The 144179-nt window shown below is 45.9% G+C and overlaps 3 protein-coding genes, 1 long non-coding RNA gene and 1 pseudogene across 10 annotated transcripts; 1 reads left to right on the top strand and 4 right to left on the bottom strand.

Moving 5' to 3' along the window:
- The first annotated feature begins 9993 nt into the window (after positions 1 to 9993).
- On the top strand, positions 9994 to 35751 carry LOC8043950 (carbonic anhydrase 1). Its single transcript, XM_029978597.3, has 7 exons — positions 9994 to 10572; positions 26801 to 26998; positions 29966 to 30084; positions 30446 to 30541; positions 30856 to 30970; positions 31050 to 31156; positions 33860 to 35751. The coding sequence occupies exons 1-7, from the start codon at positions 10416 to 10418 to the stop codon at positions 33992 to 33994; spliced, it is 927 nt and encodes a 308-aa protein (XP_029834457.1). The 5' UTR covers positions 9994 to 10415; the 3' UTR covers positions 33995 to 35751.
- Positions 35752 to 38173: 2422 nt separating this feature from the next.
- Positions 38174 to 65131, bottom strand: LOC8043947 (exosome complex component RRP42). Its single transcript, XM_002416460.5, has 8 exons — positions 64626 to 65131; positions 64438 to 64539; positions 64284 to 64378; positions 64043 to 64208; positions 52356 to 52426; positions 47227 to 47350; positions 44224 to 44379; positions 38174 to 38341 (listed from the first exon to the last, which is right to left on the bottom strand). The coding sequence occupies exons 1-8, from the start codon at positions 64680 to 64682 to the stop codon at positions 38240 to 38242; spliced, it is 873 nt and encodes a 290-aa protein (XP_002416505.2). The 5' UTR covers positions 64683 to 65131; the 3' UTR covers positions 38174 to 38239.
- A 1967-nt stretch (positions 65132 to 67098) lies between these two features.
- On the bottom strand, positions 67099 to 67964 carry LOC120838633. Its single transcript, XR_005715157.2, has 2 exons — positions 67596 to 67964; positions 67099 to 67197 (listed from the first exon to the last, which is right to left on the bottom strand). It is a non-coding gene; the product is annotated as an uncharacterized LOC120838633 (long non-coding RNA).
- An 870-nt stretch (positions 67965 to 68834) lies between these two features.
- On the bottom strand, positions 68835 to 108894 carry LOC8043949 (eukaryotic translation initiation factor 4E-binding protein Mextli). Of its 7 annotated transcripts, none has more exons than XM_029978599.4 (17): positions 108789 to 108870; positions 107690 to 107831; positions 107433 to 107573; positions 102074 to 102240; positions 101280 to 101449; positions 101089 to 101150; positions 100716 to 100787; positions 93961 to 94021; positions 93773 to 93827; positions 93514 to 93705; positions 93370 to 93426; positions 86562 to 86680; positions 86257 to 86353; positions 81593 to 81668; positions 78661 to 78734; positions 78401 to 78589; positions 68835 to 70953 (listed from the first exon to the last, which is right to left on the bottom strand). In XM_029978599.4, the coding sequence occupies exons 2-17, from the start codon at positions 107823 to 107825 to the stop codon at positions 70810 to 70812; spliced, it is 1812 nt and encodes a 603-aa protein (XP_029834459.2). In that variant the 5' UTR covers positions 107826 to 107831; positions 108789 to 108870; the 3' UTR covers positions 68835 to 70809. The 7 variants fall into 7 exon arrangements, with proteins under 7 accessions (XP_029834459.2, XP_029834460.2, XP_040356303.1 ...); XM_029978600.4 differs by having other exon boundaries at positions 78661 to 78722; XM_040500369.1 differs by lacking the exon at positions 100716 to 100787 and having other exon boundaries at positions 108827 to 108894.
- A 23162-nt stretch (positions 108895 to 132056) lies between these two features.
- LOC115318890 lies at positions 132057 to 133575 on the bottom strand (annotated as a pseudogene).
- Between the last annotated feature and the right edge of the window lie 10604 nt (positions 133576 to 144179).

The following is a 144179-nucleotide window of genomic DNA, read 5'->3' as shown; positions in this document are numbered from 1 at the left end:
CACACACACACACACACACACACACACACACACACACACACACACACACACACACACACACACACACACACAAAGAAGCAAACGTTAAGTGTTGAGTGTGTGTTGACCGACCCGAAATACGATTACGAACATTTACCGGCTAACTCACATAACCTGTCAGATTCGTTGCCTCTGAAGAACGCAAAACTCGGATCTTGGCAAATAAGAGGTGCACGATTTAGTGTAAGAACAGCGCTTAATTTCAGGGTAAGTGTATAATGAGGAACTTTCTCGAACTAGTTTCAAGGGACAGCCAATGCGTCGGTTTGACACTCACCCGAATAAGGGGGGAGGGGGGGGGGGAGAGAGAGAGAGAGAGAGAGAGACTGAGGGGAGGAGGAGGAGGAGGAGGAGGAGGAGGAGGAGGAGGAGGAGGAGGAGGAGGAGGAGGAGGAGGAGGGAGGTAGGGGAGGTGATAGAAAGAGAGAGAACGTAAGATGACTTTAATGCTTGCGCTCCTTCTGTCAAATATCAGCTGGTGTCGCTCCGAACGATGGCTGTAGTGAAATGGCGCCTGGTCAGATTCACATAACCGCAAATGGCGGCTGAGATGTAAAGAGCTTTCTCCAAGTCACGCCATGAATTGAGAGCTATACGTTGTCGCCCTTTATCCACGGTGTTTGACGACGTAAATAACCTGGGGGTCAATAGACGAAGAAAACCGATACGTTAAGACGCCCTTTATGATTTATTCCGCCCTTCTCTAGCCCGTCAAATAGCATTAATAATGGACTCACTAGGCGCTCGACTAGCCCACGTTCAATGTTCTCGAGTTCATTTGTCTTTTTGTTGCTTTTTTGGCGTCGGTTGACACCCTCAGGTCTTTTTCGACGCTGTGCGTGGAATTGAGTTGAACACGGCGAAGGCATTTCTGTCATTTCGCTGTTCCGTCAGATTTTATCCGGTGGAGCTCTCGCGGGAAGAAAATTCCAAGAAAATAGAAGGCCGTAATAAATTTAAGAAAAAGACACGCAAAACGCGACAATTTAGTGGCAGGTCTACTCACGCTTCCTGTTAAACTGCGAACTCTTTCCCAATTCAACAAACTACCTCTCCAATAAAACAAAACAAAAACAATTGAGTAAGTCTTGGTTTCACGTTTTTGCATAGTTTGGTTTATATTGACAGGTAGCTGAAGCGAGAAATATTTCACCGCGCGTGCGCGTTGCATGTCGCAGCTCCCCGCGTCAGCGAGACGGGCGGCAGCTGTCACTCACGGGTCACGCTAATTTACTGGATCGCTGTCAGCCTTTGATATTGCCGCCACCGCGCTTCCTGAGGTTTCACGAAATCTTAGTGGGCGTCCAGCCTGAAAGGGCTTCAGCCGAAGCTTGGGTTCGTAAACTATCGTGGAGGGGGATACCCGGGCGGGGATGGAATGCGAGCTCGTATAGTTTCGGACAAATTGAACTCGATCTACCCTGACCGCAATGAGTGGATCATGTCGTCGCATATCCGACTTTTGATCGGCGAGGTGCCTATGGAAAGAAGCGGAGGAATATCCTGTCAGGCCTCATCAGGGCTGGTCCAGCCGCTTTTGATTTTAAGGAAAATGTTGCAGCAGGGGGAAAAAAAATCGTTCTGGAGCATTTTTGTATAAAACAAATTCGCATTTTGCAGCAGCTTCGGAGCAGCACGTGCGTAAGTTTGAAGCCATTCGGTGCAGTTCGCTAGTGGTGATGCCGGCATGCATTCCTGTGATCCGTTGCGTGATGCCCATACTTATCAGTTATAGTGTACTAGACAAAATGCCCTTTGACTACTGTAAAGCTCTGCCATAGCTTAGTAAAATTAGTGTTTTGTTTCCATTAGTGCTAATAGACAAATGCTAGAAGGATTGATGTAAGCGTGCTAACTATCACGATTGAGAAGTCGATATAGAGTACCAATTTAGCCCTCTAGAATTCAGGGTTCTCCAAACATTTTGGCTAAGTGGCCGGATTGGGGACCTGTGGCAGTCTCGAGGGCCGGAAAATACATAAGACGACATAGATGAGGAAATACTTAATAAATATACCTAAATACGCATTTAAATATAAAAATTAAACGAGAGCAAACATTAAAAAAAATGCAAGCTGGAGTAATACATAGGTATAGTTTATTTTTAAATGCAATATGTTGATAATTATGACATTGCAAAATAATTGTGACCCAGAGAACGCACCAGGCATAGATCAAAGCGCATCTTTGGCATGTTGACACTGAAGTCTGATGAGAATGATAGATCTGATGATGACAATCTGCAAGAGTTATGACAGAAATTTACACACACATGAAACGGGGAACTATACGAATAGAAATGCTCATGATGGCAATGTACAACAAATAATTTGGCAAGAAAGCCCGCCGTTTTGATGCAGATTTTCCCTCATTATTTCTGATATCTTCACTTGCGCTTCTAAAACAAGTCGCAACGCCTCTTCTTCTTCTTTATTTTTTTTTTTTCGCGCTTATTTTTGCGTTTGTAGCAGCGGGTCGCGGGCCGGGAGGGTGTCCCTGGAGAGACCGCTGTCGTCCGCGGGCTGGATGGAGCGCCTCCGCGGGCCGGGGTTTTGAGACCCCTGCTGTAGATAATAAAGAGAGGTAACTTGGCGCTATACAAAGTCTTCTCACGTGACACGAAAATCGGCATTGTCTTGACCTCATAACTTCTAAGGACAACATGCTTTGTCACAAACATTTTATTTGCAATGGCAATTCCTGATGACCTCTCACTGTAGAAACATTCAATGTCTGATTGGCTTTGCCTTTCCTTGGTTGTGATAGCGATCTAGTTGTCCAAAAATCCAAGTTAGAGGACAAAAGCTCAATCTATAAAAAAATATTCTGTGTGCCCTTGTGTACGGACGTTTTAACCAGTAATACGATGAGAGATTCCATCATTTGACAGGAAAAAAAAACTTAAAAGGCAAAAAATCGTAATCAAGCCGTCCCGACCGAGCATGCTAACGACATAGGAACCATGTGCGAGCACATTTCTATAAATCAGTGTAGTGCGTTTCGAAATGAAACTAAGGCTGGGCAATTTATTGATTAATTTACTGATTAATCGATTAATGCTTTAATCCCAATTTTGTTTAACCAATTAGTCGGTAAAATTGTTACGAACCAAAGGAAACTAAAAAAATCATCGCTTTCACCACGCAGACGTCAACGAGTACCTCTATGAAGGCCAAACTTTAGGTGAAAATTTAGCCTAAAGTAACTTGTAGGGGCGAGGTTTGTAACTCAAGACAATTGCAAAAGCTTAAACGTATCCCACTTCAACGTCATCAGAGTGTCCATTTAGCGCAGCAGACTATTCTGAACAATCAAGGGAGGTCGCTCTTGCCGGATGTCAACAAACCTCTTTGCTTCATGCAGCTGAAGCAATAATCTCTGAGTGAGTGTCTTTGAATCGTTCTCAACTACATTTCGAGGTTGATTCGAAATAAAATTGTATATTAATAATAATAATAATATATTCTGCATGGAAATGAACGAGAACGATTAATTGGGTTAAAAGATGTAAGCGACGCCCAGCCCTAAATGCAACTAAAACTTAAAACTGCGCTGCGTTAGGAATGTCGGTAAAATTGGTGTGAAACAATACTGCGGAGCCGGAAGTCTGAATTGATTTTGTGGTGGCCAAACCCAAAGTGATTCCCACAGTTACCAGACGAAAACGAAAACTCTTCTAAGAACTAATTCGTTCACAGATTCGTTCGCGTTGACGCTGTTTGACTCGATTTTGACTTTTGGGCGCAGCAAGGCGCAGGCAAGCGAGAATTTATCAAAATGGCGCAACTGGACCACCCCTGGCCTCTTCAAGATCTCTGCAACAATTTTTTTTTTTTTTTTTTACCTTGCACACGTAGTTCGGAACGGAAGCGAGACACCAGACCGCTAGCTACGGGCTTGTTTTGCGAGAGGTTCGATGTGACGATAAAATTAGAGACAGCAGAAAGAACCGTTTGCTACAGCCCTCAGTTCACCAGCACCCCAGTGGGAGAAGTTTCAGGTGACGAGCGATAGCTTCCGTTCACAGACCTCATTTGCTGGTTAGAGGAAAAGTAAAACGTATACTCACTGGCGGCCGTAACTCAGTCCACGGTTGCCAAGCGCGAGCTGGCGGCGGGCTTCCACTGTGCTTTTGCAACGTGTATTGTAGTCCATCATGATTGCCGGTCTTAGCAGCCTATGCATGGATGAGTTAATTTTGAGCATGCACTGTGAACAGCGTACTCAAATATGGCGTCCGGCGAATAGGAAAATCATATTTAATGCTTCAAAAGGCCCGAAGAAGTTTCGGTGCAACGACCGTCGTCGGTTGCGAAGCACCTGTGTAGTCTCTGTTGCAACTATTAATATTAAAGTGATGATTACAGCACAGTCGGCAGAACAATGAGCCACATCGACGGAGCAAGCGGTCGGAATAGAGAAGCTGCCGTGTGGAACGCTCCTGTGGTGGAAGCTAGAGCACGTCCACTTTCTGTCTAGATAGAGTTATCACAAAGGTTTTTGGAAAATAAGCAACATGTATGCTACGTTAATGATTAATAAATACCAGCTAAAAGTGCATGACACAAATAGGCATGCATTTTGATCCTTTCGGCATTCCACCAAAATTATGCGAATAGCAAAAAACAAAAAAAAAAGAACTAATTCGACAGCCATTATCCCTAACATGCGCAATATTTGTCCATGCCCCCCGAAACTGAGGATTGAGACGGCACACTTCCCCGTGCTCTCCGCCCGCCTGCTCTGTAGAGGCAGTCGAAGTTACGTCATAGTTCTGCTGACTGTAGCTTGTGTCAAACAATAGGGACTTTTAGCAAACCGTTACCGTGTTCCGCGCATAGCGAAGCCTTTGAAGCGTGCTTCCAAGCGCGCGCCCCGCGGTCAAGGTATTACCCGGGCGCGCGCTCAAAAGCATGCTTCAAGGGCACCGGTAGTACGGTACGCGGAACACCGGTAGCGGTTTGCTAAAAGTCCCTGATGCAGACGCAGCCCAACCAACGAGCTGGTGGGACCAGTCATGCAGCGTCAAAAGCGCACCATCATGGTGTTCGTCGTGTTTCTGTATACGCGTTCTGTGATTGCTGAACCAATCATAGACGGAAAAGGCCTAGTGGGCTCACGTCTAGCTTCGCCGCTTTGCACCGCAGCGTTAGGAGCAGCAGTTGATATGGGGGAGCGCATGCATGGGTGAGCACGGTTGGCTCGGAAATTATACTGAGTTACGTTGCGTTTTTGATGCTGCTTGAGTGGTTCCATTACCTCCGTCGGCTGCGTTTAACCGGAAAACCCACGCCCCCCCCCCCCCCCCTTTTTTTTAAGTGTTGGTTGGGGCACGCGCGTGTCCGAAAATTTGAGCTAAAAAAATTTAGAGCAGTATTCGCGTCTCCAACTCGCTGCTCGCCCTCCCGCGGCAAAAACGGGAAGCGCTCTAGTGAGGGTCCCCCGGTTCTCCTGCCCAGCGGGCACGGCGGAACTGTTCGCGAGCAAGGCTCGCGCGATGTCATTTCCGAATGCAAACAACACTCTTCATTGTCCCAGTGCTGCAGCCAGTATGGGATTGTACTACCTTACTGGAGAGTTTTAGTTTTGCGCGTAGAAGCAAACGAAAGCGCTATCCGTTTGCGTTCCACGTTGGTGCATGCGTCTCATCGCCATGCGCCATCCAAGACCGCGATTTCGGGCTCCGCACACAGGCAGTGTGAAACACGCAAAGCTAACGCAAACACACAGCGCTTGCGTTCGCTCGTATACGCAATACTAATACTCACTACTGTTTCACCGGCTTCCAACGCCAACGAAACGTGCTGCAGTGAGTAGATGTGCAAGCATGTAGGCGTTCCGTCGAACTGGAAAGGCTGAGATTCTCTAAACGACGGAGCGTAAAAATGAAAGCAACTAAATGTTATGAAAAGATTAATTATTAAAAAAAATATATATTTTTTCATTTTTCGGCATTTGGTCTAGAAAGATATTGGCGCCGACTTTGGACGTTTTGCCGATTGTCAAAAGTCGCCACTTTGATAGAAAAATGTACTTTACCCAATATTAATGTAATTTTACATGGATTTCTCACATTAGCTAGAATGCTTTCGCTGATTTTAGGGTATTTTTATTTTATTACTTGGTAATTGAAAATGCTGCAATTGGCACCAGTGATAATTAGCATAATTTTGATTGTCATATTTGCTTGCGCGTTTAAAATTTAAATAAACAACAAATTATATTACAGCTTGAAAGGTTACGTATTAAAATATCTGAATTTTAACATTATTGTTATTAATACAAATCGCGGCAATGTATGCCCCCGATTAGCGCCAAGATCACGAAAATACACCACTTAATAGTCTTCCCAGAAAGGTATAATTTTGTTCTCTTTTTAGCATGTGAAAAACTTTGACGTCGTTATCAAGATAGACAAACAGTCAAACACTGGATGCAATGTAAAGTCTTATGCGTCACGCGTTGCTATAAAAAACACACACGCACAGTTCAGCTGTCTGACTCGGATTCCGTCTTTAGATTGTTGCAGTGAGAACAGCGTTTATTAATTTATACATTTTGGGGACGTGTTGTAAAAATTGGAATTATTCTTTTTTTTTTTTTTTTGCTGGGAATAATGTTAAACCAATTAATCATCTAAATACCCGAAAAAATCATTGAAGGCCAGCCATTCGTTATTTTCCATGACCATTATCTGAGCGAGAAAAGGCAGCGAGAACGCACCAATAGGAGCACTGATTTTTTCTACAACCACAAATATCAGCCTGGATTGAAACATGTATGTCAAGTAATAAAGTTTTGCGCGAACAAAATTTAACAAAATAATTACAATGTGAGACGCATTTTGAGTTAAGAAAGAATCCGAAATTAAAACCTATATCGAGAAATTAAATCCAAAATAGAGGTTAGTTTCGGTTTCGTTCAAAAATTAAAAAGCTCATACTGGCGTAAATATTACGCTAAACACCGTTCTTGTTTTTAGGGTAAAAAGGTGACCTGCGCTTATAACAGCCTAGCTTCCTCGTATTTCCAGAAATAATCTGTGCCGCTCAGCGAAGCCAGCACACCAGACAGGCTCAACAGCGGCACGCATATCCAACCCTCACTATAACCGCCATTTTGGAAAATGAGTGGCGCCACCTATAGTTAGTTGGAGTCGCGAATTGTCGGCGCGAGACACGAGTTAGTCGGTAGTCACCTCCTTTCCACTTGTTTTCTCTCGGCATTTCGGCCGCGTGGAGGAGAGGTGGATCGGCTTCGCCTTCACGTTGAGGTGGAAAGTCCGAATGCCCACCTCGTTGAGGTCGGAAAGAGCGAATGACCATTCCGTGATGGACTTTGCGCGCAGAATTTCAAATAAATCTCTCGCCATCAATATTGCTCCAACAAAAATTTTTTTCCGCGTAAAATTTATTTTTCGACACGCGTGTCCCCAGTAGACTGTTTTTTTTTTTTTTTTTTTTTTTTCAGGGTTTTTTTATGTTGAAATGAAATATATAAATGAAAGTAGTGTGGAAAGCGCTGGCCGAGGAGCGGTGCCTAGACTGGATTATGTTTGCCGCGCCAGGACAGTTCAGTGCGGACTCAAAACAACGTTCTGATCGTGATGACATGGCAGCGCAAACGTCGTGGGGGTGGGAGTGACCGACACTACGCTGTGAGCGTCGATCATAGCCTCTGCTCTGCAAGGAGGAGCAGGAACTCGAGTTCTTTCTTTTGTACAGAGGAAGTTACGACTGACGCTGCACAATTCGATTCGGACTGCCCTTCGTACGCTCTCGATTTAGTAGAACAATAGTTTTGCAGTTTAGTTGACGATCGGAATGGAAATATGATATGTAAGCTATGTAAGCTAACAAAGTTCATGTGCAATTAAATACTTCCGTGTGTGCGCGTGTATGAGTGCGTGGAAAGAAAACAAAAGAGGGGGGAAGGGGGGGGGGGGGGGGGGGGGTACGTGCGAACAGAACTGAATATACTGTTTCCATTAGCCGTAGCGTCTTTATTTCCAAGACGAAACTAACGCGCCATTGCTCGCTACGTGCACGTCGCTTCTTTGCCTTATTGATATATGTAAGGTGGACTCCCAAACGGATTATCACGTTGGGGCGAGCAGGTGGAAGTTCCGAGTCATTTAACGCAAAAAGAATACATACCACTAGGCCAGGGGTGACCAGACGGATATGTTCAAAGGGCCATAAAAAGGAACTATTTTAGGTGAAAAGCCGCAATCAAAAGTGGGAGTGACACTTTTTAAACATTTGTTGTTTTTTTCTTCTCAGTTGGTGACCACTATGGATTCCACTTATAACGCGATTGCTCGGTATGTTTATATATTATGAGTCCCAACCGGTTTGTGTTTTGTGGGCACAAAGCCGACGAAACACGAACACAAAAACACAAGCTGTATTTTTTTTTTTTTTTTTATCTACGATTATAGATTTTTGCAAACGTTGGGCCTTCTGCGCACTGCCATCTTTGTCTGGAGGGCTGTGGAACGGCTTCTGAGCACCCGCTGTTGTTCTGTTGTGCGGTGTGCCAGACGCTGCTCGTGCGTCCACAGCTCAGTGACTCAGCATTCTTCGCCCCGGTGATAAGCACCCTGGAAAGGTCGCACGCGAAAAGCCGTACGAGGCTAGCGAGCCGCGATTCGGCCACCCCTGCGCTATGCCATTAACGGAGCAAGAACGGCAGGACGAGGAGTCTTTCGAACGGCCGACCTCCAGCACTGCCGTGCTTTGGCTCTACGCGAGCGCTCGAGGTGCACGAGGCACCGAAACGTCGTCGAAGGTGGGAAGCTCGCACTGGAGGTGGAACAACTGAGGCCCCTTGTTGTTCTCACCCTGTCATTGACAATTTTTTTTAATTATTTTGCAAGTGTTGATGCAGTGTTTAGCGACTTGTCGAAGGCCCTAGACACTGCGCCCCGTTATGCATTCATTCTTAAATTAAGAGGAGCAGGAATTGATGACGACATGCTACAGTGTATGAGGTCCTATTTAACGGGGCCCTTTATCGCACGCACTTTTCGCAAGCTTATGGTATTCGTGGGACCTATACGGCGAGCACTGTTGCAAAACGCGTCTCTGGCGCATCTGAAGTTCTGAACGCACGACGAGGCAGCGCCAAGCGCGCACCGTCTTTGGTTGAGGTCGAGGGGAAACAAGCACGCGGACGCATTTGGACGGTAAACAAACGCACAAGGTGCACAAATAGCGGACGTACTTGCACGCCGTATACTCGCACGCAACGCCACTCATCAGGAATCTTTCTCGCAGATAAAAGCGTGCTTTTCTTTCAGTCTCCGCAAAATTTGACGACGTAGTCACGGGGTGTTGCGGTGTTCACGCAGTAATAGAGAGGGGGCAGTCGTGGTCATAGTCAAACGCGGCTCGTAGATTAGACGCGAGCACTGCGTGAGCACTTCGTTTGAGCTCGTGTCAATCAATGCCTCGACGAGCACTCGGGTAGTGGCTCTTGTCCAGTCACTTCAATGCCGGGAATAGCCGAACCCTAACGATGTCTGAACCTCAGCGCGTGTCCTGTGCTTTGCCAACCCCAGCGCGTGGCCGCTTGTTCCGACTCCGGCTTGGGGAAGTGGGTGAATTCACGCTTCTTCCTTATAAATGCGACAGCGATTCTTTCGGCACCCCCGGATGAAAAAAACGAAAAAAAAAAAGCCATCGTCGCCGTGAGACGCGCGTACGGCGCGTTGCGCGCTTAACTTGTATGAATGAATTGGAATGTCTTGCTTGCGGAGAGCAGTCGAACGAACCGCGCCACCGAAATTCGCCAAGCGGCCGCAGCCAGGATAGCGGCGCTGCCGGCGCGCAAGAGCAGCGCCATATTGATTGTACTCTCGAAACCGGAACCACCGGAACGCGCTGACGTTGCCGTCTTGCCGTTGCCGGCGCCGCACGCCGCCGCGCGCCACGCTGCCGACGCAATAAAAAAGAAAGAGCTCCATTTTCCGCGTTTTTTAGCCGTCGCGTTCAAGGCCGCTTGGGAATCTCGCGGAGAAAACAATCGGTGCGGGGATAAAGAAGTCGCTTTCCTTATCAAGCCGCACGGTTGACGACGACAACAACCGGCGCAACAAAGGGGCATGTGGCCGCGGAGCTAGCTGGAGCGACCGTCGATTCTGCGTCAGGAGACGCGGGCGGTTGCTCCCCGGCGCTGCGGGCGGGCCTGCGCCGTCGCGCCTCGTCTCGCGAGGGTGGTGAACCGGTATGGCGGCACCGGCTAGTTGTGGTCGTAGCTGCGGACCCTATCGCCCTGTTGTCGGGATAACGTGACGCCTCGGGAAGCGGAGAGTTGCATCGGGCGCCCGTGAGTGAGCCTGGACCGTTTTGCCGTTCGCAGGATCGACAACAAGCATGCCGCGGTCGCCGTCGTGTCTGCGGACGTTGTGTGCAATGCGCGGCGTGACGCTTGACGTTGCCGCCGTCGTGAAACGTTTCGTATCAAATACACCACCGGTCAAGCTTCAAGCGTACCGCCGAGAACTCCACCGCCGTAAAGTCGTAGTCTGCGGTGAGTTGCCCACAGCCACTGGCTACCCGGGGGGATTGGAGTAACTCGGAGGCGGAAGCCGTCGCTTGCCGTGGGAATTTAGGGCTAGCTGGGCGCCGGGCCCGCGTTGGTGACGCTGGGTTGACGTGGATTGTGCCTTTGTTAGTGGAAACGCGTTCTTGGCATTCCAGCTAGCGGTGCGGACGGGAGCTGCGATGGCGCGTCGCGTCATGGAACGCATGGTTCTGGCGAACGTCCAACACGTGTGTTTCGAGCAGGCAGCGGTCGCTGTTGCAGTGTTGCTCTCTGTCGTCCCAGATTTCCCTTTCCTAGAGACGAAACTTCCCCATGTTCGCCAGGTCCCAGCGCATTTGTCGGAGTTTGTACGCGGGAAATATGATTTGTTTAGCGACGACTACACGCAGGAATGTCACTGAATGTAAAGCGTTCTGTACGCTGTCAACAGCAGTTCAGGCTGCAAGCGCATTTCCTTAGTTTGGTACTGTTTCATATGTGCCCACCCAAAGGGCGAGCACAACGCAATAACTGGATCGTGCGACCGACTACAGCGATTCTTCCTAAATTACTTTTTGTCTCATTTCCCTTCCGACATGAACTACCTGATATCCAGAAGAAAAAAAAAATCCCCAGCCCCCCCCCCCCCCCCCCCCCCCCTCTTTCCTTATTGAAGCTTTCGAAGGTCAATTCCTTTTAATGAAAAAAAAAGAGATATACACCAGCCAAAAGTTTAGTTTTGGTGACATGGCAAATATCGGGCAACGCTTGGGCCGTAACGTCATCCCCCCCCCCCCCCCCCCCCCCCGGCCTGTCCCATAAATCCGCCCCTGCTGACATCGGCGCATGATTCAATACCAGGACCAGGCGGCTTTTTTTTATATATATATATAATTGCGCATTAGTCACCTAGCTGTGTTTGGATATTTGTGTTTGTCCATTGTCCCCCTTCTCCAGGGATCATTATTGTTATTCTTGTCCAGCTCGCTTGCACCCTTGCATTAATTGCATTATCACGAGGGAAAATATACTTCGCTTGTCCCGTGACGGACACACTATTAACAAAGATTTTTTTTTTTTTGCACTACTGGTTCTTGAATGTTTGGACTTCGGCAACTTTGACTGAAGATGGTTGAACTGCAGAGCAATAAGGAGTCCAATACAGTGTATTTTGTGACTCCACACACTCTAAAATGAACATTAAAAAACAACGTGAAGGCAATATACAAGTCCCCCCCCCCCCCCAACTAAAAAAAAAAAAAATATATATATATATATATATATATATATATATATATATATATATATATATATATATATATATATTTTTTTTTTTTTTTTTACCGCAAATATAAGTTGCGTCCCCGAACGCTCATTTTCCGGCCAGGTGTAGCGCTAGATACCAGATACTAAAGTTTCAGAACTATGATTATAATGCAATTAAATGCAAAGGTGCAAGCGAGCTGGACCGGTATCTCAGTCAAAGTTAGAAGTGGTTTTCTGAAAATTTCCGTGGGAAAATGGGGCCCGTTTTCGGTAACTAACGCCATTCAGCTCCATGTATTCGACAGCCCTCCGTCGGCCGCCATTTTCCCGTCTAAAAATTCAGAAAATCACGTATAACTTTGGAACAAGATACGATATCGGTTTGTTCTGAAACTTTGGCATCTGGTTCCAACCGCACAGTTTCTACAGAGATTCGAACTTTCGTGCACCGGTTGCTGTCTCGATTTTCAAATGAGCGCGCAAAAAGGCGGACTTTCACTGAAATAGCACAATGAAAAGACAGCGTTTCCGTCAATATTTTTTGGCGAACCGCTACAGACCAAGATAAACGAGGGAGGTCAGTTCCTGTTGTCAAGAAAAGCAGGGAACAACCAGCCGAGAAGGCAAGGAAATGTATGGTTTGAGCGCGTAGTCATTAGTTCGCCTGTTCGTAGCTTTTTGCAACCGAAAGGTAGCATTTTGCGTTTGCCAAGAACGTCTGAATGGTTGCACGACCGTCCTTGGCAACGGGAGCTGATCAGCAAAAGTATCTGTGTGCGTCGTTTACGTGACTTACTCAATTCCTCACCGTGCGTAGCGCAGTAATAGTCCATGTGGAATCGGGCTGCAAAACAATGACGTGTCATTAGTATAATAATGATGTGCCGAAAGTTATTTTTTTTTTTTCTGGTTGCGTATCTGCGGCAGGTCGTTTTAGCGTACTTAGTTCCTTTTCCGTGTGATTGCTATTATTTTAAGTATAAATCATTATGCTGCAATACCTCCGTGTAATGTTTTATTGATAGTATTGAAATTGACATGCTGCGCATATGTGTATGCTTGTATCAGTATGCGCGATGGAAGCGTAACTGAATTATTCAGCCAAAATACTTCGAATGTCTAAAATAATTTGTTCTAAATTATATTTTCACGCCATTTTAACTTTCACCGTTGAACTGTTGCCTATACGGACTGGGTCATGCCCTGTAATGTTCTTCCGGAATCTTTTCTGAAGAAATAGCCGAGAATACTGTCGGTGGTCTCGAAATCGTTTATAAAGTAACGTTGGTGCTATACACGAACTCATCTCTGTTACGTCACGGCGCGGTGGTGGCGCGTCGGTCGCACTTCCGGTCTGGGGCTGTGGGCAGAAGTCCCCATGCCAGACGTGTATTCCTGCGTTGTTTTGAAAGGAACCAGACAAAACGCCGGGACTGGGGCCGAACCAAAAGTGTCGAGAAAGGTTTGAAGGTCAGTTTTCATGCGCTCGGTTCGTCCGAAAACGCGGATATGTCCCGTGAAAAGGGAAAACCAGACGCCGTTGGACCACGATTGCTTGGGCGGGAAGCACTTTGGGTTGAATTCACGGATACTTGTAGTCATCAGATTTATTTGTTTTGTTCCAAAATGAACTCCGGAAAACCGTCAAGTTGTATGGACCACCTGCGGACTACGTTCAGTGCGTCTTCAAGTTCAAACGGTCGCCTAATCGTTCGAACTGTCGTCTGCTCTTTCAAACGTTTCTGCTTGTCGTCTGCTCTTTTAGAGGACACCGGCCCGTAGACCAAACGTGGGCCCGGTACTTGCAAGCGATAAGAATTAAGTGCAGGCCTTAAAAGACTTAAGTTTGAAGGTTGGTATTGGTAAGCAGGCTCGACGTAAACAGTAGATACAAGGAGATGTTGATCATTGTTACCAGTGGCCATCACCGACTTGTTATGCCTGATTCACTTGGTTAGATTCTGCTTGCGATTTTCAGTATCGACGTCGACCATCTCAGCTACGGTTCACGCTTTTGCAGTTCGAGCGACGTCGCTTCTGAAAATTGCGAGCGAAATCTCATCATGCGAATCAGGCTTTAGCGTACGTTCTGCGGCGTCCACGCGGAATGAATCGCCGCATGTCAGACGATTCACGCGAAGTTTTGCGGTGTAACGAGCCTCGTTAATTTCGCTGACGCTGCTCAAGTAGTCAGACATCGTTAGGAGGACGTGGAATCAACAGTTTCAACGCGAAAAAGAGCGCGGGGACTCACACCGGCGCCGACAACATCGCATTTCAATGGTTTGTTTATGGGCGACGGCGAGCTTTTTGCCCACACCCCCATCGCGCATGCGCGGCGCCGGTGGCCTCCGCTAGGGGCGCTCCGGGCGCTCCGGTTTGTTTGTAAACATGAGTTGGTGTATACTTTAGTTTGAATCCCGGACAAAAGCTTACCGGACAAAAGCTCACCGGACAGAAGCTCAGCGGACAAAAGCGCACCCATTTTTTCACAGACCCGGACAAAAGCTCACCAGGAGAAAATCCCATTCTATCCAAAAATTCCGCACAGCTTCCCAAAGTGGTCAATTGTCTTGTACTTGTCCTCAAAACCCAACTCCCGTTTCTTCAAAATATTTTTTTTTTTAAATTTGGCAACTCAATGATTTGTATAATACACTTTTGCTTCAGTTTTCCTTCCACATCACCCTCAGATAATACTTAATTTCAAATACATTTACAACGCAGAATGAAGGGTACAATATAATTTTCTTAGCCATTCACCCACTTCAATTATTAACCTGAACCCCAACCATAGCCTCCTCCCAACCATAGCCTCCGTATAGAGGAGGCTATGCCCCAACAAACCTATTCATTAGTTATGAAGGGACTTATCAGCTCCACTCTATTTCCGGTGACCTATTATTTTTTTTTCCAAAATCGTTGCTTCTCCGCCTGTTATGGCTTATCTGTCGACACCTTTGCATGGGATGGGGGGTAGCAGTTTTCCTGAAAATGGTGCAATGTTCATCGCGTCCGCACTTTATCCCAGCCCATGATTCGCCCTGGTAGCCAAAAAAAAATAATAATAATAATAATTAGGTGAGCTTTTGTCCGGGTCTGTGCAAAAACGGGTGAGCTTTTGTCCAGTGAGCCTTTGTCCGGTGAGCTTTTGTCCGGTGAGCTTTTGTCCGGTGAGCTTTCGTCCGGTTACCCTTTAGTTTATCTTACGTCAGAGCGCAGCGAACGCGACGTGCTCATGGGCCCAGTCATGCAACGCCAAAAGTGCAACGTCACGACATCCATCATCTTACTGTTCGCGTGCAAATATCGGCCATGCCAATCAAGCGCAGTGAACTTGCTTTGACTTAACGCTCTTAGTATATGTGTCCGTATTTGGTACGTTCATTAAAACTTTGACTACACTTTGACTGTTATAGTCGGTTACAAGTCAAGAGGGTAGGAGAAGCTCCTCCCACAAGTGTGATGCGCCCGTTTCAAATCTCTCCGCAGTCGAAAGAAGAGTTCACTGGAAACGCTCCTTGTTCCGCTTCAATGGATTCCCACTTGTCTCCGATCCCACTTTTTAAGAAAGCGACCTTTGTATTCATCGGAGAGGGAACCGAGCCCCTGAAAGCAGCCTTTGTATCCATCGGGGGGGAAGCTAATCCCCGAAAGTCGTATTTGTTTCCGTCGGTGGGGGAGAACTCTAATCTCCCTCTCGTGGCTTCCACAATGCTAAGTCAAAGTCGAAAGATAAAGCAAATATGTACAGAAAGGCAACACCCTCCTCGCGCGTTGTCCGCGACGTCACGGAAACGGTGGGACGCTATGCGGAGGGCAAGTTCGTCTGCTTCTTGCGCAGGGGGTAGCGGTGACGTCAGAACGCCGAGCCCTGATTGGCTGATCGTGACCCCCTATCTGAGCGTCGTCTGCTCCTTTGCAACGTCGTCTGCTCGTAACGTCGTCTGCGTCTGTCTTACCTCTTCTGCGACTTTCGGAAGTGCAGAGGCCAGATTCACGAAACGATCTTATGCCAAAAATGTGCGTAAGACAAAACTTGAGAACAAATTCGTATTCACTAAACGAAATTTTCGTAAGTTTTGCGCAGGTTACGACGAAATCCTACGACAGCTCCGAAGCTGCCTGACGCGCTTCTTACGATAAATCAGCATGGCCGACAGCGTCGCGGTCGCGACGATCGACGGACGCTTATTTTTCTACGTGCGCTTCTCACGCGTCCCGACTTCAAGCAGCAAGAAAAAAGTAAAAAGTGCCTGAAACAGACCACGACGAACAAGAGCGCTGGATCCACAAACACCCGGGAAAAGCTCCAACGGCGACGATTCCACCGAACGCGACGAAGCGAGTTCCGCAGTTAGGCCTAGCAGGCACTCCGCGACTCGGCGACCGTCTGCCCACGACCGGCTGGCGTGCTGAATGGAATATGCCCGCGCGACCCTTGTGAACCCTTCCCGTATTATTCTTTGATCGCTGACCTCAATTTTAGATTCAGAGGTCAATTTCTTAATCTTGTTATCTCCTTGTTTCCCGAGGCAACGGTGACGCTCGCAGGTGGAAAAGCGGTGAATCTCCGACAGACGCAGGAAAGGTAAAGCAGCCATCGCTTTGACTAGCAGACGTAAAGCAGACGACGTTAACTGCGCCAACCCGCCGACGCCGTTAAAGAATGAGGGGTCTCGCCGCACACGAAAGGAGGGAAAAAGTATTTGGGAGGGAACTTGCGGCCACTAACACGCTCACTCTCGGTTCTTAGCAAACAAACCTCGACGCCTCGGGACACCTCGCCAGTGAGTCCTTTGACTTCCCTCCTTGATGCGCGTCTGCTAGTTAGACAAAAACAGCGTACCGCTCGAGTTATTTCGTCTGCCCTCACTGAAAGGCGAAGTCGAGCAGGCTCGTAAAGACCTGCACTTCCGAAAGTCGCAGGAAAGGTAAGACAGACGCAGACGACGTTGCGAGCAGACGACGTTGCAAAGGACCAGACGACGCTCAGATAGGGGGTGGCGATCAGCCAATCAGGGCTCGGCGTTCTGACGTCACCGTTACTTCCTTTCTCATGCGCAGAAGACGAAAATGAGCCCACTTGCGAGGCGTATTGGATGCAAAGGTGGCGGAGGGATATCGGATTCCCTTTGAGGGGCATTTGCCGCTACCTTCTTAACCTGTAACTGACTATAGTGAAACTAAGAATAGCATTCACGAGTTTCCAAAAGCATTCCTACAAAACCAGCTTCTTGTTTTAGAGCCAATAAAGAACAAAACACACCCGCTCAGAGTTGTGGCCTTGGGAACGAGTTTTGAATAGAACCGCAGGAATTAACTTCCGTACAAGGGCGTGCTAGCGTTAGAGCTCGCAGCTGGTTCGTTTAGCTGCGCTTTCATGCGATACACTTGTAGGAAAGTTTCGTGAAAAGCTGAGCCCATGTCGAAAGAGAACCGAGACAGCGAAAGCTAGCTACGAAACCTCCCGCCAGAAAGCCTCGCGTAAGGCCGTCTGTCTGAAACAGGGGCGGATCCAAGGGGGGAAGGGGGGGGGGGGGGGGCGACGGCCCTCCTCCCCCCCCCCCCCCCCGCCCCCAAAAACGAAGTTGACCCCCCCCCCCCCCTCCCCCCTTCTCGGAGGGCAATTTGGCATGGGCGTACCCGCCGGTGCACAAGAAAGAATGGAAGAATAGTATCCTTACAAATTTTCCGCCCCCCCCCCCCCCCAAAAAAAAAAAAAACGGAGTTCTGAATCTGCCCCTGGTCTAAATGAACCCATAAAGGGATCAACAGTGTGCCATGGCTAGACTAACAGCTACTCGGCGCTTTCTCAACAACGCGTTTGTGCCGCGGCTCGCAAGTCAAAATTCCGCCAACTTCCGCCCCCAAAAACTAAAACAAAGCAAAACAAAAACGCGCCCCTTTCGTGACTCTACGCTGCCGCCGAAAGCGGAAGCTCGTGCGCGCTCGATATTGCTTGGGACTAATCAATTCCTAAAAGCGCCCAGGCCCGCATCAAGATCGCAACCCGTTTGCCAATCGCTTCCCGCTATTTGCACTGTTTATTCATACTAAGCACAATGGGCCCGCTGCCCGCCCTCCGGTACACGCACTTCGGCCCGGCGTCACACAGCACAACAAACTCAGTGTCAAACTTTGGAAAACCAAAGAAAACAAGAAAGCCATCGTTGGCAGCTTTGGCTTTCCATGTGCTTTGAGAGCCCGGGACAACGGTTCCTGCCGTGACAATCGATGCCCCCGCTTATCGCGTTCCGTAGCACAACATGGGGAAGCGGGCCCAATGTGGAAAGGAGAAACACATCATAGATTCCTCCCTCCTTTGGGGTTTCGTGTCGTAAACACAGACTCCGAGGAAAGGCCGGTCATTGGTCATTTCTTCGGCAGCCGAACATTGTCGGCCGGTGATGGCTGCACGCCCGGGTCTTGACGACGCCGACGGTCGTTCGTCGGTCGCAGAACACACTTGATCGCTCGAGGAACGGTCTTGTCCTCTCGAGGAGCCTCAGTCCGTTGGATCACTGGGAGTACTCGTGACGTTCTCACTGGGTCCCTAAAAATCGGGTCTTTCAAAATTCGGTATTGGTGAGCCGTTCTTTTTCTCTTTATTTAGTTTTTATTTGTTTATTTATTTTTGTGAGGCGTGATAATGTTTGTAGGTTGAATGGAAGGATTGTCACGCTGGCGTTACGATCCAGACTAGAGAACCGCACAGTTAGTGGCCAAGGTGGTATTCAAGCGATATAAAAGAGGCATTTTACTCCGTTTTCGGGACTTGTATCTTTGTATTCACGACGTTAAGAAGTAATGGTTCGCTGGAATTATCACCCTTTAACTGACCCCTTGTATCAGCTTTAAAAGTTTTTTAGTTTTTTTTTTTTTTTTTTCTACGACTATGCTAACTTTAGCGTCATCCGTGAAAGGCTTCCGCCTTTTTTTTTTCAGTTTTGATTATCTACGTTATTCAGCACTGTTTAGTTTTTCGCCTAGTCATATGCCCAGGGACAATCAGGAGCGCTGGTTATCGCGTACAAGCGTCTGACGCCGCCCTTCTCTTTTTCTTAGTCAACTTGATCAGGGTACCAGCAGTAACCCTGCCGTGTCCCCAGATGTGTCGCCGCTATCGGGCCACTCTCAGCAGCTCTGTTCCGAGTCGTCCCGAGCAGCGCTGACGGAACCACATAGGCGCGTAGCTTCCCTCGTGATGGGTTCGTCGTGCTCGACCGGAACCTTGCTGCCGGCCATCGTCGCATCCCCAGGCGAGGGGCCAGCCTGGGGCGCAGCGGTGTCGCGTTGGTCCACGGCGATCGACCGGGGACCCCAGGTTTGCGAGATGCCTACGCTGACGGTGGACCCAGACACCACGAGCCGAGGTTTGCTTGACACGTGCGAACGCACCTTGCATGTCTTCGCTCCGTGGACACCTGCACTGTGTACCAGGCACGGATTGTGTGTGCAATCGCTTGTTGCGCAAACGGGCTTTTTTTTTTTTTGCAAGTTTGTGGCTTTACAGTGATAAGATGGTGGCGGCATTCTGCTGGCTTTTGGTGCCCACTTGGCGCCAGGGCACTACAGCGAAATTCAGAGAGATCGCCCACCCCTAAGTAGTGATACCTGGGTTCAGGCGATGTGTATGTGACAGCACCATCGACTTCTTTTGGGGGAATTTGGTGGAAGGCACTCAAACAAACAAAGTTCTTCGTTATTTTAACTAATATGAGGCTCGTGGCGTAAACTAGGCAGCTAGTCTATTCAGTAATGCCTTTTCTCTCAGAAAAAACAGTTAGGGCGCAGGCGAGCTGGTGTAAGTTTACCATTTTTTAGACCACCTAAGACTGGGTGGAAAAAGCACGACGACGTCTCAAGTCGGCATTTTTTTTAGGGGTGAAAGGGCGGAGGGGGGGGTCGGGGGTCGTTTACCCAAAGTTAGCCTACCCTACCTTCTTCATCCCATTTGGCCTCAGCAAGAAAAAAGGGAAACGTGTCACGTCACCCATGAACAAAATCAGTTTGTCCGCTAGATTTAGCGGGAAAATTTACATCACGTGACCTTAACTCGAATTCAATTTCCCGCTAAATTTAGCGGGGCGGTGACGCCGACGGCGACGCCGCGAAAACGGGCGCCTATAAAAGCTGCGCCCTAAATTCGTAGTGGACGTCCATGTTATCCGCGTACGCAGCTTCAAAGTGAAAGTAAGCGCGCGAAGGGCGCCCGTGATGTTGATTCTATGGTCGAGCCCTCTGCTCTCCGCTTGCGTCGCACTGCTGACGTCACCTGCCGCGAAGGTTGCGGAGCCGTCGCAGGGATGACGTCACGAGCGCTCTTTGCTGGCTTAGTTTCGGTTTGACTTTAAAGCCGTGTAAAGGGTGACACTTCTCACTCCGCACTGGCCACTACGAATTTTTTTAATCAATAGTTTGCGTAGCGGCTAGACCATAATGAGGTCGGGCGTAATTCTCCCAACTAAATCCCCCCCCCCCCCCCCAAGAAGAAATAAAATAAAAGGATAACTAAACCTCGTTAACCCATTTTGCCTCTCTGCTAGGAGGCCATGGCCACCAACGTAGCCTCAGAGCTAGAAAGAAAGAAAAAAAGAAAAGAAACCCACCGCAAGTTTTATATTGTGAACTTGCTAAACGGCATAATTTTCGCGAATCGCCTGCAATTCGCGAAAAATGGGTCCCGCGAACAATTCCGGTAAAATGTAAACAGATTGGAATTTATATTGAGATCCCACGGCGTTGCGAAAATTAGAACCCGCGAATTATTCCAAAACTTCATCTTTGACCTAAATCGCGAAATATTGAGTGTGCGAAAAATAAGTCGTTTACAGTACAAAAGATAAATTTCCTATACGGGATTTCCGCTTTCTAGAAAAGCCGATCACTGACTTAGACGGAGTTGTTTTCACAGGCACGTGCGCAGATTACTTATGAATCATTTTGGGGGCTGTTGCCCGTCGTCGGCGAATCGCAAGCGGTATCGTCGGCACGTCGAGGAGGTATGTGATGACCGCCGTCGCGCCGAAACCTTCTCATCGTGAGGTCGCATCGCAGTGTCAGCTAAATTCGACCCGACTACATAAGGGGAACGCTCTGCTTATGAAGTTTCTCAGCGGGCGAAAGGTCAATTTGAACCGCTCAGTCTCCCTTTTGTAAAATACTGCATATGTGCATAAAACCTGCCGATCGATGCGCACATTCCAGGCATTATATATCGGAGCTAATAATCTAGAGAATGTATCGAACGTAAGAGGAGGGTTATCGTCGTAAACCAAAATCGTAGCGCGTTTAAAGACTCGGGAACTTGGAAACTTTTTTTTTACAACCAATTTAGTTTGAGAGAATGTGGCGAAGAAATAACGGCGCACTGAACTTAGAGCGAATTGTGAAAACTTCGCTATTTTTTGTAGTGTCGGTGCTTAAAGATATTAAGAGCGCTCATGAGCTCAGCATGCGCTGGTCCGCCGATTCTTCAAAGCCTGGGAGTAAATGCCGTTTAAAATGCCCTCGAGACAGTGCTATACTCCTTCTCATACTAAGATGGACTAAAGCCCAACGCTACAAGTCGCCGGGTCCAATCACGAGCCTGTTAGAAACCACGTGGTATATTTGCTCGGAATTGCGCCCTGTACTTGTGCACTATTGGCCCTCACTCTCCCCCCCCCCCCCCCCCTAACTTCCTTCTATAACGCCTACACACACACCGTCGTATGTATCAGTGCGCCAATACGCGTCACGCGGAGGCAAGTTTTTCGTCTGCTTATCGAGCCCTCACGGCGGCTCCGTCTGCTTGCTACTATGAAATACTGAAGGGAGCCTTCTGAAATACTGTCTGGAAGCGATGTAGCCAAGAGAACCCGGGATCAGAATTTGTGCCCATCAAGAAATGAAGATGAGTCAGATCGATTGTTCAACACGAGAGTAGGGGATGCGGGTCCGGCTACGTACACACAGATGATATTGTTACGGCTAAGGCGAAACGGCTTAGTCAGAGTTGCCTGCCCGCCCTCCAACTTCTCCAACATGTAGGTAGAGAGGCTTAGAGCGGCAAACAAAAGTGGCCCCCTCTGGCTGCCGCCATGTTGTACAATTAAGAAGGAAGTGGAAGCTCCTCCCACCCCTTTCCACTTCAGCGGAGCGAACGGTGGAGAGGAGGTCGCCTTGGTGACAGGAGCTTCCACTTCCTTCTTGACCTGTCACCGACTCGTGACCATACCAAATCCTGAGGTTTTTCCCCAAAAACAACCGAGATTTGTATTGCGATCGCTGTAAAAAAAATATTAGACTTTTTTTTTTTTTTTTTTTGTCAATTCTGTTAGCCCTTGAGATAAGTGTCTAGCTCCGATAAAAACCCATAATACAGCACCGCGGCCGACGGCATCTAGCGGAGCCATCGCGATGCTGCCCGAGTTTCTGTTGGAAAAGCACATTTTAGACTTAAAACGAACGGAACATAACTTATCTCTTTGTTAATTAAAATCTAGACGTAAAACTATAAGGTCACGTGTCAAAAATGTGCAACATGGCGGCGGCCGGGTGGGGGTCACTTCCAGCTGCCAGTTTATCACTTTAAGCACCTCTAGCTCGTTTGAAATATGGCCATGAATGTTTATGAAACTAAATACCCTGTCGGGGAGCAAATGTTTGGATAACACCGGAGCGGCGACCGAATTGCATCGCCACGCTCCCTGACGGCGCGCCGCCTGCAGTCAAGACCTGCGCAGGCGCGTCCTTTCTTATCCGCTGGCCTGGGTCCATATCACATGATTAAATAACGTGACAGTCTGCGGCGGCTCATTACAAAAATGTGAACCAACTTGGCCCACCCGAAAAACGCCGCTTCGCGGCGGCCGACTATTCGCTAAAGTGTCATTCGGTGAAACGTGGGCGTTCGCTAAAACGTCATTCGATCAAGTGAGTGCTGGCCTGCTCGTTTGCTCGCTTCAACGCGACGCGCACCTGTTTCGTGATTCCACAATCTTCACTCATAGCTCTGGACAGCAGCACGGGCAGTTCACGCGACTGGGCAACAAGTTAAAAACAATTTTTTTTTTTTTTTTTTTTTTTTTTTTTTTTTTTTTTTTTTTTTTTACGGCATGTTGAAAGGAAGTCGCTTGGTGGCGATTTCGTTCCGGAGAATCAATAGTCCAGATGCACGCCAGAAATAAAAGTGCAAGAAAAAATGGTGCTGGCCACATATTACTCGGAGCACCGTTGGTCGCCAAGTGTGAACTGCCCGCGCCGCAAAGCACGCGGAGCTCGGTCGCTCGGCCGCTGTCCAGTGCGATGAGCAAAGATTGTGGAATCGCAGCTCAAGTTTTAAGCAGCGCCCCTGGCGAGGAAAATCTGATATTTCTAGGTCATGTTTCAGTTGTGTCATTTCAAACGCCTTTTTGGTTCCCGTGAAGAGACGCTGACCAGGCTTTTGTATACGCACGTGGATCGTGCACGATGGGGACGCTAGGACGCAGCTTCGCGACAGCATTAAATGGTCGCGTCTCCTGGACGCCACAGCGCCCCCTGGCCGAGTGAAACAGGCATATTGCCGTTTTAATCAGGCCGGAGCGCGTCGCGCTGAAGCGAGCAAACGAGCAAGTGTGCGCACTGCGCGGTTCTCGACAGCAAGCGGCGCGCCTTCAGGGAGCACGGCGGTGCCATTCGGTCTAATTCGGTCGGCGCTCCGGTTTTATCTAAACTTTTGTTCCCGACAGTACCTTTACTTCACCAGTAGAAAATAGCGCGCTATAACTATAGAGAACCATATGCGTAAGGTTAGTGCTCTTCGTACTCTGCGTATCGGAATTTCTTTTGCACACTCTTTTTGCAATGCGGATGCAAGCTTTTCCGAGGTATACGCTCTGCCCGCCCAGCCTTCCTTCGGGCCCTTGTTCATTGTAGGGTGAGACGTCGACGTCTCCAATATTAGGTGGTACTTCAGATATTCTTTCAAGACGAGGAAAATCTGAAGTTTGGGGCGTAATTTTCTGCAAAGATGAATTTTAATATTTTTCTAGCTTCTCTAGACCCTCAATAAACTTCTACATTAAAACGGCGTTATAGTCACTTAATTGCACCTAGATGCGTGAAAAGGGAATGTTGAGGCCCTTAGCAGTCTGTCGACTCCATTTCAGCGTTACTTGGCAAAGGGGCGAAGGCCTCTTTTAACCAGTCGGAAAAAACGGAGGGAAGCAGGTGGTAGCACTCGCCGGCAGGAGTGCCCTCCGACCACCATGACCCCGACGGTGCATCCTCATGTGCTGGGGTTTCCCCAGGAATTGAAATCAGGGAAGGGGGGAGATTTAGAATAGAGGAGGTCGTAACGAAGTAAGGGGTTGCCTTCAGAAAAACAGGGCGGTATACGCCGGATCAGATGACCCCTGATTTCCCTACCCTACCCCTACCCCTACCCCCCCCCCCCCCAGGGGTGTGTAGGGAAATCAGCGGTTTTGTGATCCGGCGCTCATCGACTCGCTGGGACAGTGGCTTTGATTTGCCAGCGGATCATTCCAGTCATCGCCTTCTGCGAGCCGCCATCTTTGCCTACTGTGCTCTGGAACGCGTTCTGAACAGACGCTCTCTCTCTGCGGGATATCAGACGTGGTGCGCGCGTCCAGTGACTCGGCACTTTTCGCTTGGAAAGTCGCGTGCCGAAAGTCAGCGTCGAAAGTGCAACGTCACTGCAATCGTCACCTTTTTCAGTGGGTGTGTTGTCGCCTTCTAATCCAACTAAACACAAAGTGTGCCGTGACGTTGCGGTTTTGGTCCGCCATTGTGCAGGGATTGCAAAGCTGCCAACAGAGGGCAATCCAATCTTTCGAAAGGAGTCTATTCCGGTAATCGCCTTTTGAGCGATATCAGACGCGGTGCGCGCCTCCACGGTCAAGTGTCATTTTTCGCCCGGGTGATAGCGCTGCAAAGCCAACAGCTTTTCAAGTTCTCCCGTTCGACCACGCGCCGTTGGGTTGTTACCTACGTGCCCATAAAGGGTATTTAACGGCGCTCACACGTGGTGCACGCGGCAATCATTAAAACCCCCCGCTTACCTTTGTTCGTTCGTTTATCGGTACTGTCAGCCCGTCGGAGACTTACAGGGGTGGGTGACAAAGTACAACAGTGAAAAACGTACACGAGTCACCATCGCAAACAAAATCGAAAAACTAAGCATACTTGATTCCTTAATTATTTATTTAGTTTGGATATTGTGGACCTATATGGCGCATTATGACCGTCGGAACTCTTGCGCCATAAAACCCGCAAATAATGACCATGGAACCTAAATAGACATATTACGTCTTCATAGAAGCGAACGCTTCATAATTCCGTGAACACAAATCGAGCAATAAAACATTACGCATACAATAGAAAAGAAAACGAAACGCTGGATAAGCCGTGTAGATAATGCTATTTATATTGCGCGGCTACACCATTGCATTTAATGAGTGGCATGAAACATTTTCGATGCTCCAGAAATGCGCTGAGTGACATGGATGGCACGGCGCGGAATCTGATAGCGCATTCCAAGAATGTAGTTTGCTGCTGCTTCGTGATATTATTTCTTCAACAAAGGGTGTATGAACTTTTAATTAGGGATTGTACGTGCCGCAGCACATCAACGTTCCACGAGAAATAATGCACAATACGGTGGTGCCGCGCGGAATCAACACCCACGCGCAATGATGGCCTTGTCCCCCGCGGTCGCGGCGTGTGTTTATTGTCGCAAACGGCACGCGATGCAATCGCGCCCGCAGTGGCGTGTGGCTTTCGAAAACGGAACTCATGACTACTAAAACAAGCTGCCATCCAAGGTGTGGTGTGCGTTCAGCCATCCGTGCACTGCATCTGCTCGCGGGAAATGAAGGTCCAAAACAAGCTGAGTTCGCTTGCGCGGGCCGTGATACACTCCTCCGCTCTGATGCGTTTGTTTGCAGCCTGATCGGGCCCCCCGGGCCTTTGTATGTCATCATTTGATACGATGCCTCTGTTGACCCGCATCAACGATTGGGTATCGTTGCAGCATGATGCGTGTGGCAGTAAGAGCAACTTCCGCCGCGGACACTCGTTGGGACTCCGTCGGCTTGTTTGCGGGCTCCCTGATGGACCTCGTTCTCGCGAACCGTTTCGATAGTGCGGCCTTTCGATGGCTGCCGGCTTCTTCCTCCCCGCACGAAATTGAGTCGTGCGAGGCGTGGCCTCGACCGAGGCTCGTCCCGGGGAAACACCATCATCGCGATGGTGAACGCTGCTGAAAAAACGATGAGGCCTAATGGGCCCCCTCGTTGTCGTAATGGGGCAGTGGCATGTTTGGATTGCACTGGTGGCCCGTTTGGCGTGTTCATGTTGGGTCTCGTGTTTTTGCTTTGTTTTAAAGTTGCGTTGTGGTTGCAATTGCGGTCGTGAGAGTCATTGCCTCCCTAAGTAGTGCAATAGAGCGAGCAAGTATATGGAGAGACCGTAAAGGCTATTGATTTCGCTTGGAGATAATACTCGATTGTGTACACACAGGACGAGGCGCGCCACATGGGGCACTCGTGTTTCGGAATTGTTCTTCCTTATTTTACTCGTGGGTGGTTTCTTCCGACGCTCTGTTTCTATGACGACGTTGTAAAGCGATGCGATCGGGTTGCTTCAGTAGGCGAAAGATAAAGCGGGGGAAATGTATCAACAAATATTATTACCTGAGAGAGTCAGTTCGCGTTTTTGTGACAGTCGTCACCACACGATCCGAAGGACGTCTAACTGGATTGGGCTGGGAAGTACTGCTGTTATTTTATTATCTGAATTTAACACATCATCTACGTAATGTATTAAAACCTCGAAATCCCGAATAGATAATAAATTCGTATAAACCTTTTTTGCGTGCGTGTGCGTATATGTATTATGAAGCGTCTTGCAGAGGTGGTGTTCGAAGCAGATTTTGTTGGAAAGCACCGTGAGGATTGTGGACGGGCTTTTGTGTATGCAGGTCCATCGAACTGGTCGAAGATCTACCCCAAGGCCGCGGGAGAAAAGCAGTCACCCATCGACATTGTGCAGAAGAATGTGCAGTCCGACCCGTTCCTGGCAGAGAACCCACTCCGATGGAACTACAAGGGCCTGCATTGCACGAACTTGCTCAACACTGGCTGTGGCTGGAGGGCCGACGTGACCGCTCAGGGCCCGAGTGAGTCACATCCCACGTCACTATATCTGTGCTGGGGGTGAGGTCGTCGTGAGACTCAGTGCTGCTACCCAGAGTCGCTCCGATTCGTTCATGCTTTCGTGGCAGAGGAAACAAAACTCCTCAAAATGATAACATAGATTTTTTTTTTTTTTTTTTTTTACTTTTTGCAATTAAGAGAGCGAGATCGGCGCTCCCCTCACTTCTTTTTTTTTTTTTGCAAGTACCGGTTAGTGAAAGAACTGGGAAAAGTTGCCAGCAATGGTGTGCCGCCTCTCGACGTACGTGCGCAGTGCTTCGTGTGTCCGAGAGAGAGAGAAAGAGAGCGAGTAAGAGGACGACATTTTATGCCCGTGGGGGGGGGGGGGGGGGGGGGGGGGGGGGGTAACTTAGACGGAAAAGGTCACAAAGCTAATAAATTTTGTGACATAAATGTGATGAATTGCTCTATGAGCGCGAGTCTGCTCAATATCACGCCGAAATACCATTTCCACGAAGAATTGCGCCACACCTGCGCCAGCAAAGCAAATGAAGAGAAAAGAAAGTTCTTTGATTGAAGTGTGCGGCGGTACAGCACGCACGGCGATTGTTACAGAAAACGAAACTCCGACCGTTGGGCTTAGCATGAAGTTCGGCAGAACGGTCGAGTCAAACGAATGGTGGCAATCAGTTCATCGAACGACGTTTCATCCACAAATCGTTTCGACAAATCGTTTCGTCGAGAGCTCAGATTAGCTTTTTTCTGTAACAAGCCGCATCAGACTGTCGCGGCGAAGCAGCGTGTACGGGTGGGTCACGTGGGTCAACATTTTTGTAATGAGCCACCGCAAACTCGCCGCCAAGCGGCGTAAACGGGGCAGCCGGATGGGTTAACACGCACCCCAATGATACACGCGCGACGAAATGTCCTTACAGCGTGCAATTCGCGTAACGAGTGCTGATGAAACCTTCGTGTCGATGAAGCCTGTGCCCATGAACATTCCACGAAACGATAGGGACCTAAGCCAGCACGTGCGAGTGTTGAGGACGTTTCCGGGACGCTCATGCTGCGGCGCTTATGTCAGCCTTATTATCTTTACTTGTCTTTACTGCTCCGCACCGACGCGCGTGCGTCGAGCTTCACCGTTTTACACCAGCGCGCTAGGAGAAGCGGCTGATGGGCGCGATGGGCTCGGATAGTATGCTCAGAGGTGGACGTAGGTATTTTCAGAGAGAGAGAGAGAGGGGGGGGGGGGGGGAATGGAGGGAGGGAGGGAAGGAGGGAAAGAAAGGGGGATCAGCGTATCATATGCTTGAGCCCCCCACCCTCGTTTCCTGGCCATAAATAATTACACGTGCAGAATTCAAGAAAGGGGGGGGGGGGGGGGGGGGGGGGTCGGTCGGTCGGTCGGTCGGTCGGTCGGTCGGTCGGTCAGGACATCCGGATCCCCCCCCTCTGAATCAGCCACTGATTATGCTAACTACTATTTTAGGTCGATATCCTTCGGTTACAATTGTAGGTTCAGCTCCGACTTTAATGAACCTTTCCGAGAAAGAAAAAGCTATATTTCAATGAATGAAGTAGTTCCCATGCACCAGCAGTTGCAAAATGTTTTGTCTTTTGCACTTTTTAATTTTCGTAAAGCACCAGCAGTCGCTGAACTCGGATTAAACCCTGACTCCAACACTGCTTGTGCTGCGAAGTAATGTGCAGTGTTGCTTTCAAAGTACATATGCAAGTTTTCGCAATGTTTGCGGGTGACTGTTTTTGCAATGCACAATATTAGTGCAAGTTTAGCTGGTTCATATAACACATAAATGTTCTAGCAAAGATGTGCTATTTTTTCCGGCATTTTTCACAAATTGTATTAAAAGGTTAAATAAACCACTGGCACTTTTGTAGGGGGAGTGGCAGGATGCTTCTTGGTGCACAAGATCAAAGGAGCAGACATTTCAACCATTTTTAGAACCTGCAGAAGAACCAACTTTGACTTGAGCCTTTTTTCTAAAAACAAACAGTTCTGTGTTTTATTTTTGTCCAGTTTATTATTGTTTATGTACTTATTAAAAATGGTAATAAATGATGTTCCTATATCAAAGATGTAGACAAAGATTGTCTAGTTCTGTGATCTTTATTTAGCTATATAAGATTTTTTTTTTCCAAGTGACATGCTAACTTATGTTGGCATCAGCTCCAAAAGCATCAGTAGCTGCTCCAAACCAACATTCTGCCTGATACAAGACATATTACAAATGGTCAAATGGTGCTTCCATCTTTGTGTTGTTAAAAAAAAAAAAGAAAAAGGAATGTATTGTGAAGGATGTGCTATCTCTTTAAGTTTCAGCCTCGAGTCTTGGGGCAAAGCCAGATTATCTGATAAACAATAACCTGCCTTTGAACAAATAATTAGCTTGTAAGTGTTTTATGCTATGCAGAGCCTATTTTTTATGATAATTTTATAAAACCATACTATTCCCCCTCCCCCTGTACTACATACATTAAGAGATTAACATTCACAACTACAGACCGTAAGTTTGTGTTTCACTCGAAATAGAGTTTGCTGCTAAGATTATGGGTGTTTTTTCAATTATTCATTCTCTCCAGGAAAAGACAAGCACTTTAGAGTGCCTCAACAGAGTAAGTACACAGCACAGGCAAATGACTGACTTCGGCCGTGTCGTTCTGTGTTTTAGTTTGTTGTCCGCATCCCCCGTCTTGTGTTTACGACTATGCCGAAAAACTTTGTTTTAAAACATGTCAGCCTTTCTTTTTCAATACATATTGCCTTGTTCCAAGGACAGAAAAACGAGTTGTAACAACCGGCGACATTGTAACGCAGGCACCTGTATGTTGCGTTGCTTTGACCTTTACCCCACGCTTGCACTATCACTTGGACGGTCAGTTCTTATTCAAAGCCTGTAACAATTACTTAGTTTGTCACGTGTTGTGCATGGTTGTAAGTGGTGGTCCTGTGTGTGCTTTTGTTACAGATATTTCTGGGGGGCCTCTACACCACAACTATCAGATGGTCCAGTTCCACAGCCACTGGGGCACCTGCAGCAAGATGGGAAGCGAGCACACCGTCGACGGGGAACACTATGCAGGCGAGGTAGATAAACTATGCCTGTTTCACTCCTCTTCCATTTGCCCACTTGATCCGATGGCCCAAACAAAAAGGCTAATTTCTTGCAACTGTTCTGGAGCCTATCGATTCCTCCTTAAGTGAATCCTAAAATGATTGGGCACCGATAATTTGCCAAGTTTAAATTGTATGTAAATTGTACCTCCAAATACAGGAGAATACAAGAAATGAAAACTATGATCCTTCTTTATGTAGACAGCATGAAGTGAGACATTTAAAAAAGGTGCAAGTTGTCCGTTGTCTCCATGCCGATAGTTTCATGCATTTAATCCCGTAAATCGTTTCAATGGAATTTATTTATACCATGTCTCACATTCTCTGTTTCCAGTTGCACCTTGTCCACTACAACCTGGACATGTATTCCAGAGCTTCAGAAGCAGCGTGCTCCGATAAGGGACTGAGTGTTATCGGCATCTTTCTTAAGGTGAGAGGGACTTTCTTTTATTTCGTCCTTTACTCTTGTTTAATGCAACCTTTCGAGCTTTGCTCAGGGTGAGAAGCATACTTGTATGTATTTGTTATGGTCCAAGAACCTTTTTCCTCAGATACTGGCAAGGACAGCTTGTGGTAATTAAAAACATAGTTTGAGGCCTCTTTGTTACCCCCAAAAAAAGGTTATTCTTGCATGACCAGCTTTTGACCACACCAGTATTCAATAGATACTCCAAAACCACTTTATCGTCCCTTTAATTTTGGAGTTTTAGTAGCCAGCTTCTCATGAAGATCAAACCCTCGCAGGAAGGACAGCCTCATGAAGAGTTGCAGAAGATCACGGATAGCATGAAAAAGGTTATCTACAGAGGCGACAAGTGTTCCATAGATCAAGACATTGACATTGGCTCACTCATTCCTAGTAAGCATCATTTCTCTTCCTTGTGCTACTGTATATATTCACAGAACAAGTTTAATTTTATTGTCTCCGAACCCCACAGAAAACAGTTCTTATTGGACATATGAGGGCTCACTGACCACTCCTCCCTGCTATGAAAGTGTCACCTGGATTGTGTTCAAGGAGCCTATTGAAGTGTCACAAGAGCAGGTATGTGCTGCCCGTATCCAGTATTATCTAGTATACTAGAACAGATTCAAACCTTTTGATTGCCACACGTTTTTAGTTTGTAACAGAGTATGTCTCGTGACCTCTCTATCTATAAATAAATAATAATAAAATAGTATAAATAAAAACTATAAACAAATAAATAGGGCAGTAATATAGCAAAGATTTGAAATTGTTTGCAGAGAAATCTCAACACCCAATAGGAATGGGCTTCAAGTTCCTACCGTTTCTCGATGTAGCTGATATGTTATAGGTGTTTTGTTAGGTTTGTCTTTGGCAATATTACTAATAACTTTAGTAACCTTATACTATTTAGAAAGAATAAAGCAGTGATGTTATTTTTGCGATTCTCCACACACGGGATGCATGCAATTAATTTCTCCGTCAGAATTGTCTGCTGCCAGAAAAAAAAAACCTTTCCTTCCCTCCATTCCATCTCACTCTTCTCTCCTCTCCCCAAAGGAGCAGGTCTCAAAGCTAATCCCCACAGAAAGGAGAAAAGTCTCTCCTGAATGGAAAGGAGGAATTGAGTTTCCTTCCTTCCGGGTGCTTGTCAACCTTTAAAGAGCAACTCCGGTCGAAAACAAAACCAAAATAAATTACTGGTATCCCTTTACTGGCACGAAATATGATCACAGCCGAAATACTACGTCGGAGTGAATCCACCAATTCCACTAAAACCGATTTTAAAGATGTGACCTGCTGCTCTTTAGCGGGTGGCAGTCGGGTTAGCTTTTAGTCAAGGATCACTGGCACAGCACCTTTGTGCCGTCACGTCGCGGTGGAGCTGCAATTCATTGGTTGTACCGCATACCGCAGCACCACGATGACGTCGCATCGCGGCTGTACGGCTGATGACCAGTTTTGCCATCCCTCCAGCAGATAGTTTTGGTTTTGCTGTAGCTGCCCGGAACCAAACTTTGAGCTGTGATATTTATAATTAAACAACACAAAGTATCGAGAGAAAAAGTATACCTCGTAATTCAGGGACACTGCCCGAGCTGAAAACAGTCATAATCCCAAAGTCAAAAATATTGACCGAAGTTGTCCTTTAAGAGAACCATGAAATATTTTCGGCTTTTACTAAATAGTGCCTTCAATAAATTGACTATTTGTACAACCCAAAACAGGAATTCCTTTTTGCCTTAATGCATTTACTTTTATTAAAAAAAAGAAAACTGATTGTTTTATTTTTTGGCTTACCAGTAAAATGAGCAATTATTTGTGTTGTGATGCCCATTCTTCTGACAGAACAAGTTGTCGCATGTTCTTGTGCTAGCTTGTGATTTGAATGTTCACGATGAAAGACAGCGCGAAAAACGCAAGCATACAGAGGACACACAGGACAAGGCACTGACTATCAACTTTCTCATAATGAAAAGCACCCTTGATCACGTGGCTGTGATCAAGAATGTGTTTTTCATAACGAGAAAGTTGATAGTCAGCTCCTTGTCCTGTGTGTTCTCTCCTGTGTCCTTGTGCTTTTCGCACTGTTTCTCATCATGAATGTATACCAACTAGTCTAAATGCCCATCCTAGTAAATGAATGTTCATCACAAGTTTGTGCCTGGGTTGGCAATGCTTATACTATACACCATTCTAATATTTACAAGTCCTCAGCCCAGCGTGCGATCTCCTCAGCCCAGCATGCACATGTCCATCACCTCCGAAAGCGAGCAAATCACGCGCTATGGGGCACTTACACTGAAAATGGAACCGGCAGCACTTTTTTTTTGCAAAGATCTATATTTGGGGAAAACTTTCTGCAACATTTTCAAGGAGTATAAGGTACTCCTTTCTTTCGTGGTTGTCGTTTGGAAGCACTGTTCTCAACGTTTTAGAGGAGGAGAGTGCACACACAGCTTTAATCTGCGCTCGATCTGGGCAAGAGCAGGCATTTCTATATTTTTGACTGCATTGCCACAAAAAGTTATCCCAGAGTATAGCACATGCTGTGCACCATACATTGCAGCAGAACACAAAACAGAACCCAACAGATTGATTGTTGCCAAGTACAAGCAGAGTCGTGATAAAGTGCTCAAGCCATATTCGGCCATGTTACATTCGGTTATTTAGAACTATCCGAAAGCTTTCCAAAAAAGAGAAAGAAATGTAGTCGGCTCTTACTTTTGAAACTTCAGTTTCCTTGTGCTTCACTAAGAGATATGCAGTTAGTAAACTTTTAACACAAAATTGTTTGGTTCTTTTAAATGATTAGCAAGCTAATTTTTTTATGTTCAAAAAATTTTGTCAGTTATATGATATTGCCATGTGTAGTGGAGTTAGCAGTGCACATGGCCATCTGTAAGCTGTTGCACCAGTCGGATGTTTTTCGTTAGCAGACGGACGCTGCAGATAGGGATTTCGTGTTTTCGATTTCTAACTTTTTACTCGGGAAGTTAGCTCGGTGAAGTTTTAATAACCTTAATGCACATTCTTCGATCACATCTGTATGAAATCTTAGTTCGATACGTTCAGAAACCGATTTATGCGGTCCCTTAAAACAGCCATTGATCCCTTTGCTTCACATTGTACATTAAAATTGGATACAAGTTGCTGCTCTCTGCCTTGAGTGGTAGGGGTCTAAACGAGGGGAATACTACTTTTACGAAGGTTATAGCTTTTTCCTAGTAGGGTGCTTTAAAGGAGTGCCATGGTTCAAAGCACTGTTTCCTCTTTCTTTAGTTCGAGGCATTCCGGGAACTGATGTCGTACAAGGAGGGGGAAGGCCCCAAGGCACCGACAGACGGCCCCATACTCAAAAACTATCGGCCACCCCAACCTCTGATGGGCCGGGTTGTGCGGGATCCCGCCAACTGAGCATTTTCCCTGGACCTGCAACTGCGCTGGCAAGAGATGTCGACACCTGTCTTCTGCTCACCTCTGCTGCTTCTGTTATTTCATGCTTGTTGCCCATGCTTGACCTCCTTCACGGTGCCAGCAGACACTCCAAGGATGCCTTGTGTAACCTGGGTCTTTCTGTGCGTTTTGTTTTTAGATGCTGAGCCTACTTTTTGTGCATCCTGTGGCATAAAGTATGTATTCATTTAGAGGTCTTATGTCTTGGCATAATCTAGCCATTACAGACATGTTCTGTTTGTTTTGCAAATGGGGGTGGCAGTTCTTTTTACTCGTCTTGCAAGTTTTTTTAATTTTTTTTTAACCTTAACCAAGCAATGCTATGTTCTTGTCATTCATTTGTTCCAACATTTACTTTGCTACTTGATTAGGTTTTATGCCTCCAGAACTCTAGTCAAGGTGGAAATATAGTCTGTACACTGTAGAACAGAATTCATGTGACATCTCACATGCCTGAAAATTGTCCATGTGTTTGTAAAGCATTTGCTATCAGGTAATATAAGGAAACATTCTCCGTGCAACCTAAACTCTCAAGATAGGAGGTGGATAGTGGCAGAAACTGTAGCAATAATGCATCAAATAAAGCTACCTTTGTTAATTACAATTTCAACCTTTCAGTCCTGAGCGTAGCATTACAGTAGGATCACTAGAACAGCAGAATTCCAAAGCTATTAAATGTTGCTATAGTTGCACGATTGCTGTTAGCAGTACTAGCTTCTGCATGCTTAATGTCTTCCAGAGTTGTAACAAAAACATTTGTTGTGCACAATTTCAAAACATGACGCATTGTAAACAGTAATGGAAGTGACATCTGAGTGCACAAAAAGGAAAATTGTTTTTGTGCAAGTCTAAATGCTTGTACAAACAAGTGTTGTGGTGTATATACACATGTATGTGTGGCACCGCAAAGTATGGTTCCATGCTCTGTGACTGCTTATGTGAGATCTCTATTGTGGTTGTTCATCCAACAAGTTTATTAAGTGTTCATTTGTTGTGTTGTTCATCCAGACAACTCTATTGGGTGCAAACCTAATATTCCTGTATGCAAGACCCTTGGCGCATCCTTTTTTTTTTTAGCTGTTTGTGGCTCTGAGAGGTTCTATGCATATTTTTCTATGCCTTTTGAATAGAAAAAGCTTCAGTGCACAAATTTCAACAATCCTGTTACTGTGTGCTCAACAAGAGCTATGATCAAGTAGTTGCCTTGTGTGGGGCAAATGTGTTTGAGGTTATGCAGAATGTGTTTGTGGGAGTGTTAAGAAGTGGTCTTTCAGGAACCATAGTACAAGACTGCATTTACAAGCTACAAAACAAACTGCATCGAACTATAGTTACCTGCCTTGGAAGCTTGAGTGTGCATAGTTAATTTTCAGGGTAGTGTTTAGAATGTACCTAAGGATCCTAGGGATACAGCTTTATGATATAGAAGCAGAAGACAGCTAGAATGTATTGTGCAAACAAATGATAACCCATGAAAATCATCCCCCTGCTGGATAATTCTAGGAGCGACATCCTGTTTCCTGTGTAATAAAATATATTGAAGTTTTAAGCTATGTTCATGGGAGAGAGGTTCTGTTGAAGCCCAATAGCAACAGGAATGCCAGCGTAGTGTACTACAGATTTGTTTTTAACCATGTGCCTTTAATTGAGCAGAAACAGAGTATTTTATGCAGTTACCTGTTAAGTTTCTAATAAAAAGTAATGTTACCATGGGATTACATCTGTGCAGTGTTTTTCTTTAAATTCCTCTATAATGACCCTTCCCCCCCTGCCCCTACAATATGGTGCACCCCTCAATATGGTGTTTGTGCCTTCAGTGTTTTGATGTTGCTTCTGAAGAGCACAAAGCTTGCAAGTTTATAGAATGAAAGGGTTGACCATAGCAAATTGAAACAGGTCCACCATTACCATTCACATTTCTGGGATCAGACCTGCACCCTTGAATCACAGGTATTTGGAAGTTCACAGGCAGTCGACAAGCTTACTACAGTAGCCATTTTAGAAATCGGGTGGTGTACAGGAGACGTACAAGATGCTTGCATGACTAGTGGGTTTAAACCAGTCATTCTAAAGGTAATACACCAATTTCACCAACTACATCGTGCTTACAGGGCCTTACCTCTGCCATTTCATCTCACTGGAAGTGTATTGCACGGTGCAGTCATACTATGGGGGGGACTTCGTAGAGAAATAATTTCCATGCTTACCTACTCATCATGTCATTGTGAGGTCTTTATGCGTGCTATGAAAGAGAGACTTTATTTTCTAAGAACCAAATGTAATGCACAGTGGTATGATTGCATAGACAAGAATTTTTTGGGGGGTTGGATTTAGACGAGGCATGCCTTAGCCTCTCACTGGGACAAGACGTACTTAATCTTCCGCAGTCAAGGCACCTCCACTCGGGCCAAGCATGGGCCGAGCCTGGTCAGGTCAGCGTCCCATCGGACCAAACCCTGATCAGGTAGGAGTGAGCCAGCGGGCCTAGGCTGGGTCAGACCTCAAAAACCAGGCCCGTGCAGTGCTCTGTCACGTAGCACACCTGAGGCATGCAAATTAGAAGAGCTTCCTCAGGTCAAATCACATGAATGTATCTGTATACATTATGCCATCTTTCTTTCTATGTTCCTATATAAAGCTCTCACTGATCAAATACTACTATAGAAAGGAAAAAAATATAGTCTGTTATAACCACACAACTAGGAGTGAAACAATGTACTCCTAAAACAACCTTTTCTATATGTAGTAAACAGCTGTTCTAGTAATGAATACCTGTTCAATCACTTAAATTTTGAAGTGACCTGCATTTGGAAAGCATATGGTGGAATGATCATAATTAGTGTCGTACAAAAGTGACCTCTTTCAAATATTGTTTGGGTATTATTTTTACCCTTTCCTCAGACCACCTGGATTTACGTAAAGCAAGTCAAACATATGTAACTGATGCACAAAATGCCTGCATTCAGCATCAACAGTTAGCAGGAAACCACATTTTCTAGAGTGCCGCATACAATACCTACAACCACAAACACTGGTTTAAAAGGGCACTAATACCATAAAGGTTTTTTTTTTGTTTTTTTTTTTTTGTCTAAGATGATGCAAGTTTTAGCCATAGAAACAAAAAATACCACAATGAGGAAAAAAAAATTCCCCACACGCCTTTTTATTTCTGGCGTTTTTCTCTCCCTTTTTTTTATTTGTGATGTAATCAGTTATGAAATTTAGAAGCTTTGCAAGCGACATTTCTATATTTAATGACGCAATTCGTAAACCATGTTTTTTTTAAAGCAATCACGCACTACGGCCCTTCTTTTTGAAATACCGAAAATCAAGGTCCGGAAGTAATGTCACCTCCTGGCTTTTTATCCTCCCTCGGGAAACACGGCAGCACTCGGCACATGTAGCACTGACGATGATCAGGGAGTAAGGGAATCGGACAAATTCCCTTTTCGGTGCCCGACGACCTCTCAGACTTCGAAAAGGAAATTGTGAAACGGTCAAAGCTACTGGGTTTGGTGTCTGTGCACCGTAGTTTCGGTTGTGACTCCGCCGGGGCAGCCCTTCACGCAGAACAGGCGCAAAGTGGCCCGTCACGGTGCTCACAAAAGTCCACTGCGCGTTCTCTTCGACCTCGCACCATTTCACAGAATTTGAGGTCGCTGCAAGGGCTCTAAAAGAACTTCAAACTTGAAAGTGAAGCGTCGTCTGCTCACACCAATAGGTGGCAAGCACAGAGAAGGGCAGAAGTGTGGTTGATCGAGGGACACAGGCAAGGGCGAGCACTTCCGGTCGAGAGGGGTGAGAAAAACTCGAGTTACTGGATGGACCGACGTCATTGCACTGGCGCGGATCACACGGGAACTTCAAATTCGACTTTTGGGAATTGTATTTTTTTACTTAACAAAAACCGAGTTCCCAGGCTTCGAATTTTTAGGGTAACGTCCAAGCATCGTTTTCAAACATTTCGGATAATAAAAAAATTTATGATTTTGACCTGCTAGTGCTTCTTTAATACAAAGGTGAAAAATGTGAGGCAGTCAATGTTTTCAAAAGATTGGGTATAGCCATTTGCATAAAAGTAGTGGAGAAGAAGCAACTTCAAACCTCTAGGGAAGTAGAAAAGAAAAAAAAAGACATCTGTTAAAATGTAAATGAAACCACATTTTATAGATCATCATATTCATGCTCTGTGATTGGATGCAGTCTTCAAAGGAAGAAGCCTTTCTGCCCTTTCTTCTTGGTAGAAACTTCCGCTTCCAACTCTGCAACTACGGCAGCATTCAGAGAGGCGCCAATGTCTCGTCCAACCTTCAAAGATGAAGGAATGGAAATGATCAAGACACAACTGTTCCACCTAAAAATCTCAAAAGTGCACTGCTTTAGAGTTTCGTTCCTTTGCAGAGACATCAGGAAGGGCAACGATGTCAACTATTCTCGGCACTTCGCAGTCGTGTTTCATGATCTGTAATTCTCCTGCTTTGCCAGCATCTTATCAAGGCCATGTCAGCATTTGTAGCCCAATTTAGTGTTTCTACTCTTGACGCCACCACAGACGACTTTAGCAATCTCCACACTTGACATCAAAGTGTTTCATAACTCCACCGCGAAGCTGACATTGCAGAGCCATATCGCCGTAAAAGTTTGACGTTTCCATTATGTGCAATTGGGGAGGAGATCGAGGAGTGGCGCTCCCTAGTGGCCACCTCGGGAACTAACGCTTTGTGGCAAACAAACCCTTCGACCGCAGTCATTAGTGCATTCGCTGCCATAAAAGATGACGCAAGGCTCGTGAAAGATATGTAGCACTACTCTTTTCTCTTAAATGCATCTAGATAAAAGTAAGCTAGCCCCTCTTATATTCAATGCCACTGAAGTCCTCTTGGAAAGCAAAACAAGCGCATGCTTGTTTTGACGGATTCAGAGAGAAGGGGGGGGGGGGGGGGGAGTCAGAGCAATACATGGAGAGAGTTTGGCCAGTCTATGATCTCGCTGCCGTAATGCCAGCCCGCCCGCCGCCCCGAGTGAGCCAATCAGCCCGCAGTGCAAAGCGAGAGGCGTGAGCGCATGCGCGTGAACTCCTGGCTCCTCCCAGCTGACGGGGAGAGCCAACATTTTCATTTATTCGCCCAATGAAATGCATGGGATTGAAAACCAAATTTCGGCTCTTTCCTTTTATTTAGCAGGCTCTGACAAGCAAATGATATATAGTACTACCGTAAAATCCCGTAAGGGCGCCCTTCCCCGTGAGATCACCCATCCCGTTTTTTTGGCTGAATATCTAAAACCTATAAATTCCAAAACATCGCCCACCCCGTCTGCCATCACGCGATGTCCGACGAGAATCACATCAACCGTGCAATCTGCGGTACCAAAACGTCTGACAAGGGAGTTTCTAGCGGGCTCACAAGTTTTTGTCCATGATCTGCGCATGCGATATTGGTTTATGTGACGTGCAAGTTGATCCCGCATGTTTATTGCATTGTGAAAAGTGAGTCTGCTGTGTCCGCGATCTGCAGTATTTGTTCCCATGCCATGCGCGCTCGTATTGGGTTCCCGCGTGTTTTGTCCACGATCTGTGCACGCGATATCCGTTCCCATGACGCACAAGTTGTCCCGAATGTTTGTTGCACCGTGAGATGCAAATCTGCTACATACGCGAGTGGCGGTATTGGTTCCCATAACATGCAAGTTCGCAGCAGGTTCCCGCGTGACCTTTGCACCGTGTATGCGCGATTCTATAGCGCACTTTTTCGGCAAAGTCGATGCCCAAAACTACATGTGCGTTACAATCGAAATCAAAAACCGAAACTAAAGAAAAATGCAATACTCGGAATAAGGTGGCCAGCCCCAACGCCATCGTGACTGCTTGTTTACATTCGCCATTTTGGTATTCGTATCACGCGCATCTCTCACGCCTACGGACTCGTGCCAGCCGTTTTAAGATGGAAAAAAAATTCCACTAGGAGGCTTTATTTAATAGAAAGGCTGTCAAGCTGGCAGGAAAAGATAAGAAAGGAGCAGCACTGCGTGGCCTCGCAATCCCAGCAACCCGACAAGCTCGCAAAGTGTTGTTTGGAAGACAACCTTCCCAAAGCCGATGGTTGTGCACTCGTACATGCGCAAGAAGCACGGCACTTGAAATGCTTTAAGCGAAAGCAGGGATCACATCTGTGGACAGCGAAGAACTGTCGTAGGACGCTGACAACGGCATCTACTGCACGGCATTTATTTTTGCGTTGGCGTGAGTTTCTTAAAATCCGTTCTATGAGGGTTCAATCTTCGTTATTTTATCTGAGCGGTAGAATCGACCACAATTTACTTTTTGAATATCTGAAAGCTAAATCTGCCTGTGCGTTAGAATCGTGCAAACATGGTAAAGCAAATCTGCTGTGTACGCAACCCCTTTTACCTAGATACAGTATGTCGTAGAAAATTCCCGCGCGTTTATCACATCATAAAACGCAAATTTGCCGTGTCCTCCATCCACGGTATCAGTTCCCGTTTTCTGTGGTTTGTAGCGGACACCCCAGTGTCTTATCGCCTTTTTTTATACATTTTTGCCGTCGCATCCCCAAAGATAGCCCACCCTATGTTTTTTTTCAATTTATCCCTTCATTACGGGATTTCACGGTAGTGTTATTCCTCGGTGGCTTAAAAAACTAATGAATGAAGTTTCTCCATGTTTGACTGCAAACTTTGATTCAGGTGAAAAAGAAATAAGCCCGTAGCAGACGGCGCGTAGCCTCAAAAGTGTTCTGTGCCGACAGTGTTGCATCAAAATGGCGGTACTCTCCTCTTAGCGCTCTCCTCCCTTTCCTTCACTTTTCTTCTCTCCAGCGCCTTTGTCGCCACACCCACTGGCCAGACTCTCCCAAACTACGGCTCTGAGGGGGAGGTCTGGATATGCTGACCCCCCTCTTGAATTCTGTATGCGTAAAAATTTAGGGTAGAGAAACAGGGGGGGGGGGGTACAAACAATTTTGAACATATGATACTCTGACCCCCCCCCCATCTAAATATACCTGCGTCCGGCCCCGCACGTGCGTGCCGGGCCAGTTGCAATGTATCGGCTGCGCGCCCTGGATCGTGGGCCGGCGCGGTGTCCGTGTTTTTCTAAATTATTCACAAAACACGCATATCACTTTTCAGTTACCCCGTTTCTTGCGACAATCATGGACGACATCGGCAAAAGCAAGCCGTGTCTCAACGAAGGAGAGGACATACTCAACTGCAATCATGTCATCGAGTGCAGCGTTGCACCAGAGCCAACGGTGGACAGTGTTCGCATCGTTGCATACATGCTGCAGTCCTTCGCGCTGCATATACCCGGTTCAAAAGCATGCTTCGAGCACTGCGGTGCGCAGCAAGTGCACACTTGCTGCGTACACTATGCGAGTGCTGGCGTCGGAGCTGTTCGCCACACAGCGCAGCGATTGTTTGTGGTGATGATGATGATAATGAAACTGCACCCCCTATAGGTCGATCTCCTCGCCAATAGCACTTGATGGGAGCTTTTAAAGAGACACTAACACCCACCCCCCATTTTTTTTTTTTTTTTTTTTTTTTGTCAAGCGATATAACATGGTGTTAAAAGATTACTCAATCAATATTTTGCTACAGTGTCACATATATTTTTAATAAAGTAAAAAAAAATGCAACTGCTCAAAACTGAAACTGGACTGGAGAGGAAGAAGAAATATGGAGGAGGAGAGTGCTGCCAAAAATCAGGTGGCTATGCAACTTTTTTTTTTTTTTTTTTTTCAATCAATGTATTTGCAACTTTTTAGAGGCCACAAAAATGGGTACAATATCTTATGTCTATTTTTAGTACTGAGTGTGTGCCTGCGATGACCCACAACTTTGATTATCTTTGGTGGTTGAGTCCAAAGCACAGAAAACTGCATGTGACCACAAAGAAGAGAGTGAGTAAGACTCAAACCGGCCAGTTCTCGATCGGCGGTTTTCGGGCTAAAAGAAAACGAATATCAAGCCGCAAATTGTGTCCTGGGTAGTTGGGCTCTCACGTGTCATGTACAAATAAAAACCTTAGCAAGCATAAATACCCTGTCAGTGTTCCTTTAATGAGCAGCACTTTCTATGAGAATGATATGGTATGTGATATGTGTCAAAGGAATTGTGAAATCTTCGCCCACGCCTCTTCTTTGGGAGCACTGCATCATTTTCTGTGAAATGCCACCAGACATAGAATCTGACCGTGAAATGCCTCTGCACCCTCTAGATTATGCTACTAAGCCCCCGTTACTATGAAGCGGAGGGGGAGAGGAGCGTAAGCATGCACTCGCCTCCCTCCCCCCAACTCCATGCTATGCCACTGGTCGCATGCGCTCAACGTCAAACCCGCAGCTCCACTCCGTTGCCGACACTCTCTTCCATGGCCTTGCTACGGTGTGACCAACACCAACACTAAAAGCCAGGAAGCAAGGCTATCGCTTTAAAAATGTAACGCAAAAGTAACCAATTACTTTCTGGTCATTTTTCAATTACGTTAAGAAGGCTATAACTGACTACCGTAATCACTTACATTTTTAAGTAAAGTAAGGACATATTGTGAGTGGGCTAATCATCATGGTAAGTGATACCCTAGTTACACTAGTGCTCTTAACTGTCATTAAGCCAATGATTGTTGGCATCTCCCAACTGTCACTGAGCTCAACTAAGTTGTCCGGTGTTACACGGTACGTAGGCCTAAAAAACCCAGTTGGGGTGCGCGTCAAGGGACACAGTTGAAACCGAAAAAAAACAAAAACTGATGTCATATTACCTTTTCTAAAAAGTGATGCAAATAAATTACTTTTCATTCATTATAAACATTTAAAACAAAACAAAATGAGCTTATATTTTTGTTTTTAGAGCAAAGAAATAATAATTAGAACCAGAGCCTCGTATATATGGTATATAGGAGGCTCTGTCAGAACGTTTCACACGGATTCAAGCAAGAAACATAACGAAAGTCTTATCGGCACCGACATCACAATGGCCGCCCTCGCCGAGCTTTGGCTTCCACGACGTGCCGTGATCGTGCTAGCAACAGCTCTGGCCCCAAATCGTGCCTCTTCCAACAATATTTGCTGCTACAATACTTTCTAGATACCTCCCCCCAATCTTCCGCAATAATTAGTGCTTCGCTGGTGCTGGCCATGGGAGGTGATGCGGCGGATGCCGCCACCTTTAGCTCTATGGAGACGAAGCCCCATCAGTTAACTGAGGTGGCAAGCTCAGTTGAACTTAATGATCATTAGCGGCTCAATGACAGTTGGCACCACCATGTTACTCTGGCCGATCATGGTTGAGTCAACTGTCGTTGGCTTAATGACATTTAAGAGCTCTAGTGTAACTAGGGTATTAGACAACTAAAATTTTCATCCGAGGAGTGAGCAGAGACAATTGCCGCTAGCTTTGCCATTACCCACTAATCATACCAACCAGAGCTTGGTGCTCTGACATACCCGCACGCTTTCGTTTCCTTCTCTACCTCAGTGTCTACCCACATTGAAACCACATGCTTACACTCAGTAATTAAGATGCTAATGAAAACATTTTGATTAATTATTCTACTTATTGTGATGATTAGCTCCCTACATTATGTCCCCCTGGCCGTATAACTCTCCTGCACAGACCGGGTTAGTGGAGCTTGTACAGCTCTTCTAAAACAAATCTGTAAAGGCTTGAAAAATAAAAAGCCTGCAGAATTTCCACTGGAAGTTAAGTGTAGTCTTGTACACAGCGCGATGCTGTTAGCACAAACCGATTATTGCCGGGTTTTGCTGTATGTCTCTCTTCGAACCGAAGGGCTGTAACAAAAACTACTAGTGTGGTAGAAAGTGCTCATATGGAGCACTAACCTAAGCGGTAAAAATTGGAGCCTACCGATACCTGTTCAAACTAAAATGTGAAAAAGCGGCGATGTTCTGTTCATGCAAACAGCGTCACGCAGTGTACATGTGCAAAAAGAGATGATTCACCTCAGAGAATTGTTAGGGCAGCAGAATGGTTGCTCTTGAATCTGCCCTAACGCATGAGACAATACTATTGGTTTGCTAGTATTATTTTTTTTTTCTCAAACCCGCTGTCGCTTATTTTGTGGAAAATTGCAGTTCCAGGAGCACACTTTGTGAAGCAAAAGGATAACCATGCAAAGCAAACTGGTTGAATATTGGAGTTCCACTTGCCTCAATAACATCCATGACATTTTCAGGGTGCAAACTTCCAGTGCCTGCTTTGAAGAGTGCAGCAATTTTTCCACTTGCAGTGACTGCTAGGGCCAGTGAACCAACAGCACAGGCCTGTTCTTCTTGAGTAGCATCCAGTATAAACTGTTGTCCTACCTGATATTTAATCAAATTATTAGCAAGATACCTCCACATGCATAATATATATGGCCATTATTGAATTCTGCACACTACCCACATGAATTGAACATGGGGTCTACTTTCACTGCACCTAGATAGCACACATTAGCTGATAGTCATTAAAATGTTGCATACTATATTAAGGAAACAATAACAATTTCTTCATCGGATTACATTTTGCTCTAGAGCAGCACCAGGCCACAATGACATTGAAATCTGGGGTATCTTCACTGTTGCATCATTCTGAATAAAATTCAGATGCCTTATAGAAACAAAAATTCTAAAAGCCAGTGGCAAATTCAGAGGGGGGGGGGGGGGGGGGGGGGGGGTCCAGATGTCCCAACCTCCTTCTTGAATTCTGCATGTGTAAAAATTTAGGGCAGGGAAACGGGGGCTATCAAACATATGATATGCTGACCCCCACTCTGGAAATACCTGCATCTGCCCCTGCTCAGAGCCTAATGAACCAGTAAATCTGAGGAAGAATCACTTCCATTCTATTTCTAGTGGTAACCAACTTCCTACATACCTCATTTCTTAAGACAACACTTCTTAGGAGCCAGGCATTTTTGCAATATTTTGTGGTAATTGAAACAGGGTCTAGTTGATAGTACATATTTTGAATACATCCTACAGGCAAGGCAACATTCAATCTTATTATCAATCAGGACAGAAATTCTCATCTAAATTTAGACACCTTGAGAGTCAATTAACGGGGGGGGGGGGGGGGGGGGGGGGGGGGGGGGATAACACAACACCTTAAAAAAAAAAATGTCTGCAAAAAACGGTTGCTTTTGAAAAATGCCATATTTACATCCACCAACATCTAGAGTATTCACAGAAAGTTTCATTTGTTTACACCAACATAGTTATTTTTTTATAAATTATTTTCGGTCCACCAACGCTAAAGAAAAGGTAGCGGTAGTAATGTTGCTTGTTTGAAAGCTCAATTGAAAGACTTGTGCAACCATTAAAATTAGTGATTACCCCACCAAAACTGAAAATAGCTTACACACGTGCTGAACAATTGGAATCAAGCTATTGCTTGATTGCAATGTTCAGCACCAGTGTACTGTGTTTCAACACAGTATACACTGGAGCTTCTCTAACATTTTGAGCACCATCTGGTGGAATATCAATTACACGAGGGGAGACAGTCTCCTCCATTGGGAGGAAAAGGGTGGCAATTTCCCTCTTTACTTACGGGAGCAACTTTTGATCCAACAGCAAAAATAGGTGTAAACTTTCCTCCCCTCTTAAGGGAGCAAATTTCCTCCCCATTTTGTAGAAGGAACTTTCCTCCCTTTCTAGAGGAACATATGAAACACGCCAGTTCCTCCTTTAAAGGAGCTGCAGTGTGCAACGTTTTTAACGTTGAAAGAATTGGCATCTTCTACTTTTGACATTGTTCACCTTGTCACAAAGGACAGAAAACACACCTCCTTCCTTCGAAATGTGGCAATTCCGCCGCATAATCGCGAGACAAATATCAGAATATTCCCCAACCTGCAACTGCGAGCGGCGGCCATGAGAAACACGCGGAATGACGTCAATGGGGGTCTTGTAGAAAGACAGCAAGTTGTGCGAATACCTGCTCGATAAAAGGTAACTTTTCTATAAGTCTTGTCATTCCAACATAAATATAAATGCGTCAAAAAACCGGTATCATAGACAAAACGTTTATTATACAGAGTTTTAGTGGCACCATCTATCCTAGGTCCACAAAACCGTCAGCTCTATCTGCTACCACGAACAGCCACCAGAAGCCAGAGGGGGAGGGGGACAGGGCCGGACGGGTATGGCCGGACCCCGGATGAGACTTTCCTCCTTTCACCATATTGTTTGCGCTGCGCCCGCCAGTACGTGGTCACGCGGTTGCAAGCGGATGAGTTTTCGCTGCTCACTGATGGCTCTAGAGAGAGCTTCACCAGAACCCCCGCAACCCCCATTGACGTCACAGCGCACGTGACTCGGAAGATGGTGAAGGAGTTGAGAGGTGCCGAAAACCTCAATCTTTGTTTGTTTTTAAAATAAAAACTAGGACATGCAGGCAAATCAGTTTTTTGTTCTTTATTTCAGAAAGGTTGAAACACCAACTCCCAAATTATTTAAGCAAAGCACTTAAACTGTTGCACAGGTCCTTTAATAAAACTATCGAGACTTAATATTTGCGGCTTATATGCCAAAATTTTATGGAGCCGGTTACTATGAACTTAGATTTTGCATTTTCATGTTCCTTTATTATTAAAAAATTGTAATTAGCAAAACTTGGTACATGTGAAAAAAAAAAGAAAAACAAATTTCATAACTTTTTCTTTTTACTTGGAAAATGCATATTATTTTAAATATCTGTTCATAGCAACTGGCACAGGTATTCCAGTATGCATTCCACAAGAAAAATATGTGGTAATAAACACAATTTCTCAACGGTAGATTCATCGAACAGATTCCATGCAAAGCTATGTTCTGGAGGTATATTACCTCATAAAATTGGTTTACAGGGCTGAAACTTTGCATGCTCTCCTTCTATATGGCTAAAAACACCACCTGCAAATATCATGCCGATTGAGCAAGCGGTTCAAAAGTTGACATTCCCAGGTTGTGTCCCCCTTAAAGGGATACTAAAACGGAATTTTGGCGCTTATTTCTTGGTTTATTCGTGTTCAAGGGAGCAGTATCACATCAGACACACCAATTTCTTGTTAAAAAAGACACAAAAAGAAATTTTAAAATTAATTAAACGATTATCAAAGAGCACTAAAGGAAGGAAGGCAGCTCCACTAAAACGAGTGATCTGTAGATAACAAGGACTGGCACTGTTACCTTTGAGAGTGTGATAAAGCAGGGCACATTTTCAATGCTGAGCTTTTCAACATCGAATGGATCGCCTGAAACTTCCACTTCTGGATCACCATTTTCATCCACCGTCACTGAAACCTTGGGGATCCTTTTGAAAAGTTCAAAATGCAAGCATGATTCAGTTCCCCACCTAGAATTATCTCTAAAAAATGAAGCTTTCGCAACTTATCAGAAAATACAAGCTGCAATTGTCGCCAACCACCACAGCAACATTTTAATACTAACGAAGAAGTGCAAGGCATGGTACACAGTTGAACCTCAATTTAATGAAACCCGATTTTACGAATTTACCGATTTAACAAACCAATTCGGATTCCCCACGCAGCCTGTGCGCGAGGTCTCCATTCCTCGATTTTACGAAGTTCCGAATTTAACGAAATATTTAACGGGTCCCGGTGACTTCGTTAAATCGAGGTTCAACTGTATTCCCATCTGCACCATAGTCAGTTACAGGTAAAGAATGCAACAGCAAGTACACATTAAATGAATTCATATAAAGGCACGTTCACACACTTGCGCTTTACTACGACTGAATGAGACAAGACCAGTTTTAAAGGGGCTGTGCAACGATATTGGGGGTAGGAACATTTCTCACTTTACACCAGCTTACTGCAACTAGTGGGACTCAAGAATACTCAAACACAACTACACTGACCGAGAAGCGTCCTCGTCGCGATGGAATTCCCAGGATTAAAGCCGGCTTTTTCTTTCAGTCTCTCCTTCGCAAAACTTGATGACGGAGCCTTGGGGACAATGCCGACAATACAATCCCCAGGAGTGCATCATGAAGCTTTGCGATCCCTGCTGTAATGATATTTAAATGCTGCTCATACAATGGACACAAAGACTGCGTAGGCATTAGATTTTGGCCCGTGACAATCAATGCCTCGACATGCATTCGGGTAATGGCTCGTGCCCAATCGCTGGAATGACGGGAATAGCCGAACCCTCACAATGCGTGGAACTCAGCAAGCACTGTGCCCTGCCAACCCCAGCACGTAGCTATGTTAAAAATATTGGCGGCATATAATCGGCTCCAGGTCACGTGGCCGCTTTTTCTGGCTGCGAGTTGAGGAAATAAACAGTGTTTGTTTTTCTTCTTTTTTTGTGACTGCCATTGTGTAGAGGAAAAAAAAAAAGGTGACGTGCATTTCATAGATCATAAATGTCAAGGAATAATTCTAAGTTGTATTTATTGTAAGTAGAAAAATTGCTGCATCACCCCTTTAAAGGAGCTGTGCAACGATTTTAATGCTGAAAGAATTTGCATCTTCTACTTTTCACATTGTTCATCTTGTCACAAAGGACAGAAAACACATTTCCTTCCTTCGAAATATAGCAATTCTGCCACGTAATCGCAAGGTAATTAGAATATTTCCCGACCTGCAGCTGCGAGCGGCAGCCACAAGAACCACGCAGCGTGACGTCAAAGGGGGACTTGTAAAAAGATAGCAAGTTGTGCAAATACCTGCTCGATAAAAGGTAATTTTTCTATAAGTTTGTTGTTCCAACAAAAAATATAAATGTGTCAAAAACCTGGCATCATTGACAAAACTTTTACTGTACGGAGTTTTAGTGGCGCCATCTATCCGCGTTCAACAAAACTGTCAGCACTATCTGCCACCATGAAAAGCCGCCAGAAGCCGGAGGGGGACGGGGGCAGAGCCGGACGGGGATGGCCAATCCTGGACGAGCACACACTTTCGCCATGTTGATCGCGCTGCGCAAGCACGTGGTCACGTGATTGCGAACGGGTGAGTTCTCGCTGCTCACTGATGGCTCTAGAGAGAGCGTTTCACCAGAACCCCGCATGTTCTCCTTTTACGTCATAGCACACGACTAGGAAGATGCTGAAGGAGTAGAGAGGTGCTGGAAACCTCAATATTTGTCATTTTTTTAAATATAAACTAGGACATACAGGCAAAAGGGGTTTTTTGTTTTTTACTTCAGAAAGGTCGAGACACCAACTCCCAAATTATTTAAGGAAAGCACTGAAATTGTTGCACAGTTCCTTGAAGCCTCTTGCGACAGTTTACGACCAGCTGCTTGCTGCACAGCCAGTCATAAGCCGTCGCAAGAGGCTTAAACACAGTCTTGTATTAGTCGGTTGCAGTCAAACGCAAGTGTGTGAACAAGCCTTTACTACACCAGCCAATCGCTTCCGCCAGTTTCCTTGACAACACTATGTCACGACTTTACGAACACACTTTTTTTCAAATGGCAGTGCATGCGTTGGCCACACCGAGGAACTCCAGTCTTTTTTCTGCTCTCTACCTACCTGGATTTACCTTGCAAATTTGTGCCAATATCCACTCTCTTAATGCGGTAGTGTCTGTTTGTTGATGTGAGAATCCAACAGTTGTGTAGACATTGAAGTGTTGAATGTGATTGTCAAGCAAATAGGCTGAAGCAATAGTCGTTGCTGACGACTCCTCTTCGTTCATTTGTAACTCAAGTTATGGTACAAAATCGTAGCAGTATGAGGTAAGATTATTTCTTCCCAAATGGTTTCTCTAGGGCGATGTAAAAATGCTGCGGTCACCACAATCGATGTGGCATGCTGTACGACATTGCTCAAGCAACACCACTACCACGCTGCCTCATTGCTCTCTTCAGGCTTTAATAAATAAAGCACGAGACACATGAACGGCAGAATCGTCCGATCCAACAGTCCGAACGCCGCTCCGAATTGTTGCACACGACAGTTTGAGACACACGCGACCTTGAATGCGACACGACGATCCGTTCGGCTCTGCCCAAGCAGGCGCTCCAGCAGAGGTCCGCGTTCGTATACAGGGCAGATCTCTGGTACCAGACTGACAGTTCAGTTCGCACGAGCGAAATTAGGAGCTCGTTCTCGCTAGCGCGTGCATTCTTTGCTGGGCCATCTTTCTGGAATGGGTCAGCGGGATTCACACGTCCGGCTTCCTGCCGCCCAAGTCAATCCGGTTTTCTTGTTCGTCCTACCAGACCCAGTGTGTCATCTTGATGTTCGCGCTTGCTGTGCTGTCATTGGCTGGACGCTTCCGACAAACCGTCCGCCGTGCAAAACTATCTGGCGCGTTGGACGCACGTCGGATCGCCGATCTGACGTCTGAAGCGACCAAACTTTTCGGATCAGGCAGTCGTATTGCCGGATCGGATAGATTTTTCGTGCATGTGTCTCACGCTTAAAGGATGCATATTGGAATGACGCACACAAAGCAGTATTTTCTCAACTCTGAAACATAGCCCTCTTGCCCAGTCCCACTGCTCCATTCAAGCGCAAGGTAAGTCAGGTAAGCAGTGATTGCCTCGCCCCACCCCTGTCCCGCATGGAGGCGTCGTGGGACAGAGTTACAATCGTCTCCTGCCATCACTCTCGACAACGCGAAATTGAAGATTTTCCGGCCCTATTCTCCATATCGTACGAAGTAACTCAGGTACTAACTTTTCCGCCTCACGACAATGTCCCCCTAATTTTCTCGAAAGCATAGCAACTTGAAGCGGACGCATTGTGCCTGTAAACGGAGCATGTCCTGCATTCTCAACCTGTCACTAACTATGGCTTTTTTTTATTGAAACACTAAACACCACGAGAGGTGCATGGACCTGCCATGGCAGTCATCTGCCCCAGCAAGCCTGCAGCAAAGCGTCCAGTGCAAATCAAACAAGTTTGGAGACAATTCACAAGCGACTCAGACGTCTCTTCTCCCATGATCAGAGGACCGCATAGACTGTCGTGCACAGGCAGGTGTTTGGTAGCTTTGCAGAGTTACGGCCCTCGCCATGAGTGGTAAGGTGAAGAGCTTCGAGAGGCCTATATAGCCCTTTGACGGTCGTTGTCACACATGCACGGCAGCGATTATGAATTTTAAAGTCTATGCGCTTAAACACGAAACTGTGCACGCTGCAGGAGGTGTTGCTGTTTGTTATGTCTTAGGCAAACTATAAATGTTATGTTTGCAGGCTATTTCGTTTTGGTGGGGCTATTTAATATGGTTTTAAAATTGGACGCTCCGGGTCCATGATGTGCGCAAGATGGTCGCTTCGTATGTCAGCTTTTCTGGCGGCAGACGCAATTCGAGCGCCAGCTCTTCCAATTCAGAATTTTAAATGCTTCTCAGAATTTAATTCAGAGGATGATAGCTCACCACCTGATAAAAAAAGCTCTATAAAATACCTCCAGTTCAAAATCTGAAACTGCCAGAATGTCACGGGAACAGATGTGCAATAATAAAACCAAATGGAAGAAAGGTGACACCTTTTTGTCTTCAATATGTTCATTATAATTGAACAGCTTGGAAGCAGTGTATGTGCTCCAGCAAGATAACTGACAAAAACACCTGCACAATGACCCTTTCCTTATACTATTTCTTTGGAAATGAAACTCAACCACTGGAAGACATCTTTTGGGAAAAAAACTCAACCGTCAAGAAGTTAATGTCTATAGTTTTGCATATGTAAACATGCATAAACATATCTCTTATTGTCATACTAACCACTAAGCTATAAAATCATTTCATCCAGACTTAATGGCTCTACTGTGCTCGCCACTTGGAAAATGAGCCCTAAAACTAAACTACCCACAACTGCCAGGACCCCATTGTTCCAGTTTGGCGAGCAGTGAGGACCAGGAGATAAACATCTAAATGGACCTTTTTCCAGTAAGCTTCTGCGCATGCGTACACTCCCGCTGTCGCCATTTTCGCAGGACACTGGGACGCGGTGCCCTGTGAAAATGGCGACAGCAACATTGTCAGCGTCTATCTTCGTGCATATTTAGTCTATTTTGACACTTTGTGTTTTTAGTATCGGTTGTATGAGGTCTAAAAAGCACTGAAAACCGATACAACGGCACAATGCCAATGTGTTTCCCTCTAACTCTAAGGACTGAGAGAAAAATAAAACACCAATGTGGAGTTCCACAACAAAGCGTCTTGAATACAGCTAACCATGACTTTTCAGGACAGCTGCTTTATAAGAAAACAAAGTCCACTATGTGTCAATCTGCTTTTCAAGGTGGAAACTTTCACCAGCTTACCAGTTTAATCACCCTCTCACAGAGCACCAAGCATAAATCCCTAATAAACTACACAGTGGATTGGACTCACTTGAGGTCATATAAGGCTGCCTTAACAGCCACGGAAACGGCATCCACCAAGCTGCCGCCGCATTCTAGAATCTGGAAAAAGGGTTTAATGGGCATTGTGAAAACCTCGCTGTGCAAGAAATCACAAGACAAAAAGCAAAGAGGGATGCCGACGGCTCATAAAAAACACCAGTTCACTCGTCGTTCGAGGAGTTGGTTGTACATATGATCCGAAAAATGAGAAAAAAGCAGTGTTGGGAAGTACTTTCAAGGGTAACTCCACTACATTTTCTGGATTTTAAGGTTACGTCGGTTTTTAGAGAAGGAAGTGTCTCTGAATCAGGGCTGAGCAGTATCGCGATACAAATGTATCGCGATAGTATCTTAGAGATACTTTCAAGATACAAATACATTTGAAAAATGTATACGTATCTTAGTAGTGAAATACATTTACTATGTAACACTTGTATCGCGATACTTTGCCAGACTTAGGTATCTCGTTACATTTGTTGCCATTTTTACAATAAATTTAAAAGATAAAATCATCTGTTTGGTGCAAAGTGCTTCAGAATTTATAATACAAACCCACCCTATCACATGATCCATCACAATCACTAACATAAAAAAAAAACTGTGGTTTAACCCCTCGCCTACTAATAATCAGTGTCAATCATGCCACCCTTTATGGAACATAAGGCCAAACCACGTGTGTGACTCGCGTTTCTGTTTCGGCGCTTGTTTAGAGCACTCTCTGGCAGATGGCAAAAGCACCCCTATTGCTCCATTTACCTTGGGGTGTCTGCTCATTTGTTTTGCTGTTTGACAGAGAGAACACTCAATTTAGCCACAAAAAAAAAAAGCAGTCGCTTGCGAGCGTTCACACTAAAACAACATGGCTTTGGCATGGAGGTACACTTTAGGCGACAAAGAGATACAAAACCTTCTTTTTGAATGGGATTAATGCTCAGGCATATGTTACGACAAATTCTTCAGCCTTTCCAATTCTTAGGAATCAGATGATAGTTTGAAGGGCCAGTGACAGGAGTGATGAAAACTATGTGAATCCTGCAAGCCTTCTATCAACTTCAGTGTCTGCACGTCAGTGGGACTCAGACCAGAAGTCCTGATTTAGAGCAAGATATGACACCTGGATGTTAAGGAAATACAGCTTCATACAGTCTATTCAGCACATGCTTTAGTGGCGCCCGCTTGAGCCGTCGACACGGAGTGCGGCAGCCGTGAGCGCTCGCTGAGCTCACTACCCCTCCCCTAGCTCACGGCCACTCAAGCGACCAAGAACGCCATGAAGGAGGTTATTTTTTGCTTGTCTTTGTAATTTTAATTTGCCTATAACTTTTAAAATAAAGCAAAATTCGAGAAAAAAAAAATGTTTCAATAAGTTACTATGTTCAGTGCGCTCAGGTTCGGTGCAAATTAAAAAACAGTAAAAAAGTCCTTGCAGGGCCCCTTTAAGTACATTGTACTTAAAGCACTACTTCAAGCAGGTTTAGAAAACTTGAGAAAACAGAGAATGTACTTTACTTGAAGTACATACTCAGAGTGTGTACTTGTACTTTACTCAAAGTATCGTGTCTGCTACTTCCCGAGAAAAGTATAACACCCGACTTCAAAGTACATTCTCCAAATTTGGTCCCGTTAAATTTGTATCACAAAATAACGCTTTGTCAACTCTGAAGAAATACTGGGGGGGATATACTACCCTCACCAGAAACGTAAGCTATAGACGCATCGCTTCGTTTGTTCTGGGGGAGGCTTTCCTGCAGCTTATCGAACTTTCGCTACTTCTGCCTCGGTCAGCACAAGCGAGGAGGTTAAATATATTGAAGGGGACAATTAATCATAATGTAACACCTGAAACTGTGATGCAGAAAACTTATAAGACTTTCAAGTCAAAGAAAAAGACAACAAGTGAGAATGTCTCAATGCTTTGAGGCGCTCTCCTCTGTTGTCTTCTCCTTCAACATGAAAGTTCCTTAATTTTTCCGCACCAGTCTCAGGTGTCACATTATGATTAATTATCACCAGCTTGCCTGCACACTCATTACTTTTCGTTAAGGAGAGGACACTGCTCCACGGGAGGATTGCTTGCGGAAGGTACACGGATGACGTCATGCTCTCTCCTAGTATGTTTAACCCCCTTATATGCAACAAGCTGGGGCAAGCGGCACCAAATTCAGAAGTCATAGGAACTTCTGAACTGGGCACCATTTCCAAAAATAACTACTATTCTGTGGCCACCTGACTTCACCCAATATTCACCACCATTTCTGAAAATATGTGATGCACCCACAATTACCCCTGGGGCAATACATACCAGTTAAAAATCACTGTATAGGGGAATGAAAGGGCATCATGAAAGATTGCATTAAAGAGTATGTGCACTTTACTTCAAGAACATTCCACCCTGTGCACTAGCTACATTACTTGAAGTACATGACCTCTCATTTAATTTGTACTTTATTTTAAAGGGACACTGACGGAGTATTTATGCTCGCCAAGGTTTTTATTTGAACATGACATATAAGAGCCCAACTACCCAGAACACAATTTGCAGCTCGAAATTTGTTTTCTTTCCGCTCGAAAACCACCTGGTTTTCGGGCGGAAAGAGACAATGATAGATAGCACTACCTCCTTGTTCTGGCTAGAGTAACTGTGTATGTTCCAATTACTCTAGTTCCGGCTTGTTTTGAAAAAATATAGACTGCCCGCAATGACCGTGGTCCATTAAAATGAGCACAATTTTTTTGTAATGTTCCTTTGGTATAAAAATAAATGTGGAAAATGATAGCAAAACTGAAGTGACAAAAATAAAAGAAAATGTGGCTGCATAACGACGGCACTCTTGCTGCCGACGCATTTCGCCTGCATGTCGTCTGCTTTCTTTCGCTGGTCAGCTAGACCTTCCGACGCCTGCTCCCAACGCCATCTATCAACATGTACGCCAAACGTGCCCCTCCACTTGACTTGGTCGCCTGCGTCGCCGTCTGCCATTGACCCTGGCAAGTTTTTGGCCCTATTTTTTTTCTACAGAAAGATAGCTACACATAGTAATTTTAAAAGGTAAAACCCACTTGTGAAATACACCTTCGATGAAAAACGAGTCATACATGCAGGCGCCGATTTTTACGGTCCATTTTAGATCGAGCCTCGGCATTTCAGACGCCCTATAGACCTTTTCATCTCAGTCGTTACCTGACAAGTGGACAGAGGGCTCTGACACACGCGGCGCCATAAGGTGGCTTCAATGTGGTTGGTTTTGGTTTCAGCGGGTTGGTGGCTGTGTTATGTCGTTTTGCGTAGTTTTGTGATATAAATATATGCCTTGTTGTACACAACCAATGATACAGTGGTAATGGGCCACCTTGAGAACTAGGTGTTTATGAGCATAAATTATAGACGTTTTTACGAACACCTTTATCTGATCATGTTCATCGTTCAGCCAAGTTCGGCAGCGAAACGACTGAAATGATGCAAGAGGAAGATTGCCGATTCTACAGCCGTACTGGACGTACTGGCTGGCACTTGTTTCGATAAAAATAAACCAATAAAGAGGCTAATGCATGGAGGCACAGTGAAAAAGGAGGTCGGCAACCTGACTAACAATGAGCTGAATTGCAGAAAACAAATGAAATTGCCAGTTTAGTGCGTGTTTGATCTTCGAGGACACTAGCATTTTGTGAAAATTTCCGACAGGTAAACCCCCTGCTATGACGCATAGAATACAAACAAGCAATATTGTAAAAAAACAAGCAACATTGTCTCTATTGCTTTCTTTTAAAAAAGTAAGTACTCGAGAGATGTTTCAATGATCCATCCTAGGCCAAGTGGAAATTTTTTTAACTATTGGCCCTGCTAAAGCATTCATTAGCAGCCTTTCACGGTGTTGACCTTAGGAAACTCTGTTAGGCCTCATTCACACAGCCGCTTTTTCCCCCGTCCTAACGGGAGCACCAGGTGGCATTCCCACCGGGGCAATAGTTTTCGTACCGGTTTGAGACTCAAATCGCGCCGCTGGACCCGAAGTGCGCCAAAAGACGATGCTCTACGTCTCCGGCGCTGACCGGCGCCACAGTCCCGCACCAAAAGGGGAAGACCAATCCCAAAATAGGAAACTTTCGCTCAATCTGGCAGTTTCTCGAAAGTTGCGTGACAATTGGGCACTGCCACGGGAGAAAGGATTGACCGTACCATACACCGACGGTGAAGCCAACGAAACTCTTTTCAGGAAGGAGCGGGACGATGGGCGTGTTGTGTGATGTTTATGGTTCTTGAACGGGCATACAGGAATTTGCATTTACTGCTGAGCTACTGCTCGTAATGATGAGACCACATTGGTTCCTTTACGATAGACGTAAATGTGATTTTAAGGAAGAACAACCAAAGAAAGAAAATACGGCGGTTGATCATTGGGGAAGAAATGTGGCGTGATGAGCGATTGATGTGAAACGTGCTTGCAGTGTGTCTTGTCGTTTTTGTTTCAAAACGTAGAGAAAAATATAATTTTTTAAACATGGAAAATCGTTATCGCCGTCCCAAACGCAAGCTCCAAGCACCAAAACAGTTGTAGCGGTGCCCATCAACGCCAACCATCCGCTACATTTGGTGATCAACGCTGCCACAAAGCAGTCACAAAGAGGGGTTACAAGCAGGGAGTCAAATTGGTCATTACAGTGCAGACCGCATATAACGTATGTCGCGGGAGTCGCGAAAATCCGCACTATAAGCGGTACCGCGCTATTACCAAAACATCAATTTTTCAGGCCAAAATACATGCCATGAGACAACTTATTTTATGTTAGATGAAGAATAAAGCTTAGTTTGAGGAAAGCCTTTATTTCACTAGACTAGTACACTTCTCTCTCAAGTGTGTCACACATTTTGAAAGAAATGAGTGACTTTTGCCTGGCGCAGCCTTTTAACGGCGTCGCGGGTTGCGGACGGACGTTGCGAGCGTTCAGGATTGCTATCCCTAATCACTTTTTTCCGGTGATGAAAACGTGTGAAAATTCGCATCCTTTATACAGTACGCGCCAGTAATACCTTCAACTTGAGCACAGGCATGAAATGCTCCAAATAAGAAATCCGGGCGATGTTCGAAAATAAAATGCTTAGAAAGCACCACTGTAGTCGAAGTGAACATACACGACGACACGGGCGTTTCTGCCGTCTTGAGAGTGCTGCCACGACATCGCCGTATGAATAGGTGGATCTTCCTTTCTAGTACGTGCTGGGTTATCATAGCGACACACAACGAAAATTCACAGTGCAGGATAGCGCTTTTACGCAGAACAATGAGCTTCCACCACGCCGTCTACGTAGACGATCACAACAGATGCCATGTTTGCGGATAGAAGAAGCCGGCCCGCGACCGGCATGCAACGCGCGCGAACACTTCTCCCTGACCTGCGATTGGTCTGTCGTTGCAGTTGTTTCCAACGCAGCGGAGGGACGCACACACAGAAACGACACATGCGTGCGTCCCTCCGTCGCTATGGCAACTAAAGCCTCTCTCTTCGCTTCTCCCCGGTCCTTTGAGCAACCTCCTTGCCCCGTGAGTGCCGCTTGCGGCTAGCGCCGTTATCTAGTGTCGCACAGGGAAGCGTGCTTGCTGCGCTGGTTGGTCGGCGCGGTCGGCGGGCTGTTCCAGAAACCGCACTATAACCGGTATTTCCCTTCGCGCGCCTGCATTTTAAGTGGTATGTTATTAGATGGAGTTCTATGGGAGGCGAACCGGTGGTTTAAAAAATCCGCATTATACCCGGTCCTGCACTATAAGCGGTTACATTGTAAGTGGTCTATCCTGTATTTCGGTTTGGTTCGGGTTCAGCAGCATTGTATTTTGTTCCGGTTCCGGTTCAGGGTAGCGCACATAATGTCACTCCGGTTACCGGTTTTAATAAACACGAACCAGTTCGAACCGGTTTCTCACTCGACCTTTGAATATTGACCGAGCACTTTCTGCAGCCTTCTCTGAGCACGAGATACTTGCAATAGACCCATACAAAAAATATTCCCTATTCAAGCATACCTGAAAATCCTGCAAAGTGACATGCAACAACGACACCATAAATTTGGCAAGACTATTACTTGTATAATACTGTTCTTAAGTGAACTATATATAAGCGATCGGCTTTCCTTTTTTATGGTGTCTTTTGCGCACCCACCTGTTTAGCATTTCAAACTCTGCCAGAAGAGGGCGCAATTTCTGGATGGGCCTATAGACCTTTCCGAAAAGTGCTTGTGGCCGGTGCCATCTTTAGTGTTCGTGCTTTGCTCGCTTTCCGAAGCGACGAACTTGCACGTGCTGGGCTGTGAAGATCGCACGCTGGGCTGTGATTTTGTAAACAGTAAAAACGTCTCTATCTCGGTGACAACTTTTCTTGGCAATGCAGAGGAGGGTACAGGCACGCGTTCCCTCTTCCATTTTTAGCGCTGAATAAAGCTGTGCGTGGGCTGTCCTCCTCTCCTCTGAAGTGCCAAGAAATGTCGCCAACTATAGCTGGATATTTTGCCCTCTATATGTTTTTGTTTGTTTTGCTCTGCACACACGTTTATTTTAGACATGCTACTTGTTTTCGGTGCCCAGTAAGAAGTCGCAGCTATGCCCCAGAGTGGCTAACAGGGGAACGAGTGGAAACAAATGTGCCGTAAAACACAGAAACAGTTACATCGAGTGCGCAGATGGGGTAGTTTATCAAATCCCGTTAAGCTGTGGTCGTGTATACATCGGCCAAACTGTCCGATGTGTCAATGACCGGGCACGTGAGCACGCACGTGTAATGAAGTGTGACTACATCTTGAGAGCCCTTCGGGTTTCGTCGGAAAAATGATGTTCTAAAGAACTCGTGGCGATGCTTTGTCTCAAGACTGACTTTTTATTGCAAACAATGCTGTATGCAAATGACCCAGACTGAGACTCAGAACCAGTTACATGGTGTGAATTGTTAACGCTAAGCCAGTGATAATATTATAACAGTACTCACATTTGAAACTGTCAGCCACCGAACAAAGTTCTGGTAATGTCACCACAGCGAACAATGTTTCTCGAATGCTCAGTTGAAGACGATGAAAGAGGACTTCAAACAAAAATCAGAAAATGGTTGAACAGGCGACATGCTGGATTGGCTAGTCTGACAAACCTACAAAAAAACGTTACTCGGCGTATCATCACCGAGTGATGTTGCCTCCAAGGACCCATGTTGTAGTTGTTTCCTTTTGTAAGGTAACATTTTGAGCATGTAAAAGAAAAAAGTGTTTTTCACTCTAATGGACCACAGCTGACCCTACAAACTGTACTGCCGATGCAGCGCGGTCTTACCTTCCTTCATTGTGTTGCTGCACTTAAGCGGAAGGTCAGACGGTGAGCTCTCGGTGCTCAATTGGCTAAATGGCTCATCGACTGAAAGTGTGGTCCATCTTGAGGTAAAACATTCGCGGACGCGTAGGCCTCCGTGCCTAGAGTGGCGCAATCCGCTCCGACACTTGGACATTTCGTAGCCGAGCGACCAAGCGGTGCTTTGAAATCGCCACCGCCACTACCGCGCCGCCAGGGTCTATTCAAGAAACAAAGTAAACTTCAAGCTCTCCAGATGCCTAACTAGAAGCGGGAACTGAGCAATCTTGCTGACCACATTGTTTCTTTGTGACTCTGCCTTTGATGTTGATGTATTTTTTATAACGTATGCAATAAAAACGGAATGTAAGAATATCTGACAGTATGTATGATTAGTCTTAGCAATATAAAAAAACAATACACCCACAACTTTTCCCTTTAATACCAACTACTGACACAATTGGCCCTGAACCGCCTACGTTGAACAGGTAACCGCCACATTAGATTATGGTTTCGTTCCGGTTTGGGTTCAATATGAAGCGCTCAATTTCGGTTTCGTACCGGTCGGGTTAAAAATAACGGTTTTCTTCCGGTTTTCGGTTCCGGTTCGGTTCGACACCTTGGTTACAATATTGGTGGTAGAGATCAAGGGAAGTGTGAAATTGAGCACGAAATTAAGGGGTTATACCAGTTCTACAGTCTTACCGGATACAAAAGTTTGACGCAGAATTGGAAAGATGCAGAAAGGTTTCTAGACTAGGTGGCACAAGCTACTGCCCAATATGGAGGGCACAGCTGCCAGCATCCATCCATTCATATAGCCACAGCCGGCAGCTCCGTCGCCGCTGGTTCAAACACTCCACTGTCCCCGCACCGTCCCGATTTCAGCACAGCACCGACGGCGCTTGCGCCGAATGTGGCGAGGAGCCGGCTGTGTGAGTGAGGCCTTATACAGACATTTCCTTACATTGCATTTAGAATATGAGATAAGGGACAAACCTGTCAAGTGAAGAATGACGTCTGTCTTAAATGTAGTCTGCAAAATAAAATTAAATGGCGCAAGAGAATTGACCTCCAGCAAGTTTGGCTGAAGGCGAATGCCAGGCACCACTTTAAGGATTTGTGTAGACAGATCTTTATTTGTTTGAACAGATGCGCTTTTCACTTTCAGCGCCGTCGAGAGTAAATCTGGCATCGACAATGTTGCACCTGAGTAATTTCCATGCAGACGGCTTCTTTTCGGCATCACATATTGCGTGCCTCAGATGCTTGTGTCAGGCACTCACAAGCTGTCTTTGACATGGTTTTCACCCAACCCTTTGTGTATAAGTAAATTAATTGAATTGGATATCTTAAAGGGGCCCTGCAACAACTTTTTGACCGATTTTTAATTTGCACCGATCCTGAGCGCACTGAACATAGTAACTTAATGAAACTTTTCTATTCTCAAAGTTCGCTTTATTTTAAAAGTTATAGGCAAATTAGAATTACAAAAACAAGCAAAAAATAACCTCCTTCATGACGTCGTAGGTCCTGGCTTGAGTGGCCGTGAACTAGAGGAGGGATAGTGAGTTCATCGAGCGCTCACCGCTGCCGCACTCCGTGTCGACAACTCGAGAGGGCACCACTAAAGCACGTGTTGGATAGGCTGTATGAAGCGAACGGTCAGGGCGGCTCGCATTGCATTTGCTGCGCGATTAAAGACTAATTCGGCAAAACACTTCATTGGCCACAAACGACAGCAAACACGGGGTAAATATCAGTTCAGAACGGGAGCCACTTCGTGCTGCCATACCGCCAAACGGCAAAATCGCCAGCCAAGCCCGCGCCGAAGCCTTTGGAACGCTCGGAAACGGTCGGATCCTCGAGCCGGTATACGACCGCGGCGCCGCCGCGTATATCCGGGACCTTTCTACGCTCCGCGTTCATCGGCGCCTCATCCCACTAGCCCTTTCTAGTATGCGGCGTTTTTTCCGCCGCTTGGTGGTGGGTATGTCGATGGGTCATTTCTTGTTTCCACACTTCATAAACTGCATTTGTTTCTTTTCTGATCTAAAATACGGAACAAAAAAAATACTTTCATACATAATTGAAACGGTTCGCGACACTTATATTTTGTATCTCGACTAAAAAAAAAGATTTTAGCGGTTCTGACCAGTAGTAAACCCAGGACCAAAGAAGTCGCATATTGCGCGCTTTTGCCAACGCGGGTCGCCCTCGTAGGTGGAGGAGGTTTCCGCGTCGTCCGGTTAAAATATGACGCACTGATATTTAATTACTCTCTCCGCGCCCGCTGGCTTGCCCGAACCCCAAGAGACCTGGAAACCGCAAAAAAGGTAGACGCTTAAATATGATTGCAGGGCCCCTTTAAGGATTAATGACTGCACACATGGCAACTAGCACAATGTATAGTTCCTGGAATGTTCATACCGTGAAAGTGATTCCCCCATATAATCAAAAGCAACTATGAAGGCAGAGCACAATGCTTTAAAGAAACACACATAGTAGCTCCTTGCACTGACTATATTTGCCTTCTTTAAGATCATAAATATACCATGCCCTTCTTATTGAGCAGTTATCATTTAAAAGGCCCCTAAAAAAATGTTTTTCTTAAACAATTTAGTTGGGACACGCGTGTCAAAAAATTAATTTCATGTGGAAAAAAATATTTTTACAGCAATAATTTATTTTTAATTCTGTGCGCAAAGTCCATGACGTCACGGAATAGTCATGCACTCTTTCCACCTCAATGAGATGGTCATACCCTCTCTCCGCCTCAAAGTGATGGCCAAGCCGATCCACCTCTCCCCCACGCGCCCAAAATGCTGAGAGAAAATAAGTGGAAAGGAGGTGACTACTGACTAAATTGTGTCACGCGCCAACAATATTGCTCTAAAAAAAAAAAATTTTTTTTGTGTGTAATATTACTTTTTTAACGTCCCAAACACTGTTTGAAAAAAAAAAAAAAAACATTTGTTTTCCTTTTCAGGGGCCCTTTAAGGGAAGCTGAAGCGGTTTTGTATTTGAGGAAACACACTTAAATCGCTTTCATTTGACCTCCAAGATCATGAATATCAAAATTATTGTTTTTTTATTTGCTGCATGGAGGCTGCAGAAAATCATTTTCAAAGTACCGCCGAAGGCCCTCCTTCCTGGAGCATGACGTCACAAAAGGAGTTTTCGGAATCTCCACTCTCGCGCATCTTCAGCACCTATCAAAGCAATGAACGCACACTCTTGCTATTTTTCATAAAGGCAGAAAAAGACGTCCTGACTGGTACCAGTGTGGGGGAATATACCTGGCAAGCTTGCAATTGCATGTGCAGCCCTCGAGAGACACGCGCTTGGCGGCCCAAAGATCCTCTTATGACATCACGACAGGTTGGAGGTTTTTTGTGTTTTCTCGCGTTCAGTTACATCTTCGAGAAAACAATTGTGATGTTAAGATTCACGGGATAAAACTATGCTAGAAGGAACTTCGATCCCTTTTTTTCCTTTTAAAGAAATGTTTCACCGTCCCTATAATCAAATTTGTGCTAAAAAATAATTGGCCTCTCAACCCTCGCATTTTTTAGTCAACTAAATACTAAATGTGCGCCAGTGCTAACGCACAATTTCTTTCCTCACACGTAAACAGTACGCTGACTATGCAAATAGTCAAATGTATATTAAATCAAGTGCAGAAGTTGTGCACATAATGATGACATGCAGTTAGGTAGTAAATATAAATGTCAGACGACACTTCACAAAGCAAGGCAAAATTTTGCGATGAAACGCGACAAAAAACAAGAATACAACAACTTCACCAAGGCGCGGAGGGAATAGAGGAGCGACAAGTTGCAGCCACCTTATGGCGGCCACGTCACGTGATTCCAAGATGGCAACGCCCATGCAACGGACGGTGAAAAGGTCTATACATGACTTGCATTGACATCACATCAGCCACCACTGCCCTGGACCATGCTCCGTTCCCCGCACCCTCTGCAGCATATATTTGGCACCAATGAATTTTTTCTTCTTGGCAAATCTTGCCGAGAGGTACAAATTCGATGGTGCGAAATGCATGCCACAGAAGGTAGGGGCACAGAATGGTACGGAGCAATTACGGCTGGTATGGTGCCATGTGACGTCCCTTGCAAGGCATGTTTATATTGAGACAGCTCTGAGAAATGAACGAGGATAGCGTTCGATTGATTTTCACAAAGCATCTCTGTGACAAACAAACAATGTTATCAGTTGTCCAACGAGAAATTTTCACTTGACAAACGGGTGCAAAGCCACTAGAAATTGCACGTGTGTCCACTGACGTTCGATTGCTCGTCTAATATGACAAAAGGCCGGCATTAGCACTTACCAGAATGTCCACATAGAGAACCCACACCTGTTGACCAGGTACGACTGCCAGTGACCTTAGATCCAGGCACTTGGGAGATCTGTAGGCCTGTGCTAAGGCCGAACTGATCTCCGCGGCGATGTCCTCACCACCTCGGCCTTCGAATTCCGGGTCAGCATTTGCAGTGCTGCGAGAGTTGGGCTACTTCTGCACTTTTCATTCAACCAACTAGTACGCAATGGAATGCTACCAGTGTACTCACCAGTCGACAAAGAACTCTATGCGTCCTTGATCAGTAGAACCAGGATCCGGAGTTTCTAGTTGTGCCTTGACCCCCACTAAAATATCTGTGTTTGCCTACAAAGGTATCAAACGTAAAGGCGCTGACTGGCCTAGTACAGTATGAACTCACTTACCAGCCGGACATGCGCCGAACCGCTGCAATTCGATACAACGCCAGTTTCAAGTTCGATGTCACGGTATTCCAAACAACTACGGCCATCACAGCGAAGGTTCTCCTAAAACGTAAGAAAATATTAAAACTCCATCGCAGACACATTACTGTCACGTGGACGCCGCTCCAGAGTTGCGAATTATTGCATACCTGTATTCCATGGATTATAAATGTCTTCTCCGCATCACTGATCAGCACATCAGACATCGTAGAAGCGGCAGAAACCCTTCAACTGGTAAGTATCTTATTCATTCTCAAACCGCACAACCCATACAAGTCATGCACCAGTGATACCACCACAGTAACCGCAGCACTATGGCAACTACGGCGACTACGGTGCCTGGAGCACGTCCTGGTACGTCTTCGATTGGTGTTACGTGTGTTTGGTCCCGAATTGGCAACAAATGACGTCACAGAAGCCGAAGTGTCATGCTGGTGCATGTCATGACCCTGGCAGTTGGTCGTAGAAATGCTGAGGAGAAGCTGCAAGTAGCACCACCGAACGCGAGTGTCGCTGTCGTCATGACGTCGCGACTTCTGGCTGCGAAACCAGGCGAAACTTCCGTGGACTGCCACACTAGAGAGCTACATACAGCAGAATAGGCGTCTGCCACCTAGGCCACGGCTATTGAGACGCCGCCAGGATCGCAACTGGCGACAAAATTACCTTTTGACGTCATCAGGCGGAAATCGAGGGACTATTCTTTTTTTGAGGTGGTACGCACTACGTACGCACTTGATTCAACTAAGGGCATCGACGTCGGTAACCCCGAGGCCGATTCCACTCCAAAGCGAGGGGCGAGAGCGGGAGCATTCACTTATAGTTAACGTTACTTATGGCGAACGCCGCGAACGCCCACGTTTCATCGAATGACACTTTAATCTCGCACGAATCCGAAAGTGTGTTACTCTTTAGCTAGCCTGCATCTTTTTATACTGTCGTACTGCATAATAGCGAGTTCGTTTCACACGCACTGGCACCGTTCGAGTTCTCTCCCAGAATGCATCGCACTCACAGAGTGTTGCACGGAAAACTGGACTCAAACGAACTCGCCAAATGCACCGCGTGCAGAAGACTGATGTTGCCGCCATCTATGTTGTAGAAAAGGTACCGACTTCAAACCGAAACTAGCGCCTTTCTGTTCGGAGTGATGCGTGGGAATGCGAGAATGCAGTCGGCTACCAACGTTTATCTACAAACTGTGGTCGCTGCAACCTGTAGTTTATAGTTGCGATGAAGCAGCTCGGCTGCCGTAGAGATAGTTACAGACGGCGTAAATTTTCGCACCCGGTTGTATACAAAGCAGCTGGTTACGATCTTTCAATTCTTATAACCGTTTACACTGAAGAAAACTGATGATGCTGTCCGAGCAGAAGCTTGATCCGTTTGAGCATGGTATTATGCGTGAACCACTGAAAGGGTACGGCTTAAAACTAGCCTGTTGGAATATCCAGCAAAACTGGGACTTTCGATTTGGATCGTCATTATAGGTGGATCAGATATTAGCCTTGGTGAGGGCGTCAAGAACGAGAGCTTTCTCGAACAAAATACGACGGGACAAGTTAGCTGACGTAGGTAAATGTTAAACATGATGATGTTGCCCAATCCACGGGTAAAGTTACCATCTTTAGCTTTATCTGATGCTTACTGGGCAGTCAGAGGTTTCTGCCGGGGGAGTTTTGCCGACAAATGTTAAATTTTTCACCCGCACACGGATGATGATAGACATCTCGGGGGCCGCTGTTACGTTTGTTCTGAGCATTTCTTTACACACTGGTACATTTCAGCGTTTGTACGGCAACAGAGCGATTTAAAACCTGCAAATAAATCACGGGTTGTCAATTGCTTCCTTCGGGAAATAGCAGACGCTCACAATTCAAGCTCGCGTTTGATTTCGTGGCCCGCGGGACGCGATTTCTATCAGAAAATCTACTTTTTGTTCCGTTCGGTTCCGCGACACATCGTAGTAGACGAACCCTCGTCGTCTGCTCCCGCTCCTCGCCGGCCCCGCCGGAGCGAGGCATGACGGGATTGCATTTTGGCGCACTCCCGATTTTCTCGGTGCAGCGAGTGCATGCACGCGTGGGGTATCAGCGCTGAAACGAACTCGGAGAGTGCAACCACTCGTGGAGTGCCGGCCGAAACGAACCCGTTCCACGCTGCGAGTGGGCACGCGTGGGCACGAGTGCCGTGAAACGAACTCGCTATAAGAAACAGACATGCAAACTATATTTTTAGGACTTCATTTATTTTAAAACGCACTAATGTGACATATTTCATGGTTTCTCAACCGGAATGCTGGTAGGTGCATTGGTTTCAGTTTCGATTATGAGGGCCAAGGTTACAGTGGGTGCCCGCAAAGCGTAAGCGGGCGATATGCCGAGTGCCCAGAACGTCCTGCAACCTTTTAACTCGTGCTTAATACCCACGGTGGGCAAACCTAACCATGCATTCAGACAACTTCAGACAAAGTGTACCATGGAGAGAGAGTAGTTGCAAAAGAGGCAATTCTAACGTGGTAGTTAAAGAGGGGCCGAACGGTCATGAAGATTAGGACATATGACCTAAAGCGGTCGAAACAGTCACAAAAGTGCGTTCGAACACCAACCGAATACAACACAATGTCACTATCAAGTAAACGAATATTTATTTCCATTCCTCAAAACTAGGATGCCGCTGTGCCATGTCTGTATCTTGCGGGGCTTGACCAACGCAGTGCAACTGCAACAAACGACAAAAAGAGCGAAGCTTGTCACTATACTGAATGAGGTGAGAATTGTAACCAAACCGTTGACCAGACACAAAAAAGTGAAAAGGACAGCCCGTACTGGAAGCTAAGGAAAGATTGCTTAGCACTTCCATAGTGCGTGGATGGTAAAAGCTCGCACGAATACCACGGACACTACGAAAACAGCCAGCTCGTGCAAAGGCGCGCCAAGTTACACATATTCCATTATTCTATAACAATTACAATTCGTCTACTACTATTAACCGAGTCGAAGACAAAACTTGTACTGCACAACACCGTAAGCCTAAAACGCAGAAACGAGATAATCTGACAAAGTCATTGCGCGATTTTTTTATTTTTTTTTTCGTCGGAGAATTTGCATGCTACGTACCGTACTAAATACTGTTTACTTCTTGTAGTCCTGCAGGTGGACAAGAACCCAGGCTGGACCGGCGAGGATGGTACCGACGATGACCGCAATGTGAGCGCACTTCTCGGCAGTCGAGATGCGAACCTGCGGTGGAGTGCCTATGTAGCGAGTCACCGAAGTGTGTCGAACTTGCATTGCAGCGGTTCTGAAAATCGACGAGCTCTTCTGAAGGGCCGAATTCATCATGAAGTCGTCCTCGTACTACGGCAACGAATCTTTACGAGAAGACCGCTCTCCGTACTTGTGAGCTTCAGCAACGCACCTCCCCGAAGCTTGAGAACGAATGAAGGTGGAATAGGTGGCGCGGGCGGCGCAGGGAGCGCGGGTGACGCTACCGCTGCATAAGATAGGTAAATTGTAGCTTATTGTCGTATCGGTCGGCAGCTTGCGCCACCTGACGGACATCTAAATTTCTGTCTGCCGTTTAACTGCATACCTCCGTACCTCCGTCTAGCCCACTGGTCTATCGACCTATCAATTTTGCGTGCTATTCACGCTTTCCTACACCTTTTCCACCAATCTTATAACGTCATTTTTTGCCGATCCGTTCAAACTCCCCTGTAAATGTTTTTCTTATATATATATATTTTTTTTTTACTGAAGACCTGGCTTGCGCCCAATTTGCGGGCACGTTTAGCTTGCTCCGTGGCTTACTCAACCTCATCGCCGATCTAGATATTAAAAATCTCGGCTTTCATTTCATTTACCTCAAAGCGCCCGACGGCACGACATGAGGGTGGGGGTTCAGTTCATGCATTTTGTGCAACACTTTGCTTGGTTCAATTTAATTTACTGATTGTGTCTGTACAGCCTACGTGTGGCCTCACCCTTTTCCTCCCGTCTCTCCTAGTTAACACTGGTCGCAAAGTCAGTTTGGTGGGTAATGATAAGTTTGGTGACCACAAGGGAGACGAAAGCAAAGAGGCTCCCACCCACTGTTAAGCCTCGCCTATTAGATTATAAATGGCTGGGAATTGCTACTGCCAAAAGCTTTACAATGTACTAAAATATTACAGTAAAATGCCCGTTCCAAGAAATTTTGGCTTAGATACATCCAGTCGCCGGATTTGGGCTTACTCTACTTTGTAAACTTCCTAGGTGTGAATGCAGTCGTACAAGAAGGCTCTAGCCCCGCACAGGTTACTTGCTTTGCCTTCAGTTACTGGTGAGCTATAAAATAAGGAACACACATGCCCGACATGAAATCAATTGCACATTTTATTTAAACCACATCCAGTGGACATTTTATTTAGACCACATCCAATGGAAGACACCTGTTTAGCAATGTTCGCACTCTTCGACTAGGAAAGTTAAAAACAGGAGACGAAGCACTGTGCCAAGGGTTCAGTCTCAAAGGAGGCATGCACCACATACACAAGAAACTAGCACACACACAAAGAAAATACAGATCAACTGAAAGATAGCCTAAATATATTTTTTTTTTCAATGCAGCCGTATACATAATTTTTCAATTTCATGAAACAACTTGGAAGCACCAACCGACAAATCATTTCAGCCTCAAACGATAGGCTTGTCTCCTTTTATAAAATGATATTCATAGCAAGTTGGACGAACAAGCTATAATATTGACATAAATGCAAACAGCACAGATAATGAGTTTTGTTTTCTTCTTTCGTTAGTTCCTCTAAAGGAGTAGAAATAGGAATAAAGGCTATGTATTGATATTGTTTTTCTTGAGAATTGCCTTGAGTAATTGTGTATATGCATGTGATCAGAGTGACAAGGAATCCAATGCCATATCCCTCCCAAGTCATTTCAGCCTCAAACGATAGGCTTGTCTCCTATTATAAAATGATACTCAGAGCAAGTTGGACAAACAAGCTATAATGATGACATAAATGCAAACAGCGCAGTTCTTTTATTAGTTCTTCTAAAGGAGTAAAAATAGGAATAAAGACTATGCATTGATAGTTTTTCTTGAAAAGTGCCTTGAGTAATTGTGTATATGCATGTGATCAGAGTGACAAGGAATCCAATGCCGTTTCCCTTTCTAACCACACCACACACACAGGATGTAAGCACTAATGATCTGTTTGTGACATAGATAAAAACAACAAAAACGTCAGACAACATTCCTTTGGTGATTAGCTAACATAAGTAAGTTTGTTCACATTCGGCCTCCTTGGCATTAGTTGAGCGATTGCTTGCTTCAATCAACGGCAGAACATGGTGACCTCACACATGAAAAGTCTCAACGATGGGCATTTGTTACTTTCTGAAACAAATAAAAAGTAAGTTAAGAGGTGTGGCAACCTTGTCTGCTGTACTAAACGTCAAAGATCCAGACGGACACTACACAAGAACCATAGAGCCCAAACCATTAGCAAAACTGGGGGAAGAGCTCTCTAGCCCAAACTAGGCTTTGACAGCAAGTTCACAATGCAGTCACCCTGGTGAAAGGCTAACGGAAGACTATGTTTACAAAGGGGGCACTTTTCTCTAAACCTTGTGAAGTATCACTGCCCATTAGTGTTTAGTGCTGTGGGCTCTTGCTCTTGTGTAGACTCCAAATGCAACACTGGCTCATGCTATTGTTTCTCAATTCCATAGAAATTAATTGTATGAAAAATTTTGTCCATTCAATGGGCCACACACAACTAAAAAAGATTTGCAGCTTGGCTATCAATATAGTAGCTCACACTAGGTCTCTGCAATGACTACATGCTATCCCAAAACAAACCAACAAGCACACCTCATAAATGTCCCCTCCCAGATGTCTTCCTTTGCAGTCCAAACATACACTCACAACCAATGCAATCTTTGTAGTGCATGACAAATATCAAACAAAATTAAATGCACTCAAAAAATTTCTAGAAATTTGCCTTGTTTACAGAACTGCCTGATTAAACAGACTACCCTGCCATGGGCAATTCCACTAAAGTTGCCACATGACAAAAAAAAAATATACATCTTGGTATGTCAACTTTTTATTGACAAACAAAATATTTCTGGTCTTCTTTCTGCGCACTTTTCATAAACTGTACATTTCTAATATACTGCCATTGCCAAACGAACCGAGAAAAGAATGTTGTAGAGAATTATTCAATACACTCTAAAACGAGGTGGAAGCACTTCCAGATTACGGAAGTCACAACCATACAACGCCATCCCATGGAAATTGCATTGTGGTGGATTCCTCCAGTGACCGGATTCGTCAACCCACGCTGCCGTCATCCAGCTCAGATAATTCGGAACGAGGTGGTGTCGACGAAACAGGGGAGCTTGAAACGAAGTCTGAGACTGAAGCCTGCCGCATCATTCGTTGCCGAAATCCATCGGAGTCGAACGGCGTAGCGTGCTAAAGCAAGAACGAAAGAATATACCATCTGTACATATGAATGGAGTTTGCTTGTCTCTCCCCAAAGGGGAACAATGAAGTCGTCAACGAGATACACTGACTGCAGATGCCCGTGTCGAAGCGACATGCCAATCGCGCTGTCAAAGCAGGAGCAAGGCAGGAATTCCCAGGTGGAGCTATGGAGCAATGCGAGAGCAAGCCAGCAGTCTGTACTTCCTGAATCATCGCAAGCAAGCCTTTCGTGCCTGGGTTGCAGAAAGAAGGGCAGGCAGTTAACATGCAGTGGTTCTTTCCATTCAATGCCTGCAATCTTCAGTACAGCAGCAAGCATATAATGCTGGCAGGGATGTGCAAACAATTCACAATTAGCAGGCACAAACTTTGAGGGCAAAAAGTGCAACCATCTGCCACGAGCCAAACAGTTAGCATTTGCATTGCAGACATACGTACAAAAAGATCGAAAGAAGCTGAAGCACTCGACAGTAATGGAAAAACTTGGGAATCTGCATAAAGCAATGTCTAAATGTTTAACACAGCAAAAATAACCTCGTAGTATATGTAAGTGTACTAAACATAGAATTTTTATTGCATGCGAAAAGTAGCAATGAAAAAATGGTGCATTCATGTTCAATCGTTTCAAGCAAGCTACCGGTGTACCCAATGTAATGTCTTGAGGCTTTCATAATCAGTCCACAAGTGCACTAAATGGTATCATGCCAAGGAAGCTAAAACACAAAGTGTTACTATTGAGTGATTAGTGATGTGATTACTGGAGTCATTTTAGAGCACCTTTTAGAGCAGCAAAACAAACTTTTAGAGCATAAGCACACATTTAATTTTCATTCATACTAATGTGAACATCATGTTAAGGTTTGTGTGTTTATGCTTACTTTGCCTTCCTGCTTCTGCGCAACCTTTTGATGGCATTAACTGCACAGAAGGTTTGACTCCCTAGCTACGTAGCAGTTTGATTGCACGTAGAAGCACAAGGCAAGGGCAGTAAAAAAATTATGTGCATAGTTATTTTATGTATGAAATCAAACATAAACCAAAAAATGTATTATGCTGAAATAATGTTTGAATACAAAAATTTCAAGCACCCAAATCAATGTTTCTTTTTAAGTTCTAAATGTTATTATAAAGTAACAGTCCTTAATTTAGATAAAAAAACAAAGCTTATGTCATTTTATTATGAACATCAATGACAATCTATAAGCAGAACTTTATGATAACATAAATCAGCATGTAAATGATAAATATATTTCTTAAAAAAAAAAAAGAAAGAAAGAAATCCCATTCAACTCATTCAGATTATTCCCAGGCTTGCATTTACTGTTCCAGCTAATTCAGTTTTAATTTACTGCATTCACTGTGCCATCAAACGGATGAAACCTATAAGAGCTGACCAGGAATAGCTTATAGAGCAGTCCGTAACAGTTTTCTCGCAATACTCAAGTATCCCTGATGAATCTCAGATGTGAAAAAGAAATTGTCAGAATATTGCAGCCTACCATATATACTAGCCACAGTTTTATTCAGAAAAACCGGGTGCAACTACCCTCCCCTTACAGGTCTGCTGTGGCGAAGCAAGATATGCAAAATTGTGAAGACTATGCAGTTTTCGATTTACTGCAGTATACCACTACTGCGCGGTGACAAGCACACTCTACGATCTAGCTACCCCGGCAGAACAGACGGCGAGCATGAGAAATATTGCAAAAGTTCAGAGTGCTGTTAATTTTGATAGAGATCAAATTAAATTTGAGGCGATAATCAAAAGTTTTGGAAATTCACACAATACCGTAACAATCTAGCCATACAGTGGCGCCAGATTTATTTATAGTCAGTAATAATATAAAGCGAAAATAAGTTTTGTCGCAATGCTGGCACAAATTCCTCACATTTTGGCAAAATGTAGCATTATGTAGCAGGGTAGGCACTTTGGCGCAGTAATTACATCACTCGCTGGCATTCCACAGTTAGCCGTGATAGAAATGAAGATGCAGGAGTGCCCCTTACTTAACTGTATAAACCTAGGAACTAATCAATTAAATCATTTTCATCTATATAAAGATAACCATTGAGCACAATCATACAGCCATATCTAGCCCACTGAAACAATTTTGTCTACCCAAAAGGGGACGTCTCGAGTGCTTCAATCACTGGCAAAAATGTGTGCGACATTGCATGGGCCTCATTACTGGCATTGGGCAAGAATTAATGATGTCTTTACAGCATCACAAATGATGTTGCAAAAAATTTCACTAAGAGCAATGGCTTGCAATTATATGAACGAGTGATTCAGTTAGCTGAACAAAAATGTGACGTTCTTGTTCCTAAAAAAAAAATAGTTTCATTAAGCAGACAAACCATATGCTGTACTGCAGCATATCACATGAAAAGTGAAACAAAGCCAACTACATAACACTTAGTAATGAACTCCAGAAATTTGCTGCAGGAACATTTCAACCAATGTCTGGATAGAAGAGCAAATATTGCAAAAGTTGCCTTTTTTTATATAATGATAGTAGATTGCATTCCCACTGTGAGCAAGATGGTTAGCCCACTTCAAAATGCAAGTATGGGTGCAACTATTTCTACTTTGATCTTAGATCGTTGTGGTTTCTGAAGTACAGTAACAGACGATGTGAAAAAGCCCAGGTGAGCGCGTGTCTCCGAAGGCCTCCAGCGCACTCTAACGGAAGAAAGCAGAGCTATTACTGAGGCTATTGTGTGCACAATCGACATTTCAGCAGCTGTTCAATTTCTGTCGTTTCTCCCCACTTGGTCGGCAAACGATTGTTGGGTCAACACCAATTTCGGTGTTGTTTTTGGATCGAGCTCGCGGCAATCCAATACAAAAAACGACAATGAGAGATCGTAGAGTTGAGTGCAGTGTTTGTGCATTGCATGAAAAGGTCATGGGATAAAAGCAATGAGAGGTTTTTAGCTTATTTTATATACAGCAATCCCTCGTTATAACAAAGTCAACGGGACGGTAAAACAATTAAAAATATAAACGGTAATTCGATAAAAGCGATAGAGCCAAGAAAACAGTGCCAGAGCCTTGAAGGTGGACGAGAACAATACAGAACACTGACCATATATTGAAGAAGGGACACGGTCGAGAAGATCTTTTTTCTTTTAAATGTTGATTTTGAAAAATAATTTAATTAGGTTCACAAACTCCTGAAGAGTATTTCCCCAAAGTTTCATTCGTATTCGATACATAGATATCTTGTTATCAATTATTTTCGGTGCACCAGTGACGCGAGAGGATGGGGAGTGGAGCAGCGGCTGCACGGAGCATTGCAATGTTTGCCTTTTTCGACTCTGAAGAGCGCTGCGCGAGCTAGGCCTAGCTAGGAGATTGTAGTATCGTTGGAAAGCTGAACTCTTCTGTTTTCGGCCTTGAAACTAATCGTCGTTCGAGAGTAAGTGAGCACGCTGGAATACGTGTGTGAACCTTATCGAAATTCACGTGATTTTGGGAGAAAAAGACGCTTCGCGGACCCCTATTGGCCAAAATAAAGAAAAGCGAGCTCCTATTGGCCCGTGCAAGTCGCATGCGCGCTGGCTCGCCCATCGCATGCTAGTTCTCGTTTGGAAGCCTACTTCACTGCTTTGTCGGTCTCAGTCTCCTTCGTGAACTTTCTATCTACTTTTCGATGATCCTTTTGGCGATCGTTTCGAGGATGCCTGCTGTAAAGTCGCGAACGCGTCAAAGCTTCGGTCGCCGTTCCCGATTGAAGAAACCGCGAGGACTGCTTGGTGGAAGGTATGCTATCGTCGCCACCGGCGATGACAACGTGCTCAAGTCGTTGAGATCATCGCCCGTTCTACCGGTGCCTGCAGCAGCAGTGGCAGTACCCGAGACTGCTACGTACTGCGACTCGGATGCGCTCACCGCCTTTGAGAGGAAAATTAGCTTTCTGGAGGCAAGCGGAAGCCACGGGAGCACCGAATATCCCGCAGAGCCCTGCGGCGATGGGGCGGCCTGCTACCATTTGGTGAACATGGCTTGTCTGCGAAGCCTGGTTAAAGTGCTGCTCTGCCCAACTTGCCAAGCGTGTGATTTGGAACTTACAAGAAAGCGATGCCGGAGCTCATCTAACATTCGTCGCTGAGTGTCCTGTCTGCGGAGTCGTCATATCCGCACCACTCTCGTCGACCATCGATGGCACCAAACAGAACAAACTTGCAGCACAGCTCGGAATAGTTTCGCACAACTGCGGTATTGCTTTACGAAGCTGATCGTTTTCTTTTACTGAACTAACGCACCTCCGCTGATGATCCTCAAATCTTATCAGAAGATCGCAACGAAGACGCATGACGCAACCGTACAGGCGTCAGCAAACGCAATGGCTGAGGCTGCGCGAACTGTGCGGAAGACGCTAGGGACCTCGGATGGCAAAGACCAGCTACAAAATGTCTGCGTAAGTTACAATGGGACTTGGCACAAACGAGGCCACATGTCTCATTTCGGTGTTGGCGTTGCCATCGAGCTAGACATGGGCCTAGTTTTAGATTACAAAGTTGTAAGCAACTACTGCCATGGTTGCAGCATTGGACCAAAAGAGGGTGCAAGAGGACATAAAGAGTGGATGAAAGGGCATCAGTCTAAATGCCAGAAAAAGTTTGGCGGCTTGGCCAACGCTAGGCAGCAGGCATGGGCGTACCAACCAGGGGGGCAAGGAGGGGGCCCTTGCCCCCCCTCAGTTCTCAAGAGTGGGGAAGGGGGGGGGGGGGCAAGGCACGTGTTTTGCTCCCCTTGAAACGGCTGCACAGGGCAAACACTGGCCGGCGGAACCCAAGGTAACCAAGAGCACCGCCCCCCGCCCCTAGGGAGGGAGGGGGGGGGGGGAATCTGGTTTGCCTCTCCACTCAAAAAAAAGGTGGTCTGACACTGGCAGCAGATGTGATCCTTAGCCGGTCAGTGGAATTCCACAAGCTGCAATACATGACCATGCTCTGCGACGGTGACACTAAAGCCTACAACCAGCTCTATAAGGACGTCAGCGAAGAAGACTGAGTGAACCACGTCGCGGAGAGGCTATATGCAGGTATGGAGAAATTGAAAAAGGCAAAGAAGGGACACGGGGGATGAGGCAAGTTCACAAATGTCATAATGAAAAAAATGACAAACGTACTGCGCCAGTGCTCTAAAAGGGAATGCACCCCAAATGTGAGAGCGATGCAGTGTGGAGTGTATGACACCCTGCTACACATGTATTCTACCGATGAAGACCCTCGGCACACTGTGTGCCCCAGGGAGAGGATTCGTGATGTCACCATAACTGGCACCTTGCACTCCAAGCAGCTCTTCAGTTGTCAGTAGCAAAACCTCATCGGCCACCATTCTTCCAAGATTTGGCCAAGGAGCTTGTGCCATTGTACAACCGACTGACACACAAGGACTTGTTCGCCAGGTGCTCACGCATGACAACTCGGAACGCCAACAAGTCCTTCAATGCTCTGATCTGGAAGAGGTGCCCGGAGACAGAGTTCGCCTCCCTCAAAAGACTGTTGAGACTGCAGACGCAGTAGCAGTTCTGGAACACAACCTGGGACCAAGAGGCTTCGAGAGGGCACTGCTCGAAATGAACATGGACGCTGGAACACACCACGACTCGCAGGCTTTTTTAAAAAGGCCACTCAGTACCGATTTGCCAGGTCCCGAGCCAGTGCACTGGAGTCTCCAAAAGTGGCTCACAAGCAACGGAAAATGGAAGCAGTGGCCTCTTATCAGAAGTGCCTCCAGGAGGAGGGTTCTTCGTACGCTACTGGACTGTTCTAGTGACCTAACAGAAGTGCCGCAGGAAAGGAATAGGTGTGAAAACTTTGAACATGTTTTTCTCCACTTCACTTTTTGGTATAAATTCCATTTTGGTCAATCTATCATTTGATAATGGCAATACAGGGAAGGCTTGTTCTTCACTTTCCCTGACCGAAATTTAATAAAGAATGCGGCTACGGATTTTTTTCGTCACTTTGCAGATGTCTTTTATAAAAAATGTTGACATTTTTTCAAAGACGAAGATGACCAAAAAGTTGACCAATTTTGCAGAAGAGAAAATTTATAGAAATAAATGACTTTTTACAAAAGAAACTTTTCATAGCCGCACCATCTGGGCACTCTGCTGCATATCTAGTGAATAAGAATCTTGAATATTGCGATAATTTTCCGACGAACTAAACAATGTACGCGTGCTGCTACGTGTCGGCGCATCGGCATCCAAAGCGGTGCTCTGCCAGCTCTATGCACTCTGCCCTCCGTTACTCATTTACTCCGTTTTCCCAGTTTGCCGTTTGCCCCGGTAAGAAGGGGGAGGGAACGCAAGGGTCTCCCCTTGCGTTCCCTCCCCATGCAGGCTTGCATGCTTTTGGTGCCGCAGCCTTCGTAATAAGTGTGATCGGCTGCCAACACACTTCGAGGAATCCGGTTAAAAAAATCTGTGCATTTCGGTTGGGACCACGTTGAACTTCGATAAAAGCGATAATTAGAAAAAAGTGATTTCGTTATGACGAGGGATTAGTGTAGCTGAACCGAAAGGGGAAATGCAGACTTCCAACAAATAAGTAAAAGCACTCTACGAAAAAAAAAACAAAAAAAAAACACTAATCGTTTTTTTTCTTGTAAACTTATAAAATGCCCGAAAAGTGATCGCTCAACTTGACGACCCGGTGGAAGCAGCAGCGGTTAATTTTGCCTTTTGCCGAGGAACCTCTAAATAAGCGCTGAAATTAGCATTAACTCAGCGACAGCTGGTCGAGTGAGGAGTGACGACAGAAATAGACCCTACTGCACCAAGCCTTCGTCAAACCTAGTCGAACCATGCCACAGTTGCGGTGCAAAATAAGTGGATTCAGTGACACCGCAAAACGTGAACGTAAGTTACGCCGAATAATGCATTAAAATAAGTGAATAGCTTCACCTGTCGCAATGAGTTTACGCTGCCAGATATGGTACGCCGCCAATGAAGCACGTTCTGGCAGATCACGGAGGGCTGCGACGGCTGCTGTCGATAGCTGCCGCGACTCATGCGCAGTCGTGGAGGCGAAGGAGAAAGCATGTGATCTGTACCGAGGGTTCCCGAAATTCCCTGCCGTTGTGGCGCCGTACGTCTTGCAACAGGTCTATTGTACAGCCACTGAAGCCTTGATAATGGTTGAGCTTTTTTGTAATGGTAGTGCTGCAGACCTTTTAAGTCACACACTCGCCTGGGTTTTTTCGCATCATCTGCAACTCTACTTGGCAGCTGAGAGTGGCCTTTAGAAAGACGAGCCCACACAAGGCGATAACAATGCTGAAATATTTTTCTTCAATTCACCCAAAACAAATGACTATTGCAAACTGTGGAAACTCCTGCATCTAGCTTTCTTTCACTGGAAACTGAACCAAAGAACGAGAAATATCAGAGCAAAAAAGACAGGGCTAAGAGCCTACCTGCTTGACCATTAGGTTCGCAACGTCAGGATCCAGAGAAGGAAAATCAGGAGGCATTTCAGTGGCATATGGCGAGCGAGCACAACCGAGAAGGAAATCCCGAGAATAGTTCTTCTTTTTGGCAGAAGCCGACGGTGGCGGGTCAGCAGTCACCACAGAAGCAGCGGCAGGCACTTGCGGACGGTCAACCTAAAAAGGAGATACCGAATAACAGTATCACCGACAAAATGTTGCAGGCCACTTAGCAAGTCGAGTCCCACCTTGGGAGCCACGTCCGTCATGTATCCGGAAACCTTAGACTGCCTGGATACTGGAGGAGGCTCTGCAACAGATTCTTTGAGACAACACACGCACATAGATGCTGGGGACGCAACCATCACAACTTCTTACTAAAAAGAAAACCGTAAGAGCAAAACACTTCATTCTTTTTTTACAAAATATTTCATTCTTTAGAGGGTGTCATCGGCTGCAATGGTTTTGTGTTCTTGGACAAATAAATATTTTAAAGGCAAGAAAACAGATGTTCCAACGCTGCGAATTTATCTGAACAATGCCTCATTTTGGTACACTTTCTTGGCTCTGTTATCTACCTTTGCACTGCAATCTGATGTGCATTACACAACGAAGTCTGGGGACTGCTTTGGATGATAAGCATGCGCCCGATGCGAGGCCATTAAATGGGCCATCACGTCAATTGCTTCACTACAATGAGCAATGGCTTCTTAATTGCAAATTTAAGATGCCAAGTAATTGCTACTGGCACCTGCAGCTTCTACCTCTTTCCAAATAAAAAAAAAAGGTGTCTTACGATGGAACCAATAATCGAGGAAAATAAAGCCTCTCGCAGAAGTGCCCCCCATGAAACGGAAGTCGGCACTGGGAAACCAGACAGTGCTGGTCCCTCACGTATTTGTGTTATTGGAATGCCATTATTCGCCTCGAGATCAAACCGTGCCGCCATCTTGCAACCGAAATTGGAAACGCGCGAAAGTAAGGATACCGCCGTGCGTCGTCTGCTACGGGCTCAGAAGCGTGGATCTCGACGACGCAAGCCCGTTTCAGGCTGAGCTTGACATTCCTTATTAAATGTTTTATGTTTTTGTTGCCGTTTCTCCTTACTAAAGGTTCTGTTGTATCGTTTGCATGCAAAGAAATTCAGCAAAGTGATTATTATTAAGTCGGAAGCTTCCATAATCTTAGTGTGTTGTTTTTTATACAATCGCTGGTCCCACATATTTTTGTTATCTCGCACAAACTGTTGCTTTCATAAAGCATTGAATGTTGAGTGGGTCTGTGGTTTGATTAGAAAATTAACCCGACTGATCACTATCCCTTCAATAAGCTAATCAATCAATAAATCCGTATATTGATTTTTGGCCGGTCATATTGCATGAAAGACGTTAAAACTACACATTTTTTTACTGGTTTTATTATGTCATAAATGGCATATTGCATTCCCACTCTAAATTTCACGTTGTGAGTCCTACATAAATATGAACATGGGAAGCCTTTTAAAATGAAGTATTTTTTAAGTTATTATTTAAACAGTATATGACGAAATGACAAGCAAACGAAATGACAAGCACGCTGAATTGGTTTACCGTGCAAGCCTGTGTCACAAAAGAAGTAAAGACGTCAAAAATATTAAAGCCGGCATATTTTACTCCTTGTTGACTTTCTCCAGCACAAGACTCCAATTAACCGGCAAAAGAAAACTGCAATTAAAGCATTACTTGAATAATCTGAAAGTTAATCGATGAACTGCCCAGTCCCGATATACGTTAGGTAAGGGCGGAGGGGGATCAGAAAGTCTCGTGAAGTTTGCTAGCCCTTATCAGTAAGAGTATCACTGCGGCCGATGATGTCTGTGTCGTGGTGCGCGTCGTTTGTTTAGGTTGCAAAGACTACCGTGTTTGAATACAAGATTATTTAGCCAGAAATTTATAGTATTAGCCTCTTGACATCCGCGGCCCTCACCAAGACAATTGAGGCGGGTGAACCTACACTACCGAGAAAAGCATTTATTAACAGGCACATTGCTGCGTTGCTCGGTTACACTCGTTTATTACAGTCACGGCAGATATATTAGAACAGTTTGTTTCACTTGTTTCAGTTGTCCTGCCAACCGTGCAGTTTGCAGATTTTAACTAGAAGAGGCACTCTCTCCTCATCGCAACGCAGTAGATTTGTTCAGACTCCAAAAAACTTACCCATACTATGGCACAGTAAAAGGGCAGAGGAACTCAATAGCGTGGTAATTTCCAATACAGCGCTAACTTATCTTCATTCTAAATATTTACATTACTGCAAAAGCTAGACGTTAAAAAAAAGCATAGAAGCTGCGATTTCACAGCCCACAGTACCAGTATTATGTTATCTGGGTTGGAATTTATTGTTTTTTTTTAATTCCCACGTTAATGAACCGATACATCCATTTTAAAAGAAACAAATATTTAACATAAATATTCCAGTTCAGCCGAAGACAGGCATCAGTCGTGGTGATCCATGCTTTCCAACGTCTGCCTAGAGCAGACGACGCACCCACAGAAGCGATTATATAAATTTGGGCCGCATGCTGGCAACACAATTCTATCTTCACTGAAGCACCGAACAGTACTGCATCCTTTTCTGCTAGAATTGTTTTCCCACCGATAGTATGTGACAAAATAAACGCAAAAATCTCGCGCGCGACCGTGGAGAGCCTATGGGGCGGCCGTTCTCCTATCCCCGCTTTGATGATGATGATAGCGCGGCCGTAGCGCCACCTCTAGGTCGATCTCAAGGCCAATAGATTTCCTGTCCATCGTCCAATGCTGCAGGTGGCTACTGGCTGCATAACATTTTCGTTTTTACTATTAAGCAGCTTTAAATGCTTGCAGCCCCAATGTAGCAGCTCTCTTATTTGACCGCCGATGAACTCGATTGAATCTATCATAGATGGCCAACAGATAACCCTGGTCTTTTTGATTTCTTTAAGGAGGTTCTGTCCATGGGATATATTGACATATGTGACCTTTTTCTGGGATTTAATTTTTCATTACACTGATCATGTGCCATGAGTACACGCTAAGTACCAGCAGGCTACAAAATTGAAAAAACACAAAACTCTGCCCGCTCCCATCAAACAATACACACAATTAGGATGAGATTTCTGAAGAATGAAAAGACTAGAAGCAAAAAAAAAATGCTTACTCATCTGTGCTGGAAGGCTTTTTGCAATGCTGGTGGACTTCACAATATGCTTCGGGGAAGGTGCCACACCCTTGTCCTGACGTGAGAAGGACAAACTATTTAATTTGTTAATTTATCCATGAACACTTCAGACTGCTTAACTTTAAAAAACCACAGCCACTAACACAATGAAAATGAACTGCCCAAAGGAGGATAACCTTTCGGATAAGCACCTTATAGGATGTCATTTTACCTTTAAATATTTAGGTGTACATAATCTGAACTCTAGGAAAAAAATGCAATAGCAAAACACCGAGCATCTGCTAACTATTGTGCAAGAGTCACATTTTCCTCTGCCTAAATACCGGAACTGGCCAGAATAAAGTATGTATAGATAAAACTCAAACCAGCACACCTGTCTCGATGTTTGGTGCAATCTTATGCCAATTTTGGGTGTTTTACGGTATTTCTTTGCAATACACGCAACATGGAAAATCATGCAATGAGGAAGTATTAAATATAGGTCCTTTGATGTTTATTTTGCATGTGGACATACGTGCAAGCCAGTGCGGTGAAGGGCAACATTTATACATGCGTTAGCTAAGAAAACTATGTAGTACAACTTATTAAGCTTCCTTTAAATAGAATAATACCAAGCAGCAAAACGAAGATACGTCAGAAGCAAAGCAGATAATGGATAAGTAGTATATGCAAATAAAACTTAACCCCCTTTTAACCAACGAATAAGAAATGCTCGCAGATTCATAAAGCCATCCCAGCCAAAGGTCTGCATTTATTTTTTATTTGCTTGACAAAAATGTTAGGCAATTTATAAAGTACTTTACAAAGCAAAAGTAAGTAGAGTCGCCGACCGAATTTTCAGACGCCGATAATTCGAACCTGTTCAATATTTCGGACCTAAAGGAGGAACTGTGACCTACCAGATAGAAATAGTGTATATTCCCGACCAATGTTTCGGACAACTTCAAATCCGAAAGTTTGATTTTTCAGACAAAATCGCCGTAAGCGATCAGCGGGGAAACACCACCTAGGAGCCACCATTTTAGATTCTATGTTGGCTGCGTATGGATTGGCTTGGTTGGCAGCGCTACTTGAGTACTGCTAAGCCCTACCGCTAGGTGACACTATGCTACGTCCTTATCATCATCATTTTTCCCATTTTGCTGTGTTAAAGGGCAACTCCATTTTATTTATTTATTTTTTTAAAAACAATGCCAGTGATGTGATTGGCCTCAGCCATTTTGGCGCACGTTTCGGAGCAACCAAAACAGTGTTTTGGAGCAGCAAATGTGGCCTTTGGAGCAACCAAAACAGCGTTTTGGAGCAGCAAAAGCGGCTTTTCGAGCAGCCAAGACAGTGTTTTGGAGCAGCAAAAGTGGATTTTGGGGCAGATATTCTTAGGAAAATAAAAATATTTGTTTTAATTGCTGTACAAACGAAGGGCACTTTGTGTTGTGTTGTGTTCTGATGTGATGTGTTGTATGCAGACTTGTACCGTACGCATTACAAGTAATCAAATTACTTGTAATCGATTACTGTTTGGAGTAATTTTGTAATCAGTTGATTACTTTTATTAGGCAGTAATCACAAGAGTAATCTGATTACTTTTTGAAGTAGTAAAATTACTTGTAACCGTTACAATCTGTTTTTACTGCTCAGACATCCTACAAGTGTACAGTGCTGTAGGCATTGCCAAGCAATTTCGAAAAACCACTTGCCACCGTTTTACTAGTTCCTGACGTGCCAGATTTTCGTCAAAAGTAAGCAAATGTAAAACAATGAATTGCAAGCGCCCCAGCTGGTGCCTCAGTCACGCAATCATGTTTGCATGCACGTGAGGCCAACTTCGGCAGGCTTGCTGTTGGGCATGCTTCGTCGCCCGAGCGCAGACAACGGCTGTCCGATCGAAACAGAAACTATGCCCCTCAGCTCCGTCGCTAACTTATCCCCAAAATTGTACACAAAATGTAACTTTCGAGCATGCGACAAAAGCAATCCAGTGGCACGTTCTTGCCAGGCCAGCAAACAAGGTACAAGCTAAACACACAAAAAATAAAGAACCTGAGTGCATCGATGCAAGACATTGCGAGCCAGCCTCAAAACGTTTTTGGAGCGCTTTGTGCAACGACTGAACTCGAGACAAAGAAGCACGCTGTGCGGGTTCAGCGTGCAGACATTGCCTTCTTTGCTTTAGCTCACTTCTCTTCACCAACTTTCTTTCACGGCATATTTTTCACGTACTGAGGTCCCACTCGAAAGAAGGCCCACCGATAGGAATCTAGATAATCAATACTTTGACAGCGCAGTCTTTGAATTAAAGATGGATTTTTGTAGTAACGTATGATTTAAACAAGAACCGGAATGTTGATGAACATGCGGCAGTACTTAGTTTCATTTTAGAAAGTACCATGTCTGCAGTGATGTGGGGACAATAACATTCGACGTCGTGCGACCACGGTGACTGAAAGGCAGTGACCAAATATAGTTTTCCCACGGCCGTTGCTTCAGCTCACAAAGTAACTCCTGCCGCGCAAAAACGTGGTTTCGTTTCACAGCATGACGGCATGGCTGGTACCCGGCACTTTAGCGTCTGAGCGTCTGCACATATTCGCGTCTATCTCTGAAAATATAAAAAAAAAAGAGACGAGAGACGAGACCCACAAGACGAGAGCGCGAAACGTGAGACGCTGGGAAAACCATGCACGACTGGGTAGACAACTGATGCACGGTACTTTGCGTCAGGCGGCCGCTTGCGCCACATAACACACGCCTTTTCAATTACAGTACTCAGTTTAGTTTCGGTTTTGAAAGGCGACCTAAATTGGTCCTTTGGCGCAGGCTTGGCGCAGATTACCCATATTTTGGCGAGACGTAGCAGGATGTAGCAGGGTTAGCCCCTTGGCGCAGTTTGGCGCAATTGGCGCAGCAATCACATCACTGCAATGCAGTCCTCTTTAATATCACTTAGGAAAACCACACGTCAAATATTACGACCTGGTTCTGTCTAAACGTTTCTTAAACGGTCCGGCAAACAACTTTAGCTCAATGTTGTAGCCAACATTGAGCTAAACGTCATCACCATTGCCCCCTTTTGCTTGTTTTTACTTCTCCGAGCGAGCATAGCGGATAACGTCAACAATGTTTCCTCTCGGCGCTCAGCGGTGTCCATGTGATTGGCGTAATGTGCCTGCGCAGCGCACTTCTCGGAAGCCGTTCGGCCGCCCCGCCGTGGTCTCGCCGTTACCGCCATCTCCTGCTTCACAACCGCCGTCGTCGTCTCACCGTTTGTGATTATTTTCCCTCGGAGTTTCGTCCACACTATGGACACCACGTGCGCAGACTTACGCCGCAGTTGTGGAGACGTCGTCGAATGTCGCGAACACCAAAACATGGCGAAGAAAGCAGTGCAGACGACACTTGCGCCTGGCACACATCCCCCCCAATCCCGCCCGTCATTGGGTAGATAATCACGTGACATTTCGTACCATGTGATGGCCATGTTCTTGGAGACCTGAGGCCAATGTTGCCGGACAGAGCCGAAGTTTCGGCTTCGATTTCCGCTTGTGTTTAAAATTAGATTTAAAAATATATATCCCACTTTTCGCGAAGCATACGACGCAGTGTCTTTCACTAGGGCTTTTTAAGGCAAAATCACTCATTATCCCATATCTTTGGAATTGAACGGAGTTGCCCTTTAATTTGCCATTCTGCAGTCGTGGACTTGCGCCTCTCATCTCGGTCTGGTGAATCGTGCTTTCGGAGTATGCTGGCTTGAATGTCCATGGCTCTATCTGTTCTTCCACCGTCGCAAAGTGTCGCTAAGAAGTGCGAGAAGTACTTGACAATGACGCTAGATAAGAAGGCAGCAATTCTCAAGCTAATAAAAAGTGATTGAACGCAAGCAGAGACGTAACCTGAAGCAAGGCACCATTGACGGCTTTTTAAAGCACGCTTAGACGTAATAAAGGCAAGTTTTTTTCTGCTGATTTTTCAGACTGCTCTATTACTCTGACATTTTTTCGAGCTCTGCAAAGTCTGAAAAATTGGTCGGCAACCGTATTTGCATAGTATGAAACCTTTATAGTGTTGGGAAGGCCACTCCAATCCTTCATCATATACTTGACATAAAAATATTAAATCTAGTCGACTCTGGCCATGCACAATTACAATGCATTAAAATGATACGACCTAGAATCTTTTGATAATCTAAACTCCTGCATTTACCAAATTATTAAGATCAATAAGAGTAGATCGGAGCACAGGACTTCATGCTGGTGCTTCCTATTCGCTGTTTCACCTTACAATATTCGCACGCTAAGTATGAAGTGCCGAATTGGCTGGGATGGCTCCTAGTGTCCGCTGCGGCTTCACGCAAGGTGAAACGCAGTACAGAAGGCAGCCAGAACACAGGGTAAAAAAAAAAAACTGTACAGGATAACCAGGTTTGACGGCCCCATTTTGCAAGACGGGAACTGAGAAGGAATAGAATGCCTTAAATGCTTCGAAAGTATTTTGAACAAAAAGCTGCCCTAAGTGAGAACATGCTCGAGAAATCAAGACGTGCACTAATAATCATACAGAACCCTGGAATCTGGATAGGACAGCCCTTTCAACTCTCTTTCAAACCGAGATGAAATAATCTAGGAATAAGAGCAAAAGCTTGCCGATGAATCCAGATCACCACTGTCATCCTTGAATGTTTCTTCATCGCTGGAACTGCTGGTTTGACTACTGGCAGGACCACTGCGCCTCCTCGAAGCTCTAATAAACAGAAAACCATTGAGCGGCTAAATCCTCACAAGACACAGGTGTCGTAGTATAGCAGGCTGAAGTACCAACTGAGGCATACATTACAGTGGAGAACAATTATGCTTTAATAATGTCCAAAGGGACTATTTAAAAGAAGCACAATGCTCGGCAAGTTCGCTTCACTTTCAAACAATGGTGATGGTAAATTTCAGCAACTCACAACCCATGCCAGGATGTAGCTCTGCCCAAGTCAGAAGCACTTCGGCTGTTGGAAAGGAGCCCCGGCTCAGGAGACACGTAAGAGCCCCGGTTCGGTGGCGACAGCATGTCCACCGTGACCTGAAGGGAGGCCAGCAATAAGTCACTGGAGGGAAGCCTTTCGAAAGTTGAGTTCATGCAGAACCCTTACATCTGCTGTCAACCCAGTGTCCACTGCTGCCAGCCTAACGAGCATACCTCGAGTTTAACAAGAATGGCTGCCATGCTTCCATATGTACCCACACTTTTATGGAATACACCCACTTCAATAAGCACTATTTAGTTAAAAAAGGGGCTATGTATAAAAAAAAAAGAAAATGGCAAAAATGTGCCACCATCCCAGTGTAGAATTAATCTCTTAGAGCTTGGGTTTATTTATCCCAAGTACTATGTTATTCCCGGGGCCTTTCAGCATAATATTAAGCTAAAATTTTTCTATTTAAGTTTAAAAACCATATTACTGGCATGATCAGGTACTAGAGATTGTCATAAGAACTAAGACATCTTCGAACAAATATTGATTTGTTCCAATGAAAATAAAACTGTTAGTCTGTTAATACACTGCTTATCAAAGGGGCGCTGAATTCCTACGCACTTCAACCCTCCTGTTGTTGTAAATAGAACTTTGGTTTAAGTTTGCAACACGAGAGCAAAGGCGAGCACTTTAGCCTGCGAAAGAAAGCAGAAATGGCAGTCCTCAACTTTCTAATGTACAACAGACATTTTATTACACTCTCATAGCTACATCCTACAATTCATGCTAGGAAACTATGTTTCCAAAGCTGAAATCACCAATGCCAGCTGTGTTGCTATCAATTGGCCTCTTCATGCACCATCAAGAAATGTGTACAATTTGGGCCATTGCCTTCAATGCTAGGGTTCCTCGTTGCTTTGTGTTGTACTCTCATAAACTACAGCACTAGTTTTAGCTGCACTTCCAGAATCCTGTCTAGTAAGTTCCTCTTGGATGAAACATAGCAATGACTTCTGTTCTGAAACTGACCATTGTGGAATCGCCTTCCTCTTCTGTCAATATTCAACAGAAATTGAAAGCCCTAACTTCACATGTATTCCATCTTGTGTCCCATATATCTATGCATATAATTTGTTTGCATGTGCTTTCCGAGAAGCCGGTTCGACGTGTTCGGTATTAAAAAGGTGTACTTGCTTGCGGCTTCATTTCCATTAGCCTTACTGCTTATGAAAAACAGTAAGGGGAAGTTTCCATTGGGACTAATTGCCCTGAAGGAAACTCCACTGGGCTAACATTTGCAGGCTTTCATTCCACACATCCAGCAGCCACATAGCCAGGAAGTTTTTACAGGTTTAGACCCATAAGCCCCAGACCTCCCTCTGGCTATGTCCCTGCATCCAAGGTATGTCTCTTTGGGAACCACACCTTGAAACATGGTGCCTTAATAATCACAGTATTCTTGGGTGCAAAGACAAAAGCATACAGAAAAAGATATTTGAGGACAACAAACATAGGAAGAAAACACTCTAAACTTGAGGAAAAATGTCAATCGAACATAAAATCTTAGGCACAAAAATTCACTTTACAAGGCAAACAGGTGTGGAAGTGAGCTTCGGCCTTTTGTAGCAGGTCTGGAAGCAGCAAACGTGTGACTTTGGAGCAGCTTTGGTGCAGTAAAAGTTATGCTTTGGAGCAGCTCAGAAGCCATAAAAGTAGAGTTTTGGAGCAGTGTAAGTTTATCTTGGAGTTGGTCAGCCAGATCAAACGTAGTAATACAAGTGCCAGACATGTTTTTCCATAAATACAAAAATAGCACAATGACAAAGCATCTCCATGTGATGTTGCCAAACAATTTAAAAAACATACAATTTCCTTATAAATGACCCAGCCCATAGCATCAAAAGCAAACAGGAGAGTGCATTTTATGTGAATGGCAGCTATTGATAACTGCCCTGTTAGCAGGTTGGTTCATCCTATGAATTTCCAATGGAAGGCATAGCCAACAAAAGAAGTATAACTGAGCCTCAAGAAACAAGTGTTCTGTCTATTTAACAACCCAAATTGCAAGTTCCACAAGTCTACTGAAAACAAAACTATTTAAAAGTATAATAGTATGGTTTGAAATAAAGCCCCCTTCTTACTGACTACACTTTTTATTAATAGGAAACACAAACGTTGCAAGTCCCTGTTCAGCAAACATAAATGAATTCCAATATTCAAGGTAACAAAGTACATATATGCTCAATCAGATAAAAGTACAAATACAAAAATATTGGAAATTTCAATTCAATTTAAATTTCGGTAACAAATCATTTTTTTATTATTTCGTGTACACCTGCAGCATTCCTTTTCCTTGCAATTTTCATAATATTTGGCATGCACATCTAATACATTTGGTTGGAATATTTCTTTAGTATTAATGTATTTATTTTTGTATAGACCATTTCATCCTCCCTCGCATGGGCGCTGCCATCTTGGAATCACGTGACGCGGCAGCCATTAGGTTGCTTCAACTTGTTGTTCCGCTCCCCCCTCCGCGCCTTGGCGGGTGCGTTGTACTCGTGTTTTTTGCCGCGTTTCACCGCGCTTTCTTGACTTACTTCGGCAACTGTAGTCCAATACGTCTACTCGACGACTAAGACATCACGAGGGTTCAAAGGTCTTTATGACAACTGAGGTTTGTTTACTAATAGTGGCGGAACATAAGAAGCGCGTATATTAATATCGTGCATTTAGTTTCGGAAAACGACAAAAATAGTCAGCGCAAGGAGGCTACCTGTATTTAATGAAAGTATCCTTTTTATTCATAATATATCGAAAACAGTTTATGTTGATTATATGAGGAAACTCGTGGAAGAAATAGACAACAAACGTTTAACTTGTATTTTATCTGAGGCTAAAAATATGGGCACGTCAACTTCAGGCGATTTGTTTGTTCATAATATCACACCTACATTTGTATGAGGGTCTCAATCTTTTTTCGCAGTATAAACATTCGGTTGGTCGGTTTATTTATGAAGTTTAAGAGATTTATAAAATGCTCGCTTTCATTTCGACAGTCATTTAAGCGATTTATTATCTTTCGATAACCAGATCAATTTACTTAATTTATTTTAACACAAACGATGGGACTTCCCGCGTAACTGCCACAGACAACTTAACAGTAGCGAGTTTTAGAATCGCGTGAACAAAAAAATAACGTTGTTTCTATTTCGAAATTAAAACGGAATTGCGGTTCGGCGCATGCGCAATAACGACGACGCCTTTTTTTTTTTTTTTTTGCGTATGCTGTTTTAATTTTTGTTAGTATCTGGGGTCCGCAACATTTGGCGCCGGGAGAAAAGGCGTCTGCATAACAATCACCCTAGTCCAGGGCTGTCGATGGTGGATAGAGGTTTAATTTTGGTGGCTGGCGACGCCGAAATTTACAAAGCGAGTCTGTTCAAACAAATAAAGGTTTGTTCACACAGGCCCGTGAAGTGGTGCCTAGCGCTAGAATTTAGTCAAACTTTCCGAGGTTTTTCTCCTGCGCCCTTTAATTTTATTTGGCCAATTTTACGGAAGACAAATGCCAGATTTAATTTGACGGGTCAGTCACATACATAATATGTTGAGTAAGCAAATGTTTCCATAATAATAATTTATTTTCTAGGGCAAATATCGCGAAATGCTGCTTATAAGTACTTTAGGAGGGCTGATAATTTAAGGAATTTGCTACTCGGCCTGTCAAAATATCCTCGAGTACTGAATCTTAAAAAAAGAGGCCGAGGCGATACTACTTTTTTATATAAATTATCTACTTAATTACACGGTACTTTTTTAGTCCGCGAAGTTCACTAAAGGTTGGGTTTCCGCGAAAACCAAACAGTGAGTAGTAAACTTGCGAGTTCATCTGTTCTGCCCGATGCAGCCCATTGCTAATGAAGCTGTCGATATGCTTCTTTACATTCCCGTGTTAGTCTCTTCATTAGTTGTATTTTCTGGAAGCTAGTGTCATCGGGTACGGCCGTAGACGATGGTAATCTTCCCTGTGCATTAGTCGGGCGTTTCGCAACCGACCATAATTAGCTACATCAAAGGAGTTCGTAAAAAAGCCCGCAATTCAGGCTCAAACACGTCTTGTAGTCCTCAAAGTGGCTCAGTGTCACTGTTTCATAGGTTGTGTGCTACAAGGAAAATAATTCTATCACCAAATTAAGCAAAATCCTCGTAAAACAGCAACATAACCGCGTGCACGTTCAAACCGAAACCAACCAAATTGAAGCAACCTAATGGCGCCGAGTGTGTCAGCGCCCTCTATCCGCCGGTGAGGCAACTACTAAAATGAAAAGGTCTATACTATGTACATAGTACTGTTCACATGTCATACACGGCTTGCACTGATGTCACATCGCATACTTTTGACCACCATGTAAGAGGACGAGAGGGAAGCTGCTTTTGTAAGAATTTAAGTGACGAGTTTGTTGTGTCTGGTTTCGGTCGGAAAGAAGGGCTCGCAAGGAGGTGGAGGAAGAAGAGAGTGAATGAAGACGAGGATGGAACAACTGATCTTTCGTCCAGCTGTCTTTAAGCTCCGATATTAAAATACAACAATTGGCGCAGTCGACAGGATTACGAGATTCACTATCAGAAGGGGAATGAAAACGTCGCGGCAGACGCACTTTCTCGTCTGCATTGCACGGAATGGTTCCGACCACTCCGAAACATGCGAAGATGACGATGAATTCACTTGCCTGGTACACAACCTACACTCGATAGACATACAAGAGGTCAAAAGTGAAACGAAACAAGACCCATGGTGTCTCGAACAGCAACAAGACACAGCACTGTCTCCATACTACAAACTACGAGAAGAGCTCTCCTGGATGGACGGCGTACTACTACGGGGAGAAGTGCTGGTGCCACATATTTCAATTCCACGGAGACTCATTAACTTAGCACACGAGTCACATCCGGGTATTGTGAGAATGAAGCAGCGTCTACGTCAGCGCTTCTGGTGGCCCAGGATGGACATTGAAGTAGAAGCTTGCATCAAAGACTGTAACACATGTCAGACAAACGACAAGACAGCGGTTATAGCAGTACCACCTCTCCAACCAGTGGCACTCCCATCAGCTGCATGGAAACAGCTAGGAATCGACATTGTGGGACCGTTTTACCGACTTCCTCCAGAATTTAGATTTGTGGTTACTTTGGTAGACTACTTCAGCAAGTGGCCAGAGGTCGCTTTTTGTACTCGAGTAACGGCTGAAGTTGTTTGCAACTTTCTAACTACGATTTTTAGCCGAAAGGATACCCGGACGTGATTGTTTCGGATCATGGTCCGCAGTTCCGGTCTAGCACATTCCGAGAGTTCCTGGACACAAGAGGAATTTCTCACCGTCGGTCTGCCATCCACCACCCACAGGCAAACGGACAGGTGGAGAGATTCAACAGAGTTCTAAAAGGGTACGTCCAGACTACGATACAAGAACAAAGCAACATTCGTACTAGCCTGACTGAGTTCTTAAGCGTCTACCGGAGTACACCACATGCGGCGACGAAACTCTCCCCGGCTGAACTGCCTCATGGATGTCGAATGCGGACGAAAATGGACATCGTTGAATTTCCAAATTTCGAGGAACCGGCTCATATCGAGAAGCAGCAGCTCCGTCAAAACATCGCCGATTACCAGCGACGGAGCAAGCAGTACACTGACGAGAGACGCAGAGCAAGACCCTTTAAAGGAAGCGTGGGAGACTATGTGCGCGTGAAACTTCCCACACACCAAGCGAAGGGAACAACAGCGTTCGGACAACCCGAACGAATTCAAAAAGCAGTCGGCCAAAATACGTTTGTTACATCTGGAGGAGGATGTTGGAATTCGTCGCGGTTATCGCAAGCATATGTTCCAGTCAGATCACAGTCACATGAGGACAACACAGGGCCCGGGGGAGATGCTCTAGATGCGGAACAACTACTTAGCCTAACTCTACGAAGGTCCAAGAGGAGCAGAAATCCGCTGGACAGATTTTCCCCTTAGGGAACTTTTCTTAAAAGGGGGGATTATGTAGTGTCTGGTTTCGGTCGGAAAGAAGGGCTCGCAAGGAGGTGGAGGAAGAAGAGAGTGAATGAAGACTAGGATGGAACAGCTGATCTTTCGTCCAGCTGTCTTTAAGCTCCGATATTAAAATACAACAGAGTTAATCTTCTATAATCTTCAGGGAGGAGAATAGCGATGTCTGTGCAAATCCGGGAGGCACAAAAGAGGATCCTGATAAGAGGGGTGCAAATCCGGGAGGCAAAAGAGGATGCTGATCCTTCGTCCCCTCTTCTCTGGCGGTCATTGAAGCGCTCTTTGAATGACGTCACATGCAAGCCATGTATACGCAAATTAACCTACAGCGACTTCTCTGCCCAGCCTATCCTGTTTCTTGATCAGAGAAAGCACCCTCTCACTGGCGTGATCATTTCATTTAACCGCATCTTTTATCTATTCGCGGTTCGGGGAAGCCGAAGCGGGACAAAACTCCCACAAGCACGCTTGCGGGACAGCAGGACCACGGCCAGAAAAGTGGGACCTGTCCCGCCTAAATCAGGACGTCTGGTCACTTTAACCATGGTGGACAGTAAACAAGAACTCCGATAAATTTAGCGATTAAAAAGAAAAATATGCTTCTTCGCCCAGTTTTGACGCAACATTTGGGCTGGGGAGCAAGCTTAGCACACCACTCATTTGATAAACAAGCTTAATACATCACTCACTTGTTAAAACATCACAAGCACCACTAGAAAGCAACGAGATGGTTTGATGTACCTTGTTTGCATAGTCACATTGCCCACCAAAGTACTTTTCCAGGACCAGTTTAGCAGTCTGAAAAGGGGAAACAAAGCAGAGAACCAACTAAGCACTTCCAATCCATTCAGAAACAAAGAGACCAGAAATGAAATGTGCAAGTACCTTGACTAGGATTTCTTTGTGGCCATTGATTCGAATTGTGTCCCTCCCGACGCTCACATCCCTCGTGTATTCCCCCATGCTGGCGTCGCCCATACTATAGCTATGGACGAGGGAGGGCTTTGGTCCAGAGCTGGTCTGGTTTTCCTTTGCGACCACCATCCCATAGTTTGGAGAGCCCTCATCACCCACATCCTGCCAATGGAAACGTAACGTTCTCAGCCTATGTCAGAGCAGCACTTGTGAATGCGAGTCAACTAACCCTGATGGGAGAGGCATTTCTGCGGATGGTATCTTCAATCAGATCTTTGGCCCTCCTAAAAGAAGACGAGTTGAGTGAAAAGCACAGGATATACTTTTGAACAACTGGAATGCACATTACTGTCCCATCACTACACTCTGTCCAGATACATGAAAGAGGCAGGGAATGTTAAAAGAACTGAAACTCACAAAATATTGTCTTCGTTGGCTCCAGTGATTTGCACAAGCCTGTCCCTCACACCAGGATTGACTGAAAGTTGCAAATGGCAAGTCAGATGCACAATGCACAAAGTGCCATCTCTAAACATCTTCTCAAGGTGTGGTCCACAAAATATGCAAGCCATCAACATGACACCAAAGTGCAAAAACCAATATAAAAAATAATAAACTTCAACTGTGGTCGACATTCAACGCAAGATTAAAGCATTGCAAAATCAAAAACAAAACTGCTAGCAAATTTAGTGGCCAAGACCATGCAACACCAGCAGGCAACACAAACGTTACAGAGCTTTCCTGAGCAAAATCACTATAATCCCCAAATTTAATGTACAATGTTAATGTTAATGTACGCAAGAAAAGGAACCCCAATTACACTGGTTGCAACAACTAACCACACCAAATATAGTATTTTTTTATGGCGTCGTAGCACCTTCGTCCCGCAATTGTTCCGTACACCATAGGACTAAGAGTTTGCAATTAGATAGGTCATTCAAGCAAACCAGTGTGTTATTAGCTTTCAGTCAACATTAAAATGGAAACAGGTTGATACTTGTGACAATCTGCTACACATACTCATACAATAGACCACCGTCCACGCTTCAAACTACCATGTGAAGTTTTGAGAAGCGGCGTGCGTGACAAAAGCAAGTAAATTTACCTCAGTATGATTACCGTTTCCCTTTCCTCGGAATTACATCAAATTGCCAAAAGTGTGCACACTGCCACCCCTAGTCATGAACTCAGAGGGGTCTTTCGCATGGCCGCAGTGTCCATTTTAGCCTAGCTTCATAAACAAGATATTCTGGGATAAAGCAAGGCCATACATAGCCCCCGTCACAACTCTTCCATGGGTGTCATGTGGTCAACCATTCTTGAGGCTCAGAAGTATCGACCACTTGCAAGTCGAATGTACATTACATCCAGTCTCCTAGCATGCCAGTTTTGTGGTGCCTACAGAATTCACTGCCCATCTCTTGGGAATCCTGCCTATGTCTAAATTTTGGAAACCTGCACAAAGCGAGATTGCAATCCTCAATGGTCAAGCGCCTAGCCAGCAGATCTAGCCGGCCTTGATCTACAGCTTGGTCAGTGGCCATAGTCTCCCAGAACCACGGGAGAATACCTCCATGGTTATCTTCCATGAAGGTATTCTCCATGGAACCCAAAGAGCATTGAAGAGCAGAGTAGAGCCCACAGAACCAGCACAGAATGAAGACTCCAAGAACCTTACAATGCCCATGTTGCCAGCAAAACCATAGTACTATCGGGCAAAAATTGTGAAAAGAATGAAACTGACAAATTTGGCTACTTTCTTATTTTGGGTTGCTCGCCAAGAGGATCATTTACAAGTTTCAATGCTTCAATTGGCCCCTTATTTTGACCTTCAGGACCCCATTCGGACAGTTTAAAGAAGCAAACTTTCCAATTCAGAACCACACAGCAACAACTGGCTCATAGGGCTTCAGCTAATCTTTGCCCATATGTCTCCACCTCCCTACCCAAAGAAAAATATAAAAACATACAAAAAGCACACAGGTATAAATCCGAAAAACGCTAATGAAATAGACCTCTTGGAAAATCGAAGCGGTCCTAGCGGTGTAGTGCCGTGCAAAGCATCTTGGGAATCCATTGATCAGAGTTTCGATTTGCCAATCTCGATTCACGACATCCCGTCACGACCAAATACAGCGCACGCATTTTCAAATATGCGCCTTTCCTTAAATTTATAATACTGTAGGTGTTGCCTAACAATATGAATAGAATGCTGGGGCACGTTTTTTGGGGTTCCCGACGTACGAGAGCTTGTGCGCAGGTGAACACAGGAAGAAGTGCACTGCGTCGATCATCCCATTTCATTGTCTCAATATCCTAGGCTTCTTAAATGATCCGTAACCTAGGAGGATCACGCTGCACTAGCCAGGCCGCCAGGAAGGTTTGGGACACGGCCGGTCACACTCCTACTCCTTACTAAATCTATGCAGGTCATTACAACCGCTGGAGGTCCACATTTCAAAAGGGACTCCCACGAAGATGAACGGATACAATGCAAGCGAGCGCAGACTTTATTTTCATGCAGTGCCGAGATGCACTACTTCATCAACAGGACGATTGGAATCATGCCACTCCTCTCCGTGGCCAAAGAGGTCCTCTCCATGTGTTGCATGGACTTTTGGAAGTAGTCTATTGCAGCATGCGACATTTGGAGTTGAGCAGAGGACCTATGCATGCAGCTTGCTGTAGCTGTCTGTCTTTGCCACACTATATATAGTATGAACATTGGTGAACTAAACTGGATTCAAAAAAGCTCTCACGAATAATATAGTCAAACAATACTGCATACAAAAATGTATGAATCTACACACAAGTTGCAGTTGTACACTTGTTTCCCGACCAGTTTCTCATCCCCTGAATTCCATAGGTCATAACGAAGTTTGATTTTAGTTTTATTATACTTCAAGGTGGCTTTAGAACAACCAGACTGACGAGTAAGGAATCTTAATTTATTTATAAATTGAATACCCTTGAACCGAAGGGCCTGAGCATTTCTAAAGGAACATTACCATCTTCATTCCTTGATATTTAATATAGATCTTTTAATTGGCACCACACTGTTTTTTTTTTTCTTGCTTGATTGTTTAACATGACAAAAGCAAATATTTCTACATATTATGGCATCAGGTATAGTTGGCTTCCTACAAACCACATGCCCCAAAACTGATTATGCCAAAGTAACTGCATGATTCTTCGAATTGAATTTTGTAAGAAGGCTTAGCGAGTTTAAAATTTTCTTATATCAGACCATTAAGTGAGATATTTATTTTGTAGACATTTTTCATTCCACAAGCATCTTTTCCAAAACTTCTTTGCAAACATTTTTACCCTGCAAAAAAAAAAAAAGTTAGCCAGCTTTTAAACAGACTGAAGAAAGACCTGTCAGGAACAAAACATTTGTCACCACCTGCACCTCTGTGTCCATCTCCTCAACAACTACGGGCAGTATTAGACTTGTAGTGACTGGCTTTTATCTGGACAAAAGGAGGCCAAAGAAAACCACGGGCCACAGACCCGTGCTCAGTTGGTCATATCAACCAGGCATCACGAGACAGAACACCAACGGTATGGTTAGTCAAAGCTCTGCTCATCTACATCAATGAACTTTCTCATGTAAATAGTTGTAAATTTGTATATACTATTAAAAGCGAATAAACATACCTTCCTACAATTGGTGACGCAGACGAGATATGAACATGCAACCTTCTAATAAAGTACTTAGTAAACCATATGCTAGGGCTTTACATTGCTAGCAGGAGCTTGTACCATCACTTCGAAGCATGGATTAAGCACGCACCCACCATACTCCTTTTCACAATAACTTGGAAAACTGTGGAGGCTAGGGCCCCGTGACCCAATAAGAGCGTCGAAGCAAGGCACATGACCCGACGTCATGGTAGCATTTGTGTAACCACGCCAAATGCGAGGTGCGAGGCCCGGAGGAACCGGCCGTCGCCTGCTAGCCAAGGGTCGTCTGCTCCGAAACCAACCAATTTCGGATGGACGTCCACTGCAGCAACGTATCCATCCGCTAGAATAGCGAGCACTTCAGGAACAGTTCAGGAGCTGATATGGTTGTGACATCACTTCTTTGGTTTAAATATAATTGAAACTCATAAATTTGTGATTATTTATTCTTCATATCTTCTCGTTAAGATGGAAGCGCGAGTTCAATTGCCATTAAAACAAAAAGAAGCCTAGAACTACTTTTCGTTGCGGATGGCGCTGTTGCTGTGGGGGTAGGGAGGCCCCTATGGCCTCGACCATGGAGTGTTGTCACGTGCCTTGCTCCGGCGCTCTTATTGGGTCGCAGGGGCCGCAACCTCCACAGTTCCCCAAGTTATCGTGAAATGGAGTCTAGGCCCGCAATCCACAGCGTGAGGTCCACTGAAACTATTGTTTGACCGTATAAACAGTGGCTATAGTATGACTGAGCCCCAAAGTAGAAAATATCATTCCAACTCACAGAACCCTCTATGTTATCCACTGTATAATATTGATTTTCGCAAGCCCCGAATTTATGTAAATGCATCCTACGGCTGCCAGTCTACACAACTCAAATAAAATGAGCATTTTTAATGCAAAAGCATTGACCATCCCATGGAGCGAGCCAACGTCACCAGCCGCACCAAACGGCAACTAAATTACCCTCTCCCAATGGAGCGAAGTGAAGTCGCAATCTGAGGCATCCCAGCTTTGAAGCCGCACAAAAAGACATGCAAAACAACAGCTAAATGAAGCCGAAATCTGATGGCCAGGGCCGTCACACGTCAGTTTCAAGGAGAGCCACCCCATGGCACTACGTGCCCGCGCCAGAGCGTGCCGGGAAAAGGAAGCTGTTGGCTGGCCGGGCCAGCCGGGCCCCCAAACCAGAGCCCGCTGGGCATACTCTGGGGCGACTGCACGTCCATGTTAGCGTGGCACGCCCGCTCGCAAGAACCCAACTCATGCTTTCGCATTCACAACTGATAAGAAGTGCTTAGGTGTACCTCGAGCCTTTTTTTGTTAGAAATATAGTTCAAGATAAAAAAAACAATAATGTTTTAGGGGGTCACAAATATTGCTCCATGGCTGAGCCACCAAAAATTGGGATTGAAAGTTGTCCTACATTATTTTCAATATGCCTCAACTTTCAAGATATATTTTCAATAACAAAGAATAGCAATAGCATTCTAGAATCATGCAGCCACTATGACAGGTAAATTCACAGCACAAAGGAACTTGACACAATAGGCAGATGGTAAGATGAAGCTGGCAACTCTTACACAATACTTCAAACCAACAGGCAACCCTCAAAAACCAAAAATTCATGTTCGCAAAACGAGAAAAGTCGGTTGATTTGATAACAAAGCTTTAAAGACAAGATGGCTCTGATGTGCAAGGCACAATGGTGTTCATGAAACAGTTCTAAAGTCCAACTAAAGACATGTCTGCAAGTATCTACTTCACTATGCAAACAGATTAAAAAAACTACTGCTCCATTCCACAACAAACCAAGCCAAGATAAATAAGAACACAAAAGCTACTCAAGGTGCTCATAGCTGCATAGCAGGTGCAAGCAGTTTAGAACGAGATTCACAATAGTTGCAAGGCTGAAGATGAAAAAAGGAAGCCTTAAATCAAGTCTAAACAAGGCAGAACTACTGCCAAACATACCACTGGTGGAATTCTACACCAACCTTTTCTTACACTGCATTGCAATTGTCGGTTGTTGGTACTTCAAAGATTTACCTCTGCATGTTTTGAAAGGGATCTTTTGTTGTGTAGTCTTTTTTTTCTGTAGCTTCACCTTCTAGTTGTTGGTACTTCAAAGCTTTACCTACTGCATGTTTTGCAAGGGCTTTTATGTTGTGTACTTTTTTCTGTAAGCTTCGTCTTCATAAAGCTTGCAAAATAAAAGAAAACAGCAAAAACAATAGTTACAAGGTTTAAAATTAACAAGCATGGTCTTTTGTCTGTGATAGGTTAACTACCCGAGAACACCTTTCAAGATACTGCAGTTTTTCAGATACTCAAAAGAATCTGAGTTATCCAGAAGCAATGACTGAATAAACAGAGAATATGAAATTTTATTAAGATTCTCTGATGAATCTGAATAATATTACACTAGAACAGATGTTGATTATCCTAATATTTTATATGGATATACTCTTCCATCACAACAGTAAGAAAACAATTTACTCATTGATCATGCTACCCAAAATGCAAAGGAACATGGCAACAAGAACCAAACCAATATCTTTGAAATGACAAAAAACAACCAAAGAGTTATGGCAGAGCAAACACACCCACATCCTGAAGAATGAAAGTAGTACATGAATGCTGCTCTCATGCGTTACTAGAAAAATGCTTTTTTCCATCACCCAATGCCAACCAACTTTGATGGGCTTTGCAAGTAAAATGGGGAACTTAATAATATCTCGAACTTTAGGAAGCTACGCAAACACCAAAGAATGGCTTTAAAATGATTTTGCCTGCCAACCTGCCAAGCAACTAACACCTATCTTAAAAAAAAAAAAAAAAATCTTAAGTGCTTTTTAGACAACTCAACACCACCCAGAAAACCACCAAAGGCAAGAATAAGACTCTAGAGGGCCTTCAGGAAAAGGCAAAAAGAACAAAGAATGTAATTTCAACGAACCACCGTGAGGCGCCTTAGCGAACTATTGGGAAACTCCATTTCCATTAGCAGCCGCAATCCTAACCATGAAGTAGGAAGCTACAGGAGGCTACATGATTCCACCAGAGGTGAAGCCAGAAGCATGGAGGGACGCGCCCCCCAACGACGACCAAAACCAAGAAACGCTACTGGACGAAAAAGAGAGCCGACTCAACAGCTCTTCTTTTCGTCCAATAGCATCTCTTGGTTTTGGTCTTCGTTGGGGGCGTGTACCTTCACGCTTCTGGCTTCACCTCTGGTGGAGTCATGTAGCCCCCAGAAGCTTCCTACCTCCATGGTCCCAACGGTGATCCAGCTTTGGCAGCAATTTATCCTAGCCCAAAACGAAGCAACGACCGAGAAGTGGGTTGGCACTGGGCAAAGAAGAAGGAGAAGGGTCTAGGGAGTGCACTACAGCTAGCATTACGGCAGCATGCCTGCAGTGGGAGCAAAAGCGCGGGTGGAATAAGTGAGTCAGTAGGCAACGCTGGCTACGCCTCGTGCGGTACATCACCTCGCTGGAAGGAGATCACCGTGTCACTCAGCTCCTCAATCATGTGAACGCGACGCCCTTTGATGCCCATCACTTTTCCAGCAACAGTTTCGGGGCAGGCAAAACAGACGACAACAGGAGGAGGAGGGTCACACCACAATACAATGTCACAATAGGCAGCTAGGCCACCCTTTGCTCAAATGCCCTATCATTCTTAATTAAGCACGCATGGCAAGTAATCGAGCAGTTCACTTCAATTGCTTCAATGTTCTACACACTGTTGGGTCCCTCCTATTTTACAACTTTTCATAGCTAATAAGGCTTCTTAAAAAGGTCTGGCCACAATTCGACAGAAAGAGAAAAAAATAAAAACTTGAAACCAAGTCACTCCCACCTTTTCCAGAGTCAGAGTTTCTAATGACAATTTCGTCTTTCAGAAAGTTGCGACCGGGAATTCTGAAAGAAAAAACAAAAGCATGTGCCAAGTTAATTTTACTCCCGTCTTGCACAGTTATGCGCTCGTCGGAAATCGGAATAACAACTTTGTCTCCAGTCCTTGGCCTACTTCGGTTTGCTTACACTTACTTGGCGGGTTTTCCAAACTTCCCCGAACTTTTGAGCACTTCGGTGGGCTGGAGAGAAAGCGGCGGTGATGCCGAGGCAGGAAGGGACGCCTGCTGCGAAGGCTGAGTTGCATAGGCCAGCTGAGTCGACGACGAGTTTGCGAGTGGTGTAAAGTCGTAACTCTGGGAAATCTGCATTGAAGGAAGAAAAGTATCCATTCACAGATGAAATGGGCCCATTTCATGCACCTATACTTTCAGCACTGCTGGAAAACAAAACAGATCAAAAGCATAACAAGAGGTCATCTTAAAGCACTTCCCGCCTGCACCAAGCTACATCGGCCCACAGCCCTGTACTCACACTAGCTGCCGTAACCTAAACAAATTGTTAGTCGTTGACAGGATAAGAACAACATACATATCGACCCACCTCGAGCCCACAGCATTTTGCAGAGTCCTCACCATGTGTGCGGACGTGAAATTCAAGCAATGCTACGAAGAGCAGCGGGATAATGCAGACATCAAGACCCCTCAAAATTACTGCTCGACCATCTAATCCAGTAAGTGACAAGACTGCCACAATTGACCCAAGTTTCTTTCACTTATACACATTCCTTTCTAGATACACCAATAAATCAAACACTGTTGATACAGAAGAGTTGTTAACTCTACTAAGACAATGCAGTAATAAAAATGTGTTGTTACAGCAAGGATACAGTTCCCTCATAAGGTACTGAATGCAAAATAATCCTCCAAACTATGTAAACAGCATCAGAAGACATTGCCAAACAATCACGGTTTCCTGAAGAGATTCACCTCATGTTCTATGTACTTGCGCTTGTAGTATTCTTCGAGATTCTCGTTGGACTTCCAGCCCATTGCACGTAGCTCAATTACTTCCAGCAGCCTCAGACGATCAATCACATCAAGCCTCTCATCCCGAGAGGCATTGCGCAGGGTGACAAAATAACAGTCCAGTTGTTCTGGAATAGAGCCACTCAATATACTGACTTGCATTTCCAGGATTTTAAGAGCATGTTTACTGTAAAATACCGTAGAAGCACCCACTATTAACATTTCCCAAATTTGGGAATTCTGCAAATTATACGGAATGTGCCCGATTTGACCGGACAAGCACCCATTTAACCAAGTAATCGGTGAAAGCAGGGTGGACGCTGCCCTGGTATTTTATGGTAGTGTTATATTCAATTCAGAACAGCATTCTAACTAATAAATAAATGTTAAAAAACCTTAAAGTGGCATTGAAACCCGGGTGTCTAGCAAATTATTCTATTAAAATTCCCGGACTTTTCCAGGTTTTCCCTGACAATTTCAGGTGAAATTTCCTGACCACTGTAGAGGCAGTTAAATATACAAGACCATTACAACACAAGGAGTTGAGCATTGTGAGGATCATCTTGCACGGGCTTAATCCAATTTGTATATTCCAAAATATTCGGGTTTGTCCAGTTCGGAATAAACGAGCACTTTCTTGACATAGACATCGCCAGGGAAGAGGCTACTTCCGGAAACACAATGAAAACACGACGCAGAGAGAGAGAGAGAGAGAGAGAAGGTGTTTGGAAAGGAATGTATAGTGCTGTAGGCTCACTCAGATGGGAGTCTCAACCACACACGTTCATAACCGAATGGCAGCATGGCCGCCAGATCACACTTTCGGATACATTTGGCTTAAGGCTTGGATTGGAGTCTGCGGCTTCCCTATATGTTACTAAATCTAGTACCTCTAACAAGATCTAGCCCAGTGTCGCGCCCTCAATCCAATCCAAGGCTAGGACTGGATTTGTCGGCTGTTCTCTTTGCAGCGGGTAGCACACTCAACATCAGGTGAGCAGAGCCGGCGCACCACTCTAAGCAGAATTTATTGCCTATTTTTCTGCCCCCAAGTCCTCAAGTCTTTGCTCAAGGCACTCTATGGCGTTTCCGGCTCATTTTCCCCGACAGAACTCGCCTTTTAACTATCCCTGACAATTGCCCGATCTTTCCGAGTAATTAAAATTTCCCAAACAATTCCTGGTTTTCCCGGTCGCTAGACACCCTGGAAACCTTCCCTTCCATCCCTCCCGCCCCCCCCCCCTCAAAAGTTCTTTATTTGCGTCAAACACTAAACTGTGGAGGCTAGGGCCCCGCGGCCCAATAAGAGCGTCTGAGCGAGGCACGTGACCCAACGTCCCGGGAACATTTGTGTCACTACGCAAAATTAAAGGCCAGTGACTTTACACCAAATGAGAGGCGTGAGGCCCGGAGGAACCGGCTGTTGTCTGTTAGACAAGAGTCGTCTGCTCCGAAACCAACCAACTTCGGATGAACGTCCACCACGGCAACATTTTCGTCCGCTAGAATAGCGAGCACTTCAGGAACAGTTCATGAGACAACCATACGCTCAATTCAGCCAAATATCTGTGGCAGGTGCTAATACCAGGCCACAGTGCGATTTTTGAGCGTTAACAGCCAATTACACGGCTGCGATCGCCAACGGCCACGGCGCTACAAGGAGAAAAAAAAAAATCGGCAGCGGATACGGATGTGACGTCACTTTTTTTCTGTAAATGTTATGGAAACTCATAAATTTGTGATTATTTACTTCTTATTCATTATATCTTCTCGTTAAAGGTGGAATAGTGCGTGTTCAATTGCCGTTAAAAGAAAAAGAAGCCTAGAACTACTTTTTGTCGCGGACGGCGCTGTTGCTGTGGCGGTAATGAGGCCCCCGTGGCCTTGACCATGGTGTGTTATCACGTGACTTGCTCTGGCGCTCCTATTGGATCGCAAGGGCCGCAGCCTCCACAGTTCGCCAAGTTATCATGAAACGTAGAATAGACACTACTAAAACTTTTCGTTCAGCTGCAGCGTAAAATATGTTTTGAGAAAAATGAAGTCAAACTGAAATTAAAGGGCCAGCACAAGGGCCTTGTGTTAACAGTTTGTGGCGTTTGCAGGAAATTATCAAACTTAGATGGCCTACAACCTGGAAAATATTTTGCCCATTGTTTTATCACTGCACATGACCAAAAAAAAGGGACAGAGCGGACTTGAACACCGGATACTTGACCAGCTATTTTTACTCGGAATAAAGCCAGATTTAGAGCCGTAACTCTTTTGTGGGTAGATGGGACCCTGTAAATTGTTGTTGCAGTAAAAATTTCGGCAAGCAGAAATATATTATCAGTGTCCCTTCAAATGTTGACAAAATATAGTACACTGCAGATAATCAAATCCCCGGGTAACCAAACTCAATCTGTTCAGGCAGCTTCTCTTGAAAAGCAAACCAGCTGAAAAAGGTACATGTCAACATGATCTTCCATCCATTCAGAATAAAATAACAAGCAACTGCTTATTTTCTTTGCACTTTTTGACAAAAATATGAAGTTTTTTCTATATTATTTACATCCAGATATATCACTACCTGAATGGACTGCTATAAAATTTTTATTAATAAATAATTGTGTAAAACACGGTTTAGAACAATAAATTTTATGTGTTGCATTAAACTGGGTCAGGAGATGATGCTACTACCACTTTGTACAATACATGAACACTGAAGTAAGATATGGCGAAATGTCAGCAAGTTGTCCTTTACAGAGGTTCAAAAGGACAATAAAATTCACGAAACCTTCGTCACGCCAACATTACAGATAGCATTGGCGGTTTCGGTTCAACTTTTTGGGGCATTTCCAAGGAGAGAAGGAAAGTGCACGCACAGCTTTACTGTAGAACACCTTGCATATGACCATTCCTCACTAAGTGCCCACCCCCAAAATTTGAAACATCTGGAAAAACATGCACCATACATATGCATGTAAAATTAACAACCGCACATGCGCCCATTCCCTATCTCTTCGCGATTATCTTCAAATTTTGAGTGGGCACTTGCTCGGTATTTTACGGTAATCAGTGCTCAAAGTGGAAGAGGGCACAGATGCCAGTATCTGATTGCATTGCCAAGAAAAGTTGTCCCCCAGTAGTTTGAAACTTAAGAGTAATTTCCTAATACTTAGACATTATAGAACCGAGGTTAAAGAATAAAAAAAAAAAAAAAGAAAGTTCAGGACAAACTGGGTACACAAGAAGCCACACAAAAACAAATATCTGCAATGAAAAAAAAAAAAATAGCATAATAGCAGCAACAAGTGCAACACCCAAACTACACAGTTCACTCTATCTTTTATCCAAGAATTATGAAAAAAGCAAACAAACAACCCATGAGGATTACACAGCACTATGAACGAATAACTACATACGGCATTAAAAAAAACAAAAAAACATTGGTACACGAAACAGGAACACAAAATAATTATGAGTTCCTGTTTAGCTGTACCTGATTTATAGCAGGGTCCGACATGTATATGGCTCGAACATATATATGGCTCGATCTTTGTGACCAAGACCACCGAGACATGCATTTCATATTCAGTAACCAATCATGGACACTTCTCAACTTTGCACCCATTCTCATATTTCTCAAGATGTCACATTATTGAATGTTTATGCCTAGAGAGATCAAGATTGTGAAACAGCTAGACTACAACATGTAACAAGCTCAGAAGGTAGGATAGCAAATAAGGTGTAGATTGTCACTATACTCCGTCTCATCCCACGATGGACTGAAGCCCAATGTTACAGGCCGCTGGGTACAATCACGAGCCTCTTAGAAACCATGCAATATTTTTGCACCGTCGTTTGCATCAGTGCGCCAAGACGTGTCATGTGAGGCGAGTTTTTCGTCTGCTTATTGAGCCCTCGCGGTGGCTCCGTCTGCTCGCTACCTGAGGACAACTGAAGGGATTAAAGACCGTTTAGATGCGATGTGGCAAAGAGAACCCAGGATCAGAAACAGTGGCCATTAAGAAATGAAGACGAGTCGGATCGGTGTTCGACATGGGAGCATATGTACAGTCCAGTGCGTAAGGGAGATTGGATTGGATTGCTATGGCTAAGGCAAAACAACTTTATGTCAGCGTTGCCAGCATGCCCTCTAACTTCTCCGAACAGTTGACATGTTTATGAAATATGGCATAAATGTTTATGAAACTAAATACCATGTACAGCGCGCTGCAATATGAAAGACCCACTGGGAGCACGTGGCCGAGGCGGTGGCTGGCGAGGGCGCTGCGAGCGCTCCAGGCAATTCCATTCTGCTTCGAGGGGAGGACACTCACTTGGGGCTGAGCACAAACTGATAAGCGCGTTGCGCTTTAGCTGAGCCCCGAGTGAGCGTCTTCCCATCGAAGCGGAACGGAATTGTCCGGAGAGCTCGCAGCGCCCCCGCCAGCCATCGCCTCGGCCACGCGCTCCCAGTGGGTCTTTCATATTGCAGCGCACTGTAAATTCACTTCAATATAAAATTGCACACTATCACAACAGAAAACCATATGCATAAGATTAGTGTTCTTCGTACTCTGTGTATTAGAATTTCTCTCACACTTTTTTGCAATGCGGATACAAGCTTTTCAGAAATAGTACTCAGCCCGCCAACCTTCGGGCCCTGGTTCATCACAGGATGAAACGGAGTTAGGACTCACTGTACTGCCCAAACGAAATGAAACACAAATGCCAGAACACATGGCCTTGGTTACATGCTGCACAGCCCTGGAGGTTGATAAAACTGCGGAGTGGAGAGGGGGCACTTTCAGTGATGTGCACACCCTCGCAGCCCCTTCCCTTCCTCCCACCTTTAAAGTCAAATTTGGGGGTTTTACATGCCAAACCAACGACGGGCATCTGGCACGCCCCAGCAGAGGACTGAGGATTAATTTGGACCACCTCGGGACCTTTTGACGTGCAACCGAAAGCTCGGTTACACGGCGCCTTCTCCGCAATAAGCCTCCGTCAGATTGCGGGCACCTCGGCCGGGATTCGAACCCGCCACATGGGGATCCGTAGGCCAACGCTCTCGCCTCAGAGCCACAGAGGCGACTCTTCCTCGCACCTCTCTCCACACCGTCGTTTTATGGCCTTCAGATAGGCACAGAATGTATTGAAGGCCATGCAATCCGCGTTTCATTCCGTTTGACAGTGCACACAATTCAGGGTTGACTCATCAGGTTTGAGTTTGAAAGCACCATGAGGCACACAAAAGTTGCTACTCCCAAGCGAGAAAAGCACGGCTAGAATTTTATAGCTTGTTAAGAACATTTCAATAACTAGTAACTACCTTTGAATGACGATTCGATAAGGGCTCCCCTTGACTTGAGGAGATTGCAGACATGAACAATCTGGGACAAAGTAGTCTTGTCCAGGTTGCCATTGTTCACAGATATGTGAAGTGCTTCCAGCTCGTTCAGTACCTCCTCGTCTGCAAGTCAATTTGGGAGTACTCAATGACATATTACTTTCCAGATTAAATGAAATTATGCAGACCTTGGGGCAAATGTCGAGGTACTTCAACTTTCTCAAGAACGTCCAGCTTACCAGTTGTATCGTTCCGTAGTGGTGCATTGTCAGTAGGGCTGAGTGTGCCTGTTGAACCTTTCTCCTGATCTGAATTTAGGTGAAGCGGACGAGGTCGTTCCAGTTTACGAATGCCTTTCATCGACTTGCCAGACATGGTGACCTACAGCAGTCGATAACAGATAAGCAGTGCTTAGGATGGAGGGGACCTCACCATCACACTTCTACACACACCCTTGTATCGAATGGCAATAGTACTGTATAGAATGACAATGACAATAGTATAGATAATAGTATAGAATTGTATAGAATGACAATAGTATTTAAGAATGATATTCCGCTACAGCATTCAATCACTTAACCAGGAGTCAGCTGAACGAAAATAGACGCGGAGGGCCAGATTCTACTTAAATGAGGTCAGACGCGTTGCAGAAAGTTTTTTTTTTTTTTTCTTCTTTTTACACAACGGTTGGTTTATTAGGCTTACTGTCGGGAGATAATCGTACATGAAACGGCGCAAACAAAATGTGATAAATTTCGCCAGCTCTGTTTTCTTTGTATCGTGAATCCTTAGAAAGTGGCGTCGATTTCATGGTAATGGTTCAGTTAGACGACACGCAATGCCAACATGCAGGAGCGCACAGTGAAGTTGACGCACAATCGTCGTAATGCATGCCAACACTGGCCGAGACCCAAATCACGGTTGAGTGGAAATGTTTTGCAGTCGTGCCTTCCCGAGCACCTCAATATCTGGTTGGGAGTATATGAAGCCCACGCGACCTACTCCTGTCACAGCGCGTGGCATTCTAAGCACTTTGTTTTCCCTCGACATGCAAACGAGAAACCTATTAAGCCAAAAATGCGTACAAAACAATAATATACTAATGCACTTCGTTCTGCTTTCTCATATCCACTATGCTCGAATAAAATCAATTGTGTTCTCTGAATTTTTGTTTTGTTTTTTCAAACGCGTGATGCTCTGACGTCCCTCACTGTCACGTTACCGTTGGTCACACCACGCACAGTTAGCCTCATGAACCGCTACGCGGTGCTAAATAGAAAAACAATTTCGCAGGGAGACATGACTTGGAAAACGCGCAAGCAGTGAAACAGTCCTTACGAAATAGTCCGACAACGCAACGAAAAAGTCAGGCAAACCTTGACCACGAACACCTCTTGGCTGAAGATCTGTAATGGAGGCTGCGTCGTCGATGCCCCGCAGTTACTACCCATCAGTAATAAACAAAAACAAAATGTATGCGTACTAACTAAATGCATTCTTAAATGAAAAAGTTTTAAATATATGATTTTTTTTACATCTTATCATTTCAAAAATAATTTATACGATGCAAGGAACCTATTTTTGTTTTTGCATTGTTGCCGGAAGAGCGCAAGTTTTGGCGGCAGTTTTGAACCAACGGTTTCTAAAAACCAATATCCCTATTTCGATTTTCCAGATTTGCTTCTCTTGTCATCGGGTAAGGTTTGATTTACATTCGCGCCATATACCTTATAACATAGATGACACTTTGTGGGCTCCGTAATATTGCCGCGCGCGCAGCTGGCCAAGTAGGCAGCGCGCGCGTGGTCCAACGGTTATTATGCCTGCCTCCCACGCGAAAAGTCAGGGTTTGATTCCTCGGAGCGACGCATCTTTTGTTTACTCCTGTAATCTAGTTCTGGTACATTCGAGAATCCTGTTGCTTGTTCGAGGTCCGAATGTTCTACGTGTCGGACCTTCGACGCTGATCATTCAACCAACTCATGTTTACAAACAAACCGGAGCGCCCCTAGCGGACGCCACCGGCGCCGCGCATGCGCGGTGGATGGTGGGCAAGAAGCCCGCCGTCGCCCTTAAACAAACCATTGAATTGCGTTGTTGTCGGCGTCGGTGGGAGTCCCTGTGCACTTTTTCGCGTTGGAATTGTTGATTCTACGTCCTCCTAATAATGTCCGACTACTTTAGCGGCTTCAGCAAAACTATCGAGGCAAAACTTTGCGTGAATAATGTGACGTGCGGCGATTCATTTCACGTGGACGCCGCAAAATGGGCGCTAAAGCCTGACTCCCACGATGAGATTCTGCTCGCTATTTTCAGTCGTGACGTCGCTCGGACTGCAAAAGCGTGGTCCGTAGCTGAGATGGTGGACATCCATGGGCGTACCAACCGGGGGGGCAAGGGGGGCACTTGCCCCCCCAGTTCTCACTTGCCCCCCCTGAAACGGCCGCCACTGGGCAGGGCAGACACTGGCCGGCGGCGCCTAAGGAATACAAAGGGCACTGCCCCCCGACCCGCGCGGGCATATTTTTAATGCGCAGGCGATACAAACCCTAGCAACGGCGCTCACGCACGCCGGATTGGCTGGTTCGTAAAGCCTTGCTCCACGAACAAGGCTACACGGTAACCTTACGGAATCCATCCGCGAGACATGGGCCGGACGGGCCGTCCAGACCAGGACGTAGGCCCTTACACAAAATAAAGTTTTGCTTGCTTGCTTGGAGATAGGCGCTGCCGCCGTCAACATAGGCAGCGGATGCAATGCGAGTTTCCGAAGAGGTAGCGTAACTTAGTGGTGAGATGTCTGCCTCATACGTGTCAGACCCGGGTTCTATTTGTGGTGTGGGCCGGCTTACTTCTTTTTATTTTTTTTCTCGAACATTTTGTTTTGTCGAGGCATTTGGCGATATTTACATTTCTTTTTTACCATTAACACTAAAAAAACGAATGTTGTTGACGAAACATCGCTAAACTAAATCGTATCGACTCTATTTACGGAAGTGCATGGGGGGCAGCGGGGCTTGGGTTGCCGACCGGACGCCGCAAAGCGGCGTGTACGGGGGGTGGGGGGGCTAGGTGGGTTAATAGATTTGTAATTAGCAGCCGCACACCGTCACCGCGAAGCGGCGTGAACGCAGGCGCGGGGGTGGGTTAACGCGCTTCGAGTGATACACGAGCAGCCCATCCGGCGTGAGCGTCGTTGTTAGGGGTTCTATCGCCTGCACCGTAAAAGGAGCAGTGTGTGCACCTCCTGTAGTGGGCAAGAATTCCTACATTGGAGAGAAGCGGGGACAAGCCCTTTCTTCAAATGCGTCAAGTCTCCTTGAGCTTCGGAACACAAAGAAACGCCACTATTCGGAGCTAATCCCACAGTTACTCGACCTCTCTTGCGTCGTGTCTGTTCGCTCCCCGCGCCTCGTAGCAGTGTTGTTGCAGTGGGGGGGCTCATTAAAATTTTGGGGTTTTTTGGACTATCTAAATCACTTTCTTCCTTCCCATCCCCCCCCTTTTCTACTCCGCATGCTTCCCCCTCTGCAAATATCAGCTGACCTTCCGACATCTTTTCTCTGTTGATAGGCAAAACAACCACTAAAATTAGAAAGTAATTTGTAATTTGAGTGGAAGTCACTCGGAAAAGTAGTTAAAGTAAACTACGAATTACTAGAATATAAATGTAATTAAAACTCACTAAACTACCCAGAAAAGTAGTTAAACTACAGTAACTTGAGTAAAGTAGTTGAACTACGTACAAGTCTGGCCCGGCAGGCGCTCTGCGTAAGGGCTTTCACCTATCTGCCTAGCCCCGCACACCATCACATGGGCCAAGAAAGGTGTAGTTTTACTGCAGAGGAGAAATCAGCAGGGTCCAAGATGGTGACAATGGAAGATGGGGGACTGTTCCAGTGGCTGATGGCTTGAGAAAGGAATGACCAATTGAAAGCGTTAGTAGAGTCAGAAATGGGCTTGATGGTGCAAGCGTTGTTGAGGCGAGAAGATGTTCGGTCGGGGGGTAATAACAAAGTGGTTTTGAGGTCGGGAATGTGGTAGTAGATTTTGTGAATAAAGCACAGCTGAGAGACTTTTCTGCGAAGCTGCAAAGAGGACATGGTTAGTTCAGTTTTTAGCGCTGAGACACTGAAAAAAAAAAGTCATAAGTGGATGAAATGAAGCGAGCAGCTCTGTTCTGAAGTGCCTCTATAGGGTATTGATGAGGTACAGTCGATGGGTATTCCAGATGGTTGAAGCATATTCTATTTTTGGTCTGACGTACGTGTCAAAGGTTAGCTTACGGACAAAGGGTGGAGCGTTTTTTAAGTTACGTCTGCTTAGTCCAAGAGTTCCAGATGAATCGGCAGTAATGACTTCAATGTGGTTATTCCAGGGAAGGTAAGGTGTTAGTTTTACACCAAGGTATTTATACACAGTAGCGGTCTCAATCAGATCGGAGTCCAAGAAGTAATTAAATGACAGAGTGGTTTTTTTTCTTGGTGAAGTGAATTAGCTTGCGTTTATACTTGTTTAATGACATAATCCACTCTTTGCACCAATTGTTAATTTTATCTGGATCTTCCTGAAGCTGGTTATTATTTTGCACACAAGTTACTTTGTTATGGATGACGCAGTCGTCGGCGAAAAAGCGTATTTTTGAAGAAAGCCAATTGTGAATGTCATTAATAAATATTGAAAAGAGTAAGGGCCCAAGTACGAACCCCTGGGGAACACCAGAAGATACATTTATTAAGGAAGATTCATGATCATTATGGACGTGACCTGTACACGGGAAAAAAGAAAGTCACGAATCCATGCAAACGGTTATTGGTCGAGGCAAAAAGATGATAGCTTGGAAAGAAGGCGTTGATGGAAGACACGGCCGAACGCTTTGGAAAAAAAAAAAAAAACTGCGACAGTTTGGACGTGACATTCAAGGTTAGTGTGCGAGTCATGGATGAAGTCGCAGAGTTGTGTTTCGCAGGAAAGTACCTTTTGAAAACCGTGCTTCTGTTTAAAGAAAAGAAATGGGATGATAGGTGCCTCATGATATTGGAGTAGAGGATATGCTCAAGTAGTTTGCAAGAAATTGAAGTCAAAGGAATAGGGCGATAATTAGATGCGGAAGAGCGGCTGCCCTGTTTAAAGACTGGGAATTACCCTTCCCACCTTTTGGTCAGGTGGAAGGCAGCTTTGAGATAAGGACTGAATAAAGATGAGTTTCAAATACTCACTAGAAATAACACTGGTGTTTTATTTTAAATTTTAGAGTTGATGTTATCGGTTCCAGCGGACGAAGTAAGTTTTAGTTTATCAATCAATGTTTTAATACCGGTGGAGTTAACGTTAATAGGATGCATGCGCTCGTAAAGCTCTTCAGGGAGAGTGGGGACGGAGTCCAAGCACTCGTTAGTAAACAGTGATGGAAAGTATTCGTTAAACGCAGAACGATCATGCTCGACGTTGCACATCCGACATTCCTAACTCTCCCCATCTTCCTAAACGTCCGTGTGTGTCCTAACACCAGAAACCGGAATTTTAAAGGTTAAAAACGGCACGTTGCGAATATGGAACGCGCACTTTCATGCAAAGCTGATGTCAAGTGACTCAAATCGAAAAACATGCATATTTACAATTTTGTTATTTCTTCTGGTGAAGGCTAAGCAACCGTTGCATCCTTTTTCGCGCACGAAACGGTGACTCCCATAGAAAGTAAGAACGCCAGTGATTGCCTTTATTTTAACAATGTAAACACACTTGCAGGCGTGCGCTGATGAAGCCTCAAAATCAAAGCTCTCGTAGTGTGATTCGTGACTGCGCCGGCTACTACCCAACCTCGTTGTCACGCCACTTTCTGCAAGCAAACACTAAAATTGCCATTAAACATACAAAAACGACATCGATACAATTATCTTCTAGAATACCACCTTATTTAGTCATAACTGTTTCAATAGGCACTACAAGTTGTATTCATTTTAAGAAGAAGCAAAATTTTTTTTTTCGTTAGAAAAAACAAAATATCAATGTTAAGTCTGGTAACGTTGTAATTTTGCCGAATCATTGCCAAATCTTTAGAAAAGTTCGACAAAAGTTGCGCCGAATTTTCGATTTGGGGGGGACGGGAGAGGGTCTGGTTTGCCCCCCCACTCAAAAGCAAGTTGGTACGCCACTGTGGACATCGATACTGAAAACCGCAAGTAGAATCGGGCATTACAAGTCGGTGATGGCCACTGGTAACAATGATCAACAACTTCTTGTATCTGTTTACAGTTAGCCGACTTACCCCGACCAACCTTCAAAAGTGTTTTGAGGCCTGCACTTAGTTCGTATCGCAATTACCGGGTCAACGTTCGGTTTACGGGCCGCTGTCGTTTGAACGAACTGACGACAAAAAGCAGCCAAGTTTGAAAGAGCAGACGACAGTTCGAATGCACGCGCAATGGAGTGCGGGCAAGAAGCACCGCGTCCCGCGTCAACAAACCATTGGAATATCACGTGGTCGGCGTCTGTGTGAGTCTGCATACTCTTTTTCGCGTTGGAGTTGTCGATTCTACGTCCTCATCGCAATGTCTAACCACTTCAATCGCCTGAGCGAAATTATCAAGGCTCGTTACGCCGCTAAACTTTCCGTAAATAATTTGACGTGCGGCGATTCATTCGCATGAACGCTGCAGAATGGACGCCAAAACTATGATGAGATTCTTGTAGCTATTTTCGGTCGCGACGTCGCTCGTGCTGCAAAAGTGTAAAAGGTAGCGGCGATGATCGACGTCGATACTGAAAATCGGAAGCGGGAACAGACCAAGCGTAACAAGTAGGTGACGGCCACCGGCACCAATAATTAACATCTTGTATCTACTGTTTACACCGAGCCTACTTAAGTCTTTTGAGGCCTGCAATTACTTCTTATTGCAATCACCGGGTCAAAGTTTGGTCTACGGGCCGCTTTTGTTTGAACGAGCAGAAGACAAAAAGCAGACAACTTTGAAAGAGCAGACGAAAGTTCGAACGATCAGGCGGCCGTGTGAATTTGAAGACGCACTGAATCCGTGGGTGGTCCGGACAACTTGGGGGTTTTCTCTCGTTCATGTTGGAACAAAGCAAATACATCTGGCGACCACAAATTGTGGCCTGCACACGCAATCGTAGTTCGACAGCGTCTGGTTTGCCCTTTTCACGGCTGCTATCCACGTTCTCGGACGAACGGAGGGTGCAAAAACACATGAAAACTGATCTTCAAACCTTTCCAGACTCTCTTGGTGAAGCCCCCATCGCAGCATTTTGACGAGAAGGCAGGTTTTTTGTCTCGTTTCTTCCCAAGGAACACAGGAATGCATGTCTGGCACGGCGACTTCTGCCCACCGCCCCAGACCGGAAGTGCGTCCGGCGCGCCATTACCGCGGAGTGACGTAGGAGAGTTGAGTTGGTGTATACATAAGGGGCTTCACGTGGCGAGCCAAAGTAAGTTTTCGCCCGGCGTTTGATCCCGTCGACTTGGAGATCTGAACTACGAAGTGATGCTCGACGGAACAAGAACATCATCACGCCGCCCACCACGACCTGAAGTCGTCCACGTCGTGCGCCTGAAGCCGTACTACGCTCTATACACTCCGTGCGGGAACTATAGGGGGCGCTTTGAAAAACGCGCGCAGCGCCACTAGCGGAGGAGCTGGCGTTCGACTGTGAGGCGCATTCAGCAGCCTGCGGCGCCTTTTCGCATGCCAAGCTGTGGCGACGGAAGCGCGCACGGACCAAACTTTCGCTTTTTAAGTCGATAAGTTGAGGGTGACGTTGCATGAGTGCTGGGGCAGAAGGGCATTTAGCTGTTCTCCACGTCTTATATATTGAGTTTGAGTTGTTATTAGGAGTAATTTCTCTAGTTGCGGCCGAAAAAGGAGTTGGAGCAATTTTCCGAAAAACAAGACGGCCGCCACCTTAAAGGAGCTGTGCAACAAGTTTTGTACTGTGCAGAATTACCGCTTAAAACGGATCCCTAACGTTAATGACCTATGAAACACGCGTTCGTTTTTCACCCCACGCAATAGAAGTCCCAGAAAAAAATTAAAGAAAAACGACCAGCGTTCACCCCCTCAACTCGCAGCCAGAACAAGCGGCCACGTGATCTGGAGCCGATTATATGCCGCCAGTGTTGATCATAGCCACGCGCTGGGGTTAGCAAAGCGCAGGACACGCGCTGAGTTCCAGACATTGTTATAGCTCGGCTGTTGTCGTCGTTGCAGCGATTGGACACGGGTCACAACCCGAATGCTTCTCGAGCTAGCAATTGTCACGAGCCCAAGTCGAGTGCCCACGCAATGCTCGGGTCCAATCTATGAACCGCATTCAAATATCGTCACTTGGGTGTACTGCGATCCCCGAGTTACGTCATCAAATTTTGCAAAGGAGAGATTGAATGATAATGATCGCTTTTGTCCTTGAAATTACACCGCAACAAAGGAGTTTCTTGGCCAATGGCGTTGCGTGTGAGTATCCTTGAGTCCCAGGTGTGCCAGTAAGCTCGTGTAGAGAGAAAAACATTCTAATTGAATATCGTTGCACAGCTCCTTTAATAGCTCTGAGTGGGAAATTTATTTCGCTCGTCGCTGTAAACCTAGGACTGCTGGAACGATGATATTTGGAGGCGAGTGAGACGTTCACTAAGCTTGTGCGCGAAGAGTGCCAAGTTTCTTTAAGACAATAGGTGTAAAAGTTATGTTTCTAACGAACAAAGAAATAAAGCTGTACGGGATATCCAATATTGGACCCACAATGTTGTTATAGCGGGCTGTGCAAAGTGCAGATTTGGGCACACAGGTGCTTGGACTTGACAGTAACATGACACAGCCCTTATTATTAAACAAAAGGTGGCATAGGGAAACAAGGTGAAAATTTGGTTTGGGCGGCGTAACTCAATGGGAGCCGGTTTTGACCATGAAAAGGCTGTCAAGAGAATACCACTGGTCGGGGAAATGGAGACTTTACAGGTAGGAAGGGACTAGTGGACTGTACTTTCAATTGCAACAACTTTACGAAAGGTGGTTCCAAAGCTGAGGAAACAAAGTTGGCCAAAACACGGTTTGGCCGCCAAGGGCTTTTGCGGTCAGGTGTTGTGTAATAACCTGTTGTGCGAGGTGCTGATTTTCGGCGCACAGGTACTTTGACATGACCGTCACCTGGCACAACACTTATTATAACAAAGAGTTGGCATAGCGAATCCAGGTGGAAATTTAGTTTGGGCGGCGTAACTAAATGGGAACTGGCTTTGACAGTCAAAGGCTGTCAGATAATACCACTCATCGTGGGAGGTGCACACTTTACAGGTAGGAAGGGACCAGTGGACACTACTTGCAGTTTGAACCACTCTGCGATAGGTGGCTCTAAAGCCGAGAAAAAAAAATTGTTGTCTACAGAACTCGGGGTGTCAGCGTTTCCACATCCAAAAGGAGGCCGATCAAGAAAGAAAGCAGACCACATAAACTTCCATACTCAAACGTCAATTCTCCAGTGATTCCGAGTTTCATTGTTGTTTTCTTTAGATTCATATTTGTCACTTTTTTTACCGTTCGAATCTTTCTTCATGAAGTACAGATTGCGTGCCATACTTGTCCGGAAATATCATCGACACGCACGATGGGGACGAAACTTCTTTGGAGGGCATTCCTCCAACGAAATTGGCACTGCATACCCGCGAGTGTGGGATGGCATTTCAGTTCACCCATAAACGCTAACACATGTAGGCGTTACTGGTACGAAAACAAACGCAGAGCGCAAAGCGGCAGTGTAGAATATGTCAGCCGTGCCGACACAGTGGCACACATGATCGGGAGACCGAATTTCTCCCGTCGTACGGCACGACTCCAGCGTTGTCGCTGTCCCACAAAACATCGGCGAGGTGAAAAACTGTGAAACTTTGTCTCCACGAGATACGACGCATAACTATTGAAGCACTTAATGACGCAGCACAGGCAGCACTTCATGCTGTGAACCCAGCGCAACCGCACCGCTCCGACTTCAATGCGAACCAACGTACGCGGCGTGGTTTCGGTTTCGTTTTCTCTGGGGTTCTCACTGCCTACCTTCGGTACCGGCCGCGCGGCGGCGCGCCAGTCGCGTCGCACGGAGTGTATAGGACTGTGGACCTTATGTGTTTCAAATGACTCTTTAGTTTACCGTTCTTTTTATTTGTTTTGTTTTGTTTTGTGTTGCATGGGGCGATGGACTTTTTAAATGCGGGAGTAATGCCGCGAGCGCAGCTGGCCAAGTAGGCAGCGGTGCCTGCCTCCCATGCGAAAAGCCAAGGTTCGATTCCTGGGAGGGGAGTATATTTTGTTTATTCCTGCAATCTAGTGTTCTGGTAAATTCAAGAATCCTGTTGCTTGTTCGAGATCCGAATGTTCTACGTGTCGAACCTCCTACGCCGATCACTCCAGAAGCCCACGCGTGTACAAAAGGGGCTTCGCGTGGAGAGCCAAAGTCAGTTTTCGCCCCAGCGTTTGATCCATGCTGTTACGCCGACTTCGACGACCGCGACGCTCTGTTGTTATCCTCTGTTTCCTTTTTTTTTCCTTTTTTTTGTTGTTGTTTTGTTTTGGGCACAAGTTTGCTCCATTAAACATTCAGTTTACTCAGTTATTCGCCGCCTCATCACTTGTCATTCGTGACAATATATTATATTTTATACAGCGCGATTACGGAATCGGTGCTTTTTCGCAAGTCGCCCAGATAGACCATTGATGATCACCCTTATTCATAAGCGTTAACTACGGGGAAGCAATGGGGCGCCCGCCTCCCCCTCCTCCCCGGAATACACTCCAGGCCGCCCCCCCGCCCCCCCCCCCCCCCTTTTGGCGCTTTGTTTTCGCGCCGTCCGGTACGCCCGCTCAGTGATTTTCCGTAAAGGGTACACCCCCTTTACGGGGGTGTACCCTTGTTTTTTCGAAGGCACCTCCCTATTCACACGATCATAAGGGTCCCTTTAGCTAAGGGATCTTTATGGACAGCGGCGAATCAGTTCGCGATCCTCCGCGCGTGGCATGTGCTCGCGATTCATCAGCGCGGGCCAGCGCGGGCTGATTCGCCGATTGCAAAGGGAACCTATGTAAGGTTATGCTGGTCGTGTGAATGGGGTATTAATCCCCAACGACTCCTCTATTCCGAATGCCGCCCTCCCCCCCCCCCCCCTAACCCCCCTAAAAATGTAAACCCACCCACCTAATTTCCATTCCTGGAGAAACCCCTGTTCCCCGCTTTTCGTGCGCAATAGTTCACAGAATAGGCACCGGCTATGAACATTTAGCAGAGGCGGACGTAGCATTTTGCCGGGCTAGGCAGCGCACCCCCCCCCCCCCCCCCCCCTTTTCTCCCCGATAATCGGCATCGTACATGCGCAAATACTTAAACGGTCCGTGGTCCAGGAAACTTTTAGGAGGGGTTACGGAAAACCACTTCCGTAATGCACTACATACGTACACTCATTTGGGAATAGCAAAAAGGAGGTCGCCTCCTCGCTTTCTCTACAGCACACAAGTCTACCACGTCATATCGTCGAACGTACGGAAACGAGTGGAGAAGTTTGGACTCCGTAACTGGTGAGCAGTGTAAGGGAGTCGATTTTTGGCTCCGTATAATGATCGAGTGTATGTAATTTTTGACGCACCTCAAGGATAAGGAGGTCGCTTGGAGCTGCAGGTCTCTACTGGCTTGCAGTGAAATATGCGGTGCACTGTCAACGTTCGGGCAAAAGCGTGTGCAGTTTCTTTGTATCTATCAAAAAACTTAACCGAAGTGTTCGCTAAAAGGCCGAACTAAAAACAAAGCGCGAGGGAAACGAAGGCTTGAGAGGAGGAAGCAGACGGGACGCTATCATTTTGTCTGCTTCCTCTTCTCCAGCCTTCTTTTCCCTCGCCCTTTGCTCTTAGCCTGCTACTGACTGTAGTGCCGTTGAGGTTGTTTGGGTTCATGATCTTTCTAATTTCTGTGACCACTTTCAACTTTTCGCAGACTCACTGGAACTCGTCATTCAGTCAGGACGACGTCGAAAGCATTCTCAATGATGGCACTTTGTCATTTCAGTGACTGTAACTCTGTATGTTACCGATTAGAAATAGTGATTTACATGCCGTCTACATGGTGCTAGCTGTGACCAGAGTGTCGAACCGGAACCGAACCGAACCGTTAGTTTTAGCCGAACCGGAGAACCGAAATCTTCGCCACCATCTTGGAACTGAACCGGAACTGAACCGGAACTGAACCGGAACTGAACCGGAAAAAAATATAACGGCAACCGGTTCAAAACGGTTCACTGTATTTTTTTTTATTACAAAATGAGTGTTTGAGAAGTAAAAATGTACAGCTGTATTGTATGTAGTGATCAAATTGTCATATACCAAATTGCAATGTATGAGAAATTGTGGGGTTTCGTGGCGCTTTTGTATTGGCACTACGATTAATCATGGATCACGTGGTCACGTGACGTCATGGTGTCAAGTCGTAATGTCAAATAATGTCACGTCACGTGGTCGCGTGACATAGTCGTGTGACTCACTGCGTCAAGTCGACTTAAACTGAGAACGTCACTAGATGTATTAGCGTAGTTGACACCGTGACGTCATATGACAGCACGACTTCTCACCGCGAGGCACGTGACACCGTGACGTACTCGATTGTCATGAACCCTTGTCGAGTGCTCGGGTCTTTGACAATCAGCATCGCCAAACATTCGTGTTGGCTCGTGTTCAATCAAAGATGGGAATAGCCGAACTCTAATAATGTATAAAGCTCAACCGATGCTTTATTTTTTGCCAACCCCAGCGCAGGACTATGATGAACACTGGCGGCAAACAATTTGAGTCAGATTATATGACCGCTTGTTCTAATAGCGAGTTGAGGAGGAAGAAGCTGTTTCTTTCCTTTGTTTTTCCTGAACCTGCCATTGAGCGTAGAAGAGAATGAATGGGTGTTTTTGCAAGTTATCAACGTCAGGGGTTAGCTCTTAGCGGTATTTATTGAAAGTACAAAAATTGTTGCACTACCCATTTTACATGTACACATGATTGATGCATCCAAACATGCTTTCATTGTTGCTGAACCGTCTCAGAAAGTTGTCCCTAAGAATGGAAGCTTTGAAAGGACTAAGCATGACTTATTAATCTGACGATAAATAGCACTACAAGTGTGTACGGCAGGGATACCTGAAAAGAAAAACTATAGTGGCCTCAGACTCACTAACCGCAGCTTTATTCATAAATCGTGTGTAACGTTACGCCCTGAATGAATGCTTTCCCTTTAACACTACAGGGTGCGCTGCAGCAAAGCAAGATACACTCTAAAAAAAAAGGGTATCACCTTACACCCTTTTGTCCCATATAATACACCCCAAAACTTCATTTTGACGTACAGCGCCCTAGAGTCGAAAAGGCGGCACAAAATTTTACCAGGGGCTTGATAACGGTGCGATATAACTTATTAAATTGCTAAAATACGTATCAAAGACCAAAGAAAGAGAATACGGAGCTTTTGCAGTACGGCCAAGAAAACTCAGATAATCTTTTTTGTAGTCATTAATACGTACATCAGCTATCTTAATAAGTTGTACCACACGGGTATCAAGCCCCTCGTAAACTTTGCGGCCGCCTGTTCGATTATGGGGCGCTGTACGTCGAATTGAAATTTTGGGGTGTATTATATGGGACAAGGGGTGTAATAATACACCTTTTTTTCTGAGACCATTGAGATCGCAACATCTACTCCGCGGTTGTCGCTTCACTGCAGTACATCAGTGCGAGGTGAGCAGCGCAGCAAACTAACCCGCCTGAGAACAGACCAGGATCTTGAGAAATATTACGAAACTTTCTAGTACTGCGAGTTTAATACAGAGACCAAATCGAATAGTAAACAAGTTGCGACATCGATCGGAAGTCCTGAAAATTCGCACATGCCTACCGTAATGATCCGGTCGTCTAGCGGGGCCTGATCTGTATTTCAAGTATTAATAAAGTGGTGGTAGTGTGGTGTCAGACTTTATTGTCAATATGACGTCCTGTCCGGCTCTAAGAAGAGACCTGATGGTCGGGTCTTTTCACTGTCGCCTGAATGTGTTCGACCAGGGCTCACTGGTACGGAAGAATAAGGGGGTCCGGTGGAGTGAGCCACTTTACCAGCGTCCCGGGGCGCTGGTGTGGGAAGGAGTGTAAGAGCTTTGGAGAGGGAAGGAAGAGAGGAGGGGCATTCCCATAAAACATGAGGGGTATTTGGGAAGCCCCCGCAGTTGGGGCAGATGGGGGCGCCCAGGGAGGTATCTGTAATAGTGAAGGAGATGGGGGGGTGGGGAGGGAAGAGGTTTGAGCTTGACGCCTAAAGGCTGCCTTCTAACCTAGAAAAAAAAAAAAAATTTTTTTTTTGGGGGGGGGGGGGGGGGGGGGGAGCAAGGGTTTTGCGAGACCCGCGTAAAGAGGCCAGGACTACTCGTCGCTGATCCCGTTTTAAGAGCAAATACTCCAGCGGGTCATACTGACTCAGTCCGGCACAAGGGGGTCCTGGTGTTGTGGTAGGTGTCGCTACCATTAGGTTGTATATATAGACCGTTTTATCGTGGGTAGCGCCATGTTGAGACCGAGAGAGAAAAGGGGAAAGGGCTACCGCGCTTTCCCCCTTTCTGGTTGTGTAGGAAGAGTGAAAGTCCCGGATGAGAGGCTTGGCCGGTGTTGGGTGTCTGCAGCGCCCCAACTTCGTTCGCGCTTTCTTCTTTGTTTCAAACTCTCAAACTTAATTAGAGCCACGGGCTTCGATGGCAACAGTCCCCCGGTCATCGGGACACCATTGCTGGGTGATAGGGTGCAGGAATAACGACAGAAAGCGTCGAATACTTCCGAGGACATATATGTAGCTTGCATAGCATCCGGCAAGGCGAGTGCGGCTGCATAGTTTTTTAAGCTCCATTGCTTTCCGCATGACTGGAAATGGTGAACCATTTATCAATTTTTGCTTGCAATGGGCCTATTTCAACGTAGCCATTTTTAGTAATCAACAAGCGATATACGAAACGGGAACCTCAATTAACGTTTGTAAACACCCGGAGCTGCTACAGATCGTTTTGCTGCGCTGCTTTTTTCTTCCTGTCCGTGTTCTTATATTTCTATGAGTATGAACGACGAAGACGTTCTAGATGAACTTATATCGAACCGCAGAAAGCCTCAAAGTAGCCACTAATTATTTTACTGTTTGATGCAATATTTTGAGTACTCACCTCCAATTTCTATCGCTGGCACGTTCGCTGCCGCTGTTCCCCCCGTCGCTGCACTGACGGATGCCATGACTCGAGCAAAGAAACTTGCATACTGGGCTCGAAAACGCAGATCGCAACACACGAGACGAACCGTGCAGCGAGTACCCAGCGTTTCAAAGCGCCCAATCAGCGGAAACAACCCACCAGCGGCACTCCAAGGAGCGCTTTTGCCGGCTCTCTGGTATCACGCAAAAGATCGCGATTCAGGAAAACCAATAGAACTACCATTTCTAAAAATTTCCAGCCTCACCCGGCGGCAGAAATGAGCCTTCAACTAAGTGTTGTCGATGATAAAATCGGGTCAGTCATCACTGCAAATTATCGATATTAAGATATATTCAGATACAAAATTTTAGAAGCTCGAACAGCAGTTATCACGAGAAAACTCGCACGCACCTTGCGAGCGTACCCCATGTTCATCGGCGGTACAGCGTTCGGTGCGCGTTCCATTCACAAAATATTCCGAGCACAGTCGAGAGGCTGGCGTTGAGAAAACGCCTTTTCGGTTTGCGGACGCAATCCACTGCCGCCTGAAACCGGGGTCATGTGGAAAGCGATAGAGCACATTGCAGCCGCTCTCGCCTTGCCGGATTCCTTGCAAGCTACATAGGTCCTCGGACAGTATTCGACGCTTTCTGTTTTTATTCGTGCACCCTATGACCGAGCAAAGGTGTCCCCATGACCGGGGAACTGTTGCCATCGAAGCCCGTAGCTCTAATTAAGTTTGCGAGTTTAAAACACAAAAGAAAGTGCTAACGAAGTTGGGGCACTGCAGACACCCAACACCGGCCAAGCCTCTCATCCGGGACTTTCACTCTTTCTACACAACCAGAAAGGCGGAAAGCGCCGGTACCGATTTCTCTCTCGCCCTCTTTCAGTAAAACGGTCTATATGAGAGAATAAAGAGGCAGAAGGAGTTACTTGTTTCGTTCCACCCGGACCAGGCGCGGGTGTTTGTTCGTTCCTCTCTGGCCTCGACGGTCGCCGGTCTCTACACAACTCGATCGTCACAGGTCAATGCGTGGGCTGCCTCAATCCTCTGAATGCCGGAGTGACCCGGCGTAACCCATTGGAGGGTCACCTCGAGGGCGGGACTGTTGGTCAGAAAATCAGAAAAAAAACATGAAAGAGTTTTCTTTTTTTTTTTTTTTTTGGGGGGGGGGGGGGGGGGGGAGGGGACGTGACGTCTTGGAAAGCCCAACAGGCCGCCTGATTGTTTGTTCGAATTAGGATTTAATTCGTGGGCGGGGTGGATATTGTGATAGTTCCGGCTATAGCTAAAGTCTCAGCATAGGAGTAGATGTTATGTTAGGTTGTTTTCCCCGACCTCGATGGACCACCTTGAAGTTGCCGTCGAGGACCGGGGGATCGTGGATGGAGGTAGTTGCTGGAGGGCTGGATGCGTTGGTGGTGATGCAGAGGCGACCGACAACTCGGAGGGTTAACGAGATGAACGAAACTTTACTTCGATAAAAAAAAGAATCAAACAGTTACATAAAATGCAAGTGCGAACTGTAATAAACTGCCGCGCACGGCTTACAGACTGCACAGACGCCTCGGCGTCGGATGGCCCTACCGCGCACGGTAAGGACGGCGACTACCTTGTAGCCGCGAAGACGAAGACGCTGTCGCGCACGACAGGTAACGCGGCGCACCGCGGGAGCTGAACGTCAGTTGGGTCGCCCACGAGCCCGTTCCAAAACTCCAAGATTCCCCTGTCCGACCAGGGTCTAAAACACCGTGCTCGAACCTGCGTAGGCCAATCAGGGTTCGACTCCGGTCCCATTGGCCAGAAGAACCAAACTACAACGCCTACACACAGCGCACTTTCGACCAATCGGGTGAGAGGTCATTGCTCCGGGAGTGAACCATAAGCCGAGCCTTGGTTCTCAGAAGCCGAGGATAAAATAAGACTTATGGCTTTCCTATCTGGCCACAGAAGATACACATTCGCGAACGGCAAGAACCATCGAGACATGTCGGCTGGGGCACGTCAATGCCACCGCCAAAGGCCACCGCCAGGCATATGCATAGGGAGCGCCTGGTTCCCGGGCGTCACGGAAGAGTTCCGAGACACGACTTCAGGAGCTCTGAAGCACTTTGTCTCCCAGCAAACGACCTGGCGACCGGTGACGTGTTAATGTCTCGGCCGTGGGTTCCCCGGCAAACCTTTACGTCTGGCTTCGCGTCTCAGGGTCAATGGGTAGGCGCACGCGGCGCCGAGACAGCAGCCTCTCGTCGGCAAGTTAAGTGTTTTCACGTGGGTTCGAAAACCGGGGTTCCGCATGAAATGCAACGAAGAGGGCGAAATGCCCGCGGCCATTTCCCCGATACCGGGAAAAGCTCATAAACAAGCAGAATTCCAACTTGTAACGGCACGGGACCCCTTGAAACGCGACACTCGACTCCCAAAGCGCCTCCCCACTCCCGACCGAAGCGCCGTCAGGCGGCTAAACAAAACAGAGCGGGGTATGCCGGCCTGTCGGTCAAAAAAAAAGTAATAAATAAAGGCGACCACCTCTACACGTCCCTCCTAAGACTGCGCCAGGACTTCTTGGACTGGTCAGCAGTTAAAACAAATAAGAGTGGTCGGCAAAACCCAAAACACAAATACAACTTATGCGAACCCACTTGGAAAAACAAATTAACGGGGCTTTTTGGCAAAATCCAAAAGATAATATGGTATAAAAGCTACCAAGATAATATAACCATGAGTAATGAAAAGAAAATACGTGTGGCCATCAGAGAGCGAAGTTAACTGTGCTACCTTCGCGCAAATATAGACGCTAGGCGGGTGTTCACAAAACACTCACTAAAACAATAAAAATCAACAAAGTGCATAACAAAACACCCACAAAAGAAATCAACAACTAGGCAGTACTACCACAGTCATTGCGCGCGGTGATAAACACAATAACGCAGTTGTGACGAAAAGTTCCCGCAGTCTCTTGTGAATCACGCTCCTGCAGACAGAATACAGTTACACAAAAACGCTACAGTCCTGTGATTCTGCGGAAAAGTCACAACAGTTCAGGCACGCAGTCTCAGGTGGTCCACATGCTCACGGTAACCGTAGGTGGACCCACCCTTCTGTCGCCATGGGGGACACCGTCGTTTCATGCGCGCCACCGCCTTCCGGGTTCCCAGGTTATCACCCCACGGAGACTCGTCTGCTGAAGGCGAGACGTCCCCCCTACGTTCCCGCGGGCGCCCGAGCTGTGCTGTCGGGTTCCCTGTAGCGCAGTTCTGAACGAACGTGCCGCGCCCAGCCTGACCGGCGTCGCGGATCGCCGTCGCCAATGTCGGGTCGTCCCCCTCTGTCCCGAACGACCCTGACCGCTGCTTCGCTTTACCTAGAGTCCGATCATCATCGGTCGTTCGCAGCAGGGCACGAGAGGTTCTCAGCCGACCGGCGTCATTACAATTTGGGAAAGGCTCCGCGCTGTCCAACTCAACGTTCACCCCGGCCGCTACCCGGGCCGCACACACCACTTTGTCGGGGTGCGTTCTCCCGAAGACGTCGTCGGCTCTCATCCCATTCGTGTCATGCCGCGCACCGGTGGAAAGCGCTTCCCATGCGTCTAAGGCAAGCAAGCAGTCGGTGTGCGGGGCTAGATCATTCGTCAAGGCACACATTACCGACACCATCCCGCACACCTCCTCAAGCGCCGGAGCGTCCGGTTTTATCAGAGACATGGGAAGTGCGACCAATTTGGCCTTCACCTTTTCCCCGAAAGCGGACTCGAGCGTTACCGAACCGCTGGGCTCGACCAGCGTGCTCGGGAAAAGGGACTCCCGAACGACCGTTATTTCGGTACCCGAGTCCAAGAGAGTCCGAATCGCCTGTCCGCCGCACGTCACTTGAACATGCGTCGGTACAGAAGGCGTCGGCCGCTCCCTCCATACGCTTGCTACTCTCATAGTCAGCGGGTCCGGCCCAGGCTCGTCCAGAAGAACGTGTCGCACATTCGCGTGCGACGTCGACGTCTTCGTCTCGCGTGTCCGTTTGCATTCCGCCGCTCGGTGTGAGGGGCTACCACACACGTGGCAATTACGCGGGGGCGCGTGGGGAGGCCTTGCGGGCGGTCCCCCGTCGTGGCGGCGGTTTTCCCCCCCGGACCCTCTAGTTTCTCCGTCTATTGGGCCTCGAGCGGTGCCCTTTGCCGTGTCGTAGACCGCCAAAAGCTCGGCCATACCCGTGGGGTCAAGCCAGTCCTTTCCCTCTCGGAGGGTGACGTACTCCCGCGCGCCCTGCCCCATTGACTCCTTCATACGGTCTGCAACCAATAGTGACGACAGGCGTGAGAATTCAGTCACCCCCTTAGCCTCCAGGTAATACTGAAGGTAGCTAGAGGTCCTGGTGGCAAACTGCTTCCACGTCTCGTCACGTCTTTTTGATGCCGCGGTAAACCTGTTGCGATACTCCTCCGCGGAAAGTCGCAGTTCGGCGAGCACCACGGACCTCAGGTGTTCGAACGTAAATTCGCCGTCTTTCATGCTCGCGCAGAGGTAAGCTAGGCGAGTGGCAATCAAAGGGTAGATGAGATGCGCCTGAATCTCGACGGGTACGGCATACCTCTGAAAAAGGCACTCTACGGTTTCAAACCATACCGGCACTTCGGCGTCATGGGGAAATTTTGGAATTGCTCCATGGAGCATTTTGGAATAGTGCTTAAGCGCCTCCCCCCTTTCGATCTCAGGATCCCGCTCGCCACGCACCGCTCTCGCCCCACTGCGAGCGTTCAGCTCGGCCAACCTCAACTGAATTTCCATCTGCCGAAGGATAATTCTTTCCCTCTCAAGTTCTAGGTTCGCATCCGTCCCCTCTACCTGAGAGTTCGACGACGAACCCGCTCTCCTATTCGCCTCCATGTCACTGCTGTCCGCAGCACTAGGCGGAACAGTGGAGGTTCCGCTTCTTGTTTCGGGCATTATGCCTTGCTCAGACGGTGTCCCCCAAAACACTGACAGAGAGGAGAGACCACCTACCTGAACTTAGTAGCCTCTCTCGGAGTGTCGTCGCCGCCCGTCGATGGGGACGTCACCATGGGTTCCCCCGCAGCAACTGCCGGCGTCGTCTTCTTGGTGGCACCTGATGATGCTTGAAGGTGCCGACGACGTCCACGATCCTGTCGACTGCGCCAGTAGATGTTATGATAGGTTGTTTTCCCCGACCTCGATGGACCACCTTGAAGTTGCCGTCGAGGACCGGGGGATCGTGGATGGAGGTAGTTGCTGGAGGGCTGGATGCGTTGGTGGTGATGCAGAGGCGACCGACAACTCGGAGGGTTAACGAGATGAACGAAACTTTACTTCGATAAAAAAAAAGAATCAAACAGTTACATAAAATGCAAGTGCGAACTGTAATAAACTGCCGCGCACGGCTTACAGACTGCACAGACGCCTCGGCGTCGGATGGCCCTACCGCGCACGGTAAGGACGGCGACTACCTTGTAGCCGCGAAGACGAAGACGCTGTCGCGCACGACAGGTAACGCGGCGCACCGCGGGAGCTGAACGTCAGTTGGGTCGCCCACGAGCCCGTTCCAAAACTCCAAGATTCCCCTGTCCGACCAGGGTCTAAAACACCGTGCTCGAACCTGCGTAGGCCAATCAGGGTTCGACTCCGGTCCCATTGGCCAGAAGAACCAAACTACAACGCCTACACACAGCGCACTTTCGACCAATCGGGTGAGAGGTCATTGCTCCGGGAGTGAACCATAAGCCGAGCCTTGGTTCTCAGAAGCCGAGGATAAAATAAGACTTATGGCTTTCCTATCTGGCCACAGAAGATACACATTCGCGAACGGCAAGAACCATCGAGACATGTCGGCTGGGGCACGTCAATGCCACCGCCAAAGGCCACCGCCAGGCATATGCATAGGGAGCGCCTGGTTCCCGGGCGTCACGGAAGAGTTCCGAGACACGACTTCAGGAGCTCTGAAGCACTTTGTCTCCCAGCAAACGACCTGGCGACCGGTGACGTGTTAATGTCTCGGCCGTGGGTTCCCCGGCAAACCTTTACGTCTGGCTTCGCGTCTCAGGGTCAATGGGTAGGCGCACGCGGCGCCGAGACAGCAGCCTCTCGTCGGCAAGTTAAGTGTTTTCACGTGGGTTCGAAAACCGGGGTTCCGCATGAAATGCAACGAAGAGGGCGAAATGCCCGCGGCCATTTCCCCGATACCGGGAAAAGCTCATAAACAAGCAGAATTCCAACTTGTAACGGCACGGGACCCCTTGAAACGCGACACTCGACTCCCAAAGCGCCTCCCCACTCCCGACCGAAGCGCCGTCAGGCGGCTAAACAAAACAGAGCGGGGTATGCCGGCCTGTCGGTCAAAAAAAAAGTAATAAATAAAGGCGACCACCTCTACAATAGGTAAATGACTTGATATTAATATGGCAATTATAAAATATAGGTGAGCAAGTGGGATAAATGACTTCGGCAGTTGTGACCCGGAGATAGGAGAGGGAAGCATCCACGTCATATGCGGTGGTAGAGGAAGGAGAGGGAGTATTACGGGAGATTCGATTGGCCCTGCCAGCGCGTCTGTCCGGATTCTGCTCGGTGTTCATATTGCGAGGAATAGGGAGTACCTCGACACGGGGAGGTGAAAGCCTAGGAGGTCTGGAGGTGGGGATGGGAGGAAGGGAAGAAATGTCGCAACCAAGCGACCGCAGGAGGATTCGACCCGGTTCTAAAGAACGAAGGCGATTCACCTGACCTTGCAAGTGCATGTCTTAGCGATCTTGAAGAGCGATGTCATCTCAAGTGTATCGTTAGGAGGGTAAACTTGCGCAAAAGACGATCAATTTTACCGTAAATAGTTTTGCCGAGATTGGTGTGGGGATACTGATACATCACCCTGGAGTAGACCAGGGACTCCGTGACGCGACGAAGTTGGTCCTCTCGAAAGCCCTGGTTGCTCCGGGAAATGCGTTGCAGGACGTGATATATGTTGTTAAGTTGTGTGTGGAGTCTGGAGAGCCAAACGTTCCACTTACGTCATACAAGGACGCGGAGGTAACGGGGGTGGGATACGGGTTTCCCAATCAGGTGTAGGCAAATTTGTTGCCGCGCGGGTTCAGAGTAGCGCAACTGTGCAGTGACCACTACAATATACTCTGTTTTTTCGGGAGACAAGAGAGCCCAAGTTTTTGTGTGTAAGCGTATATTATGTCCAGTTTTTGCTGAATCGTGTCTTCTTGCTCTCCTGCTGATCCAGAGCAACACCATAACGTTATGTCATCCGCATAAACAGTGTGTTTGAAATTTGGAATGGAATTTAATAAAGAGGGAGATCTTTAAGATTGAACAAGAAAGGCGAGAGGATAGCCGCTTGTAATACTCCTATTTGTAAAAATTGAGGTGGTGAAGTGTAGTCATCCATTTCGGTTTGCACATATCGTTGTGTTACAAAGTTGTACAGGTAGCGGTAGAGGCGGTAACCAGGTCGAAGTGTAGCGATTTGTGATATTAGTGCCTGATGGTTAATGTTGTCAAAGACACCTTTAATGCCCACCCCGACGAGTGTGCGTTATTGAGCCCGGCTGGGTTGGGCGTACACATCGTAGTAAATTAACATGATTGCGTCCTGGGTGCACAGATGGGATCGAAAGCAAATCTGAGTTGGGGGAAGAGGGTGAAAGTTGGGAGGAGTGCCAGGCAAGTCTCTCTAGAATTATGCGTTCCATGAGCTTACCTATGCACGAGGTAAGGGAGATGGGTCTAAGGTGGAGTATAGAAGTAGGGGGTTTGCCATGCTGGGTATAGGAAGTGCCGTGGCCAGGCACCACGAGTCCGGAAGGGCGCCCCATAGCCAGGAGTCATTAACAATACTGAGCAGATGAGGAAGGTGGGAGTAAAGATATCTAAGGGATAGGCAACACCATCATGCCAGGGGAGGTGTTACGTTGGAAGGAAGACAGAGCTCGATGAAGCTCAGATAGAGTGAAAGGAGAATCAGCATCGGACGATGTAGGCCAGGAGGGGGCAGAGAGGGGGGGACGAGGAGTGGAGATGGAAGGAAAGTAATGTTGAAGACAAGCCTTTCCCAACTCAGCATGTGTTTTGGCAGTGTGTAGTTGTAGTTTAGTAAGAGTATGGGTGGGGCTCGACCCTGGCCCAGATGGATCTTTGGATGGCCCAGGGACTAGAAAAATTGAGTGCTGAGCTTCTCACAAAGCTTAAGCCAATTAGTTGTTGCTAGCTGTTGTGCGTAATCATGAGCCTCTGCCGTAAGTTTAGTGATGATATTGTGAAGGGATTTGTTGGACTTACGCTGTTTTTTTTTTATTTCGTAATTAGTTTATGTTTTTTTTTTTTTTTTGTCCCAGAGGCCAATCAGGCGGTTGTCCACATGGGGGGTTTCTTTTGTGACAGCGATGCATTTCGTGGCCTTTGAATGATTAACAAGGAGGTCCCTGCCCCACGTCGTAAGATCAGTGCTGGGCCCTATCTTGTCTAGCTGGGCTCGGAAGCCGTCCCAGTAGGGGATCTTTCTGTAATTGAGGTTGGGTGTAATTCCCTTCCTTAATTTTAGTGTAATGCTGATTAGGTGATGGTTACTAACATAATTTTGGAAGGTGTTACCGTGTTAGTCTGCATGGAGGGTAGCGAATCGCGATACCAAGTCAAATCTGGGTTAGTACAACGACATATGCTATTACCCTCCCTCGTGGATTGTGTTAAATCGTTTAATAATGCAAATGAATGTGTTTGCGCAAATTGAGCCATGACTTTTGCGCTCGTGGAGTAGCAATGGAGAAACCCCAGTCTTTGTGACTGCAATTGAAATCTCTTAAAAGTAGTATAGGACTGCAGAAGTATAGTGATAGGAAATTGAGGAGGGCGGCCATCTGTGGAGTGAAATATTGGGGCGTCCAATACGCCGAAATAATAATAACATCCTGTTTTTGCTTGCGTGGCCGACACTGAATAGCCACATGGTCCTGTCTGACATTATTTAATGGCTCTGTATCTAACAGAATGGCTGCAATGGATTTATGTACTAAAATAAGAAAATATTAAGGTATGATATCTAAGCTGAGTTTCATTTTATGTTTCCTCGGTATGCTACGTTGAGAGTAAGTTACATAGCGTGGTAAATTAGTTATGCTGAGTGATTCCTGTAGTGCGACAATGTGTGTGTGTGTGTGGTGGGAAAGGGGGGGGGGGTTGGTGGCTTGATGGACTGCTTGCAAAAGTGTGCCCCGTTTTCGCCGGATGCTCCTGCAGTTCCACTGCCACACGTGCACATAAAGTGCTGCGGGTGAGGGCACAGCAGGGGAGGGAATGGGAAGGAATCAGAAATGGAGGTAGAAGGGAGCACAGCTACCTTATTTGGGAGCAAGTGGGTATACTCTGGGGTATCCCCTGTTTTCTGAAACAAGGGTGGATATTTGTTCAAGTTTGTGAAGCCGATCTTGGATAGCGGATAGTTCTGCTAAAAGTTGGTTTAAGGCGGCCTGTCCGTCAATCGGGGAAGTAGTTGAGGGAGCGAAGTGAGAGAATCTTGAAAAAATCGTGTTGATGTGATTGGAAATTTTGTGTTCAATGAACTCGGAAAGAATGGTTTGCTCGAATCGGTGGACAATCCTGTCCTCAAGGTGTTTAATCTAGGACGGGGAAGCTAAGCTTGGCGAGGGAGTTCCGGAGAGTGGTGAGTGTAGGGAACTGTTGTGGGGAACCTGAGAATAGGATGTGGTCTAGGAAGGAGGTTGTCCGGACGGCGAGTTACGAGGAGCACCCCGAGAAACTGGTGAATACGTCTCACTCATCGTGTGTCCTGGAGCTGGGCGCGGCGGCCGGGAAGGAGGTGCGCAAGCGTGCCCAGGTCGCTATTGTTGCGGTGGCTGGGTGTGGTCTCGTTCAGGTTGCGGCGCTGGTCTGTGAGGCTGGGCCGGGAAGTGCTGCTCATACGCGATGTTTTGAAGCGGGGCAAATCTGTTGCTGGTTCATACGGAGGATCCAGAGGTGGTTGGCGTGTGCAAGGGTAGTGGGCCTGGTTTTGAATGCTTCGTCGATGACTGGCCAGGGTTTATGTGTGACGTTCGGCGAGCATTAGTGGCTTCTTGCCGGCGACGGTCGGCTTCTATGCGGGCAGGGCACAGGGGTCGGTAGACTTGTGGAGTTTTCGGCAGTTGGCACAGGTGGGTGCGCAGGAGTGATCCATTAGGGCGTGGTCTGTGCCGGGAGGGAAATGTTGGCCGCAGGTTACACAGGGTGTGTAGAGGGCTTTGTTAGGGCAGTCGTCGATACGATGCCCGAGCAGGAGACAATAGTAGTACACTGAAAGGCCTTCGGCTTGTGGAGGTAGATTCTGTATGCCACTCGATTGACGAATGCGTATCGGGGATCGACAGTGAGTATAGTATCATATTCGTGGAGACAAGGTTTTCGTACCGCGAGTAGCTTTCCCTGCTCGAGCTCGACGGTCTCACGTAGCTAGCCGTCCGCGTCGGATTGCGGTATCCCGTGGATGGCTCCGCGAGCATTTGACGATGGCACGACTCGATACGAGTTCAGATGTAGCCTGGAGTCTTTGAAGTCGATCTCGGCGACTGCGATCAGCTTATCAGCGGCTCCGGCCAGGTAGGTGTCAATCGCTATTAGGTTTTGTTGACGTCTTACTTTTATCTATGTGTCGCTGCGTTCCAAGCCCGTGAGTCTAGCGGTGGTGAGGATTTGCACTCCGAGGTCTTCCGTGTCTGTCTGTCGCAGATCTAGCTGGGGTTGAAGGCGAGTGATGATGGTGATTGCCGTTTGTTCTTTGGCTGACGGGCCTACTCGGGTCCACGGGGGCTCGTCCTCCGAAGAATACTGTGCGAGTTGCTGGTCCGACGTGTCGGTGTCCATGTCTTCTAAGGAGGCGCTCCTTCCGGGGCTAGCCGTTGAGGATATGCAGGCGCAGGCCAGGCTGCAGGCTTAACTTTAGGCGTTCGTCGGAGTTTGCGGTCGGTGCACGCCAAAACTGGGTCGTAGGGCCAAGAAAAACTCACTCGGTGGGTGCCGATAATGTTTCATGGCCAATGCCGACGATGTTTCAAGACATTACGGGCACCTATCCAGAATTTTCACAAAAAAGATCTGGGAGCGTAGCACAGGGGAATCTGTTCGCTATGGAGGCTTCTTCTTCTTCCGTAATAAAGTAAAATATGTTTTGGCGCAGTATTGGCGCAGATTTCTCACATTTTGGCAAAATATAGCAGGGTGTAGCAGGTTAAGCCATTTAGCGCACTTTGGCGCAAATGGCGCAGCAATTATATTACCGAATAGAAAATATAATAATTTTTACATACTCGATTATGCTGACAAAGACTGGTAAGCACACAATGTATGATAGGCCTTACACTTATCGGCGTTCGTCTTTGGGGCCCCTAGAACAGTTACGTCACTAGAGACAGCAGCATCCGGGGCGGTGGCCCGCCGCGACGCACCAATCCCCCCCCCCCCCCCCCCCTCCCCCCAGCTGCACCCCCCTGAGTGCTGCACCTTGTGTTCTTATCGGAGGCCGTTGCCAGAAATATTAACATATCAAACTTAGAGAGTATATCTTACCATGTAATAGTTGTCTGTGATTTATCTTTCCGGCGAAATACGAGCGGTACTAAAGAGTTGAAACGGTTCCGGGATTTCACTAGGGTGGATGATGTTGGCATCCTCGATATGTTGGAAGTGGCATTTGAAGAATTTTCTGAGATAAGCAATCAGAATAGTGTATGTGTCAATAAGTTATGGCTTTCTTTTTTTTTTTTTTTAAGAATGTTGTGTTATCGTGTATTGAAAGATTTGTTCCGAAACGTTCAAGAAATAAGAAGCAGAGTCCTTGGATTACACGAGATATTTTACACCTGAAACGTATGACACACCGTATTGAAAGGTACCAACCAAATTTAAAAAGTATGCTTCCTTCCCTTCGTCAACAACTGCGAGTACTCGTGCGCACATCTAGGTATTATTTTTACAACGTCAAATTGCAAACTTCCTCAGAGAAAACCCCAGAAAATTTTACGCACATTTGACTAGAAGAAATTTAGCTATCAAAAAACTTGGCCGAAACGGGAACACGCTCACTGATGAACTGAGTACTGCAAGCGAGATGAATCGTTTTTTCTCTATTGTTTATACAGTGGATAATTCTATAATGCCACCATTTACCCATGACCATCGTAAAATTGGCGACTTAGTAGTGTCAGTATGTGGTATTTTTGACAGCCTTCTCCTACTGGACGTTAAAACGTCATGCGGTCCGGACGGGATTCCTAACGCATTCCTTCACAGGTATGCTGAATGGAGTGCAAAGTCTCTTTATCCTTTTGCGGCTTAAAAACTGACGAAGTGCCAAAAAGAGTGGAAAATAGCTAAAGTTGTGATCATTCATAAAAGTGTAGATAAAAAGTGCGTTTCGAATTACAAACCTTTCTCGCTGCTGAGCATTTTCGGTAAAAGATCAACATGGGTTCCGACATGGTTATTCAGTTAACAGTTACTCAGCTTCTCCACACAATCGATGAATGTGCTGCTACAGTGGATAACGATGGCCAAGTGGATTCTATCTTCTTAGATTTCGCGAAAGCCTTCGACAGGGTATCGCATCGGAAACTACTGTTCAAACTTAAAGGGATGCTGAACCGAAATCTGGATTCCCCAAAACACGCGGCAAAAGCGTGCAACGGGATGCCACAAACACTAAAACATCACTTATACAGCGATGTCTCGAACGGATGACCGTATTTTTCAAAAAAAGAGGCGCATTTGGCAGGAATGTTGACGTCATGTTTCTCCGAGAAGGAGAGGGAACGGTCTCGCGTCTTCTCCGCCTCGCGGCCTTGAGGGAGCGAAGCGAAGAGAGGAGGAAACTATATATCTCGACCAATCTCGACTTCTTTTTCCAAAAATGCGGCCGTCCATTTGAGATATCGCCTTACTAGTAGTGTTGTAGGGATTGTAGCGTCCCGCCTACATCTCCAGCATTGTTTTTTTTTGTGTGTGTGTTTTTTTCTTTAAATCCAAATTTCGGTTCACCATCCCTTTAAGCAGATACTCGACAACGATTAAGCGCCATTCACGACCGAGTAAGACGGAGAGAGGCCAGACCGGTTTTTAAGCCTCTTGCGGTGTCTTAGGACCAGCTCCGCTGCAGCGCATCCGGTCCTAAGACGTCGCAAGAGGCTTAAAAACCGGTCTGGTCTCTCTCGGTCTTACTCGGTTGCATATGTGTGGACGGCGCTTTACCTTTTACGTTGGGTCGATTCCTATCTTACGAACCGTCGACAGTACGTGACTGTTGGGAAAGCGGAGTCCCTGGATTTGCCAGTTCTGTCAGGAGTACCTCAGGGCTCGGTATTCGATCCTTTTTTGTGTGTGCTTATAAATGATCTGCGTGTAGATAAGCCCTGAATTCAGTGCCGACTTTTCGCCGACGACTGTTTTGTTTGCCAAAATGTCATGCACTTTCGATCAATTATGTTTAGACAGTATCCTACAAGCTGTGTTTTCCTGGTGTCAAGCATGGCAGATGGATTTGAACGTTAAAAATGCGTGCAAATGAGAGTAACACTAAAGAAGTCTACAATTTTGTTCTGCTATTCTATCAACTCAGTACCGTTAGAAAGTGTCACTTCTTATAAATATCTGGGTGCTACCATCACATCTACTTTAAGCTGGTCTGTTCACTTAGATGACATGACAGCAAAAGCGTCTTGTAAACTCTGGAGTCTTCAAAAGACTATGCGACATTGTACTTCGGAAACCAAGCTTGTGGCGTACACTACTTTGATTCATTCATTATTGAAATACGCGGACATTTTAAGAGACCCGTATTGATTGACCAACTTGAGGGAGTACAAAAAAAAAAAAAAGGCACTGCGATTTACATATAATGCCTACGGCATGCATACGTCTGTGTCATCCCTTTATGCGTTATCCGGATTAACCCAGTTATCGACCCGCAGAAAAGTGAAGCGTTTGAATTTTTGGTATAAAGTAATACTCGATAAGATTGGAATTAAGTTCGAAGACTATCTGGTGTTCAATCTCAATCGAGTCACACGGCGGAAGCATGAAAATCTTCGAGAGTTTCAATCGAAAAGACATTTTTAACTACTCTTTTTTTCCTGGAACTGTCCGAGACTGTAATGGCCTGCTTCACTACATTACAGGTAGTGCCACCTTCGACGCGTTTGTCAGCGCCTTGGTTGGAGTTTTGAATCCACTTGACTAATCATTGCCAAGTGTTACCTCTGTTTACTGGGAAGCGTCTGTTCTATATGCCTTCCCCTTTTTCTCAGCTATGTTTTTTGAAGCCATGTATAACTAGAGCTCTGCTGTTATATATATATGCCACATATGTACTCACATGCCTTGGCCCACAAAAGTAGGCCGGCATTATTATTCGAATGAATACATAAATAAATAAACTCTCGATAGCCTTCGCCTCGGAGGGTGCAATCTACCAATTCTTAATTCCTACAAGTACTTGGGGATCACAATGTCAAACGACACAGACTACCTGCAAGGCCATCACACCCATCTATGCCAAGCAGCCATACGAGGAGCCAGCATTCTCCGTAAGCAAAGCCTCTGGAGTTGCAACAGGTTCATCGTTTCGCGGGAATTGTGGAAAGCGGTAATGGTACCCGGACTGACATTTGCAAATGCAGTTGTGTGTGTCCCAGGAGATGTCCGCGTCAATATGGAGCGTAGGCAGAGATAGGTTGGACGCAGGGCACTGGGCTGCCATGGAGCGGTCGCCAACGAGGCAGTGCAGGGTGACTTGGGCTGGTTTTAAGGCTCGGGAGGCTTCAGGCAAGATTGCGTATGACGGACGCCTTCGGCTTATGGATAGATGCCGTTGGGCGAAGAGATTGTTTATATACACCAACTTGACTGGTCTGAGGACCCGCTGGCAGAAGCGCCTCTATCAACTTCAACACAAGTACGGCTTCTTCTCGGAGCCTGTTGATGCGTCGACGGAGACGGAGTTGACGTCGGAAGTTAGGAAGCGAGTCAGAGACTACGAGACCCAACAATGACTCCAAGACGCCCAAACGAAGTCGCCAACCAAACGACCATCGCCTCTGAAGTCCGGCTGTATGACAACAGCTTGGGTAGCCGCTTTTTGTTCGAGGCACGTGCAGGGGCGTCGTTTCGACACCACTTTTACGCCAACAACGTGTACGGTGTGTGGTGTAAACGACGAAACGGTGGAGCACATTGTGCTAGACTGCGCGGGACTCAAACCGTTTTGGTCACTGGACAATGGCCCACGACTTCCGAAACCCTTAGCGCTCGCTGAAGCGTTGGGCTTCACTGACAGTGAAACCGGACAATTCACAGCAGTCTGCCCAGCTACGGGGCTGAAGGTAGCCTCCAACGACACAAGCAGGCTTGTTGCAGACACGAAAAGAAGACTGGAGGACTGGTGGCAGAAGATCCACCTCAGGAAGCATTAAGATACCTACGCTCCCAGGCTTGGGCACAAACCTTGTTTGAGTCCTCCCGATTCAAAGGGACATAGCAGCATCAGCAGCAGCAGCATCGAGGAACCGTCCTTATTCGTCCACATCTTTTCAAGGTCGCGAGGTATTTGACCGCGCCTGTGCGCCGGCCCTACCAAACAGCCAGGAGAAAGAGAGAAAGTGTTTTCTCTCGCATGCGAGTGCGAACACCTTCTCTCGATACTTCAGTCAATAAGAAAAACATTATCTCGATAGTTGGATTCCACTTCCGGCTGGCGCGGTGCGGACGTGTTATTATATTTCTGTATTTTTTACTTGCGACGTCTCAGGGCGATCTTACTAAGTCGACGATTTCTGAGAACTGTAGAGCTTGAGTGTGCTTAGTAAAATCCTCGCAATAGGGGCTTACCGAATTAATCAAGTTTGGCTGGTAGCACTGCGCTCATCTGTGGCCGAGCAGCTTTTTGTGAAAGCCAGTAAGCTGGAAGTGAAGATGTGTTTGGTGATTGATCCAGACAGACAAGACGTTCGACTAAAGTTACATTGGGTGCCTTTCCACGTGACCGAAGAAAGCGTACGAAAGGCGCTTGAGTTTTTTTTTTTTTTTTAAGTGAACAAGGTCGCAAGAAAAGTCTGGCGCACAGACGGATTTCGAGGAGTGCAAACGAGCACATGACGGTGACATTTTCGCTGAAGGAAGGAGGCACCATCGAAAAACTGCCCCACCAGCTACGTGTGCTCGGAGCTAACACGTTGGTAGTCGTCTCTGGAAGACCCCCATTGGTGCATATACGCTGTAAGAGGGCGGCATATACGAAAGGACTGCCGTGTTCCGCGCTGCAACGCGTGCCGTGGGTTAGGGCACGTGGATGACGACTGCCCGCGGACCTATCCGGCCGCTCTGCAGACTGCGACGGCAGAAGCTACACCGGAAATGGAAATGAACGAGGCAGAGGCAGAGGCGGCAGCTGGAAACGAAGCAGTGGCTCCGACAGAAAGCCAAGCATACACCGGGCAACGGCCGGAACTACCAAGCAAGACGTGATGCCCGACCCCAGGCCTGGCCTATCAGCCTTCCTGGCGACAGTAAACGATGCCACACTAGACGTGGAGACGCCTAGCTGGAAAGGACGATATGGCAATACGGCAGCCAACGACGGCTAGAGACCCATCTCAGCAAAGCGGCACGGAGACGGACCAAGTACTGGAATGTCTGGCTTACCCAACCCTACTCCGTAGCACCAAGCTAGTTCAAGAACCCGTGGACGAGGTCAACAGAGCTGAAATGAGCAAAGCAGGGTCTCAACTGGCAAAACGACCACGCGAGACCCCATCGTTGGATCACGCAGAAGAAGAACGGAAACTCCAGCTTCGCTGGCAGGAGGTGATGGGCAAAAAGGGACGCTTTCAACTGGAACCGCGCATGCTTCCTGATGACCCTGGAGAAAAGCCAAGACACTAGGCCTGTCTTTTGTCCGTTTTGCACGGGGGCTACAACTTGGTTACACGTATTTTTTCTGTGCGTGTATTAGCTACTAATTAATGAAGCCCGAGCTGTGAGACGCGGTACGTATTGCTACCCGAAATGCCCGCGGCTTAGGTGCAAGAAGAAAGCAGTATATCAGCTGCAACGTTTCCTACTTGACGAAGACCTAGACATTGTGGCCAGTACAAGAAACCAAACTATCGGATGACGAGAGTACTGCCCGAATGGCTAAACCTTTTCAGCAACTTACGATATCTGCGTCGGTCACGCCGTGGGCGTGTTAGCAGGTTGCTTGCTCTGTCTAAAGAAAAGTGTACGGCTATCTGAGCTCTTAATACGTAGTCTCAGACGAATGTGGACGGCTTACTTTGTACGACTTGTTGATGTACGACGTACAGTGGCATTTAATTTTTATATACACTCTGAACCAGGTGAATGAACGATTAACCTTTTCGCCACGTGGAACAATATTTAACACGCGACAAAATGATTGTGTGACTGGGTGACTTTAATTGTGTCTGCAGACCGTCTGATAATCTAATGAGCTTGTGCGCCGAGAAAGAGTGCCCAGTTCTTGAACCAAATGACTGATCGATTTGACTTGGAAGATGTAGCCCCGATACAGCAAAAACAGCAATATTTTAAGTTCTCACATTTTCCAAGGTCAACACATGCCAGACTTGACAGAGTATACACTTCAATAGAGCTGACAGATTGTTTAAGTAATTGTAATGTAAAGCCCGTGTTTGTTTGTTTTTCTTCGGACCATTGCCTTGTTGCCGTAACGATTGAAAAAAAAGAGAATCGGAATACTTATAAATTTAATTGGGAACTCTGGAAACTAAATTCAAAATTAGTAAACGACAAAGTCTTCAAGAGTGGTGTTAAAGAGACCATGAAATGCACTTTGGCTCACAAAAAATTCTTCATACTTGAAAAGTGGGAATTTTTAAGACAGAAGTCAAACAGCTTGCGATAAAAAGAACAACAACTTTGAAATTTAACGCTCGTTTTGAGAAACGTAGGTTAGAAGAAAACCTCCGTCATTTATGTGAATTTGAGTGTCAGGTCCCTGGACCAGGAGTGAAAAATATAGAAAGTATCAAACGCAAAATTGAGCGCTTCCACGAGGAACGCTCCGAAGCAGTTGTCCGGGCAAGAGCGGAAAGGTATACCTGCTAGGAAAACAGCCTACAAAGCGAGCCTCAGCAAATAAATATAAACATTCACTGAAAAAAAAAAATCTTAGAGATAGAGTACACGGGTATACTGTGTGCAATGATAAAGAATCAATTCAAGCAGCTTTCACATAATACTATAGTCATCTTTTCAGCAAAAAAGTGTTATCTCGGAAGCAGAGTGCCGTGTCATGTTTATAAAGGAAATGCCGCGATTAGCAACCGAGGGGACATAAAGACTTGAAGAACCTATAACGATTGGGGAATTAGATTCTGCAACAGATGGTTTAACCTCTTGTAAAACTCCCGGTCCAGACCGGAATAAGTTATGAATTATACAAAAAAGTGCAAGGATGTAATGTGCCCTCTACTGTACGAGGTTATTCAAGGGGCATATCGAAGTAAACCATTGCCACTTTCTTTTCTGAGGACGTCTAGAGTGTTCCTACCTAAATCTGATGATGACGCCACACTCTCAAGAAAAAAGGGTGTAAAATGGTGTATTCGTACACCCTTTGTCCCATATAATACACCCCAAAATTTCAATTTGACGGACAGCGCCCTAGAGTCGAACAGACGGCCCGAAATTTTACGAGGGGCTTGATAGCCTTGTGGTACAGCATATTAAAATAGCTAATGTATGTTTTACTGACAACAACAAAGAAATAATGGGGTTTTCTTAGCCCTACTGTAAAAACTCGGTGTTTTCTTTATGTGTTGTCTTTGATACGTACTTTAGCTATTTAAAAAGTTGTAGCACACGGCTATCAAGCCCCTCGTAAAATTTCGGGCCGTGTGTTCGACTTTAGGGCGCTGTCCGTCCAATTGAAGTTTGGGGGTGTATTATATGGGACAAAGGGTGTAACAATACACCCTTTTACACCCTTTTTTCTTGAGAGTGCAAGCTTAAGCAAGTATCTGGTTACCGGTCAATTACCTTGTGTCCATTATAAAATGTTCGCCAAAGTGATAGAGAGTGGAAGGGAGATCGATGCAGACAAATTTTTATGTGGCGCATAGCATTTTAGATATCTGCACAGAGAAGAAAAGTCAAGATGCTGTTACCTAGAGGCGCGGCGGCGCAGCGCCCAGTTTTCTTGCCTATCTTGCAATACGCCGCTTTCAGACTTGGCTCCCTCAGTGCCCTCGACTTCCTCACTTCATCACGCTCGCTCCTTCCCACATTCCTCGCGCGTGTCAAATCGATGGAAATCGAACTACATCCCCAACTTTCTTGGACATCAACGCTTCGGCGTTCGCACTAAAATGAGAATTTCAACTGAACAACATCATACATCGCAATGTTCCCCGAGAATAATTTAGATGACAGTCATAAAATATCAATAAGCAGTAATTAAACTTTTGTAAGCGTGTAGTTTTTATTCCACGTCTCTACGATTTTTTTTCCCATTAAATTTGACGCAACGCATTCACAAAATTTTTCATTTCTGCTTTCCTTGACAAACAATCGTAATTTTCCCGAGAACTGTAATTGCCTGGGTCCCATAGAACGCAAACCATATCTTGATATTTCCTTTAAAACTTTTTATTCCACGGAATTTCCCAGAAAATTGGCCATGCGCGGCTTTTTCATGATACCAATATATTTATCGTATTCCCAAACTCACGCCTCAACACTTTGTGAAGTGCAGACGTACATGCCCAACACCCACAAGAATAATATTCTGTCTTCACCGGGAACACTCTTTTGGAATTTTTGCGGACAACAGGTCTCGTGGCGCGCCTTTGGCTTTTGGAGTAGAAGCGCCCCTAAATCCCTGGGTTACTATTTCTTATTCATCGTGTAGCCTGCATAGCTTGAAGATCCCACCATAACGGCTAAAAGGCCACCAAAACAGGTGTTCCAATTTGATTTTAGCAGGCATACAACCTGGGATCAAAATGTCAGAACCAGAGCACTTCTTTACTTCCCAGCCTACGGCAATATTATCCCCTCGCAGGGAAATTATTGACACTTGTATAGACGTAACCTCTTTCCCGTATTAAAATATCCCGACACACCGACATGATCACGTGTACGCCAACGAACTGCATTCAACATCATCTGATCTATGTATATTATAAAATGGAAATAAAAGTTGGGGATTTACAATATGTAAAACAAACACAAGCATGCGCGCGCTACGTATATTTTACACAACCATGCACCGTGTCACACAAACGTAACAAGGCGTCCGTGCGAGCGTTTGCAGGATTGCCGAAATCCTACAAGAACATTTTTATTAAAAAAAAACAAAAAAAACAACGGAACTTACAATAAACGCCCAACGGCGAAAAAATTAAACCAAAAAGAAACAAAGGTACTATTTGTAACACCATTTCAACGTATATCAGAAATCCTCTCCCCCCCCCCCCCCCCCCCCCACAAACACACACACACAGTTTCTTTCTTTCTCGACATAGATGTGCCATCGTAGCGGCACACCATTCGTGTAATCTCTACAGAGATATGCATTTTTAAAGATTATAGATTGTGCGTGAGTATTTGTGTGTGTGTGCGTGGGGGGGGGGGGGGGGGGGGGGGGGGAGGCGGATGCCAGTTTAAGGCGGACCGGCACCTGATAGGAGCCGGCCTTCTGAATGCCAGGCCCTCATCTATCGGTAGCTTCCTCGCGCGCCGCCACCATTCATTCCACGGAGCAATGACCCCGTTTACCGGTACGACTCAAATACAACCAAACCATCACGCTAATGCTTCTTTTTCTTCCTTTCTCTTTGCTTCGATCGCATCGAAAGCTTAGTCTACTTAAGAATCCAACGAAGTCATACACAACCCATACGGGTCTGCGAAGGAGAGGACGAACGGGGGAAGGAAGGGAGGTTGTACGCGCAGCATCTCCCCCGAGAACGATGGTCAACGGAGACGACCGGGCCTCGTGCATTTCGGCGGGCATGCCAGGGATACCGGGCGGCTGCGTTGTTGTGAGCGTAAATCAACGGGCTTCTGGTCGACCCGGAAAGGCTCCATTTCCGTGGTAATCGCTCCCCGAGCAATTATGATCCGGCCGCTTCGAAAGAGGAGCTCCGCTGCGGCGTGCCCGTGTGTACGTGCTCCCGTCGATTGGAATTCGCGGAAAGCTACGGGCGCGGTCGCGACCGAAAACAATACGCTCTCGACTACGCTCATAGTCACGCCGCTTATAGCAGACCCCGATCCATCTGGCAGAGGCTACATCCTTCTCGTTGCAAGAGCCCGCGTACGCAACGTACTCAACGTATGGGACTCCGGACTTCAGCACCCGCTTCTGCCAGGTTTATCGCCAAGGCTTTTTATAGCAGGGCCGCTAATCTATAACACGCCGAAGCGGTGAGGAA

This window comes from Ixodes scapularis, unplaced genomic scaffold, assembly GCF_016920785.2.
Source record: "Ixodes scapularis isolate PalLabHiFi unplaced genomic scaffold, ASM1692078v2 PGA_scaffold9__187_contigs__length_104089568, whole genome shotgun sequence".
In the NCBI taxonomy this organism is placed as follows: Eukaryota; Metazoa; Arthropoda; class Arachnida; order Ixodida; family Ixodidae; genus Ixodes; species Ixodes scapularis.
Note: the sequence above shows the minus strand (reverse complement) of the source record. Positions and strands in the feature narration are given on the sequence as shown.

Coding starts and splice junctions, on each gene's coding strand:
- LOC8043950 (XM_029978597.3), top strand. CDS start 10,416: ATGCCGCGGTCGCCGTCGTGTCTGCGGACGTTGTGTGCAATGCGCGGC. Junction 10,573..26,800: donor CCGTAAAGTCGTAGTCTGCG/GTGAGTTGCCCA, acceptor TTGTGTATGCAG/GTCCATCGAACTGGTCGAAG. Junction 30,971..31,049: donor CATTGGCTCACTCATTCCTA/GTAAGCATCATT, acceptor CGAACCCCACAG/AAAACAGTTCTTATTGGACA.
- LOC8043947 (XM_002416460.5), bottom strand. CDS start 64,682: ATGTCTGATGTGCTGATCAGTGATGCGGAGAAGACATTTATAATCCAT. Junction 64,379..64,437: donor GTTCGGCGCATGTCCGGCTG/GTAAGTGAGTTC, acceptor ATACCTTTGTAG/GCAAACACAGATATTTTAGT. Junction 44,380..47,226: donor GCTTTATCACACTCTCAAAG/GTAACAGTGCCA, acceptor ATTAAATATCAG/GTAGGACAACAGTTTATACT.
- LOC8043949 (XM_029978599.4), bottom strand. CDS start 107,825: ATGTCTGGCAAGTCGATGAAAGGCATTCGTAAACTGGAACGACCTCGT. Junction 81,669..86,256: donor GTGGTGATCTGGATTCATCG/GCAAGCTTTTGC, acceptor TTCTCACGTCAG/GACAAGGGTGTGGCACCTTC. Junction 78,590..78,660: donor TGACGGACGTGGCTCCCAAG/GTGGGACTCGAC, acceptor TCTCCTTTTTAG/GTTGACCGTCCGCAAGTGCC.